This window comes from Trypanosoma melophagium, assembly GCF_022059095.1.
Source record: "Trypanosoma melophagium isolate St. Kilda chromosome Unknown ctg24segment1, whole genome shotgun sequence".
Lineage (NCBI taxonomy): Eukaryota > Euglenozoa > Kinetoplastea > Trypanosomatida > Trypanosomatidae > Trypanosoma > Trypanosoma melophagium.
The window spans coordinates 1-132,459 of record NW_027125155.1 but is presented as its reverse complement, the minus strand read 5'-3'; the positions used below and the strand labels follow the sequence as shown (position 1 = coordinate 132,459).

Below are 132,459 nucleotides of genomic sequence, written 5' to 3'. Positions count from 1 at the left end.
TCCCCGGCCGCGCTTTTGCTGGCAATTTAAACCCAAGACACCATTCACTGGGGGCAAACTTGCCCCCGCGTGAGGCAGTCTGCGCTTCCTGAAAAGCTACAAGAAAAGATTCGTTAAACTACATCGGGGATTGTTGCCATATACTCCCATAAAATCATCGAGCTTCGTTTCACCCTGGTGGACCTTAAAATTCTGTTCCCCGTATTCCTTGGGGGCGGGGTGGGTATTCCCTTTAAGAAAACTAAAGGATTTGACGATGGCAATATGAATAAGAAACTTTCTCACGACACTTAACTTTTCAAAAGAGGTGCCTTCTGAGATGCTCTGTGCAGATAAATTGAGAAAATATAAGTTATTTTTTCTGAAGATTGTACATTTTAAACTGCGAAAAACTTTCCCATATTTCCCGGGGCCTTTTCGATTCAGATACATCTGGTTGGACCGCACATTGTTGACCAAAACTCAAAGTAATGAGAGATATGCTGCTGCGTTTTTTTTTTTATTCGTCAAATCCTTATGGGTTTAAACCCAATAGCAAAGCCACGAAGAGCCATTTAAATTATACATGTACACCACCACTACGCACGCAACGCGCAGAATGGTAAAAAGATTCTGAAGAATCTTCTTGGTGATGCAAGTCGATTTTTAATGCCCCTTTGGATTATTCCAGCGGCTAAATACAATTTCCAGCACGGGAAGGAATATTTGTTACCATCTCTCGGGTCTGTTATTCTCCACAGTAGAATCAACAGAAAGGTAAAATATGAAAAAAAAAGAACCCGCTGCTGATGGTAAGCTGATGTGCATCGCCAGAACCTTCTCGGATTAAACTCCTTCCTCAGCACAACGCTGCTTTTCCTGGTGCCGTGAGGTATTTTTGACTTACGAACTAGGAAACTCTCTAGAAGAGAGTATTGCCGGCCCATGGTTTCCCACCGAGAATGAGAGCCAAGTGACCCCCGCACCACCTTTTGACGGCAAAAAGCCAACAGGGGATAGCGTTCCGAAGAAGAAATGTATCAAAAATAAAAACTTTGACCTGCCTTTTAAATTTTTGTTGAGTACTTTTGGACTCCCTGAATGGATTCAACTGAATAGCCTTGGCGCAGCGATAAGGCATCAAATCATCACCAAAAATGTTCTTGCGCAAGAAGCCAGTTCATCCGCCACTAAGGCCAGTGGCGCTCCATCAAAAGTTTGGGGGGCTCTATGTTTCTTCCAAAAATGGGGATGTTAAGCTTGCCGGGCTCTCCAGAGAGCCACGCCAATTTCAGCAGCATGCGGGTAAAGGGCGGTACCCCTTGGGCTGTTGGCTTTTGCGCATTCTCCACCCTGCCCCGCAGAACGGACGTGGACCGGATCTCGTTCGAAGGGGCAGTAATTAGGGATGCCTTGAAATTACTTGGTTCATAATGGTATTTGGGTCATATTTTCTATATTTTAGAATATTTTGAGGTGTGGGTTTCTTTCTTTTTTCGTGCTGCGAGGTGTTCCGGTGGGTGTTTTTTCTTCTGCGTGCCGCCTCCGCGGCTGGTTTGGCAGAGCGGCTCGGCCTATGAAGGGGAATTGGTGGCCTTGGCGGAAAGAGCGCCACGCGTCTCTTACTTCGCATATGCCCCCTTTTGGGCGGCATTCTTGGGGCTTATGGTGCGAAAAAATCTTTAGAAAACAATGGGGCCCCAAAATGGGCAATGAAGGAATTCGTGTTGCACAATGCTTTGTAAAAAAAAAGAGGTGGGTGCCGGGGTGCCGAACTCGCAGCTTTTCTCTTGAATTGCATTCCCGTCTCGGGGGCTGCCCCCTTTTAACGGGCATTTTACCCACCCACAAACGCCACCCACATCCATAAGCCTGCGCCTGCGCAATTCTGCCGGGCCCCCCTTCGCCAGCCGCTCAGTGGAAACAATGCGTTCTTTACCCTTCACCATTCCGGTTTAAGAGAAAATGTGGATGAGTAGAACTTCTTTTTTCCCCCCTGGCCATGTTGCCAAGGTTGTCCGCTTTTTCTTATGTTTAACTTTTTTGTCAGGGCGGTTTCCGGCTCCACGCGCGGCCAAAAATGGAGGGACTCCCACTAACGGAACCCCCAGGTGCCCATTTGCCGAACCAGCCCCGCCGCCAGGGATAACCCCCAGAGGGCCGCCAGGAAACAAAACCAAAGTAAAATTTTTCGAGAATTTCCTCAGAAAAAGCTGGCGTTTTCCACATAAGAGAGATGCAGGGGAATTGCCGGCCAGACCCGCTCAGGCAAACAAGCTTGCACTTCACAAAACCCTTAATGGTGCAAGATTTTCTTTTTGCCCCTCGTCGGCATCAAATCAGCGGATTCCCAGCGAAATACAACCCAGAACCCACCAGAAAAGAATAAACGAAACTAGCAAGATTCCTTATCAGTCTCTGATTGACATTCTCGGATTATTGCAAATGCCGTATCCCATATTATTTCCCCGCTCTCCTGGTTTTCCCCGGCTGCGAGAACCACAAAAAAGACAACCCCAGAAACGAAGGAAAGAGTCTGCAAATTGCACTTGTCTTTGCGCAAAATGCTCTCAGAGGGATTCCGCAGCGGTTCTTATAATCAATAAAAATGCCTTTAGGGGAGCTGGTGCGCTTTGGAAGATTTTTTTTTTATTCCTCGTGTCTTTATGGGTGTTACCCCAACGGTACGGCTATCAGCTTCTCACCGTAGAGCACCAAGGTTGCTGTCTATGAAGAGTGGTGCCTGAGAGAAAAATCCCTTCGTTTTGTGGGTTCCTCAAGCTCTTGTAATATTTATTTTGTTATTTTGGGTTTTTATTATTTGAGTTTTGTTATTTTCTAGTTTTGCCTTATTTAGCTTTGCAACCAATCTATGCGCAGCAAACAGTCTACGAGAGATTCTCTACTCCCACCATCCTTTCCCAGAGCCCGTCGGCCACTCTCCTTTTTGCTATTGGTTTTTGTTATTTTTGGTTTTTTAGTTAATGATTGGGCCTCAATAATCTCCTCTGTTTTTTGTTGCTTGTTGGGGATCGCGGCAAGCGTCTCTTGAGACTAATCCTCTCAGGGATTCCATAGTCGAGTTCGTCGCTGGCCTTAGAGGGGTGTGGAGGCCTTACAGGGGTGGAGGAAGGAGGCGTAGGGGTTCTGGACCGCGAAGTCTGTGGTATCGCATGCTTCCGCTCCACTGCCAGAAGGAACTGGGCTAACTGTTTAGAAAAGCACAGTTTCTGGAGAGGGATATCTGTTATAGCATACTTTATTCGCAATGGGCGAAGGGCGGGGCAACTCAAGAGATGCAGTGCTGTTTCTTCGCAGCCGGTGCGTTGGCCAGTGTGCGCGCGAATATGCTGATACCCGTGTTGAGACATGCGGTGTTGTGTGAGGCCTGATTTGCTCATGCATTGTCTGTTGCATGTGGGGCAAATCAGGGTCGCAAGGTCTCTTATGTTCTCGCCCTTGCTTCGGGAGGATTTGGTTGCCCCTTTGGAAGGCATGCCTTCGCCATGGTGAAAATTTCTGCAGCGAATGGCGAGTGAAGGCATGTTGGCGTAGAACTTCTTACACACACCGCACTGAACCTTGCCGTGGTCCTCACGTTCCGGTGGCGACGAGTCTCGCTGACGTTTCTTGTTTCTGGGAAACGTTACCTGTATCGTAATCGGCAATATCGGAGTTCCAGGTGGGTGTTTTTGCTTTTTATGGCACGATAGAGCTCCTATGTTACCGAAATCCCTTAGACAGAATTCACAGCGCAGCGATGCTGGCTGTGGGATTAACTGCGTGCCGGGTGCGTCTTTGCTGGGGTCCTCAGGATGGCGTGCTCTAATGTGGGCTTTGGGGCCTGTTTTAGAGTGCGCTATCATTTCACTTTTGTCACATGGAAATGCTGATCCCTCTGGTGTTGCTTCATCTGCTCTTGGGCGATTTCTTTCATTGGGAGGGCATTCTGCGTTGTGCATGTACCTGAGGTGGCGAGTTGATCCGTTTTTCTGGGGGAAGGTTCGGCAACACAAATGGCATGGAAAGGGATGTTTTTCCACTGCATTTGCTGATTGGCGAGGTAACTTATTTACCGGAGATGTTGGTCTTGGCGGCGTGGCTCAGGCGGTATGTCCGGCGGAGGTGCTGCATGGGGAAACTTGGGTTTCCAAAGCGCATCGGCTTTCTTAAAACCATGCCTGTTAACCATGTGAAGCGCTGCGTTGTTCCTGCATGAGTGTTGTGCTCCGCACTCTGTGCATGCTGCTGGCTCGGATGCTTTACTCATGGGGTAGTGTCTCTGCGTTGCTTGCGGCTTCGGTGGGGCCGAGTCGTTTGCCTCTTGGGGATTGCACCGTCGACAACCAGGGGGATATGGGGTTGGATTTTTCTCAGCAACCACCCATATCGATGCGAGACTCCTGTGCGGAATATTGCAAGCGCTGTTTCTTCTTCTCGTGTTAGTTCGGGGTTGTCTTTGGTGGGGTTCCGGTTCCCTTTGATTTGCCATCTATGAGAAGGACGAGGTGTTGCTTCCCCCTTGAGTATGCGTTTGGCGTAGGCAATAACATCGGGAATCCAGGCATCATCCCTCTGGGCATGCTCCGCAGCTTTTTTGGCCTCAGCGTCGCATTTTTCGTTCTTCTCTACTCCGCAATGGCCGAAAATAAATTGCAGTCGAATGCGGGCTTTGCGACGTTGCACTTGGAGGATCAGGTTCCATAGTTTACGGAGCATAGGATCCGTAACACTCAGGGGAGCAGTCTGGAGCGCTTTCAGTAGAGACAGTGAATCTGAGAATACGGAAACTCTGCAGGGTGTTGGGTTTTCTGCCGGTGATGTCGTGAGTAGTTTCCGCAATCCTTCATAAAGTGCTATGGTTTCAGCCGTGTAGCTGCAGGCTAGGGGGCCAGCTCCTCTTTGCGTGGTGCTGAGCAGTTCACCATCCTTGTAAATCATCGCCGCTGCCCCAGATTTGACACCCAGGGATACCGAGCCATCAGTCCAAATTTCATAATGTGTACGGGGTGGTGGTGTTTCTCCCATGCGGCGGAAATGTCGGGCTATCCAACGCTCAGATGCTTCCTTCTTGCGTTCTTCAGAGTTGTCAGCGGAGACGTTATCCAGTGACGTGAAGAAGCGAGCGCGCTTACCGAAACGCAGTGTCGGTGTTAATAGCGGCAACCCGCGTGGCTCTATATGGAGCGTTGGGTATGCCTTCATTAGGCGCACATAGAAGTTTCGGACTGGGTGGTTCAAGTGGTAAACCTGATCAGCGCTATCTTTCAGGGATCCACCTCTTGTCTGGCATAGTAAGAAGTGTTTGAGGCTCCGTATCATGGCTGTCGTTTCTAGTGGTAGAAGACGGGCTTCTCGTAGTGCGTCGTCGGAGCGACATCCAAATGGGATTCCTGCTATGGTTCGACAAGCTTTGTTTTGGCCTGCTGCTAATTGTTGGCGGCGTGTGGGTGAAGCATCCCAGTACCAGACCTCAAATCCATATGGCTTCTGGGCTTGAACTAGGGCCAGATAGAAAGTGCGCAAAACATCCCGTTTTGGGCCCCATGCGGCGGACGAGATTGCAGCGAGCTGCAACAAACAAAAATTCATGCGTTGCCTCGTCCGTATTAAATGGGAGGACACTCCGCGATGGTGTTGGAATGTAATTCCGAGAAGTTTTGGAGCTTTCTCTAGACCGACAGGGGTGCCGCGTAGTTCAAGGGAGAGGGGGTTTGGGTCCAATGATCCAAAGAGGGTGTATTTCGTTTTCTCTGCGTTTACTTCCATGAAGTGACTCTTGGACCATCCATCAACCACATTTATTCTGCTTTGTAGCACACTGTTGATGACGTCTCTGTTCTCATGCCGTGCTGCTAGCGTGAGATCATCAGCAAAAAAGCCGTGGTACAGAAGGGGAACTTGAGATGATCGTTTGCTTAGAGTGTTCATTACTATAATGAACATAAGCGGGCCTAGAACCGTTCCTTGCGGTACGCCGCGGTGGAATAGCATTAGTGGTGAGGATTTTCCTTGGACTCGTACTTTAGCCTGACGTCCTTTTAAAAATGAGGCTGGCCATCGGATGATGTGGAGTGGGAGCTCCATCTCTCGCATCGCACTAACAATTCGGTCGTGATCTACAGTATTGAAGGCCTTGGCGTAATCGACGAATACGGCACCTGTGCGCGAATCTTATGAAGGTCTCTTGAGGGCTGCGCGCAGGTGTAGTAATTGGCCCAGTGTGGAGTGGCCAGGCCTGAACCCGGATTGTTGTGGGGTCAGCCTGGATTCAATAACATCCCGAATACAGGCTGCTATAATCCTTTCCATTAGTTTGGACTACGGCTAGTTAATGTGACTGGTCTAAACGAGTCTAGGTCTGTTGCCTTCTTCCCTGGTTTGAGGAGGGGCGCAATAACACCTACTTTCCAAGCAGCTGGGAAAATACCAGTGCGGAGACCCAAATTGAAAAGTGAAAGGGTTTCTGCTTTTGCTCTGGGTCCCAAATGTTGGAGAGCCTCGCTGTAAATCCCATCCGGACCAGCCGCCGTTCCTTTCGGGAGAAGGCGCTGGGCCCGTTCCAGTTCCGCTTCTGTAATGGGTGCAAATTCCCCGTCGACAACTGGGATGGGTGGCGGAGGGTGGGGGTGTGGGTGCCGTCTGGCTCGTGTGGGGTAAAAACGGATGAAGTGCTTGGCCTTCTGATTTTCCGTGAGCACCGTGTTGTTAATCTTTATCGCCGGGGTGCTCAGTGGGCGTGGGGCGTAAATCCTCTTTACAATGTTCCAACGGCAGCCGTCTGCTACGGCCATCTTGCCGCAGAGGGCTTTCCATCTTTTATGGGAGGCTTGTCTCAGCATCTCTCTGCGGCGTGCTGCCAACCTGTCTCTATAGACAGAGGCTTTGCATTGGTGGATCTCCGACTCAATCTCACTGAGTTCTGGAGTCCAAAAGGGGCAGTGTCTCGTCCTCCGCGGGGGACCGCTGCAGCTGTTGCGATGCGGATCGCGGAGGCGAGTAAACGTTCTCGCTTGTGAACGCTCATCTTCTGTGTTGGTAGTTTTCGGCATTGGGCATTTGACATTTGTCCAAAACGAGACCATTTCGCCTTCTTCCATGCATAGAGTGGGGCAAAGGGGCGAGGGAACCGCAGTGGTTCACCATCATCCCCTACTACGCCGAAGAGGATGATATAATGGTCACTATCCGGAGAGAACTTGGCTGTCCAAGACTCTATGCGACACTCTCGGGATAGTCTCACGTCCGGCGCGGACGGACCGTGACGTGTAGTGTGGCGGGTGCTTTCTCCATTGTTCTGCATGACGCAATCGTTATCTAGGCACCATTGCGCTAGAACATCGCCACGTGTATCAGGTAGGATCGCGCGATTCCAAGCCAACGCATGCGCGTTAGCATCTGCACCAATGGGGTGGGGTCCGCTGGTCGTCAAGAGTGCGTCCAGTTGCGATGCTGTAAATGATCTCCCTGGGGGGAAGTGTGCTGACGTCACTGAGAGCGCCAGCCCTTCTGTCAAGTGGATCGTTGCATGAGTATACCCAATGCTCGCCACAACAGACGATCCTACTTCCACCGGCAGGTCTTCACGAACCAGAATCGAAACGCCGCCACCTTTAGAGGGGCAGGGCAGTCCATGATGTTGATAACCAGCGATTGTGTGAAACTCGACACTTCCGCACAAGACATTTTCGTCTCGCTTAGAAGGCCGAATGGCACGTTTTCCTCAACCAGGGTTTTGTGGAGAGCAAGCCTCTTGGCCTGGGTAAGTCCAGCTGAGTTCCACTGCACACCTCGCGGAGAAGGGCCGGGATTTTCCTCCACATCACTGCTCGGCGGTAACTTGGTACAGGTGATGCTGCTGACAGCAAGTCGACAAGTGCCCCAGGACCTTCTTGGATTGAGTTCTGCCCCAGCACGACGCGGCTGGTCCCGGCGCTGTGCGACGCCGTAGTTTAAGCGCCAGCGAGTTTTCCAGAAGAAAAACATCGCTGGCTCTTGGCTTCCTCCGGCAATGCGGGGCGCTGGACCTGGGTGCAAAGATAAGGTGGCCGGCGCCGCAGAGGGTTTGGATTGATAACAACGGGTTGGGTGGTCCACAAGGAACGGTGCAATCTTGGGGACACCAAATCATACATAACATGCAAGGTTGCGGAGTTACTATTGGGGAGCAGAAGTTCTAAACGAAGGAATAAGATTTCATCGGGGCGCACTTTAACCATAGAAATCAAAGGGCCTCCCAAATACAAAAAATAATAAGAAAGTTGGAAGAGGCGCCGTCACTGGAAAAGATGCCGGTTGAAGAATTGGAGAGCAAAGTTTCACCCGTGATGTGCGCGACAGGGGGTGGTAAGGGGTGAATCCCTTTTCCCTTATTATTTCTTCTTAAAAATAGTGCGTCAGCGTTTATCATGTTCAAATCGAGGTTTATTCCGGCCACAAGATCTGACAAATTTATCACCCAATGCGAGGGTCATCGGGCAAAAAAGGCCCAAAACATTAATGGCGAACAAGCCGGTTCATCCACCACAGCAGCTGCCCTCTACGGCAACGCTGGCGGCAGACGCATCCATGCACGGATGGGGAGCGTTATTGTTTAAGGCTGCGGGGGTTTGGTGGTTTTGGCCAAAAGTGGCGCGTGGGAGCGCTCGCCTCGCATGATTTCTAAAGCAGAGGCACTTTTCGTTCATCCAGCATTAAGGGGTTTTAAAATACATTTGGCAGGGCCATTGGATATCCGCGTTGGCAGCGCAACGGCAAATGAACATTATGCAAAAAGGAAACGCGCATTCACAGGCGTTAGTAACGGAAGTTGGCGCTATAGAAAAAGTTTTGCTCACACGGCATAAGTGCTACTTGGAGCTACGTGGCTTGGCTTCAGAGCAAAATCTAGCGGATGGAATATCTAGAGGGAAATTCATCAGAAAATAAAAATGAAAAACAATTGGTATTTAAAAAATCAACTCAATTATTCTTTTTCGGATTCGCGCCATCTTTCCAGCACCCCCTCGGACCCATAGCTCAGTGGTAGAGCATTCAGCTGCAGTCCGAACGGTCACCGGTTCAAACCCGGGTGAGCCCTGATTTTCCCAGCACAAAAAGTTCACCTCGTTTTTTATCTTTGGAAGTTTATGAAAACGGGCCGCTACGGGAATTGAACCCGTGACCTCCTGCACCCAAAGCAGGAATCATACCACTAGACCAAGCGGCCGAATAACCGATTCAAAATATTTTGGATTTTTAATATTTTATCAGGAGCAAAATAATAGAGTGTAGTTAACTGGTTTTTTCTGTAATAAGATGGTATGGCTTAAACCTCAAAATGATTTCCCGTAAAAAAAACAGAAAAAAAAACCATCGATGGCTCTTGCCATTCCCCATTGGTGCGGTGCGTATTCAGTAGTTTCGAACTGGGTGGATAACCAAATACCAGAAAAGTAGGGGTATTTATAAAGAATGCCTACAAAAAAACATTTCCCACGACCCTTTTGCAAGCTGCTTCCTTAAAAGAAAAAAATTTCTGCAGTTTTTTTCATTAATGCGGAATAATCTCAGCCACGCAGCCCCCGACGCTGTACCAAACCAATAAAACACCGCAATTCCTTAACATGTCAAGCGTTGGTTGCCAGAATAATCTATCCCTTACTTTCCCATAGAAAGAAAGAAAGAAGAAAAGAAGTAATATTTTTCATATCAAATAACTGCATCCCCAATTGTTTAAATAATACTTCGCCTTGCTCTCCCGAATGGATTCTTTACTGATAAAAAAGGCAAACTGACGAAATGGAAGTGCTGGGAAACCCTTTTAACCTGCTCCTCGCTCGGGTGGTGTGAGGGTTGGGTTTGGTTAGTTTTCAGAAAACTTACGGTTAGACAGGCCGTAAAGGTGAAAAGAAATAAAATTATTCATTATGAAACCATTCAATATTTTTACCATCTGATAACGTAAGGCTCGATCATTTTTTTCGCAAGCTTAAAAAAAAAACACGAAACAGGCAAGAGCTGCCGGCCTCGCGGGGGCGGCGCGAAGCAATCATGGGTTGTTCCAGGCCCCTTGCGGGTGGAATTGCGCCTGGGTGGTGGTGCGGTTTTGTTGGCGCGGCGCCAGGCTTTCAGTCGTGATTCGGGGTTCTTCTTCGGCACTCGCGAGCGGCCAAGGCTGGCTCTTTTTTCCGGCACTACCGCTGATCTTTTGCTGGATCCTCGGACGTTTTCATCCTTTGGTGATGCGGTCCGGCACGCCGGGTTTTTGCGGGATATAGGGTGCCCCGGGAAAAAGAAACTGAATTACAGTCCGTCTCTTTTTTCTTTTCCAATCTGAGCTCCTTGTGATTGGGTCCGCTCGCCGTCAGTCTTCACGGCGGCGTCTTTTCCAAGTGGCAGCGTTCCTGCTGTGGGGGTGGTTCTGGGCGGCGCGGTGGGGTATGTGATAGGGTTCCATTTTTTTTTTTAAGCTGCATGCTCTATCTTGATTTAAGCGGAATTGGGAGAAAAGTAAAGGAAAAGAAAGGGAAAGTTAATAATAATAATAATAATAATAATAATAATAATAATAATAATAATAATAATAATAATAATAATAATAATAATAATAATAATAATAGGGTACCAAGACAGTTTTCGTGACTCGATGCGCTTGCGGCAATCGCAAACTCACGCGGATGTACGGAATGGAATTTCTTTTGTACCAAGAGAATTGTTCAAATGCGAGCGTCCCTCGAGTGGTGCTGGGCGGCAACAGGGTCTCACTGCGCCAGCTGTTGCACTCCAATGGCAAGAAAAATGGTATAATAAACGCACGTATAACAAAGGAAGAAAGGACGGAAACAAACAAGGAAACAAAAGAGGCGGATAAAAAAAAAAAACTATAAGAAAAGACAAGTTACACGAAGAATCGTGCATACACACACAAAAAAAAAAGAAAAAACCATCGGCCAAGGCAACTGAGCCAGCTGTATCGAATGCACCTGATGCGTATAGACATATACACAGGGAGTACTTGTATTTGCGAATAACATCCAGTAAAAAAATTCACAGAAGTAAACAGAAGTGTACATTATGAACTTGAAGACTCTTATTGACTCTCCAAGTGCAAACATGCTTTTATTTCCATCAGTAGTATATATATATTATTTTTTTTTATTCCTGCTCCTCCAATTTGTGAGCATTTATTCAGAAGCGGAATGAGGAAGACACACAAAACAGAAACTAAAAAAAAAGAAATAATTCGAAGGGAGTCGTTCTAAAAAACGAAAAACGAAATTCAATGATAATAATAATAATAATAATAATTAAGCGGGGAAGCAAAGAAAGGTTGAGAATTAGAAAAAGTGAAACAATTAAAATTAACATTACTGTCTATTCAACAGCTGTACATCTTGAGATACCCCGCTGGCAAAACCAGGCAAAATGCATTGAACCCTCCCATTGTTTAACGGTATATTAGTTTCTCTGCGCTCATTAACTTTCTTTGTATTAATATTATTTCCAACTGAAGTGGATTCCGTATCAACATGTTGACTAGTAGCATCCTTTTTCTTTAGAGTCACCCAGTCATACTGGAAATCATTTTTTACATTTGGCCCAATTGTACCAAAAACAGAGGACATAAGAATCCGGCACATCTCATACTGTGGTCCCTCCGTATATTCCAGCTTACGAGCGTATATTAGCAGATCTTCAAATTGGCGAGGACATTTTGAACATATTTGGGCACATGTCAACTTTTGTTTGATTTCGCCAATTGCCTTCTCTTTCTCTTCACGATCCTTGATTTGAAGACCAGACCATGGTAAATGCCCTCGATGAAGATATATAAGGATATACGTCAGCTGCTCCAAATCATCGCGACGACTCTGCGAAAAACCCTGATGCGTACGCAAAGACGCGTAACGCGATGTCCCAACAAAACTCTTACCTGTTGCCGAATCTCGATGAGTTCCATCGAAGGAACGATAGCGAACACTAAGGCCAAAGTCAATCAAGTAAATATGACGTGCGAGCCTACCAATTCCCAAAAGAAAATTATCTGGCTTTAGGTCTCGATGTATATATCCATTGGAATGAATAAATTCCAGTCGTGATATCATCTCATTAGCAAGCATCACCGTCGTTTTGAGGGAAAAGCGTCCGAGATTAGCATGCATGTCTTCCAAAGAAGGACCAAGAATAGACATAATGAGAATTCTAAAATCTCCTTCCTGACCAAAGTACTTTAGCTCGGGAATTCCAGGGGCAATCCGGTTCGGCATAGAGTTCTGAAGATCCTGCATTACACGAGCTTCATGGAAGAGAAAACAACGGGGTTTATTAGTTCGTTCAATTTTCACGGCCACCGCTTCCCCAGTTGAGACTTGCACACCGGCGTAGACCTCGCCGAAACCTCCCTTGCCCAACAGTCGGTTCAGTCTAAACTTTCCCTGAAAAAGATAGATAACTCCAGAAGGCATCGTGTGCAATTGAACTTGTACAGTATTAATTAGCAAAAAAGAAACGAATAAACAGAAAGAAATCTTCTCTCTCCTTTTCTTATGTGTTTATTGTCTTTACTGAAAGAACTTGCAAAAAAAAAAATGCAGGGAAATAGAAACAAATCGCAAGCAAATGTCTGCAATTGTCAACGGTAGGATAATGAACATAGAGCAATTAGAACCATTTATCTTGTGTGAACTTAATTGTTTAACAAACATATTTGTGTCAGTGAAAAAAAAAGAAAAACACTGCGTAGAATCCCCATAAAACTCCTTTTCATCCTTATACAACCATCACAGAATGATAAAAATAAAGATATATAAAAATTAAAGAAAAAAGAAATACAGAGAAATCAGAAAGAAAGAACGAAAGAAAAATACCACCTAATTCCCTTTTTTACCGCCATCTTGTTCTTAAGTCATGCTACTCAAATAGTGGTTAAAACGGCTTCTTCACATTCAGCTAAGTTATTCTACCGTTTCCAGGGTAGTACAGACCTCGTTCAAAACCCCTGATGTACAAATAAACGTATTTTGGCTGCGTGAAAGTGCATCCACCAGCATCTTCACACTCAACTGAAGGTTCCTGATCTCTTTACTATCATTTTCGTTCATTTCGTACGCTTCATCAAGGGCAGCGCGGAGCGCATCCATCTCCGATTTCTCTTGGGGAATATCACCACCCGCACTGGAGTTTCGCATTTGTGACGAGCGAAGTCTTTCCAATTCTGCCTGAACTTCGTAAAGAGAACGCTCGGTATCGTGGCATTTCTGCACAGCTTCCTCTTCAGAGACGCGAGCATCCTGCAAAAGTTCCACAAGCTCTTCAAGTTTTTTAAGCGAATCACTCACCTCTTCGGATTTAACATCGCGTTCTGCAGCCACTTCATCAATTAACGCCTGCGCTTCTTCTCTCTGATCAACAATTTCTTTACGCAGCGCTTCTATCAATTTATCTTTATCCAGTAATGCTGCTTCTGCTTCACGCAGGGAATTTTTAAGTTGCTCCAGATTCTCTCTCAGTTCTCCAGAAATCAATTCGTCCTTAGACTGCACATCACGAAGACCATCCAACTGCTCCTTTAAAAGACCAACGACTACTTCGTGATCCTTCTGCTCTTCCTTTTGTACCTCTTGCAACTCAAACATATCTTGTTCTATCGCTGCAAGTCTTTCAACGGCAGCCTTTTCACCCTCTCGAGCTTTTTCAAACTTCGCAACAAAGTCATCCAATTGTACAATGACATTACTTAGCTCATCACGCTTGTCACTAAGCTCGTCCATGAGCCCTTCAATACGCTCATTAAACATCTCAAGCTGCGTATTCTTCTCATCAATAAGAAGCTCAGAGTAACGCAGCTTTTCGCGCAATTCCGTTATCTCATCTCTACCTTTCTCAGCATCCTCCAGCTTCCCCGCAGTAGAACTAAGTTCCTCCAAAAATATACATTTCTCCGCTTCCTTCTTCGCAAGCTCCTCCACCAGCTTCTCGTTCTCTGCCTCCTTCTGTGCGAGGTCGTCAGCCAGCTTCTCGTTCTCTGCCTCCTTCTGTGCGAGTTCCTCCAGAAGCCTTTCATTCTCTTGTTCATGGTTCTCCAAAGTACGGCTGTGTTCATTGTTCTCCTGAGCCGCAAGAAGTCGCAGTTCCTCAAGTTCCTGTTCACGTTCCCTCAGGGCCTCCACCGCTTCCTTCTCCGCAGCTTGTGCTGCCGCACTTGTTTCCATAAAATTCTCTAGCATGTCCAGCACACTGGCATTTTCAGGTGAGGCAGCATTCAAAGCATCCAATGCATTTCTTAACTTTTCTTCCATAGAATCAAACTCCTTCATAAGCTTCTCATTCTCTGCCTCCTTCTGTGCGAGGTCGCCAGCCAGCTTCTCGTTCACTGCCTCTTTCTGTGCGAGGTCGCCAGCCAGCTTGTCCTTGGCGGCACGCTCTGTATTCAGTTCTTCCAGAGTAACGGAGTATATGGGTTCTCTTAGTATCGCTTCAGGGTCAGTAGTGTTTTCAGGGAGGGAGCGCGGCAATTGTAGGTTTGCGCTGTGGCCCAAGTCCTGGTCCGAGAGTCGCTGTAGCTGCCGTGCCTCCCGTTGCGCACGGTGTGCAGCGAGTTCTGCCTCCTGTGCGACCAGTTTCGCTTCATAACCGGCACGCACATCATCCATGTCCTTGGCGTATTCCTCCTTCATTGCATCCATCATGTCACGTGTGGTGGTGCGAATTCTCTCCCCTATCGTGTTCCTTCTGCACCTCGGCCTCGGCTGCAGCAAGCCTTGCCTCAAGGTCGTTAAGGCGATCCATTGCAGCATTATTGGACTGCTCCATGGCGGCAAGATCCTCCGCGAGCTTCTCATTCTCTGCCTCCTTCTGTGCGAGGTCCCTGGCAAGGTTCTCATTTGCGCTAGACATGGCTTCTGCAGCGTCGCGCAGTTGCTGCAGCTCTTCAAGAGCCTTGTCGAGTCCATCCTTCTCACGATGGCGCTTGCCGTAGAGAGCCATGACATTGCGGAACGGGAACTCTGCTAGGCGCCGGTCAATCTCTTCTTTGGTGATGTCCGCGTCATGCGTGACGGCGAAGTCCACGTGCAAACTTCCGAGAGCAAACGTTGGCTGACCGATGGCTTCTGCATCCACGTGGCACGCTGCTGCGGCATCCGTCACAAATGCTTGCCGGAGCGCCTCCGGTTTCTCTTTACCACAACGTCCCACTCATCGCCATCGAATACCTTCACATGCTGTGTCGTCACCTGATCATTCCCTCTTACGGGTGCAGCCCACCGCTCGTCATGTGCCTTGAGGTCCGCAATCTCAGCGTCCCGAGAAGAGAGCAGTGCAGCGAGGGCAGCGTTCTCGCCCTCCAATGCCTTCAATTGCACGAGAACATCCGCAAGTTCGCCCTCAACCACGTCCATGTTTTCTGCGGCCACCTCTTCCATTTCAGCTGCACGATCCTCCAGCTCGCGGCAACGCCCACCGAATCGATCGACAGAGTCCTTCGCCTCCTGCTGCAGGGCATCATTCTGCGCCACCTTCTCAACAAGTTCTTCAGCAAGCTGTTCATTTGCAACACGCTGCTGGTTCAGCTCATCCATTGTCACGCAGTATACCGGCTCACTTGCCAAAATCTCTGGATCCACAGGATGCTCCGCCCCCTGTGCAGGTGGCAGGAACGTCGTGGGCACCTCCAGCTGACCGTCGCTATCACGCAACCCCAGAGCCTCACAGCGCTTACGGCGGAACGCCGCAGCCTCAGCAGCCAGCTTCTCGTTCTCTGCCTCCTTCTGTGCGAGGTCGTCAGCCAGCTTCTCGTTCTCTGCCTCCTTCTGTGCGAGTTCCTCCAGAAGCCTTTCATTCTCTTGTTCATGGTTCTCCAAAGTACGGCTGTGTTCATTGTTCTCCTGAGCCGCAAGAAGTCGCAGTTCCTCAAGTTCCTGTTCACGTTCCCTCAGGGCCTCCACCGCTTCCTTCTCCGCAGCTTGTGCTGCCGCACTTGTTTCCATAAAATTCTCTAGCATGTCCAGCACACTAGCATTTTCAGGTGAGGCAGCATTCAAAGCATCCAATGCATTTCTTAACTTTTCTTCCATAGAATCAAACTCCTTCATAAGCTTCTCATTCTCTGCCTCCTTCTGTGCGAGGTCGTCAGCCAGCTTCTCGTTCTCTGCCTCCTTCTGTGCGAGTTCCTCCAGAAGCCTTTCATTCTCTTGTTCATGGTTCTCCAAAGTACGGCTGTGTTCATTGTTCTCCTGAGCCGCAAGAAGTCGCAGTTCCTCAAGTTCCTGTTCACGTTCCCTCAGGGCCTCCACCGCTTCCTTCTCCGCAGCTTGTGCTGCCGCACTTGTTTCCATAAAATTCTCTAGCATGTCCAGCACACTAGCATTTTCAGGTGAGGCAGCATTCAAAGCATCCAATGCATTTCTTAACTTTTCTTCCATAGAATCAAACTCCTTCATAAGCTTCTCATTCTCTGCCTCCTTCTGTGCGAGGTCGTCAGCCAGCTTCTCGTTCTCTGCCTCCTTCTGTGCGAGTTCCTCCAGAAGCCTTTCATTCTCTTGTTCATGGTTCTCCAAAGTACGGCTGTGTTCATTGTTCTCCTGAGCCGCAAGAAGTCGCAGTTCCTCAAGTTCCTGTTCACGTTCCCTCAGGGCCTCCACCGCTTCCTTCTCCGCAGCTTGTGCTGCCGCACTTGTTTCCATAAAATTCTCTAGCATGTCCAGCACACTAGCATTTTCAGGTGAGGCAGCATTCAAAGCATCCAATGCATTTCTTAACTTTTCTTCCATAGAATCAAACTCCTTCATAAGCTTCTCATTCTCTGCCTCCTTCTGTGCGAGGTCGCCAGCCAGCTTCTCGTTCTCTGCCTCCTTCTGTGCGAGGTCGTCAGCCAGCTTCTCGTTCTCTGCCTCCTTCTGTGCGAGGTCGTCAGCCAGCTTCTCGTTCTCTGCTTCCTTCTGTGCGAGGTCGTCAGCCAGCTTCTCGTTCTCTGCTTCCTTCTGTGCGAGGTCGCCAGCCAGCTTCTCGTTCTCTGCCTCCTTCTGTGCGAGGTCGTCAGCCAGCTTCTCGTTCTCTGCCTCCTTCTGTGCGAGGTCGTCAGCCAGCTTCTCGTTCTCTGCTTCCTTCTGTGCGAGGTCGTCAGCCAGCTTCTCGTTCTCTGCCTCCTTCTGTGCGAGGTCACCAGCCAGCTTCTCGTTCTCTGCCTCCTTCTGTGCGAGGTCGTCAGCCAGCTTCTCGTTCTCTGCCTCCTTCTGTGCGAGGTCGTCAGCCAGCTTCTCGTTCTCTGCCTCCTTCTGTGCGAGTTCCTCCAGAAGCCTTTCATTCTCTTGTTCATGGTTCTCCAAAGTACGGCTGTGTTCATTGTTCTCCTGAGCCGCAAGAAGTCGCAGTTCCTCAAGTTCCTGTTCACGTTCCCTCAGGGCCTCCACCGCTTCCTTCTCCGCAGCTTGTGCTGCCGCACTTGTTTCCATAAAATTCTCTAGCATGTCCAGCACACTGGCATTTTCAGGTGAGGCAGCATTCAAAGCATCCAATGCATTTCTTAACTTTTCTTCCATAGAATCAAACTCCTTCATAAGCTTCTCATTCTCTGCCTCCTTCTGTGCGAGGTCGTCAGCCAGCTTCTCGTTCACTGCCTCCTTCTGTGCGAGGTCGCCAGCCAGCTTCTCGTTCTCTGCCTCCTTCTGTGCGAGGTCGCCAGCCAGCTTCTCGTTCTCTGCCTCCTTCTGTGCGAGGTCGTCAGCCAGCTTCTCGTTCACTGCCTCCTTCTGTGCGAGGTCGTCAGCCAGCTTCTCGTTCTCTGCCTCCTTCTGTGCGAGGTCGTCAGCCAGCTTCTCGTTCTCTGCTTCTTTCTGTGCGAGGTCGCCAGCCAGCTTGTCCTTGGCGGCACGCTCTGTATTCAGTTCTTCCAGAGTAACGGAGTATATGGGTTCTCTTAGTATCACTTCAGGGTCAGTAGTGTTTTCAGGGAGGGAGCGCGGCAATTGTAGGTTTGCGCTGTGGCCCAAGTCCTGGTCCGAGAGTCGCTGTAGCTGCCGTGCCTCCCGTTGCGCACGGTGTGCAGCGAGTTCTGCCTCCTGTGCGACCAGTTTCGCTTCATAACCGGCACGCACATCATCCATGTCCTTGGCGTATTCCTCCTTCATTGCATCCATCATGTCACGTGTGGTGGTGCGAATTCTCTCCCCCCTATCGTGTTCCTTCTGCACCTCGGCCTCGGCTGCAGCAAGCCTTGCCTCAAGGTCGTTAAGGCGATCCATTGCAGCATTATTGGACTGCTCCATGGCGGCAAGATCCTCCGCGAGCTTCTCATTCTCTGCCTCCTTCTGTGCGAGGTCCCTGGCAAGGTTCTCATTTGCGCTAGACATGGCTTCTGCAGCGTCGCGCAGTTGCTGCAGCTCTTCAAGAGCCTTGTCGAGTCCATCCTTCTCACGATGGCGCTTGCCGTAGAGAGCCATGACATTGCGGAACGGGAACTCTGCTAGGCGCCGGTCAATCTCTTCTTTGGTGATGTCCGCGTCATGCGTGACGGCGAAGTCCACGTGCAAACTTCCGAGAGCAAACGTTGGCTGACCGATGGCTTCTGCATCCACGTGGCACGCTGCTGCGGCATCCGTCACAAATGCTTGCCGGAGCGCCTCCGGTTTCTCTTTTACCACAACGTCCCACTCATCGCCATCGAATACCTTCACATGCTGTGTCGTCACCTGATCATTCCCTCTTACGGGTGCAGCCCACCGCTCGTCATGTGCCTTGAGGTCCGCAATCTCAGCGTCCCGAGAAGAGAGCAGTGCAGCGAGGGCAGCGTTCTCGCCCTCCAATGCCTTCAACTGCACGAGAACATCCGCAAGTTCGCCCTCAACCACGTCCATGTTTTCTGCGGCCACCTCTTCCATTTCAGCTGCACGATCCTCCAGCTCGCGGCAACGCCCACCGAATCGATCGACAGAGTCCTTCGCCTCCTGCTGCAGGGCATCATTCTGCGCCACCTTCTCAACAAGTTCTTCAGCAAGCTGTTCATTTGCAACACGCTGCTGGTTCAGCTCATCCATTGTCACGCAGTATACCGGCTCACTTGCCAAAATCTCTGGATCCACAGGATGCTCCGCCCCCTGTGCAGGTGGCAGGAACGTCGTGGGCACCTCCAGCTGACCGTCGCTATCACGCAACCCCAGAGCCTCACAGCGCTTACGGCGGAACGCCGCAGCCTCAGCAGCCAGCTTCTCGTTCTCTGCCTCCTTCTGTGCGAGGTCGTCAGCCAGCTTCTCGTTCTCTGCCTCCTTCTGTGCGAGGTCGTCAGCCAGCTTCTCGTTCACTGCTTCTTTCTGTGCGAGGTCGTCAGCCAGCTTCTCGTTCACTGCCTCCTTCTGTGCGAGGTCGTCAGCCAGCTTCTCGTTCTCTGCCTCCTTCTGTGCGAGGTCGTCAGCCAGCTTCTCGTTCTCTGCTTCTTTCTGTGCGAGGTCGTCAGCCAGCTTCTCGTTCTCTGCCTCCTTCTGTGCGAGGTCGTCAGCCAGCTTCTCGTTCACTGCCTCCTTCTGTGCGAGGTCGTCAGCCAGCTTCTCTTTCTCTGCCTCCTTCTGTGCGAGGTCGTCAGCCAGCTTCTCGTTCTCTGCCTCCTTCTGTGCGAGGTCGTCAGCCAGCTTCTCGTTCTCTGCTTCTTTCTGTGCGAGGTCGTCAGCCAGCTTCTCTTTCTCTGCCTCCTTCTGTGCGAGGTCGTCAGCCAGCTTCTCGTTCACTGCCTCCTTCTGTGCGAGGTCGTCAGCCAGCTTCTCGTTCTCTGCCTCCTTCTGTGCGAGGTCGTCAGCCAGCTTCTCGTTCTCTGCTTCTTTCTGTGCGAGGTCGTCAGCCAGCTTCTCGTTCACTGCCTCCTTCTGTGCGAGGTCGTCAGCCAGCTTCTCGTTCTCTGCCTCCTTCTGTGCGAGGTCGTCAGCCAGCTTCTCTTTCTCTGCCTCCTTCTGTGCGAGGTCGTCAGCCAGCTTCTCGTTCTCTGCCTCCTTCTGTGCGAGGTCGTCAGCCAGCTTCTCGTTCTCTGCCTCCTTCTGTGCGAGGTCGTCAGCCAGCTTCTCTTTCTCTGCCTCCTTCTGTGCGAGGTCGTCAGCCAGCTTCTCTTTCTCTGCCTCCTTCTGTGCGAGGTCGTCAGCCAGCTTCTCGTTCTCTGCCTCCTTCTGTGCGAGGTCGTCAGCCAGCTTCTCGTTCTCTGCTTCCTTCTGTGCGAGGTCGTCAGCCAGCTTCTCGTTCACTGCCTCCTTCTGTGCGAGGTCGTCAGCCAGCTTCTCGTTCTCTGCCTCCTTCTGTGCGAGGTCGTCAGCCAGCTTCTCGTTCTCTGCTTCTTTCTGTGCGAGGTCGTCAGCCAGCTTCTCTTCTCTGCCTCCTTCTGTGCGAGGTCGTCAGCCAGCTTCTCGTTCTCTGCCTCCTTCTGTGCGAGGTCGTCAGCCAGCTTCTCGTTCTCTGCCTCCTTCTGTGCGAGGTCGTCAGCCAGCTTCTCGTTCTCTGCCTCCTTCTGTGCGAGGTCGTCAGCCAGCTTCTCGTTCTCTGCCTCCTTCTGTGCGAGGTCGTCAGCCAGCTTCTCTTTCTCTGCCTCCTTCTGTGCGAGGTCGTCAGCCAGCTTCTCGTTCTCTGCCTCCTTCTGTGCGAGGTCGTCAGCCAGCTTCTCGTTCTCTGCCTCCTTCTGTGCGAGGTCGTCAGCCAGCTTCTCGTTCTCTGCTTCTTTCTGTGCGAGGTCGTCAGCCAGCTTCTCGTTCTCTGCCTCCTTCTGTGCGAGGTCGTCAGCCAGCTTCTCGTTCTCTGCCTCCTTCTGTGCGAGGTCGTCAGCCAGCTTCTCGTTCTCTGCCTCCTTCTGTGCGAGGTCGTCAGCCAGCTTCTCTTTCTCTGCCTCCTTCTGTGCGAGGTCGTCAGCCAGCTTCTCGTTCTCTGCTTCCTTCTGTGCGAGGTCGTCAGCCAGCTTCTCGTTCTCTGCTTCTTTCTGTGCGAGGTCGTCAGCCAGCTTCTCTTTCTCTGCCTCCTTCTGTGCGAGGTCGTCAGCCAGCTTCTCGTTCTCTGCCTCCTTCTGTGCGAGGTCGTCAGCCAGCTTCTCGTTCTCTGCTTCTTTCTGTGCGAGGTCGTCAGCCAGCTTCTCGTTCTCTGCCTCCTTCTGTGCGAGGTCGTCAGCCAGCTTCTCTTTCTCTGCCTCCTTCTGTGCGAGGTCGTCAGCCAGCTTCTCGTTCTCTGCCTCCTTCTGTGCGAGGTCGTCAGCCAGCTTCTCGTTCTCTGCTTCTTTCTGTGCGAGGTCGTCAGCCAGCTTCTCGTTCTCTGCCTCCTTCTGTGCGAGGTCGTCAGCCAGCTTCTCTTTCTCTGCCTCCTTCTGTGCGAGGTCGTCAGCCAGCTTCTCGTTCTCCCCTTCTGTGCGAGGTCGTCAGCCAGCTTCTCTTTCTCTGCCTCCTTCTGTGCGAGGTCGTCAGCCAGCTTCTCGTTCTCTGCTTCCTTCTGTGCGAGGTCGTCAGCCAGCTTCTCGTTCTCTGCCTCCTTCTGTGCGAGGTCGTCAGCCAGCTTCTCTTTCTCTGCCTCCTTCTGTGCGAGGTCGTCAGCCAGCTTCTCGTTCTCTGCCTCCTTCTGTGCGAGGTCGTCAGCCAGCTTCTCTTTCTCTGCCTCCTTCTGTGCGAGGTCGTCAGCCAGCTTCTCGTTCACTGCTTCTTTCTGTGCGAGGTCGTCAGCCAGCTTCTCGTTCTCTGCTTCTTTCTGTGCGAGGTCGTCAGCCAGCTTCTCTTTCTCTGCCTCCTTCTGTGCGAGGTCGTCAGCCAGCTTCTCGTTCTCTGCCTCCTTCTGTGCGAGGTCGTCAGCCAGCTTCTCGTTCTCTGCTTCTTTCTGTGCGAGGTCGTCAGCCAGCTTCTCGTTCTCTGCTTCTTTCTGTGCGAGGTCGTCAGCCAGCTTCTCGTTCTCTGCCTCCTTCTGTGCGAGGTCGTCAGCCAGCTTCTCGTTCTCTGCTTCCTTCTGTGCGAGGTCGCCAGCCAGCTTGTCCTTGGCGGCACGCTCTGTATTCAGTTCTTCCAGAGTAACGGAGTATATGGGTTCTCTTAGTATCGCTTCAGGGTCAGTGGTGTTTTCAGGGAGGGAGCGCGGCAATTGTAGGTTTGCGCTGTGGCCCAAGTCCTGGTCCGAGAGTCGCTGTAGCTGCCGTGCCTCCCGTTGCGCACGGTGTGCAGCGAGTTCTGCCTCCTGTGCGACCAGTTTCGCTTCATAACCGGCACGCACATCATCCATGTCCTTGGCGTATTCCTCCTTCATTGCATCCATCATGTCACGTGTGGTGGTGCGAATTCTCTCCCCCCTATCGTGTTCCTTCTGCACCTCGGCCTCGGCTGCAGCAAGCCTTGCCTCAAGGTCGTTAAGGCGATCCATTGCAGCATTATTGGACTGCTCCATGGCGGCAAGATCCTCCGCGAGCTTCTCGTTCTCTGCCTCCTTCTGTGCGAGGTCCCTGGCAAGGTTCTCATTTGCGCTAGACATGGCTTCTGCAGCGTCGCGCAGTTGCTGCAGCTCTTCAAGAGCCTTGTCGAGTCCATCCTTCTCACGATGGCGCTTGCCGTAGAGAGCCATGACATTGCGGAACGGGAACTCTGCTAGGCGCCGGTCAATCTCTTCTTTGGTGATGTCCGCGTCATGCGTGACGGCGAAGTCCACGTGCAAACTTCCGAGAGCAAACGTTGGCTGACCGATGGCTTCTGCATCCACGTGGCACGCTGCTGCGGCATCCGTCACAAATGCTTGCCGGAGCGCCTCCGGTTTCTCTTTTACCACAACGTCCCACTCATCGCCATCGAATACCTTCACATGCTGTGTCGTCACCTGATCATTCCCTCTTACGGGTGCAGCCCACCGCTCGTCATGTGCCTTGAGGTCCGCAATCTCAGCGTCCCGAGAAGAGAGCAGTGCAGCGAGGGCAGCGTTCTCGCCCTCCAATGCCTTCAACTGCACGAGAACATCCGCAAGTTCGCCCTCAACCACGTCCATGTTTTCTGCGGCCACCTCTTCCATTTCAGCTGCACGATCCTCCAGCTCGCGGCAACGCCCACCGAATCGATCGACAGAGTCCTTCGCCTCCTGCTGCAGGGCATCATTCTGCGCCACCTTCTCAACAAGTTCTTCAGCAAGCTGTTCATTTGCAACACGCTGCTGGTTCAGCTCATCCATTGTCACGCAGTATACCGGCTCACTTGCCAAAATCTCTGGATCCACAGGATGCTCCGCCCCCTGTGCAGGTGGCAGGAACGTCGTGGGCACCTCCAGCTGACCGTCGCTATCACGCAACCCCAGAGCCTCACAGCGCTTACGGCGGAACGCCGCAGCCTCAGCAGCCAGCTTCTCGTTCTCTGCCTCCTTCTGTGCGAGGTCGCCAGCCAGCTTCTCGTTCTCTGCCTCCTTCTGTGCGAGGTCGTCAGCCAGCTTCTCGTTCTCTGCCTCCTTCTGTGCGAGGTCGTCAGCCAGCTTCTCGTTCTCTGCCTCCTTCTGTGCGAGGTCGCCAGCCAGCTTCTCGTTCTCTGCCTCCTTCTGTGCGAGGTCGTCAGCCAGCTTCTCGTTCTCTGCTTCCTTCTGTGCGAGGTCGCCAGCCAGCTTCTCGTTCTCTGCCTCCTTCTGTGCGAGGTCGTCAGCCAGCTTCTCGTTCACTGCTTCTTTCTGTGCGAGGTCGTCAGCCAGCTTCTCGTTCTCTGCCTCCTTCTGTGCGAGGTCGTCAGCCAGCTTCTCGTTCACTGCTTCTTTCTGTGCGAGGTCGTCAGCCAGCTTCTCGTTCACTGCTTCTTTCTGTGCGAGGTCGTCAGCCAGCTTCTCGTTCTCTGCCTCCTTCTGTGCGAGGTCGTCAGCCAGCTTCTCGTTCTCTGCCTCCTTCTGTGCGAGGTCGTCAGCCAGCTTCTCGTTCACTGCTTCTTTCTGTGCGAGGTCGTCAGCCAGCTTCTCGTTCTCTGCTTCTTTCTGTGCGAGGTCGTCAGCCAGCTTCTCGTTCTCTGCCTCCTTCTGTGCGAGGTCGTCAGCCAGCTTCTCGTTCTCTGCTTCTTTCTGTGCGAGGTCGCCAGCCAGCTTGTCCTTGGCGGCACGCTCTGTATTCAGTTCTTCCAGAGTAACGGAGTATATGGGTTCTCTTAGTATCGCTTCAGGGTCAGTGGTGTTTTCAGGGAGGGAGCGCGGCAATTTTAGGTTTGCGCTGTGGCCCAAGTCCTGGTCCGAGAGTCGCTGTAGCTGCCGTGCCTCCCGTTGCGCACGGTGTGCAGCGAGTTCTGCCTCCTGTGCGACCAGTTTCGCTTCATAACCGGCACGCACATCATCCATGTCCTTGGCGTATTCCTCCTTCATTGCATCCATCATGTCACGTGTGGTGGTGCGAATTCTCTCCCCCCTATCGTGTTCCTTCTGCACCTCGGCCTCGGCTGCAGCAAGCCTTGCCTCAAGGTCGTTAAGGCGATCCATTGCAGCATTATTGGACTGCTCCATGGCGGCAAGATCCTCCGCGAGCTTCTCGTTCACTGCCTCCTTCTGTGCGAGGTCGTCAGCCAGCTTCTCGTTCTCTGCCTCCTTCTGTGCGAGGTCGTCAGCCAGCTTCTCGTTCTCTGCCTCCTTCTGTGCGAGGTCGTCAGCCAGCTTCTCTTTCTCTGCCTCCTTCTGTGCGAGGTCGTCAGCCAGCTTCTCTTTCTCTGCCTCCTTCTGTGCGAGGTCGTCAGCCAGCTTCTCGTTCTCTGCCTCCTTCTGTGCGAGGTCGTCAGCCAGCTTCTCGTTCTCTGCCTCCTTCTGTGCGAGGTCGTCAGCCAGCTTCTCGTTCACTGCTTCTTTCTGTGCGAGGTCGTCAGCCAGCTTCTCGTTCTCTGCCTCCTTCTGTGCGAGGTCGTCAGCCAGCTTCTCGTTCACTGCTTCTTTCTGTGCGAGGTCGTCAGCCAGCTTCTCGTTCACTGCCTCCTTCTGTGCGAGGTCGTCAGCCAGCTTCTCGTTCACTGCTTCTTTCTGTGCGAGGTCGTCAGCCAGCTTCTCGTTCACTGCTTCTTTCTGTGCGAGGTCGTCAGCCAGCTTCTCGTTCTCTGCCTCCTTCTGTGCGAGGTCGTCAGCCAGCTTCTCGTTCTCTGCCTCCTTCTGTGCGAGGTCGTCAGCCAGCTTCTCGTTCACTGCTTCTTTCTGTGCGAGGTCGTCAGCCAGCTTCTCGTTCTCTGCCTCCTTCTGTGCGAGGTCGTCAGCCAGCTTCTCGTTCACTGCTTCTTTCTGTGCGAGGTCGTCAGCCAGCTTCTCGTTCACTGCTTCTTTCTGTGCGAGGTCGTCAGCCAGCTTCTCGTTCTCTGCCTCCTTCTGTGCGAGGTCGTCAGCCAGCTTCTCGTTCACTGCTTCTTTCTGTGCGAGGTCGTCAGCCAGCTTCTCGTTCACTGCCTCCTTCTGTGCGAGGTCGTCAGCCAGCTTCTCGTTCTCTGCCTCCTTCTGTGCGAGGTCGTCAGCCAGCTTCTCGTTCTCTGCCTCCTTCTGTGCGAGGTCGTCAGCCAGCTTCTCGTTCACTGCTTCTTTCTGTGCGAGGTCGTCAGCCAGCTTCTCGTTCACTGCTTCTTTCTGTGCGAGGTCGTCAGCCAGCTTCTCGTTCACTGCTTCTTTCTGTGCGAGGTCGTCAGCCAGCTTCTCGTTCACTGCTTCTTTCTGTGCGAGGTCGTCAGCCAGCTTCTCGTTCACTGCCTCCTTCTGTGCGAGGTCGTCAGCCAGCTTCTCGTTCACTGCTTCTTTCTGTGCGAGGTCGTCAGCCAGCTTCTCGTTCTCTGCTTCTTTCTGTGCGAGGTCGTCAGCCAGCTTCTCGTTCTCTGCCTCCTTCTGTGCGAGGTCGTCAGCCAGCTTCTCGTTCTCTGCTTCCTTCTGTGCGAGGTCGTCAGCCAGCTTGTCCTTGGCGGCACGCTCTGTATTCAGTTCTTCCAGAGTAACGGAGTATATGGGTTCTCTTAGTATCGCTTCAGGGTCAGTGGTGTTTTCAGGGAGGGAGCGCGGCAATTGTAGGTTTGCGCTGTGGCCCAAGTCCTGGTCCGAGAGTCGCTGTAGCTGCCGTGCCTCCCGTTGCGCACGGTGTGCAGCGAGTTCTGCCTCCTGTGCGACCAGTTTCGCTTCATAACCGGCACGCACATCATCCATGTCCTTGGCGTATTCCTCCTTCATTGCATCCATCATGTCACGTGTGGTGGTGCGAATTCTCTCCCCCCTATCGTGTTCCTTCTGCACCTCGGCCTCGGCTGCAGCAAGCCTTGCCTCAAGGTCGTTAAGGCGATCCATTGCAGCATTATTGGACTGCTCCATGGCGGCAAGATCCTCCGCGAGCTTCTCATTCTCTGCCTCCTTCTGTGCGAGGTCCCTGGCAAGGTTCTCATTTGCGCTAGACATGGCTTCTGCAGCGTCGCGCAGTTGCTGCAGCTCTTCAAGAGCCTTGTCGAGTCCATCCTTCTCACGATGGCGCTTGCCGTAGAGAGCCATGACATTGCGGAACGGGAACTCTGCTAGGCGCCGGTCAATCTCTTCTTTGGTGATGTCCGCGTCATGCGTGACGGCGAAGTCCACGTGCAAACTTCCGAGAGCAAACGTTGGCTGACCGATGGCTTCTGCATCCACGTGGCACGCTGCTGCGGCATCCGTCACAAATGCTTGCCGGAGCGCCTCCGGTTTCTCTTTTACCACAACGTCCCACTCATCGCCATCGAATACCTTCACATGCTGTGTCGTCACCTGATCATTCCCTCTTACGGGTGCAGCCCACCGCTCGTCATGTGCCTTGAGGTCCGCAATCTCAGCGTACCGAGAAGAGAGCAGTGCAGCGAGGGCAGCGTTCTCGCCCTCCAATGCCTTCAACTGCACGAGAACATCCGCAAGTTCGCCCTCAACCACGTCCATGTTTTCTGCGGCCACCTCTTCCATTTCAGCTGCACGATCCTCCAGCTCGCGGCAACGCCCACCGAATCGATCGACAGAGTCCTTCGCCTCCTGCTGCAGGGCATCATTCTGCGCCACCTTCTCAACAAGTTCTTCAGCAAGCTGTTCATTTGCAACACGCTGCTGGTTCAGCTCATCCATTGTCACGCAGTATACCGGCTCACTTGCCAAAATCTCTGGATCCACAGGATGCTCCGCCCCTGTGCAGGTGGCAGGAACGTCGTGGGCACCTCCAGCTGACCGTCGCTATCACGCAACCCCAGAGCCTCACAGCGCTTACGGCGGAACGCCGCAGCCTCAGCAGCCAGCTTCTCGTTCTCTGCCTCCTTCTGTGCGAGGTCGTCAGCCAGCTTCTCGTTCACTGCTTCTTTCTGTGCGAGGTCGTCAGCCAGCTTCTCGTTCTCTGCCTCCTTCTGTGCGAGGTCGCCAGCCAGCTTCTCGTTCTCTGCTTCTTTCTGTGCGAGGTCGTCAGCCAGCTTCTCGTTCTCTGCCTCCTTCTGTGCGAGGTCGCCAGCCAGCTTCTCGTTCACTGCTTCTTTCTGTGCGAGGTCGTCAGCCAGCTTCTCGTTCTCTGCCTCCTTTCTGTGCGAGGTCGTCAGCCAGCTTCTCGTTCACTGCTTCCTTCTGTGCGAGGTCGTCAGCCAGCTTCTCGTTCCCTTCTGCCTTGTGCGAGGTCGTCAGCCAGCTTCTCGTTCACTGCCTCCTTTCTGTGCGAGGTCGTCAGCCAGCTTCTCGTTCACTGCTTCTTTCTGTGCGAGGTCGTCAGCCAGCTTCTCGTTCTCTGCCTCCTCTTTCTGTGCGAGGTCGTCAGCCAGCTTCTCGTTCTCTGCTTCTTTCTGTGCGAGGTCGTCAGCCAGCTTCTCGTTCTCTGCTTCTTTCTGTGCGAGGTCGTCAGCCAGCTTCTCTTTCTCTGCTTCTTTCTGTGCGAGGTCGTCAGCCAGCTTCTCGTTCTCTGCCTCCTTCTGTGCGAGGTCGTCAGCCAGCTTCTCTTCTCTGCCCCTTCTGTGCGAGGTCGTCAGCCAGCTTCTCGTTCACTGCTTCTTTCTGTGCGAGGTCGTCAGCCAGCTTCTCGTTCTCTGCCTCCTTCTGTGCGAGGTCGTCAGCCAGCTTCTCGTTCTCTGCTTCTTTCTGTGCGAGGTCGTCAGCCAGCACAGCTTCTCGTTCTCTGCTTCTTTCTGTGCGAGGTCGTCAGCCAGCTTCTCGTTCTCTGCCTCCTTCTGTGCGAGGTCGTCAGCCAGCTTCTCGTTCTCTGCTTCCTTCTGTGCGAGGTCGTCAGCCAGCTTGTCCTTGGCGGCACGCTCTGTATTCAGTTCTTCCAGAGTAACGGAGTATATGGGTTCTCTTAGTATCGCTTCAGGGTCAGTGGTGTTTTCAGGGAGGGAGCGCGGCAATTGTAGGTTTGCGCTGTGGCCCAAGTCCTGGTCCGAGAGTCGCTGTAGCTGCCGTGCCTCCCGTTGCGCACGGTGTGCAGCGAGTTCTGCCTCCTGTGCGACCAGTTTCGCTTCATAACCGGCACGCACATCATCCATGTCCTTGGCGTATTCCTCCTTCATTGCATCCATCATGTCACGTGTGGTGGTGCGAATTCCTCTCCCCTATCGTGTTCCTTCTGCACCTCGGCCTCGGCTGCAGCAAGCCTTGCCTCAAGGTCGTTAAGGCGATCCATTGCAGCATTATTGGACTGCTCCATGGCGGCAAGATCCTCCGCGAGCTTCTCGTTCTCTGCCTCCTTCTGTGCGAGGTCCCTGGCAAGGTTCTCATTTGCGCTAGACATGGCTTCTGCAGCGTCGCGCAGTTGCTGCAGCTCTTCAAGAGCCTTGTCGAGTCCATCCTTCTCACGATGGCGCTTGCCGTAGAGAGCCATGACATTGCGGAACGGGAACTCTGCTAGGCGCCGGTCAATCTCTTCTTTGGTGATGTCCGCGTCATGCGTGACGGCGAAGTCCACGTGCAAACTTCCGAGAGCAAACGTTGGCTGACCGATGGCTTCTGCATCCACGTGGCACGCTGCTGCGGCATCCGTCACAAATGCTTGCCGGAGCGCCTCCGGTTTCTCTTTTACCACAACGTCCCACTCATCGCCATCGAATACCTTCACATGCTGTGTCGTCACCTGATCATTCCCTCTTACGGGTGCAGCCCACCGCTCGTCATGTGCCTTGAGGTCCGCAATCTCAGCGTACCGAGAAGAGAGCAGTGCAGCGAGGGCAGCGTTCTCGCCCTCCAATGCCTTCAACTGCACGAGAACATCCGCAAGTTCGCCCTCAACCACGTCCATGTTTTCTGCGGCCACCTCTTCCATTTCAGCTGCACGATCCTCCAGCTCGCGGCAACGCCCACCGAATCGATCGACAGAGTCCTTCGCCTCCTGCTGCAGGGCATCATTCTGCGCCACCTTCTCAACAAGTTCTTCAGCAAGCTGTTCATTTGCAACACGCTGCTGGTTCAGCTCATCCATTGTCACGCAGTATACCGGCTCACTTGCCAAAATCTCTGGATCCACAGGATGCTCCGCCCCCTGTGCAGGTGGCAGGAACGTCGTGGGCACCTCCAGCTGACCGTCGCTATCACGCAACCCCAGAGCCTCACAGCGCTTACGGCGGAACGCCGCAGCCTCAGCAGCCACTTTCTCGTTCTCTGCCTCCTTCTGTGCGAGGTCGTCAGCCAGCTTCTCGTTCACTGCTTCTTTCTGTGCGAGGTCGTCAGCCAGCTTCTCGTTCTCTGCCTCCTTCTGTGCGAGGTCGCCAGCCAGCTTCTCGTTCTCTGCTTCTTTCTGTGCGAGGTCGTCAGCCAGCTTCTCGTTCTCTGCCTCCTTCTGTGCGAGGTCGCCAGCCAGCTTCGTTCGTTCTCTCTTCTTGTGCGAGGTCGTCAGCCAGCTTCTCGTTCTCTGCCTCCTTCTGTGCGAGGTCGTCAGCCAGCTTCTCTTTCTGTGCGAGGTCGTCAGCCAGCTTCTCGTTCACTGCTTCTTTCTGTGCGAGGTCGTCAGCCAGCTTCTCGTTCACTTGCCAGCCAGCTTCTCGTTCTCTGCTTCTTTCTGTGCGAGGTCGTCAGCCAGCTTCTCGTTCTCTGCTTCTTTCTGTGCGAGGTCGTCAGCCAGCTTCTCGTTCTCTGCCTCCTTCTGTGCGAGGTCGTCCAGCCAGCTTCTCGTTCACTGCCTCCTTTCTGTGCGAGGTCGTCAGCGCTTCTTTCTGTGCGAGGTCGTCAGCCAGCTTCTCGTTCTCTGCCTCCTTCTGTGCGAGGTCGCCAGCCAGCTTCTCGTTCACTGCCTCCTTCTGTGCGAGGTCGTCAGCCAGCTTCTCGTTCACTGCTTCTTTCTGTGCGAGGTCGTCAGCCAGCTTCTCGTTCTCTGCCTCCTTCTGTGCGAGGTCGCCAGCCAGCTTCTTCACTGCCTCCTTCTGTGCGAGGTCGTCAGCCAGCTTCTCGTTCTCTGCCTCCTTCTGTGCGAGGTCGTCAGCCAGCTTCTCGTTCTCTGCTTCTTTCTGTGCGAGGTCGTCAGCCAGCTTCTCGTTCTCTGCTTCTTTCTGTGCGAGGTCGTCAGCCAGCTTCTCGTTCTCTGCCTCCTTCTGTGCGAGGTCGTCAGCCAGCTTCTCGTTCTCTGCCTCCTTCTGTGCGAGGTCGTCAGCCAGCTTCTCTCTTCTTCTGCCTCCTTCTGTGCGAGGTCGTCAGCCAGCTTCCTCTCTCTTTTTTTTCGCTTCTTTCTGTGCGAGGTCGTCAGCCAGCTTCTCGTTCTCTGCTTCTTTCTGTGCGAGGTCGTCAGCCAGCTTCTCGTTCTCTGCTTCTTTCTGTGCGAGGTCGTCAGCCAGCTTCTCGTTCTCTGCCTCCTTCTGTGCGAGGTCGTCAGCCAGCTTCTCGTTCTCTGCTTCTTTCTGTGCGAGGTCGTCAGCCAGCTTCTCGTTCTCTGCCTCCTTCTGTGCGAGGTCGCCAGCCAGCTTCTCGTTCTCTGCTTCTTTCTGTGCGAGGTCGTCAGCCAGCTTCTCGTTCTCTGCTTCTTTCTGTGCGAGGTCGTCAGCCAGCTTCTCGTTCTCTGCCTCCTTCTGTGCGAGGTCGTCAGCCAGCTTCTCGTTCTCTGCTTCCTTCTGTGCGAGGTCGTCAGCCAGCTTGTCCTTGGCGGCACGCTCTGTATTCAGTTCTTCCAGAGTAACGGAGTATATGGGTTCTCTTAGTATCGCTTCAGGGTCAGTGGTGTTTTCAGGGAGGGAGCGCGGCAATTGTAGGTTTGCGCTGTGGCCCAAGTCCTGGTCCGAGAGTCGCTGTAGCTGCCGTGCCTCCCGTTGCGCACGGTGTGCAGCGAGTTCTGCCTCCTGTGCGACCAGTTTCGCTTCATAACCGGCACGCACATCATCCATGTCCTTGGCGTATTCCTCCTTCATTGCATCCATCATGTCACGTGTGGTGGTGCGAATTCTCTCCCCTATCGTGTTCCTTCTGCACCTCGGCCTCGGCTGCAGCAAGCCTTGCCTCAAGGTCGTTAAGGCGATCCATTGCAGCATTATTGGACTGCTCCATGGCGGCAAGATCCTCCGCGAGCTTCTCGTTCTCTGCCTCCTTCTGTGCGAGGTCCCTGGCAAGGTTCTCATTTGCGCTAGACATGGCTTCTGCAGCGTCGCGCAGTTGCTGCAGCTCTTCAAGAGCCTTGTCGAGTCCATCCTTCTCACGATGGCGCTTGCCGTAGAGAGCCATGACATTGCGGAACGGGAACTCTGCTAGGCGCCGGTCAATCTCTTCTTTGGTGATGTCCGCGTCATGCGTGACGGCGAAGTCCACGTGCAAACTTCCGAGAGCAAACGTTGGCTGACCGATGGCTTCTGCATCCACGTGGCACGCTGCTGCGGCATCCGTCACAAATGCTTGCCGGAGCGCCTCCGGTTTCTCTTTACCACAACGTCCCACTCATCGCCATCGAATACCTTCACATGCTGTGTCGTCACCTGATCATTCCCTCTTACGGGTGCAGCCCACCGCTCGTCATGTGCCTTGAGGTCCGCAATCTCAGCGTACCGAGAAGAGAGCAGTGCAGCGAGGGCAGCGTTCTCGCCCTCCAATGCCTTCAACTGCACGAGAACATCCGCAAGTTCGCCCTCAACCACGTCCATGTTTTCTGCGGCCACCTCTTCCATTTCAGCTGCACGATCCTCCAGCTCGCGGCAACGCCCACCGAATCGATCGACAGAGTCCTTCGCCTCCTGCTGCAGGGCATCATTCTGCGCCACCTTCTCAACAAGTTCTTCAGCAAGCTGTTCATTTGCAACACGCTGCTGGTTCAGCTCATCCATTGTCACGCAGTATACCGGCTCACTTGCCAAAATCTCTGGATCCACAGGATGCTCCGCCCCCTGTGCAGGTGGCAGGAACGTCGTGGGCACCTCCAGCTGACCGTCGCTATCACGCAACCCCAGAGCCTCACAGCGCTTACGGCGGAACGCCGCAGCCTCAGCAGCCAGCTTCTCGTTCTCTGCCTCCTTCTGTGCGAGGTCGTCAGCCAGCTTCTCGTTCACTGCTTCTTTCTGTGCGAGGTCGTCAGCCAGCTTCTCGTTCTCTGCCTCCTTCTGTGCGAGGTCGCCAGCCAGCTTCTCGTTCTCTGCTTCTTTCTGTGCGAGGTCGTCAGCCAGCTTCTCGTTCTCTGCCTCCTTCTGTGCGAGGTCGCCAGCCAGCTTCTCGTTCTCTGCTTCTTTCTGTGCGAGGTCGTCAGCCAGCTTCTCGTTCTCTGCCTCCTTCTGTGCGAGGTCGTCAGCCAGCTTCTCGTTCACTGCCTCCTTCTGTGCGAGGTCGTCAGCCAGCTTCTCGTTCTCTGCTTCTTTCTGTGCGAGGTCGTCAGCCAGCTTCTCGTTCACTGCTTCTTTCTGTGCGAGGTCGTCAGCCAGCTTCTCGTTCTCTGCCTCCTTCTGTGCGAGGTCGCCAGCCAGCTTCTCGTTCTCTGCTTCTTTCTGTGCGAGGTCGTCAGCCAGCTTCTCGTTCTCTGCCTCCTTCTGTGCGAGGTCGCCAGCCAGCTTCTCGTTCACTGCCTCCTTCTGTGCGAGGTCGTCAGCCAGCTTCTCGTTCTCTGCCTCCTTCTGTGCGAGGTCGTCAGCCAGCTTCTCGTTCACTGCCTCCTTCTGTGCGAGGTCGTCAGCCAGCTTCTCGTTCACTGCTTCTTTCTGTGCGAGGTCGTCAGCCAGCTTCTCGTTCACTGCTTCTTTCTGTGCGAGGTCGTCAGCCAGCTTCTCGTTCTCTGCTTCTTTCTGTGCGAGGTCGCCAGCCAGCTTCTCGTTCACTGCTTCTTTCTGTGCGAGGTCGCCAGCCAGCTTCTCGTTCTCTGCTTCTTTCTGTGCGAGGTCGTCAGCCAGCTTCTCGTTCTCTGCCTCCTTCTGTGCGAGGTCGCCAGCCAGCTTCTCGTTCTCTGCTTCTTTCTGTGCGAGGTCGTCAGCCAGCTTCTCGTTCTCTGCTTCTTTCTGTGCGAGGTCGTCAGCCAGCTTCTCGTTCTCTGCCTCCTTCTGTGCGAGGTCGTCAGCCAGCTTCTCGTTCTCTGCTTCTTTCTGTGCGAGGTCGTCAGCCAGCTTCTCGTTCTCTGCCTCCTTCTGTGCGAGGTCGTCAGCCAGCTTCTCGTTCTCTGCCTCCTTCTGTGCGAGGTCGTCAGCCAGCTTCTCTTTCTCTGCCTCCTTCTGTGCGAGGTCGTCAGCCAGCTTCTCTTTCTCTGCCTCCTTCTGTGCAGGTCGTCAGCCAGCTTCTTTTGCCTCCTTGTGCGAGGTCTCTTTCTCTGCCTCCTTCTGTGCGAGGTCGTCAGCCAGCTTCTCGTTCTCTGCCTCCTTCTGTGCGAGGTCGTCAGCCAGCTTCTCGTTCTCTGCTTCCTTCTGTGCGAGGTCGCCAGCCAGCTTGTCCTTGGCGGCACGCTCTGTATTCAGTTCTTCCAGAGTAACGGAGTATATGGGTTCTCTTAGTATCGCTTCAGGGTCAGTGGTGTTTTCAGGGAGGGAGCGCGGCAATTGTAGGTTTGCGCTGTGGCCCAAGTCCTGGTCCGAGAGTCGCTGTAGCTGCCGTGCCTCCCGTTGCGCACGGTGTGCAGCGAGTTCTGCCTCCTGTGCGACCAGTTTCGCTTCATAACCGGCACGCACATCATCCATGTCCTTGGCGTATTCCTCCTTCATTGCATCCATCATGTCACGTGTGGTGGTGCGAATTCTCTCCCCCCTATCGTGTTCCTTCTGCACCTCGGCCTCGGCTGCAGCAAGCCTTGCCTCAAGGTCGTTAAGGCGATCCATTGCAGCATTATTGGACTGCTCCATGGCGGCAAGATCCTCCGCGAGCTTCTCGTTCTCTGCCTCCTTCTGTGCGAGGTCGTCAGCCAGCTTCTCGTTCTCTGCCTCCTTCTGTGCGAGGTCGTCAGCCAGCTTCTCGTTCTCTGCTTCTTTTTGTGCGAGGTCGTCAGCCAGCTTCTCTTTCTCTGCCTCCTTCTGTGCGAGGTCGTCAGCCAGCTTCTCGTTCTCTGCCTCCTTCTGTGCGAGGTCGTCAGCCAGCTTCTCGTTCTCTGCCTCCTTCTGTGCGAGGTCGTCAGCCAGCTTCTCGTTCTCTGCTTCTTTCTGTGCGAGGTCGTCAGCCAGCTTCTCGTTCACTGCTTCTTTCTGTGCGAGGTCGTCAGCCAGCTTCTCGTTCTCTGCTTCTTTCTGTGCGAGGTCGTCAGCCAGCTTCTCGTTCACTGCTTCTTTCTGTGCGAGGTCGTCAGCCAGCTTCTCGTTCTCTGCCTCCTTCTGTGCGAGGTCGTCAGCCAGCTTCTCGTTCTCTGCCTCCTTCTGTGCGAGGTCGTCAGCCAGCTTCTTCTGCCTCCTTCTGTGCGAGGTCGTCAGCCTCGTTCGCTTCTTTTTCTGTGCGAGGTCGTCAGCCAGCTTCTCGTTCTCTGCTTCTTTCTGTGCGAGGTCGTCAGCCAGCTTCTCGTTCACTGCTTCTTTCTGTGCGAGGTCGCCAGCCAGCTTCTCGTTCTCTGCTTCTTTCTGTGCGAGGTCGTCAGCCAGCTTGTCCTTGGCGGCACGCTCTGTATTCAGTTCTTCCAGAGTAACGGAGTATATGGGTTCTCTTAGTATCGCTTCAGGGTCAGTGGTGTTTTCAGGGAGGGAGCGCGGCAATTGTAGGTTTGCGCTGTGGCCCAAGTCCTGGTCCGAGAGTCGCTGTAGCTGCCGTGCCTCCCGTTGCGCACGGTGTGCAGCGAGTTCTGCCTCCTGTGCGACCAGTTTCGCTTCATAACCGGCACGCACATCATCCATGTCCTTGGCGTATTCCTCCTTCATTGCATCCATCATGTCACGTGTGGTGGTGCGAATTCTCTCCCCCCTATCGTGTTCCTTCTGCACCTCGGCCTCGGCTGCAGCAAGCCTTGCCTCAAGGTCGTTAAGGCGATCCATTGCAGCATTATTGGACTGCTCCATGGCGGCAAGATCCTCCGCGAGCTTCTCGTTCTCTGCCTCCTTCTGTGCGAGGTCCCTGGCAAGGTTCTCATTTGCGCTAGACATGGCTTCTGCAGCGTCGCGCAGTTGCTGCAGCTCTTCAAGAGCCTTGTCGAGTCCATCCTTCTCACGATGGCGCTTGCCGTAGAGAGCCATGACATTGCGGAACGGGAACTCTGCTAGGCGCCGGTCAATCTCTTCTTTGGTGATGTCCGCGTCATGCGTGACGGCGAAGTCCACGTGCAAACTTCCGAGAGCAAACGTTGGCTGACCGATGGCTTCTGCATCCACGTGGCACGCTGCTGCGGCATCCGTCACAAATGCTTGCCGGAGCGCCTCCGGTTTCTCTTTTACCACAACGTCCCACTCATCGCCATCGAATACCTTCACATGCTGTGTCGTCACCTGATCATTCCCTCTTACGGGTGCAGCCCACCGCTCGTCATGTGCCTTGAGGTCCGCAATCTCAGCGTCCCGAGAAGAGAGCAGTGCAGCGAGGGCAGCGTTCTCGCCCTCCAATGCCTTCAACTGCACGAGAACATCCGCAAGTTCGCCCTCAACCACGTCCATGTTTTCTGCGGCCACCTCTTCCATTTCAGCTGCACGATCCTCCAGCTCGCGGCAACGCCCACCGAATCGATCGACAGAGTCCTTCGCCTCCTGCTGCAGGGCATCATTCTGCGCCACCTTCTCAACAAGTTCTTCAGCAAGCTGTTCATTTGCAACACGCTGCTGGTTCAGCTCATCCATTGTCACGCAGTATACCGGCTCACTTGCCAAAATCTCTGGATCCACAGGATGCTCCGCCCCCTGTGCAGGTGGCAGGAACGTCGTGGGCACCTCCAGCTGACCGTCGCTATCACGCAACCCCAGAGCCTCACAGCGCTTACGGCGGAATATTCTAATTTCCGGGTTTGTCTTGTTGGTTTCTTCCATTGTGTCTTCTAGTTGCTGAAGTAGTGCATTGTTTTTTTGTTGTAATTCTTGAATTTTATTTTTGGCGTTTGTTTCGTTGTTCTTGTGCTCATTTTCGGTTTGGTTTTCTTTGGCTTTTTTATCGTTTAATATCTGCTTGAGTTCGTCACAGTTGCGTTTCGCTTTGTTTAACTCATTTTCTAAATGGTGTGCGCGTTCCTTTTCATCGGTATACTCCTGTAGTGTGATACAGTAGAGGGGTCCATCGTCTGAATCGTTGTTTTCGAGATTACGCTGTGTACGTGTGTGTTGTATATTTGCGTGATGTAGCTTAAATGAGTGAAGTTCGCCTTCAAGTCGGTCTGCTAATTCGCGTAGTTTGGCGTTGACACTGTTGAGACGTTCAATTTCTGCGTCGAGGTCAGCATTCTTATTTTTTAGGTATTCCCTTTCCCGCTGAGTTTCAGCAGTTTGCTTCCTGAACTCCGCAGTAGATTTTGCAAGTGTATATTGAAGTGAACGATTTTCGCTGTGCATTTTGTCAATGAGCATGAGCATATCGCCAATCTCACTCTCGTATGCGTCTTTATCCGATGATGAACTTAACGCCGAAAGTTGTTCAATAAACTCCTTAAACCGCATGCCAGCATGCTTGCTCTCGTCGATACCCAATGCACGACAAACCTCTTCAATTGCTAGATCGAGTCCTTTCTTTGGTTCCTCAGCATTGCGATGGAGATTTTCGAGTAGCAAGAAGGGGTAAGCCGACAGACGGGCATCAACTTGGCTTTTCGTTACATTGGATGGATGGTAGACGTCAAAAGTTGCTACAAGTCCTGTTTGTGAAGGCTCAAAACATACGTCGCTCACACTTTCCAGTGGAGCGTGAAGACAGTGGACTACATCTATTATCAATGTTGAGAGCAGCTCTTCAGGCTTTTTGTTGACAAGCACATCTGCCTTGGGCCAGGTGAAGGTTACGCTATGCCTCGTCGTGAGACCCTTACCTGATTGCTGCCGTTTTTGATTGGGGTTCCAATTCCAATGCGCCATTCCCACCACTTCATCCCGCAGCTGCTTCACTTCCGGAAGAGTCGCGCTCTTCGGTGTGTGGAATGTCTCAAACGTAGGAGAGGCCTTGGCAATTTTAATCACAATATCTTGATACAATTCCATTCGAGATTCAATTTCATCGCTAAAAGCTTGCAGAGTACGCAGTTCTGCCATCGTACCCAAAAACTCTTCACTGGAGCGATTGAGTTCTTGTAGTAATTCTGCACGAAGAGGTTTTACTTCTTCCTCAATGGAGGCCGCTTCTGATGCCGTCATGACGCAAACAGAGGTTTCCGTCTCTACAGGCATAACCTTTATTAATGAGGATGCGAGAATAGTCTCTTCCAAAACACCGCTTTGCTTAAAGCACGTAACAGTTGGATCATTATCAGTTGAGGTTCTCAGTCGCTGGAGTTCGTCCTTTAGGTCTTTTGTTTTGGAGCGGCATTCTTTTAAGTCACGTAAACATTTTGCCATTTCATCTGTGAGACCACGTCCAGGCTGCAACCATGACTCTTTAACACTGCTTTTTCTACTTCTATAACTTTTATCACTGCTGGTATTAGTATTAGGAGATGGGTCCCGATCACTCGTACGTTCTTCCGCGTCCAACAAACGATATCCGGCCACTTTCATGCGATTGTTCAAACGATGTAGTTCCTCTAGGATAGCTTCAATGGCGTTGTTTCTGATATTGTTCCTGCCACTACTACTACTCCCTGAAGTACTCCACGAATCAGGTTTCCAAGAGCGGACCACACAGGTGTGTTCATTTTCTTTGTGCTCTTGTATTGTACCAAGAGTCCAACTCCACCCACTGGCGTTATCACAGCCCAACCGTTCATATGCTACAACAGCGCCTTTGGGGAAAAGTTTGCATTCGTTCCGGAATAATGACGTCATAAGGTTACACAAACTATGACGGGTAGACGTAGGAATATATATATATATATATATATATATATATATATATATATATATATATCGTTAAATATGATTACAGAATATTATATTTCTTTCTTTCCTTATCTTTCTCTGAAAACCACTCAGTTTTTCTCTACTCCCTCGTTCTCTTGTTCGATGTATGTATCTCTGTTAGGCGAGATACTTCAAGGAAATCCACAAGTTGATCGGGAAGTAGAGGGACAATGGAAGAAAACAAACAAACAATTATACGAAACGAATATTCTCCTCTTTTTATATACACCACTTACTAACGACAATGATGTGACAACTATGCGACGCGTTTTCCGAAACAAAAAAATATAGATATGATCAATATGTACAAATAGTAATTTGCACCGAGCGTACGCAGTTGTCGTGTTCTACTATGCTATAACAATAAACAGGTGGATATATATATATATACTCCTTCCCTATTTTTCGGTCAGTTTATTCTTCTGTTTTTCCCTTGTTTTCTTTTTCCTTGTTCTAGAAACACTGATAAAAACACAGAAATCACGACAGGGGAATAAAATAATGCTGTACTTTTTTTTAAATACTTTTCTTTTGCCTCCTTTTCTTGATCTCCAACCTACTTGTCGTATTTTCTAAACCACACAACAGTAACAGTGGTAACAACAGGAGCTAAGTGATCTTAATTGAAGTCAGGCCTCTAAACTCGAAAAACTGAATAAAAGGAATGATTCTTAGAACCAAGTAAAAATGGAAAAAAGAGAAAGAAATGGAGAAGGAAAAAAATATTTAATAATAAACCTTAAAAAAAGAAGATATGCATAGAAAACTAGGAACCAGCGACAAAAATAGTCTGTGCCATATTATTTTTTGTTTCTCTAATGCAAAAAAAAAGATTATTATTATTATTATTATTATTATCTGGTCTATGATTTGTCAGTATCATAAAGAAGTTAAGAACAACACACAAAAAAGAAAAAAAAACCACAACGAGTTTCAAATACTCCCCACAACCGTAATACACTTGTTACACGTCAAAAAGGGAGGTGTAAAGAGATTAAAAAAAAAAAAAAAAAAAAAACGCTTTTTAAACCCGCCTCCCACACTCCGCATCACCTTATTTATTCATTTATTTATTTAATAAAAAAAACCACCCTCTTAACACGTCATCTGCCATATAATTCTCTCAAACCATATAATGCCATGTGTCCTGTATCCCACATTCTCATAAAAACTTATCAATAGCTGATTTCTTCGTCAACTAAGACATGCAAAGGCATATAGGTCTTTATCATCCAGAATTATCTATTCTCCCTGCAGATGGAATATTGCTTTCTAGACATAGTGAAGGACACTATTAGACTCATGGAACGAGTCCAAACTCGTTATTATTATTATTATTATTATTTCCTATCAAACTTGATGTCAAGTTATATTTCTTGAAAAGTTTAAATGCCATTCATATATTGTGGTAGTGCAGCTGCGGCATATACGTGTGTGCTGGCGAAAAAAAAAAAAAGAAAATGTAATTGGTTAACTGTTCTAGAGCAAAGATGCAGATGCTCTTCTGCCGGTTGCTCATTCATTCAAGGGCTTATAAAAGGATAATGGATGCATCTCTGTTAACATCCCCATTCACGTCATAATACCTAATGTTCCAAAAGTTGCACAGTAAAGCACTATCATAAAGACGAAAAGTGAGAATAATAATAATAATAATAATAATAATAATAATAATAATACATATATAGATGTATAGATATGTATACCAGGTATCAACGAGGTTAGATCATTCCCAATTGCAAGCTCTCTCTCTCTCTCTCTGTTGCAGTAACTTCTGCTGCTGCTCTATCTTTTTTCTTAACGTCAAAAGAAAGATGAAGGGGATATTCAAGCTCCATAAGAAGAGATTTGATTCTCAACTACGTGCAGTTATCCTTCTACTCATCAGCTTCTAAAGGATGGGAAAAGAAAAGAGAAAACGAAGAGAAGAGTGCACCTTGTAGATCAATTGTTAAACAAACGCAATAGGTAACCCCATTCAGAGGCATTAACATTCACACAAATTGAGAAAGAGGGTGACAAAGAGAGAGAAAGAAAGACAAATATACACAAGTTCCCCATCGCTTTCCTTCTACTTCTCACTCTCGCCCTTTTCTTTCTTTCTTTCTTCTATCTTACATACATAATCATATATATATATATATATATATATGAATTCACGCTGTCGTTTCACAGTGAGAGATTCTGCAATTGCTCCTCCGCCTTTGCCCGCAAAACCTCATTCTTGCTCTCTTTCATCACCGTTGCATACAATTCCTTTGCCTCACGTTGTTGATTTCCCTCAAGTGCAGTGGCCAAGTAATACATAGAGGTACAACTTATCTCTGATGTTGCGCGGCCAGCCTCACGCTCTAGCGCAAATGCCTTTCGCAAACATAATTCACCTAACTTCACACGTGATGCCCGTACGAGATCGCGACCAAGTTCAGTAAGCAGTGCAGCATCTGAAAGTCCTTGTGTAATAGCTTGCTGAAGCACCACCTCAAGTTCTGCTCGTTCTTTTCGAAGACATACCAAAGCGAGATATGCCCATGTGCGTGGATTACTGTTATTTAACGTGTTTGACTCACTTAGACATTCTTCAGCGGCATCTGTCTTGGACATTCTGTAGTATGCAATACCGGCACCAAGCCACATTACACTGCATGGCCACGCTTGAATACCAAGTGTAAATACACCAAGTGCATCATTATAACGACCTGCTTCAATAAGTAGATTACCAAGATGAATGTAGCTTGGACCAAAACACCGTTTAGGTGTTTCACCTTTACGACATAATACACGCATGTATGCATAGATTGCCTCTTCTCTGCGTCCCAAAGCAGCATTACAATCTCCACGTAAAATTTCAATTTCATCCTCATATGGTTCTAGATTTTCTCCTTCTTTTAGTGCACCAAGGGCAGTTTCATACCTTTTACAAAGTGCAAATAAACGAGCATACAATACCTCTGTCCTACCACCAGGACGACATCTTGAGAGACAAACATTTGCCAAATCAGTATGGTGAAGTTTTAAAAGATATTCAGCAACTGAAAGGTTTACATCATTAAAATCTACTTCTTCTGTGGCACCCATAGCTTCTTTCATTGCTAGTGTACCCTCACGTTCCCAACGTGCCCGTTTGGATTCATACTGTGGTCCTTGCTCTAATGCCAGGACATGCAGATCACATAATAATGAGAGATGACCCCATGAAAGAGCACTAGGATCTATATCCACTGCAGCATGAAGAAAAACAGCTGCCTCATCAAAACGACTGTATTCAAGCAGAAGATCACCATATCCAAGAAGAGAAGGTACATGTAATGGGTTATACGCAATAGCCTCACGATAACATTGTTCAGCACGTGTTGCATCACCAATACGCGCAAAAAATGCAGCCGTATCATTCCAAATATCAGGAAAATTTTCTGAAGAGTTACAAGTAGCGATACGAGCTTGATGACATTGCGCAGCAAGTCCATACTCACGTAGTGTTTCAGCTTCCTCCGCTCGTTCTAACCACATGGGTCCAGTAAAACCAGATGATAAATCCTGTTTTTCGGTCATTACTGGAACTGCAGAACTGTTGCTTTTTGTTTCATAATCAGAACTTTCTGTCATATCTCGTAACTTGGCATGCACACAATTTAGAAGATAAACATAAAGTTCATTTGTAAGTTGACTGATAGCCTCTCGTGAGGCATCAGGTTCACGTAAAAATTTTTCTCGTACCACTTTTACAACTAATGGTGTTAATTGTTCTTTATATGCTGCTAATTGTCCTGTCGTTTGAAATGTTGCAAAAAGATCTTCCTTATTTGCTTCATTATTATTTTTCTTAGCATCTCTGTAGTCATGCATCAATTTCTTTGCGATAGCCTCCACTACATCTGCAAACTGTCGTGTACTATCTTGAAACTCTTTCTTAGGAGGAGCTCGCGTAGGGATTAAGTTAGCTGGTGTTAAAGCAGGACGCACTCGATCCATAGCCAGTCGTGTAAGAGTCTTTTCAAGACAAACCGATAAGGTCGCTGAGGTATTATGTACAATATAAGGATGTTGCGCCTCTGTATCGATTTCCTCAAATAGTAACCCTGGAGAACCTGACTTTGGTCGTTTAGACGCCCTCTTTTTTATCTTTTCTTCCATATGTGCGGGATCTTTTACCGGTAGGAGTGGAACATCTTCCATCAATTGAAGAGATCCGGGTTCTGAGAATGGTGAAAGATCAAGAAGGATATCAGCACGAAAATACCACTCCTGTGAGTCTTCCCAGTCTTGCGGGGCATCGCCTTTTAGCACACGCGTAAAGTGTAGTTGCAGTGGTCTTCCTGATAATAGCATAGTATCCAATACTGTGAGATCTTCTTCATACAATGGTACACGAATCACACAAGGTGGCGCATCATCTTCATTAGGTATAGAAGGTACTGTTGCCACTTCTTCCGTAGTGGAAGCGGCAAGACCTTTCTTTCGTCTTCTTCCTCCTTGTTCTTCTGTAGCAGTAGCTGCTGCATCTGCTGCAGGTGTTATTACCCATAAAATTTTTGGTTCCTTCGGTGTTTCATCTTCTTCCATCCTTTTCATACTTGCGCCCCCTGCCTTTGTGGAGGTTGCACTGGTTAATACTGGAGTGTCGGGCACCTCGCGAATATGTTGTAGCATTTCATTTACCGTCGAAGGAAGCGGGGGAGGCGTAGCCCCTTCAATGTATGATTCATACTGTAATAGCGGTAGTAAGAGTCTACCGTGTGTAAAGGCATAATTTTTTTCGCCATCAATACTAAAGCTTACTTCATACCGAAATGGATGTTCGGGGAATCCAGGCGGTTTCCCTTCAGCCCACCAGTTTCCAGGTATATTGTGAACATTGTGCAGTTTAACATCCATATAATTGACTGCCTCTCGTGCGGCCTCGGTCTGGGCCATTTTTTCGTAATCACGTATTTTTTCTTATTATTTATTGTTTTCTTTCTATTGTTCTTCTCCCTTATTTATTCGTTTCCCTTTCTTAGGAGGCCTTCCAACGTCAATAGTATTGAAAGAAGAAAGACTACAAACAAATTGTGATAAAAGCAAAAGAGAAAAAGGGGTAAAAAACAAGGGGAAGAGAATAACATTACAATTATCATTTTATTTATTTATATATTAAAAATTCCGTGTGGTTATATAGTTAACAAAGTTTGTTTTTCTTTTACTTCATTGAGAAAAAAATTATTTTTTATTTTTATTTCTGCTCTTCGAGTTAAGTATGTCGATAGACACTTAACGAATTTAATGTTTTTTTTTTAATATATATATAATATAATATTTATTGCCCATTTCGAGCCTCAACATGAGACGTGGCATCGTTACTGTATTTAATTTCGTGTTTTCTGTACACAAGAGGGAACTAGGGGTGATATCCTTTTTCCATTTTCTTTTTTTTTTCTTAAAAAAATTCTTCTTAAGATTGCTGAAGAAGGGTGGGAGAGGGAGGGAAAAGGTGTCTTCACACACCCCACGCAGTGGTACATACTTACACAATAATACACACACGCAGCGATGAATAGATAAATTTGAATAGACGGGAGATTCTCACAAAATGAAATACTCCCCCTCCACACACACAAAAACAAAACAAAACAAAACAAAACAAAACAGACATGTTATCCTTTAATCACGTGAACGCTTGTGTCCACGACCACCACGTCCTCCTCCACGACCACCACCACGTCCACCGCGTGCCTTCATGTTATTCTTTGCCCGTTCCGAAATTTCCTTTTCGACATTCTCAAGCAGTTTCTTCTCATCCTCACCCTCAAGTTTCTGCACCTCTGGCTGTTTGCCGTTCAGAGTTGTGCATCGTTGTTTCAGATCCGCCACCATCTTTTCTCCCGTTGCGGCATCTTGAAAGATGAGAAGTGCTGTCTCACTATCTGGCATGAACACATATCGAATACCCTTCTGTTCCTCCACAGGCCAAATTCCCTTCACACTGGAGAAGTTCTCCAATGTACCACAACCGGTAATACGATAACTGCTGTTATTCGGCATCGCCACCACCGTCTTCTTCACCTCACTCGTCTCCGCCGATGACTTTCCCTGTTGCCGCTTCCTGTCCTTATTCTTTGCAGCGATTTCCTCTGCCTTCTTCTCAAGATACTCCGTCTTCATCTCCACTGTGAGTTGTACCCCGTCATACATCGGCGGGGCCGCCTTAAATCCCTCCGCCTCTTCCTTTGTACTGAAGACTACGAAGACGGACGGCTTCGTGCGGGCCTCCGGGGCAGCGTCCTTCTTGCCAGGGAAATAGCGGCGCCACACCGCCAGAACTTTGCCGTGTTTGTTAAAGAAAGCCGTCAGATCCTCCAGCGTGGCGGTGGGGGGAACAGGCTTTACATACACCGTTTGATGATCGGTTTGAATAGACTCTGGAAGAGGGTTCTTGCGTCGCACCATGAGGGAATCATCACTCAGCACAAGAGTTTCACTTGACTGCAGCGCTTCCGCAAGCTCCTTTACATCCTTAGTCAGAGAATTCACACGGTTGAATGTCAGGAGTGTGTCGAGGGTAACAAACCCCTCAGCATTCTCTGCCATCTTTGCCTTTAAAAAGACATCCTTTTGTATGTTCACATCGCTGAAGTAAAACTCCACCTGCCGCTGCAGTTTTGACTGTGTCTCTGAGGAAGGTGTCATTTCTTACAACTGGTATCCTGCTCCTTTTTTTCTTTTTTGTATTCTTTATGCGTGTGTTGTTCGTTTAAATACATAAACATACATTGTATATATTTATGTAAAGGTAGTGAAGGAGAAAAAAAAACAAACAAAGAAAAAAGAGGAGGGAAGTATAGGAGAAACAATACAAAAAGAAGAAAAAATAATTAGAAGCACACCAAACACCGATATCAAAAGATCAAAGAAAACAAAACAAAAAAGAAGAAAAAATAGAACAATCCTTCAAAATAAAAATAAAAAAATTCCTTTTTAGTTATTTTTATTGTCCTTCTTTTACTTCTTTTGGTCATCATGCACGTTTGGGTGCGGGTTTCTATTTTTGGTTTAAGTGGTTTACCACCCTGAAGGAGAAGGAAACATAAAAAACCTAGCGCAAACACTTTACATTTTTCTTCTCATCTCTTTTTTTTTGCTTTCTTTTTACGTTACCTTACTTTTATTTTCACCCTTTCAGGTCCAATCTTCTTCTTGCCCTTCTGTCTGCAATGTGTGTGGTACTCTCTACTCGTTTACTTGCACAGAGGCTACAGAATCTGCCGTTACTGATAAGGTAGAAAGACAAGACATGTAGTGGCGAAGCGATCGATCAAAGGACATTTTTTTTTCCCTCCCCTCCCTTTTTTTTCATTGGAGAATCCCAAATGAATGGCACCGGCAAAAAAAAAAAGCAAATGGAAATTACCGTGAAACAAGTACATTAAAACAAAAAAAAAAAATAAACGCACAACAGAAAACCAAAAACATATTCATAAATAGAATTATATATATATATATATATATATATATATATATATAATTGTAGTACTACCAGCGGTTCAAATAGTTCCAGGTTGCTCCTAAATAACCCTTCTCTTTTTCGTGGCGTGGTTACCACACCACTGACAATGAAGCGAGAGACACTTTCTTTCTTTTTTTTCTTTTCTGCTTTTCTCTCTCTCTCTCTCTCTCTTCCTTCTTAGTTCCCCTCCTTCACCTTCTTTGGTTTCGGCAGCGGCATTGTACGAAGGAGCTGTTTCAATAACGTGGTGTCAGAGACCTTGAAGTTGTACACTGGAAACGCCTTGGTCATCACAACTACAGTCGCCGCCGCCGCTGCTGCTGGTGTAGAGGCAGCCACAGTAGAAGTTGTTGTTGTTGTTGTTGTTGGTGGTGTGGCATCATCGTAGTTAAATCCCGGAAGTCCGGCAAAGTCACTTTTACAAAAACGGCCTCCTCTACCGGTTGGTGTGATGGACTCTAACGTATTGCGATCCAGCCGTGCGGCAATACGCACAACACCCGGACCACTAGCCGCAATAGCCTCATCCAGTGAACCACCGTGTAGTTTAACGGCCTTCTTAGCAGTATTATTAGCATTATTATTAGTAGTAGAATTAGTGGACGCTTTAGTAGTTGTAGTTGTTATGGGAGCAGATTCCGTTGTAGTGTTAGTCTCAGCGCCTTCAGGGGAGTAATTTGCCAGTTTAGGAACATCCTCCGCATTATTAACCATCAAGGCAATCGTTTTAGCCACAGGAACCGTTTCTCCATTCTTGTGCAGAATCTTTGCAAGATATCCCGCTTCGAATGTATTGGTGTAGTCTACTACTGCCTTATCGGTCTGCACGGTACAGAAAACTTCATTCTCTTTAACCAAATCCCCAACTTTCTTCTTCCACTCCACAATTGTGCCAGTCTCCATAGATGGCGATAGAGCTGGCATAAAGATTGAAATAATATCCACATCTTCTGGCGGCTCAGAGGTTGATCCCGCTGGCTTTGCAGGAGCTGCTGTAGTTGTTTCTGCTGATTTAACTTTATTTGTTGTTGTTGCTGTTGTTTTTGTTTCGTCTCCTGCTGCTTCATCGTCTGGGACGTACTCATCCGCCTTTGCGACATCCGCCGGATCATCCACAAGTACGGCAATCGTTTTAGCCACAGGAACCGTTTCTCCATTCTTGTGCAGAATCTTTGCAAGATATCCCGCTTCAAATGTATTGGTGTAGTCCACTACTGCCTTATCGGTCTGCACGGTACAGAAAACTTCATTCTCTTTAACCAAATCCCCAACTTTCTTCTTCCACTCCACAATTGTGCCAGTCTCCATAGATGGCGATAGAGCTGGCATAAAGACAGCGGCGAAGTTTACCAGAAAGAAGATTGAGCGTCGCATTATTTCTTGACAAGAAATTTTGTTTCTCTTTTTCTTTTTTGCTCCTTTCTCCCTTTGCTATGTTTAAAATTCTGCTATTCTTTCTTTTATGGTGACCAATGTAGGAAAAAAAAACAAATCCTCTTGCAGTGCTTTTGTACTTAGCGTTGCTTATTTTTTATATATATCTTTTATTTTTGCCTGTGTACTACAGAATAAAATAAAAATAGGGGCTTCTACTCTACAATTACCCCCCAAAAGCAATAATAAAGTGTGAAGAAACCGTTTATAAACATCAACAGAGAGTAAATGGATTAGGGTATCGGTATATAGTAATAATAATATTAATAATAAGATAAATAATAAGAGTAATGACATACAAACAGATATACTACGACTAGAGGGTCTGCAACTCAGACAAAAAAAGGAGGAAAACACATAAAAATAAGCATATATATATAGAAAGAAAGAAGGAGAAGAAAGAAAGAGGGATTATATCAGGATCAACAGAATCATAATGGCCACCAGCACAATAACAGCTGTGCAAAAACCTCTATTCTCACTCTCCCTCAACAGTCTAGTCACATTACTATTCTGTCGTCGGCTCTCATCTGCGGCCAAAGAAACACCGGTGTGGAGTTCATCTAACATTTCCTCCTGTTCACGGAGGTCATTTCCAATAGAAACAGCATAGTGGCGTGTGTTCATCACAGAGGAGTGGAGTTGATCCAGCAGTTTATTCTGTTCTGTGATGTGATCCAATTGTGGTGTTTCTTGCTGTTGTTGTGGCTGCTGTCTACTCATTTTCCCTACTTTCACTACCCGCGTCGTTTGATCTTTTTTTTTTCTCCGATTACTATTTGTTTTGGTCGATTATTTTATTTTCCTTTGTTTTTTACGGTTCTCTCTCTTTCTCTTTTTGTTCCCTTTAACCTTTTCATACATGTGATAGCGATGATGAGAGGGACAGAAATAAGAGAAAATAAATAAAAAATAAAGGAAGATAAGAACACAAACAGAGTACACAAAGAGAGAGAGAGTGTGTGTGTTTGTAATAGTGATGGAAGTTCCATTCCGCAGTTTTTTTTTCTTTTATTATCGTGATTCATCCTATTCAAGAGAAAAAAAAGGCATTTACCGTCTCCTTCCAAATAATAATAATAATAATAATAATAATAATAATAATAATAATAATAATAATAATAATAATAATAATAGTAATAATAATAGTAATAATAATACAGATAAATAGAAATATAAAGGACAAATTACCTCTTCTATATGTTTGTTTGTCTTCTGTACTCGTTATATTCTGTTTTTTTCTTTTTTTTCTCTTCTTCTCTTTTCGTAATAATATCCATTGAAATATTTCTCCATTGTAAGACATAATAAGAAAAGAAAACAAAAAAGACAACGGTAAAGAAAAACATCCACAACAACACATCATTTTCATATGTGGTAAAACAATAGAAAGATAAAGATGGAGAGAGAAACGAAAAAAAAAAAAAACGACAGAAGTAAACATAAAAGAACATTCAAATACGAAAGGATCAACAGGTGGAAAAAAGAAAAGAAAACACACGCATTATTACCCACATTCATCCATCTATTCATATATTATATATATATATATATATATATATATATATGAATATAATATAATATAGCTAAATGGATAACAACAAAGAGGTGAACACGATTCATCTGTAGAGACGTGAACTGCAGAAACTCCAACAAACATTTCTCCAACAATCACAATAATAACTCTACTGCACGAGACCAGTAATACACAAAGACGAAAGAGAAACCAATAGCAACATCAACTACGTAGATAGTAATAACGATGAGAAGTGAAAAAAAAATAAAGAAAAAGAAAAATAAATAAACAATAGAATATACTTGTTATTTTAAAACATCTTTCTTTTTTATTGTTTTTGTTTTGTGAATCTTATTTAATTCCGCTCTTCATATGATCTACGCTGTGCCTCTGACATCATCATCATCATTCTTGCAGCTTCCTCCTCCTCCTCACGTTGTCTTTTTCTTCCATTTGACTTTTGCGGGTTCTCCAACGTTTGTTCTTGTGGCTGCAGTACGGCTGTTGGCTCCTGCGTTGTGTGAAATACAACAGGCATTGTGGGAGAGTAATCACCGACACGATATCGTTTACAAACAGGAGCCGCATTATTGCAGGAAACATCACTCTCCACACTACTAGTAATAGTAGAACTATTCATATTGCTATTACTATTCATATTACTATTACCAGTATTAATGGTAGGTAAGGAATACATATACATATCCATATTGTTGTCATTTGTAGAGAGTGGAAGAAACCCGGCGGACTCACGTCTTCGCTTTTTTGGCGATAATGACGACGAAAATGAAGTGAGCGGTATATTCGGGTGCCACGTAATCGCAAGTGGAATACTTTCTCCCTGTTCGTGCTGTAGTTGTAGTTGTTGATGAAGTCGTAATAGTTGTTCTTGTTGTTGTTGGGGATATGGGGTTTGTACGTTATCGGACTTTCTTAACAAGGCATGCAGTAATTCACGGGATGAGTTACGTGCCGCTTCCGCTGCTGCTGGGCAAATGTACATATCTGAATAAGTATATACATTTTCCATCTGATCTTTTCTTCTTTTCTCATTATTATTATTATTATCTTCTTCTTCTTCATTCTCTGCAGAGATACACAGAGAATTATGGTGAGAAGCAGACATTTCTCGACTCATATATGGTGCATAGTCGCCATTCATTTCTCTCTCTTCTTCTTTTTCTTTCTTTTCTTGTTTTATCTCTCTGTAATTAATAATAATAATAATAATAATAATAATAATGATAATAATGATAATGATAATAATTGGTTTATCTATTTCCTTTTATTTTGTGTCTATATTACTCTCTGGGCTTATTGTTTTACTGTTTTCCACATCAACAATTCAAAGTGGGATGCAACTTCACCACCCACCCAATACAACCAGAGAAAAAGTTAGACAAGTATATATATATACTGTATTGTTTAGTAGATAAAAAGAGAAAAAAAAGAGAGAAGAAAAAAAAAAAAGATAAACAATCAGAGAAGTCATTCTTGAAAACTCTTCACTATTATCATAATCATCCACAAACATAACAAAAACAATAATAATACTAGCCATAAAATTAAAATAAAAAATATCCATCTAGAGTCACTTTACTACCAGCAAATAGAGGGAGGGAACCTCTTTATATTCCAAACAAGAGTGCATGACGGTACGAACAAGATACAGCAATAAAGACAAAGGAATTACAATGAAAAAAAAAAAGAATAAAATACAATTAAAAAAAAAGCAGACAGACACTTGCTGTATGTAGAATAACCAAATATAATTCATTTCCCCCTTTTTTCTATATCGCATTATCGCCTTTTTTATTTTATCTTCTAGGTGGTAACGATGGTGGAGGAGAACTGAGAGTCTCAAACGCCATCCCACGGGAGTACAGTCCCTGCTGCTTTTCACCGCCACTATTACCATTCACATTCCCACCTTGTTCTTGTGGTTGTTTTTCTTGTGATTGATATTGATATTGATATTGAGCTTGTGATTGCTGTTGTTGTAGAGCCAATGATGGACTTTCCACACGCTCTACGGAATTTGCCTCAAACCGCACCCGCCGCGGTGTTGGATGCACAACTCCCGCCGACCCGCCACAACGGTGTTGTGTTTCCCAATCGGGATTAAACACCGGCCTTTCTGTGTTGTTTGTGTGTTGCCTGCGATAACAGACATCCGCTGCTCGCACGATAACTATGTAGAGAACAGTGCACGCGATACCACCAAGTAAACCACCCATCACGGCGTAGTTTTCACCCGGCACACTGTTGGGATTAGTACACACATTGGCATCCTGCTGCATGGACATAATAACAAATAAGTAAGGTGGAAAAGCAAGTAAAACAAGTAAATCAATCAAATAACTAGTTATATATATACTGGTATTGATTGGTAATAAAAAGGATTGGAAATGATAGGATTGAAGGAGTTAATCAGATAGACACAATAACAACAATTGATTACTCTAACTGCCGTCACTCCGCTTATCTACGACGTCCTCCTCCTAAAAATACAAAGAGATAGAAAGAAAAAGAAAAAAATGCAATAATTCAAGTTTATGCGTACATTCACGCAATAGAGAAGCAACTGAACGCACAATGTACAACAGTATCCAAAGACCAAAAAAAAAAAAAAAAAAAACAACGCACAGAACCACTTCATTTTATACGTAACACGTGCACACAAATAAACCCACTTTTCATTCTTAATTCCTCATCTTCTGTCTTCTGAAATATATGTCCTTTCTTTCTCACACATTCTTTATATATATATATATATATATATATATTACACACACACGCAGACACGAAGAAAGAAAGGGAGAGAGATATACTAAAGCATGGCAAACACGCTAATGGTTCCTGATTCATCTGCAACCACCACGAGTTGATCTTCCCCTGCGAGACCCACACAACCGGGCGTACCCGCAAATACCGGCGGTAACACATCCGCCGCCGCTGCCGTCGCCGCGAATCGAAAACCATCCATTGTTCTTCTCGTTATCGTTGATGAGGTTTGCGTGGTTGCCATGGCTGTTCGTCTATCCCACAGCAGCACAGATCCATCCGCGTGTGATGAGAGAAGTGTGGTGCTGTGTGGCATGTGCAGTCCCGTCACCGGAGCCCCACAGGCATCACTGTGATCCACCACATGATGATCCCGCCGCCCCGCACCATTACAATTATTATTAATATAATTATTAGTATTATTATTACTTCCCCCAGTCCGCAGGTCCCAGGCGACGAGGACGCCCTCCTCCGTCCCCGCCACGATGGCGTTGTCCCTCACCGCGAGGGCCGTCAGGGGATCATGCGGCGTCCACTTCCACGCCCGCACCACCGCCGCCGCCGGCCGCAGGCGGGGATCGACCTCCAGCACCGCGTGGTGGCAGAGCGCCAACACCGCCGCCGCCCCGTCCACCTCCCGCAGCTGCAGCACCGGGAAGGCGGAGAGGGCGGGGAGCTCCAGCGACTGCTCCAGCGAGAGGCGGGTGCCGGTGAGTCGCAATAACTTCACGGCATTCCCCGCCCCATTGGCGCCGCCGCAGGCCACCATCACGCGGCCACTGCAACTGTTCCCACCATCACTTCTATACAGTCGTGTGGCCGCCGTCCAGAGTCTACCATCATCTTCCATGGCTGTAGGCATCTTTCGGTAGCGTACCTCTACACCAGTGTTTCCCATGCCATAGTTATCATTATCACTATCATCATCATCATCGCCGTTCGTTTCCACCGTACGACGATAGAGGTAGGCGTTGGCCACCGTATCTCCCTTACCCTTACCCTTTACAGTGGCACACTGCACGACACAGTGAATAACACCATCGAGTGAGCGGGTAAGAGTTAGGGCGGTAATAGTGCTGCTGCTACTGCTGCTACCACTACTACTATTACCAGGTACTCGTACGTGTGTAAGGCGAAAACTCGCCGCGTCTGTTGGATTGTTCCATTCAAGAAAATAAACACGGTTTTGTGGATCGAATGCTGCTGCCATAGCGACTACAGCAGCGGGATTTCCATCTTCACCATCAGTCGTTAAGAGACTCAGGTGACGTGGGGAGATTGGTAGATACTGCTGGGCTAGTAGTTTAAGTGACATGTTTCTTCCTTCAGCTTTTTTTTTCCCTTTTCTCCCCCTGGTTACTTTTTTCTTGTTTTTCTTCTATTAAATGTTTTCCTTTTCTACTTAAGATGTACGTAATATATTTCTCTCTCTCTCTCTCTCTCTCTCTCTCCGAGTGTATGCGAGTATGTTTGGTCTAAAAATAAAACAAAGAAAAAGAGATGCTCACAAATACGCGCCCCTCTCTTAATGAAAATGACGTAATGCGAGCCGACTACGGGAGTGGAGCCAAAATAACAAAATCAATAAGAAAGAAAAAAAAAATAAGAGAAAGAATGAATAGAAAATATGTATTTTTTATCTTCATTTTATCTTCTTCTTTTAACTTATTGAGTGATTTACTCAGTGTGAAGTTTCATTGTCACACAAATTTTACGCCATCCGCACTCATATTCCACGGATGTGATTATTTTCTCTCTCTCTCTTTTCTTTTCGCTTACTCTTTTTTTACTCGCATAATTAAGTACACAGAAAACACAACTTAAATTTTCCATTGTCTCAATCTGACAATATCCGCCACCTTCTCTTTAAAAAAATTTCAATTCATTGATATTAATCTTCCATATCGATATCAGGAATATCATCATCATCCTCATTATCAGAGAAAGTAGATGGTGCTGGTCTCAATGGAACAGGTTTTTCCTCTTTCTTTTGCGTTTCTCTTTCCTGATGAACAGTTTCCACAGTCGATAGATAAGAGACAGGACGGGAAGGTTTAGATGGGAGATGATGTGAGGATATATCCGCAGGAGGATTAAACTTTTCAGACCTCAACTGATTTACCTTTTCTTTTTCTTCCTTTTCTTCTTGTGGTTGTAGTTGTTGTTCCATCATATGATTGCCGTTAATTGGGGTATCATTAATTACTATTAACTCTTCCTGTACAACTCGTCGTGTGGCCCTTTCAACGACATCTACAGGAGGTAGATAGAAAGGCACTGCGTGCGGGTGTCTAAGTGCTGTTAATGTCACGGAAAGTCGATTGATAGAACGAAGTAATTCACATTGTTCTTCTTGTTGTTTTAATTGTAATAGTGATTTTTGTGATTGTAATGTAAATCCTCTTCCTGGCATTTCCTTCATCACACGTACTGCACAGGCCGAAACAACACTTGGCAGTGGACGACACAAGAGTAGAAAAGTTGTCAATATATCAATACAAAGAGACTGTAGAGATAGTGAAATTCCCACCGACGCTTTTCCCTCTTTTTGTTGTTCTTCCTCTCCTTGAAACTGAATTCGACTGTTATTATTATTATTATTATTATTATTATTATTATTACGTTTCTTCTTATGTTTATTAGCATGCGCTGCGGCAGAGGTATCGAAGGAGGAAGATCCAGCCGCTTCAGTGTGCTGAACGGGTGCCTGCAGAATACCACTAATAATAACTTCCTGGGCAAATCGCAGTGCCGCCCGCTGCATAATAGATGGATTCAAAAAAGGACCCACCGCAACTAAGAGCTCCTCAAAGGCGTGAAGATTTCGCAGAAGTACCGATGTATGATCTTCCCTATTATTATTATTATTATTATTATTATTTTCTTCATTTTCACTTCTTCTCTGCACTGGCGGTGATGTAGTAGTCCCAGCCGTCTCCGCCAGACACGATGCCTCTAACAAAAACACAGACTTCTCATGCATAATTAATTCCATCAATTCCTCCAACAACCGCACCGCACCGGCTCTAAAGTACGTTCCGATTAATGCCGCCAACTCCCAACAGGAACAACTCACAACGGCGGGAGAGGCGATGGCGAGAAGTACACGCCGCACCATCGCATCAACGGCGGGTGTGAGTTGCGGGCCGTAGAGGCGAATTAGTCGCTGGAGTTTGAGAAGATGCGGGTCTGCCATGGCCGCGAAGACATCGCCACGTCGACGTTTTTTCCTTACAGTATCTGTATCTTCCTCCACTGTTTTGTTTCGTTTTTCTTCTTTTCCTTTTTCTTGTTGTTGGGCATCATTAATGATGGCGTCGAGGGCGGAGAGGGTGTGGCCCAACATGTCTTCCGATGAGACATTGATCGCCACTGGTCGCTTTGTCTTGTGACTCATGATGTACAGTTTCAGAGACTTACAGCCCTTTTCTTCTTTTTTTTTTTGTTTTCTTTGTTGTTATTATTTGGTGTTTTTGTTTCCATACAAATATAAATATATATGATGAAGAGAAAAGGCAGATTATATGTAAAATTTATGTCATGAGGCAAACAAAAAACAGAAGAATACATAAAATGGAAAAGAATATATTTAAATAAATAAATAAATAAATAAATATGAAATATGCATTTTATAGCAGTCATTGCGCCTCCCTCACTCTTCTTGTCGAATATAATATCTCTATTAGTCATCAAAACACACACCCACACAGACATAAAAAAATAAATAACCCCTTTTTTGTTTTCTTTTTTCTTTTTTAACCATACCATGATCTCTTGTACCACAGTAACTAACCCCATCCAGGAAACGTTATTATATTTCTTCCACTTTCTTTTCTTTTTTTTCATCCCTTTTCCCATACCTCCAGAGTTGAAGATGACGTTTGGTAAACATAAGAAAGGAGCCTATATTATTCTTCATATTACTTTCGCATCAGTCGAGGGTGGAAGTAGGGACTTCACATGCTTTGCGTTAGCACATACCTTATGGTCTTGAATGGCTGTTTGAATAACATTCATACGATCGTTATCTTCCAATCCTGTTAGTGCATTAGACGATAAAAACTCTACACTAGAAAACAGTAAACGTTTTCCCATCTTATCCACACGTGTAACAGCCACTATACTTTCTCCTTCCCGCATAGATTGTACGGTATTGCACTGTAGAGAGACTGAGACGTGTCCAACAAATTGTGGTAGACGAGCCACCATAAGGTGTAGAGAAGTAAACATATCAACAAGCGTAAGAAGCGCACCATGTGCGAGGATACCGTTTCCATCAGTTGTCTCTTTTGTAATTGTAAAAGGCCACGCCATGGCAAGTGGAAATATATGACCGGATAAGGGTACTGTAGCTGTATCAGTAGAGGTAATAGGACTAAGAGGAATGGTCTTCATAAACACAAGTGCATCTTGTGGCTGTAATCCCAGTTGATCATTCATTAACTTTGTACCATGCTTATCAATGGATTTTACTAGAGAATATAATGATGGGTATTTAGGGAATACTTGTAAGACAGGAACCCACTGTTCTCCACCTGCAACAGTATCTTCTTTGGGATTTACAGACATATATATATATATATTTATTTATTTATTCTGATGAGAGAATAGGAAGAAAATAAGTTGGAAACTCAGTATCTCAAAGTGAATAATAACTTTTTGAGTTTAACGTTATATATATATATATATATATATATATATATAAGGGGTCAAATTCATGTATTTAGACATGTAAGAGAAAGAGAAGAGAAAAGGAAAAAAAGGGAAGAAACATTTAGTCTTACCCAGTTTTATCTTTGCTATTTATTCCGAGTACTTTTCCACAACTGGCCTATTTTTTAAGAAATGGCCAAGAAGATAAATTAAGAAGAACAATATGATTAATATATATATAATTTTTTTACATCAAGGATAAGAGTTATTTGTCCATTCCTTTCGCAAATTCCACCAACAGCATAATAATAAAGAATATATATATATATATATATAGTTAAGATCTTAACAAACACTTCACATGATTTCCCTTCGCCAACACTCTATAGCGTCGAATCATTTCTTCCAAATCTTTAACAGAACCCACTTGATTCCCTATTTCATTACTGACATCTCCTCCTCCTCTTGTTGTTGTTATTGTCTTTTTTTCTGCTGTATCAGCTAATTCTTCACTTTCTGTATCATGTAATAATTCTGCTGAGAGAAATGCCATGCGTGCGCCCATCTTATCCATGCGACTTATCATCACCACTCTATCACCGGCACGAATAGGGTGTAGACAACTAACTTGAATATTCACAGAAACATGCGTGATATCCTCCGGTAATAAACGTTCTACAACGTGTATGGATGTGGTGGTATCCACGAGAGATGTGAGTGCCCCACAACTCATCACGGGTGTTTCCCCCGCTTTCATTCCAATAATTAAATCACACACATCTGCCGTGATGGTGAAGGGAAATGCCATTGCGAGGGAGACAAGGCGATCCTTCTTTCTGGTGTCTGGTATACGTAGTACTCGTGTCTGTTCTGGGCGGTAATGGAGTTTGTTCAATAGCATTTGTGTGTGTGGGGCCTTCTGTGTGAAGTGTGTGCATTGCTCAATAAAGGCCGGGGCATGGGTAGACACCGGCAGCCAGAATGGATATCTTTTCAGCATGTCAACTAGGATGGGCGTTAAGAAGAGAATGGGGGCTTTCTTAATGGCAGTTCGTGGAAATAATAACAATAATGGAGAAAATGTTAAACCACCTCCCCAAAATAAGTCACCTTCAGAAAATAAGAAGCAAAGAAAGCAATGCTGTGTGAGTATATATATATATATATATATATCTGTGTATGTGTGTGTTGATTGACTCTTTTGTGATAGAGTGACACTACACCAATGATTGACGCCCAAAGAAAAAAAAAAAACAAGGAGTAAGAAGAAGAGCAAGGGGAGAAATAAAATAATGTGTTCATTGCTACTGTTACTTCAACATATATACATATATATATATATATATATATATACTACAAGAATGGTGTACTCAACGCACTGCCATTTTTTTTTCTTTTAAAAGAAAAGAAAAACATGACAGGCGACGATGGTAAAGGAAACACCACATTATTATCACTCAACAGTTTCTGAAATAGCAAATAAAACACAGAATAAATATAGAAAATAAAAAAAGAGAAAGGGTAGGTAAATATGAGAGTACGTGTTAGCATGATTCTGTCTTTTAGTGTATGTATGTGTGTGTGTGTGTGTTCGTTTCCTTTTGCAGTTAGTGAGAGAAAATAATAGTAATAACAATAAAAAAGGAATGGCTTCTACCTGTGATTCTACATACGTGCGTATAGGAGTGTAAGTGTATCTATTTATAGACATCAAATTTCTATTTAACCTATTTTCCTACCCCCTTCAATATATTTACGTACATTTACACACAAGCACTCAACACCTCTATCTTCATCACACCTTGTCCTCGTTTTGGTTTCCTCTTTATTTTTATTTTCTTCTCCATTCATCTTCTTTTTTCACTTTAGTCCTGAGAGTTGTTTTTCCTTCATTCCCTCTTTTGGTATCCCTTTTCTCAATGACATACCCACCATATGCATACGTGCACACACAGACACAGGGAGAGAAAGAGAGGTACACCTTACACACACACACACAAACACACACACAAAAAAAACAAAACAAAACAAACATAGAACATCATCCCACCCCCTTTTTTTCTCCCTCCTCCTCCTGAGCACTACCATAGTCATAATAATAACCATAATCATAATAATCATCGTTCTTATCACAATTATTATTCTTATTACTATTATTATTATCATTACTATTATTATGGAAGCAATGAAAAGCATCTACGTTTACTGCTGTACGCACTGTGCCGTCTGTCCTCCCCCGTGTGCTCCATCAAACTGCATAAACATCCCTTCATCCATCATGTCGAACGGCATTTGTCCTCGTCGCTGCCGTCCGCCTCCACTTCCGCCGGCGCTTGCCTTCGCGGCCGCTGCCCTTCGATTGGCGCCCTTTCGTTTCTGCCGCCGGCTCTCATCCTGCAGCTGCACCTTCTGCCCATTCAGCCGCGGCAGTGGTTCCCTAACTTCAAAGGCCGCCGCGACGCTCTCCAGCTGGCGGGCACTCAACTGCGCGGGGTAGGTCACCTCAAAGTAGATAATGAGATTCCCCCGTTCCGTTCCGCCTGTGTTGGGCAGCGGCATTCCCTCGCGGTGGACCACCCAGCCCGCCTCGGGGTCGATGACTTGACCACGCGGGATTTTGATGAGCAGCAGGCGCTTGTCGAGCTGCTGGACGGGGAGCTCAAAGCCGCAGAGGGCCTCCCGCAGGGTGATGGAGTGGTTCATCAGCAGATGCTTCCCAACACGGCGAAAGACATCGTGCGGCTTGAGGCGAAGGACAAGGAGAACATCGCCTTTCAGCCGCACGCCAGGGATCTCGTCGCCCTCGCCATCAAAGCGCAGGACATCATCGTCCTCCGCGCCCCTCTCCACACACACCTCCAACACCTTCTGCTCCTTCACCACACGTTTGCCCCCACAACCGCCGCAGATGTCGGAATCCCGCACCGCCGTTCCAGCGCCGCCGCACACCGTACACTGCACCTGCATCCGCTGCTGCATGCCGGGGAACAACTGCTGCACATGCACTCGCACGCCATGGCCGCCGCACGCCCCACACTTCTGCCGCACCGCACCGGGCCGAATGCCCTCGCCTGAACAGTCGCCACATAAACGATCGCGCGTTACCACAATGCGTCTACGCCGGCCAGAATAGGCATCCTCAAGCGAAATAGACAATTCATGTATGAGATCCTTCGGCTTCCGCTCCCCACGCGGAGCCCGACGGCCACCAAAGAAGGCAGAGAAGATATCAGCAGCATCCATTCCATCATCATCACCGCCACCGTGCTCAAGACCGGCTTTTCCGTGCTGGTCATACAACCGCCGCTTATCCGCATCGCTAAGCACCTCGTAGGCATGACTGATACGTTTAAACTTTTCCGCCGCCTCATTGTCGCCGGGGTTTTTGTCGGGGTGATATTTTAGAGCAAGTCGACGGTAGGCGCGCTTGATCTCATGCTCAGACGCATCCGTGACTATCTCAAGCAGCTCGTAATACTCCGTCTCCTTCACCATGATTATTTATTCTTCGTTGTTTTCCTTTCTTGTACTGTGCTTTTTCTTTTTTGTATTGTCCTTTTTTTTCCCCGGCTTCTTTGCTTTTCTTTTTTTATACTTCCTCTTCCTTTTTCCTCCTTTCTTTACTTGTCTTCCCTTTTAGTTAGTATATGTTCTTATCTTTTTTTTCTTCTTTTATCTTCACTTGCCTCCTTAAATACTTACCAGAGCACTTGTTTCTGTTGCTGGTACTGCCATAGAATTCAAGTGATGGGTAATGATACCCCCAACCAAACGGAAAAAATATAAACAAAGAAACAAACAAAGAAGTGAAGAATACGAGCATAAAACAATTAATAAAAAAAAAAAAGCAAAAATAAAAGAGTTTCAACAAATGACTTCTCAGATTGCCGAGTCATGGTTCAAAATAAAGGTAAAAAGCAAAACAAAAAGAAATATACTGGAACAATGAAGACGACTAATACCACAACTCTTGTTGTCACTCTTCAATGCGACACACATGCAATAAATATAAAAAATAAAGTAGAAGAAGAACAATTATGGTGTGAGTGTCTTGTTTTTTTTTTCCATTTCCTTCTTTGTTTCTCCCATATTTTTAATTAGAGAATCAGAAATCCCCACACATATCCTTCTACTCCTCTGTTTATCTATTGATCCTTGACACACGCACACACTGATAGACACGTACCTATTGGTGAGTCAAAAGAAATATACATATATATAAATTATATTTGTATTGACTTAAAGCATGTCATCGCCTATGAATCGATTACCTTCACTTCCCCGCCCAGAATACGGTTTATGGTTTCCTGAGAAGTGTGTAACAGCTCCAGGTCCTTCACGGCGTTTTTGATCAAATTCAGCAAATAAATCCACTTGCCTCTCTTTCTTCTCACCAATACCCATTCCACTCCCACTAATGCCTGATCTTGCAAGAGGAACAGGAACAGCAGCGGCAACATCTACATCACCACTACCAGTTCCAACAGTAGCAGCAGCAGCAGGAGCAAGAGGTAAAACATTTGCAGAAATAATTTCTGCTTGTTCTGGGCGAGCAAACTTGCCTTTTGTTTTCGCCTCCTGCGTCTCTGTTTCTGTGAATTCTGCAGTATCCAATCGCAATAGTGTGGGTAACATATATTTCACGTAGAGTCTGTATCTTTTGTACTCTGTTGGCAAATGACCATCCAACTCACTTGGGCAACATTGATTACGTAGTAATGACAAGTACAAGAGTGAAGAACACTGTCGCACAACAACACTCAAGACATCATCCAAGTTAGCAAGAGAATTATTGTTTAACCAAAGCCGTTGTAAGAGTGGTGGTCGTGGAAGAGATGCTACATTCTGGAGTTCATTATTATCTAGAATAAGTGTATGTAATGAAGCTGAAATACGGGAGAAACGTACAAGTGACTGACTATCGATGGTATTAAAACTGAGATGCACTTCTGTGAGGGAAGGAGACTCTTCTCCTTTTTGCGGTTGAGGATTTCCTGCTGAGACTTTAGCAGCACTGTTATTACTGTTGCCGCACATCATTGGGAGTTCATCAAGTGATTTTAAATCACACGCTATTGCGTGGAGTACAGTGCTCTCCACTCAAAGTTTATTAGACATTCTTGATCACATAAGACTTATTGATTTATTTTCTTGAATAGATATGTTTGGATTAGACCCTACCACTCTAATCCTACAAAGGAGAAAAAAAAAGAGAAAAAGAAAGAAATAAAATAAAGGTTTTGTTTAGTAGTATATGCCTCTAAGATCCCGATTTGAATGATTCCCATTCAAACACCAAAGAGGCAAGGATAAAAATAAATAACTAAAAAGTAAACAAATAAAACCACCCAAATCAACCACAATATTCGAGTTCATTATGAACGTATATATATAAGAGAAGACTGTTTTAAAAGAATCCGAAACCCCAAGAAAACCCTCTTATCTGGAGGGCAATGAGTGTGGAGTAAATAAAATAACAAAAATAAAAGAACCCCTTATAAAATGAGGAAAAAAATATTTCTTACGTGCCATTGACACCAATAATGAAACACGATCATAAATAATAATAATAATAATAATAATAATAATAATAATAATAAACAACCTTTATTTGTCTCCATTTGTCTATACTGTCTATTTCTGTCTGTGAAATAGGAAATCAAGTACGAATACATGACAGAGGGGACACCGTCCCAACCCTCCTCTCCTCCATACCCTTCAGTTTATCCAATGAACACACACACCTACATCGAATTCAGCAGTAAAAATAAAAAAGATGAATAAGTACATAAAAGTAAAAAGAGTAGGGTAGACAGATAAAATCAAAGAAAAAATATTAATAAATAATAATAATAATAATAATAATAATAATAATAATAATAATATCTCCCAACACACCTCCATTCATTCTGCGGTACCGTACAACAGCAGCCGATGAGATACTTAAGGAAAATTAACGACATGACTACTTCCCCACATAATTACCACGCATCCGTTGTTGTTGTTGTTGAACTAATTGAAGGGCGGTGGATCGTCGTGGAGCATTACCTTTTTGTGTGGGGACTACTACTGATGTATCCTCCCGTAAACTCTTCAATGCCAGTTGTGACTCTAACGTGTAACAGAAGATTGACTGCTCCGTGAGTTCATCCAACAAGGCTATTATAAACTCTTGCAATGCTTCCACATGACTTTCACGTGCCAACAAAGCGGCTTGTAATTTCTGATTTGTTTCTGTGAGATGTTTCCACTCGCCTTCGCGGGCTGCAAGCATTCGCCGTGCATTTAATAACTCACGACTCTCTTGTTTAACTGCTGCCGCAAGTGTTAGATATGATGCGTTTGCCGTTTCCGCCGCCACACGTTGTTCACTCAAGTGTAGTGCGAGATCCACAATCTTTGCCTCCAAGGCAAAAAGATGAGCCTCTTTATCATCCTCCTCTTTTTCTTTTTCCAATTCCTCCTCCTCCTCCTGCTTCTCTTCACTATTACTATTCATATGGTTAGATTCTGCCATCGCCATTATAGGCGGGGCCGCACACTCTGCCATAAAACGCGCCTCCCACACACACGCCGCCGCCTTCGCCTCTGCGAGTGCCTCCCGCAGCGCCGTATATTCATCCCCGCGGGCCTTCCAGTACTGCCGCCGCCCCTCCACCTCCGCCCGCCCCGCTGTTATTTCCGCCTGCGTGGCCGCAAGTGTTTCCTGCAGGGACGCGTGGGCGGCCCGCAATGCCGTTTCCCGCGCCACTGCCGCCGCCAATTGCAATTGCAGTTGCTGCTGTTCTGCACAGGCGGCCTGTGCCTGCGATAGGGATGTGCGCAGTGTGTGATTGGTAGCGGTAGCGTGCTGCAGGGCCTCGCCTAGTTCCCGCACCGCGCACTCCAGTCGACCGCACTCTGCTGCGAGGGTATCTTGTTCACATTGCAATAACGCCGCCTCACGCTGCAACCGCTGGTGTCGTTCGCGGCTTAATGTTAATGCCGCCTCACATTCCTGCAGTGCACACGTTGTTTTTTCTTTTTCTTGCTGCTCTTCTGCCAACTGCTGCGATAGGGCATGATGGGATTGCGACAATTGACGTAGTGAGGCGGATCGTGCGGCGAGTTCCACTTCCAATCGCGTTCGTTCCAACTCCACGGCGGAGAGTTGTGAGACTTGTTCACGCAGTCTTGCAATCTCTACAGTAGTGTCTGTCGTGCCAACAGGAATAGTAGTAGTATTAGTAGTAGACATCGCTGCTGACTGCCGGGTTTTATTATTGTTATTATTGGTGGAAGTAACAGTATTACTGCTGCTGTTATTAAATGCCGCTTCCTTGTCATGATCAACACACCCTTCGGTGATATCATTCGCTGTTTTTGGATCGGCGGCTTGATGTTGTGATCGGGCGAGGGCAGTGCGGATGAGATCCAAGTCATTCTGAATGTCCTCCATTGCCGTCTGGAAAACTCTTACAATAACGGGATATGAATTAGATAAATAGATAGATATATAGTTAGATAGAGAGAAGGCAAAAGAAAGAAGAAAAACAAAAGGTTATCTGAGAATAAAATAGAATGATGAGAGAAGCAGAAGCAAATCAAAATAAATGATATATATATATATATATATCTAAAGAAAGATAAAAAAATTTATTCACACATGCACACGCACAAAGCACGTATAATAAAACAACAGAAACAAAGGAACGGTACTGATAGCGATGGAAAAAAAAGATAAACCAAAACAAGAAAAGGAAAAAAAATGGCGATTTAGAGATATGGAACGAAAAACAAGAAGACAGTTGATTCTCAAATCGACAAACGGACAAACTCAGAAAAACGCCGAGTAGCAATACTAATAGAAAAAAACAAACAAACAAACAAACATCAACGATCACAGACACCGATTCACTATCAATATCATGATGATTTCTTTGGTTTATTTTATTAAAGCAAAAAAAAACTTTTCTTTCTTTATTCCTTTACGTTCTCTCATTGTCCAATATTTCTTGCATGTTTTTTTTTTTAGTGGAGTCTAGCCCCTTGAACGCATAGCAAATGTGGCAATGAAAAGAAAGTATCCCCTCCTCTGCTTTTCCTTTTCTTTTCCTTCTTTTAAAACTTGCAATACTATTTTCTTTTTCTTTTTTAACTTTCCTTATCTTTCTTTTCTTTCATTTTGGACGGCTGAGACTCAATAAAAGTCATACACACTCTATCTACAACATAGACACACATAGAGTGTTATAGAGAAGAAAAATTGTCTATACATCAATTTCTTTCCAGCGTTCATCCACTCCCTGCCGTGAGCGGATATACCGCGTTGTGTTACGGTAAAACGTACGGGCCGCACTGTACACCTCATTTGCTCCATTCTCTGTATTATTATGATTATGATTATTATTAATACTATTAGCATTATTATTATCATTATTATTATTATTATTATTACTAGTATTGCCACTACTAGCATCATCATCACCATTTGCCGCAACTGTCGCATTGCTTGCCTCCTGCACGAGATCAATAAGAGCGGTAATATACTTCACCGTCACTCCAGGTGCCTTACCCGCATAGTAGTGTAAAACCTGATTCAACAACGCCACAAATAAAGGTAATTGCTGTGATGCTTGTGTGTTATCTGCAAGCTTTAGTGCCCGCTTGAGACACTCCATCACATGTTGATGACTCTCTGAAGAAAGGCTTTCTTTCCAAAAGAGATGAGCACAAAGTGCCACGACGCTACTCTGATCACTCTTACGTACCAATTTAGAGCTATACTGGCATACCTTTGTAGCGAGCGGTTCATAACTCTCCTCTGGCATTTGTGAGAGTGTGTACAGTGATGAGATCAGACAATCCATCATTTCAATTTGTCCAGTTGTGTCAGCGGCGTTTTCCTCGTAGAGTTGAAATACACTCACGTACATTTCATAGGCGATATCGGGAAGACCGCAGGCATCAGCGGCGTTGGCGCTTGCGAGATAGAGGTGAAATGTCTGTAGTGGATCCTCCATAGCAAGTATCTCAAGTATACCTTTTCCATCACCAGAGTGAATGAAATGAAATACCTTGGCAGGCGATAAACCGGTTTTATTGACTTTTTCTGTTTCCTCATTATTATTATTCTCATTTCCATTTGCATCCTTATTCTTATTCGCATTGGCTTCTTCCTTTGCCACACGCAGTGCAAAACGTATATAAAGAGATGCTAATGTTGGTAGCGTTACCACAAGACGATCGCTTCCACCTTGTCCGAGTTGTTTACGTACACCATTTAACATTTTCATTTGTGTGGCGACATCATCACAGTGTAATAAATGCAGTACCCGACACACAAGGTGTTGTTCCTCTATAAACTCCGCCATGGGATCACTTCCCATATATAAATCATGACGATTCCCAGGGGCATCCACTTCATCCTTTACAAGTGGTGTAATGAGTTCGAAAAGTCGAGCCGCCATCTCAAGTGTGTTAATACGATACGATACAGATTGCAGAGATGTGGTACAAAGTGTGAGGGCTACGGTACGACGTGAGGTAAAAGGTAATTTCAATGTGAGTATATCAATACCTGGGAGATCAAGCACCACACTTGGGTCTTTTAGTGTTTGAATGACGTAAACAATGATACGTTCTACAATTCCCACTACCACTTCTTTTGGTGGTGTTGTTAGTTGTTCGGCAATACTTGTTAATACAATACCAATGTGTGTTACAGCCGCTTCGGGATCTGCCTTGAAGGAAAGTTGAATAAGACTTAACATACACTTCCCATATGATGATAGTGTAAAGGGATTATTATTACTATTACTATGATGGTTACCGGTACTTTTACTATTCCTACTATTCATCCCCGTCGTCGTCGTCGTCGTTACACCGCCATTTCCCTCTTCCCGTGGTGTAATCATGGCATCCAATCGAGTTTTAAATACATCAAACATTCGATGCAGTAATTTCTCCTCTTTGCGGCCTCCCGCCTCTGTAATTCCTTCACGCAGTGAAACCGCGTAGTTCCCAAGGCGTTCCATTAAGGAACCCAAAATAGCACACACATCAACACTCCATAAAACATTTTTCAATGAATCAAGAAGTTCCTCCAATGTAAAGAGATGAAACTCATCTGGGAATACTTGCACAATCACCTCTAATAGATACTGTTGCGCTAATGGCTCTCTATAACTGACAATAATGTTGAGAAGTCGGGGGAGAATCGTACTTTTATAAGCCTGTCGATCAACTCCCTCCAACTGTGAAAGCCGTACAATGTTCATTCCCACCAACACACAAAGTTCCCTTCGCTCCTTATGTTTACGCTGCATCACACCAACAGAATGATGATAATTATGTCCTCCTTCTCCTTGTTTTTTCTGTTGTTTTTTTTGTGCAGACATTGGCTGTTGAGTCTCCATGCGAATCCATAACCAAATCATTTCTCTAAAGTTCTGCAGAATCAATTCCGCCGTATCCTCAACCGTACCACCATCTCCTTCCACACTGCTGGGAACTGCACGGTTTACATCTCCCGGTAATTTATTCTTCATCATTGTAAGAAGAAAGTGACGGAGAAATAAACCACGTGTGGGGTGTTGAACGCCTTTACACATTTCCACCAAATCACGCAATATCTCAATAGCGGGTTCCTCACCCGACTTAATATACACCGAACCCACAGTAATAAGTAGATACAAACGAGGGAGAATACTTCCAGCGTGTTGTACAACTTCATACATTTCCTCAAGAGATCGACCACGTTTGTGTTCGTGTTCAAAGTACTGCTCCAGTTGCTGCAATTCATCGAACACCTTTACATATAATTCATAGTAATACTGCGGGGCTAACATGCCTGTGCGCAACTCTGCAAGCATTTGAGATGCTGTGCGAAGGACGTAAATGAAATCCTGCTGTCGAATGTAAGTTTGCATAACGGCAGACTTTTCTCTTACGGCCTGTACAGCTTCTCCAAGCCACTTTTCCTGTTCTTGCTTAGGTGTAAGAATGGGTTTGTCAATGGAAATGACATTTGCGGAGTTGGTTGGAACAGTGTCTCCCGGCATTCTCTTTTCAACGTTTTTGTTTTCCTTTTTGTTTGATAGTAATGTTTCGTATTTCTTCTGTTAGTAGGAGAGAAACTTTTTCTTGTTTTTTTTTTCCTTTCTTTTTTCTTTCTTCTTTCTTGTTCCGTATCGAACCCGAGAGGTGCTGGAGTGATCAGAGTAATGAGGGACAGAGGGAGAAAAGAGTAAATACAGATACGAAAAAGTGAGTGAAAGAGAAAAAAAAACATGAAATAATTGCAATAATATAGAAAAGAGGAAGAGGCCCAACGCTAGACCATTTTTTTTGGTGGTTACTTACAACATAAGACGTCTGTTTTTTTTTCTTTTTGTGTCTCTCAATTCTATCTATCTGTATGTATATATATCTATATATATACAGAGAAACACATAAAGAGTAACCGAGACATACACGCGCACACCTTAAAGAAAACATACATATAGCGTTTTTTAAAAAAAGAAGGAAATCAAAAACAAACCAGAAAGAGGATGCTCTTTCACCAGTGGATGCGCTAGTTATACCTCTCTGGGAGTTGTTTCGTTTCCTTTACTTCTTTCCTCTTTTTTTTTTTAAATCTATCCCCATTTCAATATGAAGCGATCACCATATAAATAATAATAATAATAATAATAATAATAATAATAATAATAATAATAATAATAATAATAATAGTCTGCATTGATGAGGGTTCCATATCAACAGACTTTGTTATTTGTACGACATATACTATTCAAGAGTGGATGTTGTACGCTATGAACATCCGGCACACGACGACAGCCGAATTGTGTGACAACATCCACAAGACATTCTTCCAGTTGTCTAATTTGTGCATCTGTGAATGTTACACACTCGGGAAACAGCAATACATACATGGAATCCTGCAATCGTCTAAAGTGTAATCCCTGATCACTCGCATCACCTGTACGAATATTATTATTATTATTATTATTATTATTATTATTATTATTATTATTATTATTATTATTATTATTATTATTATTATTATTATTATTATATGAAGAAAGAGTATTGGTGCACTTTACATGGTTTTCTACATTAGATGTAGTCTGAGGACTCGTATTGTTTGTGTTACTAGGGTTATAATGATAATGATTATCATTATTATTATCATGATAGACACATCTATCAATAATGGCATTAGCGAGAGACTGCAGTTCCTTCTCTGTAATATTCCCAGCCACACGCACCTCCACCGGATCTAATTCATACCGCACAAGAAGCACATCTTCACCTTTGCCAGTTTCTCGCTCAGGTGAATTATACCGTGAGTCTGTGGCTGTTATAATGCGTGGAGGTGTTATCGCCCTTCGCTGCGGCGATAATCCATTAACTCTATAACGCAGAGATCGCATGAGTTGTACATACTTGGAAACTGTTCTTCGCGTTTCCTCCCGTCTTTGCCGTAAAGCTGCTGTTTCATCTTCCGCTAATAATAATGATGATGTCTGATCTTGTAATTCTGTAGCATTATTATTATTATTATTATTATTATTATTATTATTATTATTATTAAGACTGGTACATGTTTCTAATAAAGGCAGAGATGCAGGTGAGGATACTCCGCCTATAATTGCCGCAACGATAGTAATCTTGTGACTACCAAACTGCTGTACATCAGAGACTATTCGCAATATATCTCCATCAGACTCTAATGGTAATAATTCCTTGTGATTCTCCACACGATAAGCAATACGCATTGTTGTTATTTGTTGTTGTTTTTGTATAAATAGAAGTTTACGTAGTGTTTGCTCAAGTCCCTTACGGTGTGGGGGTTGTCCAATGTCAATACGTACTTTCCCTAATGTATTCCCATTAACATCCATCACCGTAATACTCTCCACACTGGTAGAATGTACCTGATAAATGTGTGATAATCCCTTGATAAATTCTTCATATCGGTAAACACGGAGAGATCCATTATGAGGGGTGTAGCGCAGGAGAACCACTTCAAGATCAATAAACTTATTTGCATTATTATTATTATTATTATTATTATCATCATCATCTCCTATAGCAACATCCATAGAAGGGATAATAGTGCTTTTCTCTGTATTAGTGGTGGTAGTAGACAATAATGATCGCTCCTTCTCCTGTAATAATATCGCCTTAATCGATTTCCACTGTTTCTGTGTAAATATCAGCATCTTTCCAAGAGATTTCACATATACTTCCAAGACAAGTTGAAACTTTAATTCCTTTTCTCCTAATATTTTCATACTATCCAACGTGCTATTATAATTCGATGGTGAGGATCCATCTATGGAAAGATGGCTAGCATGGGATACGAATTGCTTTGGGTCCGCATGTACTAAGACTGAGAGAGACTCTGCGTTATCGTGTGGGATAAGAGGATTGCTAATAAGATCGGGAAATGCTAATTGCACGAGTTGAACCATGCGGTGTATTAAGAGATTTACATTATTGTTAATATCATCATGTACGAAGAAGCAGCCGGGTCCGAAGTGCACACGCAATTTCATGTGTACAACTACAGAGAGAATTTAGTATATAGATTATATATATATATAGAGAGAGAGAGGTAGGAAAATAGAAATGACCCTCTCTATCTATCTATGTGTTTTGCATTTATTATTATTATTATTATTATTATTATTATTATTATTATTATTTTGTACCTTAATGGTAATAGAATAGGGGGAAAAAAAGAAAAAAAAACAAAACAAAGAATGAAGAGTTGAGGTAAGAAATGTATTGTGAAGAATAAAAGGAAATGGAGAGAGAACGAGAGATTGATAGATAGATAAACAACTACCAAATAACTACATATAGACGTACATAGAGAATATATATGTATATATATATATATGTCTCAAAAATTCCAAGCAAATGAGTACTGACAATACAAGACGAAAAACCATAAAAAGAATAGTACATAGCAATAATAGATTAGATTAGATAAATAGACATAGAGACACACTCAATGGTAAAAAAAAAATATCACGAGTTTCACGTCTCACAATACAAACAACAAGGATAAGAAATACGTTCTCTTCTCTTATCTACGATACCTGCTGTGGGAGTCGGAGTGACATATATGTATCTAGACCAAGAACGGGTGTAAGATGTGGATTGTGTTTCTCACAAAACTCCAAGATCTTTGCAAAACTATCTTCTGAGAAGACTGGCATTCCAACAAGAGTTGTATGGTCTTCTCCAGTTGTATGATTTTCTTTTATATTTATATTATCTGGCGATAGCAATAGTACTAGACGAAGACAAATAAACTCCGGTGTGAGGGATGGAAGAATGGGGGATAAACAGTGGGCAATCTCCATACATAATTCATGATAAGTGACAACCTCAACGAGAAAGGAGACCTCATTAAACCGCACAATGGCCCGCATTAGATATCTGTATATTTCCTTTTTTTTTCTTTGTCTAAATTAATAATAATAATAATAATAATAATAATAATAATAATAATAATAATCAAAGAAAAAGTGAGAAAATGGGACATAAACAAAAGATAAAATAGATGAATAGATAATTTGATAGATAAAAGTGAACATAGATAGATAAATAGATAAACGAAAAAGAAAAACAAACAAAAAACAAATGACCAATCCTCTTCACACATAACGTTTCTATTCTTTCCACCACAATCCTAATCTGTCATCAACATGTACCAACAACAACAAGAACGATTGGAAATAAAGGTGTCCAAATAAAAGATAAAAAGACATACACAAAAAAGTATTTCTTTTTCTTTTTTTATTGTATTTTCTTAATGTATTTTCTTAATGTATTTTCTTTCTTTCCCTCTTTTATTCACTCTTCTTGCGTTTTTCAGAACTCTTCTCTGCTTCCTCTGCATCCCCACCACCACTGTTATTCTGCTCGCTATTATTATTATTATTATTATTATTATTATTATCATTATTATTATTATTATTACCATCATTATCATCATCACGTTGATGTTTACGGCTCTGTACCGCTGCCGATCCACTTTCTTCTTTTTTCGCCTTCTCACTATTTAAACGACGTTGTTGTTGTTGATGCTGTGCCACTTCCCCCAGATCAAACTCTAATGGTTCCTGTCCGAATGTACGCCGTAATATTCCCTCAAATGAGGCTGTTGTCGCATCTATGTTATCCATTACGTATGCACGTGAGGCGGAATCTAAGTTCTGCATCATCTGCATACCACACAAAGTGTAGAGATTTTCATATGTATCCTCCACAAATACATGAGAGATGGGATGATCCCATGGGGCCACTTCTTCTGCCTCCCTTCCTCCCTCCTCTGCAGTCGTAATAGTAATAGTAGTAATAGTTGTATCATCATTACTGTTGTTATTGTTATTATCCTCATTATTATTATTATTATTATTATAAGGAAGAAGTGATGCATTGGCGTTTGTGTTCCCCAGTTCCGGCATCTGTGCCTGCAGTCGTAATCTATTACACCCTTGACACACAAAGAATGTCTGATCATACTGCAATTCACATGTTTGACACATAAACGCCTGTTCATCCCGTATCGTGTGTCCACAGTGATCGCAGGCATCATGCAATTGCACCATCATGTCTGGTCCAGCGGCGATATTCGCACGTGGGGCAAATCGACTGTACGCCGCTCTACACGGCCCGCAATTACACGTCGCGGTCTCACTAAACGCATCGACGGGAAATAACATGCCGTGAAAAGGATAAACATCCGCCGGACACGGGGCATCTGGTGATAATCCACACTGTACAATACCACGATATACACTTTCTTTATCTTTTTTTAATTCCTTATCTTTATCTTTTTCCGTTTCGTTATGTTTATCTTGTTGAGATCTAGTAAATACAGTTGGGAGTTGACCGGCATAGCAGCGGCGTGGATCTTCACTAATGAGCCACGGGTGTTCCATCATACACCGACCACACACAAATCCCACAAACGCATCACTATTCATTATCACCGTTGCCACACTATTTGACATTGGACTGTATTTATTTATATCATTCACATCCTCCGGCTTTACATCAATCGCAATATCGCAACAACCACGACAACCACAACTAAACTCCACACCCGCTGGGGCACCATTGTGTGTGCCATTTAACCGCGATGCGAATAACGGCTCCTCACACACATCATGATCTTTATGGCAACGCAGTCGACACGGACAACACACAAGTGTCTCACACGTGCGGCACTCAAACGCCAACACATCACCTTCCACCACATCGCCATAACAGGAAATACGACGAAAGGCGTCTGTACACAAACGTGTCATGTGGGAACTCCAATAGCAGGTGGCACACAACATGCAGACAATACCGCCGCCGTCAGCATCATCGGCGGGGTGGTCGTCTTCGCAATCGCAATAACACCAGCGGTATAAGTCACGTGGATAGCGGTTCTTGCTGTTGTGGGGAACAACACTGGTGACGGGAGGGAGACCTGTTTCGGAGTCAATGATAAAACAACACCGCTGTGGTTCATTATTATTATTATTATTATTATTATTATTATTATTATTATTATTATGCTTTTGATTATCTGTATCTTTAAGATTTTCTTCCTCTGCTTCTTTTTCTCCTTCCCTCGTATTCTCTCTATGTATACACACCTCTTCCTCTCCCTCTTCACTATGGTTATGAGTATTATTACAACAACTATTACTATTACTACAACTAGTACTAGTACTAATCTTATTATTATTATTATTATTATTATTATTATTATTATCTGCTACCACAGGTCTCCAGCACGCAGCTGTACAACAATCACACCGCATATAATAACGAACACCCCATTCCTCTACATCGTGATTACGATGGCACACTTCAGCACAGGCGTAACAAATAGCATGCGCCGCATCTGCCCGTCCACTACTCACACATGTTCGACAAACAAAAGCCGTCTGTCGTGCGTATCCTTTACTGTAGCTGCAACGAAACCAACGATTGTCTTGTTCTACTGTAGTTGTAACAAGGCGATGAAGCTGCGCCACGGCCTCTTCATTTATATGTGGAATAGTTGCAGCCGATCCAACAAGCATGAGAGGTATTGTGATGGTAGAGGAAGACGGTGGGAATCTCGCTACTGCAGAGACATCTGTATTATTATTATTATTATTATTATTATTATTATTATTATTATTATTATTATTATTATTATTACTATTACTATTTTTGGCTGAGATGAGATCTATCAATCGCACATCCTCGCGTCCTTCACGTCTGTGTTGCTTTAGTACAGGTGCCCCAAAGAACAATCGCTGTTTTTCCTTCGGCACCCCGCTGCGGCGCATGAGTTCGTTCTTTACATCCCCAACGGTAGTGTTCTCCGCGGGGAATAATAATATCATTTTGTCTTTTCCATGTGTCACCTCTACGCGAATCTCACTTACTCCACAAGGAGAGGAATGTGATGTCATCACTGGAGAGATTCTCCAGTTTTGGTCTTTCTGCAGTTGTGGATAACACACCTGACTATATATATCATTGTATTAATAATATTGATAAAGAAATAGAAAAATGAAGTAGAAAGAGATAAGCCATATAGACATATTATTACAGTACTCCCTATATACATATATATATATATATATAGAGAGAGAGAGAGAGAGAGAGAGATAAATAGATCAATGGATATATGGATAGAAGCACACGGAGCAAACAACAACAATGACCAGCACAACAGAGAGGAATGAATAGTAAAAATAATAAAAATGATACACAGTTCGAACGATATGGGTAGTGGTACACGAGGAAAACAGAGGAGTAGTGAAATAATAGAATTCCACAGAAAAAAGAAAAAGAAGTAACGGTATACACACGCAGACATAGATACAATCATTAGCTCAAAAAATGCCGCCATGTTCCCTGCTTCAAAAAAAAAAAAAAACAAAGAAGGGAAAAGAAAAAGAAAAAAAAGAAAGAAAATGAACTGAAAAAATGTCAAAAGAAGAGTTTTTGGGAAAAAGGGAAGAAAAGTAATGAACGTTATATCACTTAAGTACGCGGTGAGGGAGAAGACACACTCCTCCCCAAAACGAAGGAAAAAAAAAGAAAAGAAGAAAAAAAGAGAGAATGTACTGTTGCGTATCTATTTCATTTTCCTTATTTATTTATTTATTTATTTATTTATTTAAATCATTTCTTACTTTTCTCACTTGTTCCTTTGTTTTTCTGAATCAATGAATAACAAAACGAAAAGAAAAGAAAAAGGAAAAAGAAAAAAAAAGAGCCTTTCCCAACAGTTCCTCAACACCTCGTTTCCTCTTCTCCACTTACCCTCCTCCCTTCATATCGTCTGGGCTGTGCGTTCGTCTACAGAATTGTTATATATAAGAGAAGAACAACGATGTCAAACATGTGTGGAAAGAAGTCCATCACGCATCAAAATAACGTAAAAACAAACAAACGAAGAAAACAAAAGAACAAAAGCAGCCACCATTTCTTTCCCCTTCACTACTTTACACACCAGCATGGATAATGATAGTAATCAACGCAAATAATAATGCTTATCCACGTGGAGAATTACCGACGGCAGGTGTTTATACAGAAGTAAGAAAATGGGTACGCAAAAGAAAGATAAATAGATATGCATTGCTTAGTGGTTGAGGGTCTATTATTATTGCTCTGTGTTCCAATGTTGAAGTGTTTTAATAAAGTAATCTTTACACTTTTTATGTCTTCGCTCAACTGCTTCATGTTTTCTTTTTTCTGTCATTGGTTATATTGCATATATATATATATATATATATATATATAGAGAGAGAGAGAGAGAGAGAGAGAGAGAGATATTGATTGATTCATAATGATAATAAAAACAAAAACGAAAACAGTTTCCCTTTTTGTATTATTCTCTTGCATTTCAATTCCTCTCATTTCTACTTACCAAGCAGCTGTTGATCATTTGCGCGAGGAAGAGCCCCTGTGAGTGCTGTTACAACCGTCTCTGCCTTTCTCCAGAACTCCACCTTATCGAGAAGCCCGTTAAGCCAACCCGTTGTAATACAATAACTGATATCGTGATTATCACGGTGGTGTTTGCGGTGTCCACGCGGTGTAAGAATAATATTGTATGCCATCAACACCCGTGCCAATGGATTTGGTTTCGCCTCATGCGACCATTTATGAATCTCATTAGTAAAAGCAATAAAAAGTGTTAACGTTAACAGAAACACATGACCGCCGACATTCTCATTACGCACGTTATACATATACGAGGAATTCCCCTCCCCAACATTCTGCTTCTGCGCAGAAGAAGAAGAAGATCCAACACTGTAGTACAAAAAGTAACGCTGTAAAAGTAAAACAGGAATTAATGGCAGTGTTGTATCCGCATTCGTCTCAATAAAGTCATGTTTCGTCATGGCGGACTGATCCACGTGGTGTTCGCGGAAGGAACGAATGAAGTTCCCAAACACCGGCGTGTCTGGCGTTCCCCACGTGTCGAGTCCCCAGTGGGCGATCCCGCTGATGAAGTCCGCGAGCGCCATGGCGAAGAAAATCATAATTGGCGTCCATGCCAGTTGGATCGTATTGGCCTCCCCGCCGTGAACAAAGTAGCGGGCCACCACGAGGAACTGCGTAAACCATAAATACGTGGCCAATGAGAGATAACAACATTCCAGGAAACGTTTCTTTTTGGTATAGCCAGAGGCAAGTTTCTTGGCGTTTTCTTTGCGAACGGTGGAGTCTCCATCTGGGGCGGGTAGTTCACCTCCTCGCATGTCTTTCATTTCCATTTTTTTTTTTACAAAACGTATTTTGCGTTTCTTTTTTACTTGGTTTTCTCTCTTTCGTCTTCTTTTTTTTTTCTTTTAACCCTTTCGACGTTAGGTGAAACTATGAATATGTTGGTGTTATATTCTTTTCTTTTTCTTCCTTCGCTCTAATTAAACCCCCGTTGAACCTATGGAGAGTGGTAATGTACGAATATTACTATTGCTAATCGCTAATGCACTTTCTTTCGTTTATTTTCTTTTCCTTTTACTGTAAGGAGTTAAAAATAACACCCTAACAAAAAGAAAAAAATGGAAAAAAGACTTACTAAACCGCCAAAACTTAATTCTCATACAAACCCTGTTGAGTTTTAGATTCTTCGCACAGGATTCTAACGTTCTTAGAATGAGGGAAAAGTAAATAATAATAATAATAATAAAAACACACACACACAGAATGAAAAAGTAAAAAAGAAAAAAGAAAGAACGACAAAGAGAAGGTAATGAGGAAGAAAACAGTCTTCTATATCCATTTTCTTTCTTTTTTCCTAACCTCTTTTTTTTTCTTTCCTCCCTCTTTTCTCTTTCTTCTTATTCCTCTCTTCAATCGTAGTTTCTTTTTTTCTTTTATTTCCTTTTTCGTCATCTTCCGTTCCCTTTTTCATTTTCGTTTTTTTTTCTTTTTTGCCGTTCCTTAATGTTTGCATATTCTTTCTTTCTTTCTATCTCTTTCTGTTTTTTTTCTTTCTTCGTTTCTTTTCTTTTCTTTTTCTTTTCTACGGGTAGAAGTTCATCACTTTCAGATTCACATCCATCACCGTCATGGTGTTACTTGTGAGCCGCTGCACCGCCGTGGTGGACTTCAACTCGAGCACACAATCGCTACTGGAGCGGCCAAACCAGTACGCGTCCAGCGGCTCCTCGCCGAGAATTGACTTCACCGTTTCTTTTATGTCCGACAACTTCACATCTGTTGGGACGCGCAGAACACGAACGTGATTTGTGCTGCCGGATCTCTTAGCGGCACTGCGGGAGTTGACGGCGTTCTTCTCATTAGTGGTCGTCTCCGCGGCAGGTGTTTCTCTCGCCGCCGTAGTAGTAGTTGTTGTTGTTCTTGTCGTATTGGATCTTGTTGTTGGTTTCCCTGTTGTTGTTGTTACTGCTGCTGTGGATGATGATGGTGCCCCAGATCCCTCTGCCGCTTCTTTCCTGTTCTTATTATTGTTATTGTTTTCATCCTTTCTACCAGCACGCGCCTCCTGAGCGGCCCAAGAGCGAGGAAGTGGTCGATTAACAGTATTATTATTATTATTATTATTATTATTATTATTATTATTATTGTTGTTGTTATTATTTCCCCCCTGTTTCGCAGCCGTCGTAGAATGATGAGCATTATTGGTATTTTGTCGTGGCTCACGCTGGCGAGTGGCACGTGCGGGCTTTGATGCCGCCACATGAGCAGCTGTTGCACTAGAACTGACTTTTCCATTCTCCTCCTGCGGCTTTGTGTTATTATTATTATTATTATTATTATTATTATTATTATTATTATTATTATTATTATTATTATTATTATTGTGACTGTTTTCCCCACGTTTACCATCATGCCTTGGTTCCCGTTCCCGACGTTCGCGGCGTCTTTCGCTATTCTGTTCACTCGGACGTTCCCCACGCACAGGACGGGTGTTGTTATTGCTATTGCTATCATGATTGGCCGCTCTGTAATGGGTATTCTCATCATGACCATTATTATTATTAATATTATTATATTTCCCATTATTACGACGCTCCCGACGATTCTCTTGTTGTTGTTGTTGTTGTTGTTGTTGTTGTTGGAGTTTACGCCGTTCTGCCTCTGCCTCTGCCTCTTCCTGCTGTTTCTGCTGTTGTTGCCGCAGTGCCTCCGCTTCTGCCTGTTGTTGCTCTAAAAACTCTGCCCGTCTTTTGCACCGTTCGTGTTCCTCCAACAGATGTTTCGCGACATCCGCTGGGGTCATCACAATGCCGTCCTCTGGTATCTGCTCGAGTTCTATCATCATCACACGGAAGTAGTCACTCACAATGTGATACGTGTTCGGCCGGTACTCCGTTGGGGCCAACACAAACACCTGAAAGAATGCCCGCCGCTGGCCGCAGAGGTGCAAGATGCCCTGACACGCCACCTGCACACCGCCGTTGAGCAGCGGGCTGTAGTCGGCGAAACTCACCACCACTTTACGCCGCCCAAGCTGCGCATCCATTTTGGCAATCTGCTGCAAAATCTCATGGCGGCCTTGGGCCAAAACGGGGGTTCCCTCGTTGTACTCGGCGTAAGTGAGAAGGGCATTCTCACCGTAGAGATCCGCAAGGGCAGCGACGGCTCCCTGTTCACGCACAAAGCCGCGGTAATACGTGACAAGGAAGCTGCACGCTACTCCAGCAACAGAATCACGGCTTAACATCTATATATATATATATATTTGTATGTAGTTGTGTGGAAGTAGGTGAGTATGTTATGTACACACTCTCTACACTCTTGCTTTCTTTTTTATTTTCGCTTTTTCCCCTCTTTTCTTCTTGATATTACTGTTGATATATCTGTATTCCTCTCCTTATTAATAATTTTTCTGCTCTTCAAAGTCGAATATATATATATATTTCCTTACCTTAACGCGTCGGGCTTATGTGATTAAGGAAGAATGAATGTCAACAGCAGTAATCACGAAAAGGAGAAAAATAAAAGCCTAAAAAGTTAAGTCTCCGAAGAGAGAAGTCGCTCCTAAAAAAAATAGTTTTATTTTTTCTTTTGGTATGGATAAAGTATTATGTATAGTGAAGGAGAATAAGGAGAATAAGAAGAACAAGAAGCAATACAAATAAATAAAGAAAAACGTGCATAGACATGGAAAAAAGCATGGAAGAGGACCTTTTAGTGTACAGACACAGAAAAGAAAAAAAAAAAACGGCAATAAATATTAAATTCGATAGCAAACAACTAGAGGCAGGAAAAAACAAAACAAAACACACGCACGAAGAAAGAAAAAAAAAGAAATTGGTCGATTGATTGATTGATTTAATGAGAAAAACACTCTGCAGCTACAACTGTGATGGATTTAAATTACCTGGAGGGTGTTGTGATGCCATAATAGGTGGCAACTCTTTTGCTAATTGTTTTGCAAATGGGGCTAAATCTGTTGTATCATCTAATAGCTCATTTAAATATAAAAGCGCATCAGGACGTTCATTCGTAATACCTCGAATAGCATTATTGGCTTTTTTACCAACAGCACCACCAAGGGCAACATCTAACATAGATCGTACATTGTCAATCTTCTCGAGACGTTTGCCGAGATCCACTCCACGCTCTGCTTCAACGTGTAGAATGCGTTCAAGACCTGCCACAGATACCAACTCTAGTCGCTTCTCCAGAAAGAAATCAATAAGACCATATTTACCGTAGAATTCACCCTTATTACTTCCATCACTATCATTCGTCTTATTACTGCTGTTGATTATCGTAGTAGTGGAAGAAGAAGTAGATTCATTACATTCGTTTGTGGGAAGAACTTTATTAGCGAGGTCATCCAGAATAGATGTGACTGTTTCCTGCGCATCCATTAAGGATTGCAGTATTACACCCTTTGGACCATTCTTTACCCAACCAGCACAGTACATACGGGACTGTCCCTTTACACGTCCATGTTGATGTGGGATTACACCACGAGATACATCAAACGGAACACCAGGAATACTATCGGAAGAATACCCTATAGATGTTAAAGCCACATTGCATGGAAGTATTATAGTTTTGGGATCTTTTTCACTTGATGTTTCTTTCGCCTGTTGCTCTACATCAGTGCGTTCAAATACTACAGCCCCAACGTGAAGAGGGCGTTGTGGGTGAGGCAGAAAACGTACCGGTCGCATATTATAACGTAAATGCACAAGACATGGACCACGCTCATGCCGTGATGGTTTTAACGGCGTATTGAGTGCATTCTCAGTATTATTATTATTATTATTATTATTATTATTATTATTATTATTATTATTATTATTATTATTATTTCCATTGTTTTCTGTATATCGTGCAATCAGCTCAAGTAGACGCTTACGTGCACGTGGGTTCTCTGCTGGTACTTGCAATGCCTTTGGAAGATCAAATGGATCCACTACAACCCGAACAGTCTCTGGTTGGAATCGCGTTAACTCACGAAACTCTGCAATCGTAAAAGCACTATACGCATGTCCTCTACGCGCCACTACATTAATACGTCTAATACGATTTGCCATCAGTTCCCGCACGGCGACACAATTCATATCGGTTGGGGCAAAATATTTATACGATGCTGCCAGTACTCGTACACAGTCTAATGCCACATTGCCATTTCCCACCACCACCGCCTCTTGTACAGTGGGCAACTCAAATGGACAGAAACGTGGAGAGCCGTAGGGAAATGGATATGTGTTATAATAACGCACAAAGTCAGCGGCGGAAATAACACCGGCAAGATCCTCACCGGGTATATGTAATTTACGACTATTATCGGCGCCAGTCGCTAAGACTACTGCGGTGTAATTTTGTAGTAACAACTCTAATGAGAGTTCTTTCCCAATCGTCACATTACCAATCCACGTCACTCGACCACTTTTAAACATTTTAAGAAACTGCTGTTCAATATTTTTCACCTCCGGGTGATCGGGGGCCACACCGTAGCGGCAGAGACCAAACGGCACCGGCAGTCTTTCAAACATATCAACGTGAATATCATCACGTTTCTTTGTGAGATGATGTGCCACATAACACCCACTTGGGCCACTACCAACCACAGCTATTTGTACACGTCGTTGTGATGATGATGATGATGTATTTGTATTTGATTTACTAGTATTTGTGGTATTTGTATTATCTTTTGTATTTCCCTCTCGTGTGATGGGTGTGGGATGGAGGGCGAGCAACAGTGGCTGTGTGGTCGCACGGAGCAGCAACCTTCTCGTTATGGCAGTCAACATTTGCTGTCTTTACGACCCTTTACAACACGAAAAGAAAAGAGTGAATAAATCAATAGAAATAAAAGTCATTATATTTGATAAATAATGTAGCGGGGAAAGTGTAAGAGTTTTGTTTTAAATTTTCTTTTCTTTTTTCCCTTCTAATGACAGTACCGCAACAGTTAGTGGTAGTCATGGTGATAGACTTTGACAGTGTGAAGGGGCACGGAGAAAAAGAGGAACGGAAAATAATAACTATCAATACTGATAACCAAATAAATAACTAAATACAGGTTAATTACTTTCTCTGCGGTTAACCCATACGTTCCATCTCTCCCGTTTGCCCTATTCCGAGTCAATAAAATAAAAACAAAAATAAAGAAAACCAAGCCCTATACCAAAGAAAGTCAGTAAAGAAAATACGAGAAATAACAAAAAGAAAATAATGAAACGACTCATATTCCTTCCCCCTTCCCGAGATAGAAAAGTACACATAGATACAAACCTAGAAAAAGGAGGAAAAAGAAAAATAGGGAGAATCCCATATATATATATATATATATATATATATATATATATATATATATATATATATAGGTTATTCTTGTTCTTTTTTCTAGTTTTACTCTTTTTCCTTCCCCCCTCACGTCATCATCTACATTCACTTTTACTTCCCATTCTTTTTCGTTTTTTTTTTGTGATGCAGAAAATCCCTAACACTTACATATATATATATATATATATCTGTATTTACACTTAGGTATAAAATAGGAAAAGAAAAAAAACATGTGTAAACTCATGTGATAGTCCCAGAAAAGAAATCAAATCAATAATACAACCATTAGAAAGAAGAGTAATTATAATAAAAGAAATAACAAATAATAATAAAAAGGGATGTGACGTGGGATTAAAACAACAATACCAAGAAAAAAAAAGAATAAAAAAACCCAATAAAAAAAAAACAAAAAACCAAAAAACAAAACAAAACAATCTGATCGTTAAAAAAACCACAACCTTTCATTTAATGGAGCAGGAATCATATCACACTGTAGTGGTGGTGCTGCATCCAAGAGTCGCTCTGCCACACTCGACAGACGATGAGCACACCGTGTAGCCATTGGTAGTTTAGTGGATTGTGGAGATAACACATGTGAGAGTACATACGAGAGTTGCTGCACATCCGAGACATCCAGCGTAGGACTTACACTGTGCACTGTATACTGTACAGTCCGGGCCGTAGACATATTACAATCATGATTCTGTAAAAAGAAGGACGACAATACACCACTTTCATTATCAGCAACGGCGATTGGAGTAAGTCCCTGCACAACGGCACCCTTCACAACATTTCCCACACCACCAGATTCTTGAATTTGATGTACAAAACGTACATTTGTGCGTTTGTGTAAACACATAAATGTAAAACCGCAGCCGGGTGGTATATGGGCTTGCATGCGTAGCATTTCACTATACACATCCCCATCCTGAAATACCACAACCTCATCCACGCCATCATAGAGCTCAGATGCCCGCTGTATTAACATTCGGAAATGCGCCTCTACTTGATCCACTTCTTGTCCACGTGATTCATGTTTCCAGAAAACGGGTAAAAGATGATTACGTTCAGAACTGCATAATATACCAACCACACTGCCTGTACTGAAGGTTGTCGTATGACAGGCATCAATACCGATAATGAGTACACGGCGTTGGGCCACTGCTGGTACTTCTCGAGCGATATTTACACCACGAAGAGGATCTGTTTCAAACATCATACGCAATCGTGCCCGTGCATTCTCACATAACAGGTTTTGTAGTTTTGCTGAAGCTGCAGGAGGCATAAATACAGAAAGAATACCACGTGTAAGACATTCTGCAAGAACCCACCGTGATGGACGCGTTTCACGTTCCCCTGAAATAATGATAACAGCTGTATTGGGATCTTTCAATACCCCATCTGTGGCAGTGGTGAGTTGTTGAATGATAAACCGCACAGCCTCCTTTTCATCAGGTACTGTAATGGTTGTACTAGTACGAAAGTACCGTGCCATGGCATGTGCTGTCTGTGTTGTACGTGTCATCTCTGCCTCATCCAAGTGTGTTGGGGCAATCGCCACAACTGCAAAAGTTGTTGGAAATGACACCGGTAGTGGATGACGCAATGATGCGGGATTAGATTTCTTATACTTTTCACCTGATTGCATACCTTGACGTTCACTCGGCCAAAACGTCGGTCCTGTTGTTTTCTGCGGTGCTGGTAGAAGTGAGAGGGATTTACTCATAAGAGGATCAACCGCAAGTGTGATGCCCCACCGCCGCAGTCCACTCTCTAATGCACTGCGGAATAACTGCAGAATATCTAATCGCCGTGTGGGGAGAAACGAACAGGCGGAAACCGCAATATCTTGCCAAGACTTCATACGTGGATCATAACAACAGTGTAAAGCCTGTAATGGCACAACGGTGTAGTCGGCAAGTACTGCGTAGGGCTGACCGAGATCTAAATCACGTACATATCGCTGCAGTGCGGGATCAAGGTTTGTTTCGATTGGTGTAATGTTAAAACGCACGAAACGAATAATGGAGTGTCGCAGAGTTGCGGCAATAACGACAGGCGTGCCTTGAACCGAACGTGCAATTCGCTCTTCCGTGGCACTGTCATATGGACCACTCCCAAAGTGTTGTTTTACTTCCTCCCATAGTGAGTCTTCCACGGCAACCGTACACTTTGTATCAATCTTTAGTACCAATTCACCAGGAAAAGAAGAAGAAGAAGTACCACTTTCCTGTGGGTTATTTGGTACTGTTTTTAATGCAACTTCTTCTTTTTCTTCTTTTCCTTTCTTTTTTCCTTTTCCTTCTTCTTGTCCTGCTTTATTTCCTTCTGTTTCCTTTGCGGTATTAGAACCTTTACCATTTTTACGTCGTCGTTTTTTCACCGGCTCCTCATCACATACAGCATTCGCTTCTTTCTTTTCTTTTTCTTTTTCCTTTTCCTCTTCTTCCTTGTTGATAGCTTTAAATGTGGTCTCTCCCACCTTTAACTCCACCAATCGCATCCCACCACGACTCTCAAAAACACGTACATGATAGTCTGTTACTTCATACACAACACCCACATTAAGTGTGGAGGACTTATTTATATTCCACAAAGACGCCATCGTTTCCCCAGAGGCATCCTCAATTTTGTAACTCTGAACAGGTGTATCTTTATACTCAAATTCACGTATAAACGCCTTCACTAAAAAACGCAGTGGTGTACTGGGGTGATGCCCTGCAGTTAATGTTTGCAATACAGCAGTCGATGGTACTGGGGAATGCGAAATAAGAGGCAGAGATACTGAATTCTCAATTGCCCCACTTACATCAACAAATACAGCTCGCAATATAGTTCCCTTAAAGATACGGAGTCCAGATACACTGATACAATCATGTGTACATACAATCTTTCCATGTGCCTCACGTCCGACGTAAAATCGTTTTCCTTCTTGAGTTTTTTCTCGTAACGACCAAGAAAGAATTTTATTCGTTACTTCCTGCACATCCATAGGAGACATCTTAGATATTGCGACTTTACCCACAAAACGTAGTTTACATCCTTCCCATCCCATATCAAGATACTCTGCCGGAAGTTCCAACGCCTTTGTAGGGAGAGCAGCTGTACAGTATACTTTGTTTCGTACATTCACAACCGGAGGAGCTTCGGGGACACAACGTTGTAAAAAGCGCTGAATTACAACCCACGCCCGTCTCTCATCCACCCGTCTTACAATAGAATTAACATTTACTGTTTTGTTTGTTGTTTCTGTTTCTGTTTCCATACCATTCTTCTTTCGACGGCTCTTGGATTTATTACTATTACTATTATTATTATTATTATTATTATTATTCTTTTTTCTCATACTCTCTGTATTCATCGACATTGCCTGAAAAAGACGGCGAGTGGCCACAATCTCGTACGAGAAGAGTTCTGGTGCGGGGGTTAATTGTAAAGGAAATAGATTAGATGTAACTCCATCCTCCCGTACACGTTGTCTTACAATAAACCGCGTCTTTTTATCAAGAAATCGATCATTTGCATATGTTCGTTTGAGGGCATGTAGTGTTACTTCTTTAGCTTCAACTGTCCAGAATTTTTTCGTTCCCTTGACATTTGTAGTGTCTCCTTGGAGTTTCATTTGTTTTTGGGTATAAACATTCGCACTACTGTAATTTCCCTGTTGATGATGCTTTGGCTTTACTTTATTTTGTTGTTCGTGTTCTTTATATCTATCAACTGCAGATGCCGCCTGAAGAGTGACGGGAACTCGCCATAAAACTGCCCTTCGCATCTTTACTTTATACATAAAGTATTCAATGTAATTAGACAAAAGAAAAAGAAACAAAAAGGGAAGAAAGTTCCAATGGAAGAGTGGAAGAGTAAACACTCATTTAGGCATACTTTCCGAAACAGAGATGATATATATATAATAATAATAATATAACAGAGAGAGAGAAAGGGAGGAATCTAGTAATAGATAGATAACAATTCAAAATAAGAGAATACAGTGAGCATATCACGATGGAAGTGCCGTTAACACAACGTTTTTAGGTTGATGTGTGTATTAACAAAAAAGAAATAAATAAATAACTCCTTTACTCCAATTCAATAACTGACTCGCATAAATTATGTACAGGAAACATATAGGTTTACGTCTCCCCTTCTTCAAAAGGAAAAACAAAACAAAACAAAAAGGAAAAAAGAAAACAAAGTGATTATATAAAAAAGCAAGAACTTTTCTTTTCTGTTTTAGCACTCACCCGACTCGTTTTTTTCTCTTCTCTTATCATAATGGCACTTCTCTAAATAATCCCTTTACACGATTTCTCCAACTGTTATCATTCTCTCTATTTATCTCTCTCGTGCTATTTCTGCACAAAATACATACAACCAGGTATAATATCTGAGATCAAAAGTGAAGAAAAAAAAAATAAACAAGAAAAAAAAGAAAAGAACGGCTCACGCAACACGTTCGTACAGTAATATATAGGATGTGGATGTACTTAAACCACTAACTGGAATAGGCACACCCCAATACTGCCGCACCTCATTCTCTGAGAGTTGAGACACCGTCATATCATCAAAGCGCCGCCACTGCGCTCCATGCCGCACACAAGTGAAGTAATGCCCGAGATTTGGCCCCTCGCCGGTGTGGGTGACGAAGCCACTGAGCGCAAACCGTCCTTTTCGGTGAACCATTCCATTTAACTTTTGTAAGAGACGTGCAGAAGGCTGCGGTGTGCTGGTCTCTGTATTATTATTATTATTATTATTATTATTATTATTATTATTATTATTATTATTATTATTATCATTATTATTATCATTATTATTATCCCTCTTTCGCTTATTTTGGGTGTTTGTGATGGGGTTTTCATTAATATCATTATGCGTAGTATTATTATCCTTCACTGCGGCCTCATCAATATTATTATTATGGTGATTACTAGTACTAGTAGCATTTATATCATCATCATTCGTATTATTACTATGCATCTCATCTTCTCTATTATCCTCCCCTTCTTTATCATCATCATCATTGTATGGTTCATACTCCATCAAGTCAATTTCACGTGGAAGAGCGACATGCACACTCTTCTTTCTCATTATACCCGCTTTTTCATCATATTGAAACCGTTTTAAATGCACCAATAACGCATACTCTGGGAGACGGTGTACACGAATCATTTTCTGCGCCACCACACGTTTCTTACAGTGATTACAGTACAATTTATTATCGCCGTGAAACAATTCCGCTTCTCCAAACTTCGCCACACACCGCTGCAGTGATGATCCCTGTTCAATATCAAGACTGAGATCTAAAAACGGTTCCCGCTGCATCGTAACCCGCTCACACTCCAAACACGCCATTAATGAGGCGAATTGACCACAAAATATCACCTGCAGTGGTGAGGCGGGTGAAACAACTGTTTTACTTGTATTTGTATTTGTTGTTGTTGTTGTTGTTGTTGTTAGTGTTTTGGCGGAATTACGCCGTTCCTGCGAAGTATTAAGAGAATAGGAACTTGTAAGACGATTGACATTCGCCTCTGTTCCTCGCAACGCAAGTGGAAGTTCCACATTTCCCTTTTGAAAACCCGTGGCATCAAATGAGGTTGGGGTTAAACCACTATTGTCCTTCCATCCCCGTCGCCACTTCTCTGACCATTTAAGGTTTTTATTACTATTATTATTCTTTAGATCGAAAAAAAGGTTAAGATTTTTCTCATCTTCCATCATGTGTGTTTCTACATCAATCATGCTACCGAGTACGAACATTGCAAACTCATGGGCGTCATGTTGAAAATCATTATTAAATGTTGCATTGAGACTTTTTACACAAGAGAGGAGCGGTTTTGGTGAAATAACATCCTTTCGCATCTTCTTACTATTACTTGCCTTGTGCATCTTGGCAAATATATCAATTAAAGTTCTTAATACAGAATTTTCCTCTAGACCGGCAAGTACTTTTCCCCGCGATAATATTTCATGTAACTCAAGAAGTCGTAATCGCAGTGGGGTACAATGGTAGAGAAGTTGCACAACCGCATTACAATAACATGTGTTACCATAGTTCTCCAACCCAGCAGGATATCCATTGATTTCTAAAAATCGTGTATGAATAGGTAATGGACTAGACCTGGATATATTTGACTCTGGTGAACTCTGAAAAAATATTCCATCTTTTGAAGAGAACGAATGCAGACGGTACGATAACAAGGCAGGTGTAGATGGTGTGTTTGGTACTAGTTGAGATGTGTACATTGGTATAGGTGATGATGGTCGTGGTTTTATAGATGGTGAGAGCGGTGATCGTGGTGCGGTAATACTATTCGTCGCACCAGAGACTACAGTTATACTTCTAGACGCATTATTAATGTTATTACTATTGTTATCATCATGACTACTGCCATAGGACCACAATGGATCCTCTTCATGTTGGTTTTTTCGTCGTGATACCGCAAAGGGTTCACTTCTCTCATTTTTACTATTACTATTAATGAGATGTGTAATATGATCACTATTTCCCCTTACTTTCTCTGTTTTTTCCGATAGTTCTTGTGATCCACGAGAGTCAAGCGATGAAGTGAAAATTAAACTTTGCGCCTGAGTGCATGTCTTTTCAGAATTAACTCGTGTTTTTTGTCTAGTTGAGTTCTGCGCTTTCAAATTTTGATGTACAGTGCTCTTCGAATTTGATGCACCCATTAATGCCACAGTAGATATATTACCGCCGCTTTTTTCTTGTTTTTTTTCTTTTGTGTTGTGTTTGACTCTTTTAGAGTCTCTTTCTTTCTTCCTTCACTCGCTTTTATGCCAATCCTTTCTTTTTTTTCTGGTCTTATGGCATTCTAATTTTTCAGATAAGGAAGAGTAGAAATACATACATAGATAAATAAAAAAACAAAATAATACCCCACCAAACCGCAATAAATAAATAAATAAGTGATGAATCCAAATAATAGTAAGAACGACAAGAACAAGAAGAATAATAAACTGCTATACACCATCCACAATGATGGGAAGCACACTTAAACAAGGAGATAAAACAAAACATACTTAGATGACTGTGTTTGTGGTGGTTTGTGAAATACAACGCACCAAACGGAGAGTCAACTGTGTTTATGTGCGTCTATGTATTTATGTATTTCTAGATATATATATATATATATATATATGTGCCACAGTCATTCTAATCTGTTCATATCCTGGACACACACACACACACACAAATAGATAGAAAGAGTTCCCGGCATAAAAGGGGAATAATGAGTCCGAATAATAATAATAATAATAATAATAATAATAATAATAATAATAATAATAATAATAACTGCAAAAAAAAGAGATAAATGTACCCCTTTTCTTCTTCTTGTTACCCCTTAGATATCAGAAACAGAAAAAAGTAACTCTGTCCAGAGGAATTCAATCTAAGCTGTCATAACATTCTTCAAGAGTTCTCGAAATGTAAGATCCTCTGCATCAACTGGTAATACTGTACTTTCTGTTACCCTTTTAAACTCCGCACACACTTCACCTTCTTCATTCTTTGAGAGTTGGACAATGCCATACTCTAATGCCTCATGTATATCGCGTGGATTCACATTAATCTCTGAAAGAGCTTTACTAATGGGTTTCACCTGCTGTCCAAAGAATCCGTTTGTAAAATATTTCTCTCGTTTAAGTATTTCACCGTATATAATTACCTGCATCGCATAACGATAGAATTTACTGTTAGGGAGATGCAAAAGACATCCAGTACAGGGAGTCTCAAAGGAACCAAAGCGAAAAGCGCTCACAACACTTCCACTCGTCTTCCAGTCACCAATTAAAAGTTTATGTGTTCGTTTATTACGAGCAATAAAGTCAACTGTACCAGCTATTCCCCACGATGGGCTTGCAATCACCTGTTCAACCGCAATAATATCATAATTCTTCGTGATTGTGTCTACCACACGATCTGCCACCACCATATAGGCGGCCTCTTCCCCATGCAGCATGGCTTTTTCAATAGACTCTTCTGTTCCTACTGCCTTTTTCCCCTCCGCATCATCCGTCTCCTCCGCCTTACTCCCCTTTTTCTTTTTCTTCTCACTTTCCCTCTTCCGTCCCCCCTCCCTCTCCATCCTCTGCTGCTGTCGCTTCACGAGCAGTGTCCAGGTGGGCGGTGGGAGTCCCTGCAGGGTGTTCTCAATGTACTCGTGGATGTTCTTCCCCAGCAGCGCCTGCCGGCCCCACGCGGCCCGCACCTCCGCCGGCGGAATTCCGGACTTGCGGGCCACCGCCGCCACCACCCGCGGCTCGTCGAACGGGAAGTGGCGGTCCAGCAGGCGGGAAACGGGCCGCAGGGCAGTCGGCGGCCGGCCGGCGGTGTATTGGTGCCAGCGGCAGTCAAAGCGCACGGGCACACCGCTGGGGTGCGGCACCGTACGAATAGACATAATAATAATAATAATAATAATAATAATAATAATAATAATAATGAGAGAGTGCGTATATGTGAGGTGTGTTTTGGGGTTTTTTTTTCTTTCTTTATTTCTATGTTGGTGTGTGATGGGAGTGGGGAGTCGTTCTATATATGGGTATATATATATATATATATATATATATATATATATATATATATATATATATATATGACCCTGGTAAGGATACCGCTACTCCTGGAGTTGTTTACGAGAAGAAAATCAATGTCTACTCGGCTATAATGAGAGAGGGAGAGAAAGAGAACGCAAAGAAGAAAAGCGAAAAAAGAAAAAAGATTCATATAACAAATATATATATCACATCTTTTTTGTTTGGAAATTTTAACTTCGGTCATTCTTCCTCACTCCTGTTCCCATAGCTGTATTCAATTCTTCAAACACATACACACACACACACATACACAAACACAGGAACTGATTGCATAAATTTTAATCAAAATGTTGGTTGTATTTGTGTTGCGGTGTTTTTTTTCTTGTTCTTCTTTATACATAGATCAACCAAAAAAAAAAAAAACAACAAAAAACAAGAATATAAAAAAAGAAAATAGACAACACATCATCCATAAGAGAGGCAGCTCTACCATCTCTCACTCTAATTCACACATACGTACATACATACATACATATATTACATAAATACCATAGATAGCACATATACACCTCTACGTCTTTTCTTGTTGCTGAAACAGAGAGAAAAATAAAACAGAATGATATTCGAAGAAAACTCATAAAAACAACAACAACAACAAAGAATTCAAAAATCTCTTTCTAGACTACCACAAGTACACAATAGGCATAGAAGAGACATTTGAACACAATTTTACTCTCTCTCTCTCTCTATATATATATATATATATATATATATATATTTCTGTGTATATTCTTTTTCTTCAATAGTATATCATCATCAGCAAACACCATACTCGCACTTGTGTCTATTTGTGCGTGTGTATGCAATGTATATGTGCACATGTACGTTTACGTGTATGTGCGTGCAATTGCAAGTTTGTTCTTTTTACTTTTTCTTTTTTCTTTTCCCTTCTCATTATGTGAGAGACAGAGAGGGAGTGTGTGTGCGTCTGTGTATATACCAACTGAATCGTTACATGGCGTTTTCTTCATCGCTCTTGTCTCTTTTTCTTTTTTGACTTTCTTTTTGTTATAGTTCTTCTTCTTTTCTCTATAATCTCTCTTCAGAGCATCATTTCCTTTCATTTTTGTTTTCTCTTTTTTCTTTCTTTCCCTGAGACCCACCACACATACTTTCTTTTATTCCTTTCCTCCTCATTACCTCTGCGCTTTTTTTTTTTACTACCCTTAAAGATTTATCATTCTCTTGTTTTTTCTTTATTATTTTTTTGCATTTTCTCTACCCATTCATTCATTCTTCTCTTGCATTCATTCTTTTTTTTTTAATGCACAGAGTAAACGAGAGGGATAAAGAGAAACATATTAAATTTGCGAATGGGACGAAAAAAAAGAAAAAAAAAACGAGTATGGGTGTTTCCTGGATACGCGTGTACGTGTTAAACGATAACAGCTGATCTTGAAAGCGGTAAAAAAAAAGAAAAAGAGAGAAAACAAAAACCGCACAAAAACAATAAGACAAAAACAAAAAAACAACAACAACGAAAAGAATAACAAGAGTGGAATGTGAACCAAGGGGTAGTCATTATTTCCATTCTTTCTTTTCCCCCTTGACCTTCCCTTTCACAAACACACACTCTCTCTTTCTCTATCTCACACAATTAGTAACCGTATCATATATATATATGAAGATCATATACTTTTCAATGAGATCTCTATACTGCCTCTACAGGCTGTGGTGGCGGCTGTTGTTTGGCCTCAGACGATTCTTCCTGTTCCCCCGTTTCCTCCACTTTTTGTTGCTGTTGTTGTTGCACTTGTTGTTTATGTTGTTGTTGTTGTTGCTGCTGCTGCTGTTCCTGCTGCTGTTGTTGAGAGATGGGCAAAAAGAGTTTAAACTCCGGTGGGAGTTCCTCCTCCGAGTAGAGGCGATCACTGAAGTACAGCCGCCGCACCCGGCAGTTCGCATGCAATTGCACCCGCAGAGTTTCGAGATAATTCGTCCCATACGCCCGCCGGGTGAAGTCCGCTAAGTTGAACTGAATTTGATTCCACCCCTCGTCCAGCCGCATGGGCATTGTGCAGGTGAAGGGCTTCACGCGGGTGGTGCTTTGATAGTTAGAGGCACGGAACCGGCGGCGGATGCCTTTATCGTCGAGAATTGTCACTTCAAAGGAGAAGTACCGCTTGAGGTTTTTAATGATCATCACGAGAAAAGGGAGTTTGATGCCGAGTGTCTTCTTTGGATCGGCCGGGCAGGTGATGTAACACGTGCTGACATTACTGCCGACCACCTCCAGGACGGAGGATTGAATATCTTCATCGGTGATGCGCTTCACGTGGCCATTCCGCACCTGCGTGTCCCATATCTGCAGTGGGCGGGAACCAATACTGTAGAGAATAGAGAGAAAGCCAGATTGATAACTGTTATGGAACATTGGTAGAAGGCTTTGGTTCTTTGTTTTTGTGTTTGTTTCTTGGTTTATTGGTCTATCGATTTTATTTTCTTTTTTTTTTTTCTTTGTGGGGTTTTTTTCTTGTTTCTTAAAATGTTTTATTTTGGCTTTTTATTTCTTTCTTTTTTTTTCCTTCCTTATCGTGTAGTGAACTGTATTAGTATCTGTGCGTTGTACAAGTAGAAGTTACGCAAAAAAAAAAAATGGTTCACTTAAAAACACAAACAACAACAACAACAAATAGAAATAAAAATAAGAAGAAAGAAAGAAAGAAAGAAAGAAAAAAAGAAAAATACAAAATAAAGTCCATATCACATTTAACCACCACATTTATCAACACTACAAACAAACACACATACACACACTTTTTTTTTAAATTTCTTTTCTTTTCCTCCGCCTTCTTTCTTTTAATGTGATATATTGTATTTATTCCAACACGAGTGCCCGCACACAGGCCACAAACTCCTCTTGCGTTACTTGCAATACACGCAGTAATTCCTCTAATGCATTATCACGCTGTTGCCATTCACTCCATCCCTGCGGTGTACAAATACCACCGGTTGCTGCCATCACAATAGCGATAAATACACCCAACGCCGATGTACTCCCCGCCGTTACAGCACTCGGCAGGGGAAATGGAAACTGCAGACTTGTGAGAAGTCCCTCATTCTGCCAGACACTCCACACATGTAAAAGTGTTGATTCATCGTATAAGAGGAGACGTGAGAGAGCTGCGGTGGTGTTAGGAGAGAACATGTGAGTGGCAAAGAGAGAAAGTCGCTCCTGCTGCTGCACTGGATTTACACAAGGGATCTTCTCTTCCGTTTCTACCAATAACGACTGCCGTTTTACGCTCTGTATGCACTTCTCACGGATTGGCTGCATACATTGTGTGTATAAATTACCTTCACCCTTTACACAAATACTATTGTGATTATTACTATTATTATTCGTGTGGCACAATCTCGCGAACAGTAATTTCGTTTTTGGTGTTGATATTGTCAGAAAGAAGTCATATGCCATTAGTGGCATGGAAAGCAACGGTTCTCTTCCGTGATGGCGACTACTCACAACTGTGGATTCCCGCATTGCCCGCTCCCACGCCCATCCCACGCTTTGAATCCCTTCTAATACTTCACGTACATTCTCTGATGCCGTGTTCAGTACAGTTCCAATCGTATGATGATTAGAATTAGAATTAAAATTAGAATTAGATACTTTTTCTTTTCCCTCTGGTTCTCCTTGTTTCTTTTTTCTTTCTTGAATATCGGCGACTACGGTAGACTCCGCCCCCGCCAATCGCTGCAGTGCGGCGAGACTCATATTTGGAAATAAAGCCGCTATCGCCTGTAAAACCTCCGTCCGTTCATACACCAGCGATGTGGGGAGTTTATCCAACAACTCTTTAAATTGTACCGCACAGGCTGGAGAACAGAAGCGATCTATAAACTGTACACCGCGAAAAGGAGCCATGTTATTTTCTCCTTCTTTTATATTTGTAGTACACATTAGTCCCGCTTGTTGTTCACGGTACTTTTCATACTTGCGAAACGCCTCCGTCACTTCGGGATCGTCCTCCTCACTATTTACCGCACTGCCATCATCTTCCTCACATCCATTATACACATCACAATCCATATTCCAATTATTATTATGATTATTATTACTACTACTATTATTATTATTATTATTATTATTATTATTATTATTATTAGTATTGTTCATATTAGTGTTCGAATCTTCCTTCCCTTCCACTGTTTTGTTGTTTCTACACTGTGGCGTACCTGCGCACCCCAACATACCACATAATCCACCATGATTACGCTCCACGAGAAGATCCCGCATAGTGCTATTATCGAGTAGAGTGAGCATTCGCTCTGCGGTGTTTGTGTGCTGTAGAAACGGCGTGGTTGTGCAGGCAAGGTACTTCACTACTTCCAACACGGCTTTGTCGACAACAACCTCCCAAGCCCCACCCGCTGGCATGATGGATTGAACAGAATACGTGAAATAATAATAATAATAATAATAATAATAATAATAATAATAATAATAATAATAATAATAATAATAACCCTTTCTCTTTACCTTTTCTTCTTGTAGTTGTGGTTGTAGACGTCCCTCACACCCTGATAGTGTGTGTATGGGAGAGAGAGAGAGACAATAAAAGAGAAGGAGAAAAAGGTATAAAGTCATACATATAAATATATGTAGATCCACCATGACTGGCAGATGCAGACTAGAAGGATTGAATAATTAACGCAGATACATATATAAATTATATTATAGGAGGGAAGGGGAAGTAGAAAAAAAAAAAAAAAAATGGAAACTCACGCGGAGAGAAAGAAAAGAACAACTGATTTACAACGAAAAAAATCCAGAAAAACAAACAAACAAAAAGAACAACGCAACCGTTCAACGTCAGTGTGAAGATGAGATATTACAGTTCCCTTTCCCAACGTACTATATTCTTCTTCCTGTTCACCCAACCACACCATATGGAACTTTTTCTTTTCTTTCCTTTTCTTTTTTCCTCCATTCCAAAATCTCTGAGAGTCTATCGAATTTCTAATTACTATTAAATATCCAGACATACATCTGCAACACTGCATAAGGGATAAAACTACTCCCACCCCAATTCGCAATACACACACACACACTACGCATTTTGTCCTTGTTGGAGTTGTTGTAGCTCTTTCCCTTGTTGTAGTTCCTCTAAATCATCTTCCCGCAATCGCAGACGTTGTCGAGCCACCACGCGTTGAACTAATCGCTGTTGAGAAAGTGCACTTGTTAGTCGTCCCCCGCCCATCGTCTCCCGTGATCGCTTGCGGCGGGTGCAGAGCGAGAGCGGCACCATGCCGGAACTGTACTGGTGCAGGAACTCTATTATAGCCGTGATGGGAATAGAATCGGCGGAGGAAACCAATGGAGATCGCCCGGGTACGCCTTCGGTTCCTGTTCCTGTTGCTGATGTTAGTGATATGTTTGTCTGTGGTTGTTGTTTTTGTTTTTGGAGTTGTTCTTGTTGGTAGTTTAGACAAAACATACGCACATCTTCTGCGGTTGCGGCCTTCATCATACTTCGCTCGTGCAGGAGTTCATTGCATCGTCGTTGGAGGATTTGCAATTCATTGCGCTGCAGTTGTACAGTGAGACGGTATTCCTCCTCTACACTCATATTTATTTGGGATCTGTGCAATCTATTAGAGACTCTCCTTTCCTTTTTTCCTTCTTTCTTTTTATTTTTGTGTGTTTTTGTTTGTTTTTCCGCTTTCCGTTTTTTCCTCCTTTCTTTCAAATAGAAATTTCCCCTATCTTCTCTATTTCTTTTCCTTCTTTTAGCTGTGACTAATCGTGAGTATGTGAATTGAAAATTAGAGAATGCCTTTACCTATAAACAGAGAGAGACAGAGGGATAACAATCAGAATAAATAAATAGATAGCAGTAATACATATAAAGGGAGACAATTGAACTCGATATACGCTAACAAGGGTCATTGATATCTCTTTCTCCTTTTATGTGATGGGGGAGACATACGTACACAACGAAAGAGAGGGCATAAAGGATATCAGGGAGGAAAAGAAATAAGTAAATTGGAACAATACAAACAAGCAAGGAAATATATATATATATATATATATATATATATAAGAGCAAAAAAGTACAACAAACATAATATTTATAGACAGAGATATATAAGTAAGAATAGTTGCTAATATACCCTTAAAGACCTTCAAGACTCTCTGACCAACGTCCCAAGAGCTGTACCTCCGCCTGCAATTTATCATGCAATTTCATATCAATATTGTGTTTACGCCATAATCGATGACGACATCGCGCTATTAACATCTGACGAAAAGTCAAATAAGTGAGTTCTTGCCGCATCGCACTGTAATAGGCAATACCGGCCCACACACCGGCGTAGCTCAGGAGATATGTGATGGGCTCCACCAGATCCCAATCAAAGCGTACATACACCCAATAGAAGAGAATGAGGGTTTGTGTGGTGAATAATAGAAATATGAATACGGTATAACGATCGGCATAACGTTCTGCGGCCACTTCACACATTTGTGTTTTCGCCGTTAATCGCTGCAGTTCTGTGCGTTTCTTTTGTAATAGTGGTTGAATATAAATATCACGGTAATGGTGGAGTCCATCTAATGTTAGGAGACTCGCACTTGTTAAGCTATTATCACGGGAAATATGTGTTATACCATCATCCATGGGACTCTTTTGATCATTCTTTTTATTTCTATTATTACTATTAAAAGGAGGAGTGTAATTCTTCTGTGAAGAGCATTCCCGACGTGCTGCCCATAATGTCAACCCTCCACATATATTGGGCTCACATAGTAAAGTATGTCTACTGCACGTACGTATCACTCTATAGTATGCAGTCATTATGGAAGATATCTCCACTAACAGTACCTAATCCCTAATAACAAATAAACACTTAAAAGAAGGAAAAAAAACTTAAATAGTAAGATAGATAAGAACAAACAACAGCAATAATACACACACACAGAGAGAGAGAGAGAGAAATGCAAACAAAATATTCCCTGTCATGGTTCTGTTTTTTTTTATAATTTTTGTTGCTACAGGGGGTATTTTGGTGTAGTTTGTCCAATTAATTCTTCCTCATTGTGATTCCTTTCCAGTTTCTTCTCCAAACGCAACAGTTGGGGAAAAAACAAAACAAAACCATATATATATATATAACTCCAATAACCACAAAATGGATAAACAAACCACACTAACACACACTATCAGCACTATCAACAGACACAAAACAGTGTTGTTAATTTCCTAACTACACCACTCTCCATACACACGTACACACACACAGAAAGAAAAAAAGTGAAAGAAGGAGAGAGAAAGTAAGACCCATTCACACCATTCATCCCACTTATATGTTTTTTTTTGTTTTCCCCCATTCATAGAAGTCTCCCCACCCTCAACTCCACTCACACACTTCATCTAGCTTAGAATTCAAACATCAGCCTTCATCATCCTAGAATATACCGATTCCACCCAATCTCCCCCCTTTTCTAACTACAGGTAATAGCCTCTCTGCTCTTCTTCGTTTCCTTTTTCTTCTTTCATCTTTTTTTTTTTATTCCATTCGTTCATTTACTTCACCTTTTTAAGACTACTAACCTTTGGAAATGTAAACGTGGAACCTGTAACAAATACAGCAGGAGCCACTGCACTCGCCGCCGCCAATGCCGCCTCCACCTCGCTCTGAGTTACACTGTTAATAGCCTCCAACACCTGTGTAGGTTCCGCCGTTGAGGTGGCGATAAAATCGCAGTAATCACGAAGCATTTCAAGATGATTGCGTGTAAATAACATCTTCGCCCGTGCACGTCCAGCCGCCGCAGCTTCACTGGAAACACATGTTGGGAAACAGCTGGTTGCAGTTTCTAAGAGTTTAGGCACCTCCGCCGGGGATCCACGCAGTGTGATACCAATAAGACCCGTCGATGCGTATGGACGGTAGAATGTCTGTACACCATATCCCGCACTATAAGAGAGTGGCATTGCTTGATCTACAGCCGATTGATACACTTCACGTGCAACCAGCGCAGTGGCGTACTTCTTTACGGTATCTTCCACTCCAAACGTTGGGGCACCAATAGCGGCAATCACTTCTTCATCCATGTCTGGAAGTGTACACATCGCCTTGGCGCGATCCTCAAATGCCACCTCCTGTCTTCCAGGATAGAACTGCGTCGACTCATTAGCGTGTGAGAATTTCGGTTGTTGACACTTCGCATGATGTGGCGCCTCCGGCGAGTGTGGAAACGGCAGTGATTCATATGCTGCTATTAACGCATCATGTGGAATATTCACAGCCGCCACGGTTACATTCTTGGGATGAAAGTACGTGGCCCAGTGGTCTACAAGTGCCTTTTGATTACATCTATCGTTAGCGGCGGGGGGCACCATACGCGGGGCCCCGAGCGGCTCTTTAAAGAAGGCAACGGTCTCCAGTGCATCTACGCAGTACTCGCGTGGGTGCTGCCAGCGCAATTCCTCCCGTTGATTGTCCATCGTGTCACGAAAACGTTCCAAATCACTTTCATGAAAGCGCGGGGCAACCACACCGGTGGCAATCATCGCAAATGGGCGTTCCCACATATCACGACGCCCCTCCGCCTTCCAGTGGATATAACGTTTGTTGATTTCACCATGGCCGTAGGCGGTGCCGGTGGAACGCATAGTGCGATCCACCTGAAAGAGAGAACTGTCCATGTTGGAGGTTTGAATCGCATAACGCATCACATGACTTAAACCAGGACAACCAAGTGGATCGTACTTTGGACCAGCGTCCACATACACACCAAACACACTGTGGGCACCATCCAAGTCTTGAGACACAACTCGGACGCCATTGGTGAGTTTGGTGGCCGTAAGCTTTCCCACTTTTGCTTCTTTACGTTCACGTGGGATTGGACCAAAGGCCTGCGTTAGGGCCGGTTGGCCAAATTTATATTGTGAGATGGCACAGTGTTGTGTACGGCGGAACATTTTTCTCCTTTTCTTTTCTTAATTATTGCTCTTTATTTCTCTTGTTCCGTTTTCTTTCTTTCTTCCTTTTTTTCCCTTTAATTTATGTATATATCCCCTACAGTGGCACTTTTCCTCTTTTCCTCAGAATATTTGTTGTGTTTTTGTATTAATTGATCGATATTACAACAAAAGTAAACGCATTGAAAAGACGAAGTCACAGATTCAGCAAGACAAAACAAAAACAACAAGCAAACATCAGATAACTAAATAATAGTAATAATAATAGACGGAGGTGTATCACGCATTCATAAAGGTTTCCTAAGCCGAAGAAAGCAAAAAAAAAAAAAATACCTTCGATCACACTCACAAAGAAAGAAAGAAAAAGAAAAGCAAAAACACGGTCAACCAAAAGAAAAGGATATACAGTGATTCCCTTTTATGTAGAGGGAGATTTCTCTTTCATTTTCTCTAGAGCAGACTTGAGAAGTTTTTCGATTACTACAGACGTTAGCGGGGCCTTTTCTTTACACCGTTCATGTGCACAAGTACAACATTCATTAAGAAGATACGATACAGTCTTGGATATACTTTCTTCTGCACATTCACTCATCCAATCATCCGCCATCGTCGTTGATGAGACATCTCCTCTTCTGTTGTTCGTCATATTAGTGGAAGATGACGATGATAAAGAGACTGCTGAGGCCTGTGTTAAAACGTGGAGGAAAAACGTACAAGTTATCTGTACCGTTTGAAACCCCTGACGTGTAAATGTCTGTTGCCGTACGTATTCTACCAAACCCTTGAGAATATAAACCATCACCGCCGACATCACAGAGGCGGCTCGCAGTAATCGTGGAGAAGTTCGTAGTGTTGCACAGTGTTGGGATTGTTTTAAAAATATACGATCAACACTACTCTGCAGAGTGTGATCATTCTGCCGAGTAAAGTTCACTGTCAGTTTCGTTGAACTCACGCGACCACTACTCCTTCCACTACCAGCAGTGGAAGTTAACAGCACTGATCCCCCGCGAACACTATTCATTGGTCTTTCCTTTCCCGTACTTACATCTGGCAGAACCCCATCACGGAGAATAGTGTAGATTTTAGCTAATTGCTGTATAAGACGACAGAGAGAAAGTGGAACACCATAGTTTTCCGCCGCAGTGGAAGTGGGATCTACGGTGTCTGCAGGACACGCCGTTGTTGTAATCCACGCGAGTTGTAATTGGCCAATGAGAATAACACCGCGGTGGGCAAGAGACCGGGCAATCGTATTAGAGCGCTTTTGAACTCCCGCCACATCTACCAACTTGAGAGTATCGGTGTTGATAAGATGTGTGATACCGGTTGTATCCATACTCGTAGCGGCACCACTGAAGGCAAATCGTGTTAGCGCAAAGGAGAGTAATGCCTTGTAATGTTCATTCTTTTCAGCATCGCAGTTAGAAATAGTGGAACTTAATACAACTCTTCCTCCTCCTCCTCCTTCTTCTGTAAGTTTTGAATATAATACCGTTAATAGACGTTGAAATACTTCCAATACAGACTGATCTACTAATACCCCATACTGTCGACTTTGGTGACTATGAGCATTATCAAGATAATTCACACCTAGGGTTTTTAAGGTACCAGAATAATATTTTAAATGCTTTGCTAAAGCGGTAAAAATAATATCATAAGCACTTTTAATACAAGATGGCATTTGCATGGCACTTTCACCATCATTACCAACAGATTCTATAATAGCAATAAGAAGTTCACTTAAATGATTCGTGATAAGTGTAATAATATCAATAAGGACTGGTTGTACTTCCTCTACCACACGTAATGATGCTACTGTATCACCTTCACGACTAAACAAACTGTATACACGTTTACTATTAGAATAGAATAAAGCACATATACTTTTTAATTCTGCTAATGCTTCTCTTAAGTTTGCATCATTTAATACATTCGCTCTTTGCATGATATCCATTGAGGTAAAATTTGGAATCGCAAAAGCAGCTCGAATGGCACTATTTACCCCTTGAACACCTGCTGTAAAACTTGTACCTATATTCTTCATAAGTGTATTAAGAATATCTGTTTCAAATATTGAAAGTCCAGCGTCTCCCTCATCTCCACTCTTTATATTCTTTTCTGTGTTTAGTTCTTTAGGAAAAAGAGATGTGGCCCGCATAAGACGCATATTCTCTACAACACCACGTATAACATCCATCGCCTCAGGATCATCTAATGAAGCTGTAAATACCATATCATGTAGGTTATTATACAATTGTTGAGCAAGTACTTTACACTCTGAATGAATCTTTGCTATACTGGGTAAATTTTCATATTTTTCAAGAAACGTTTCACCAATAACCCAATACTTCACACAAGTCGTATACTCTCCTTTATCCATGAGTCGTCGCATAGTATCTGCCAGATCCACAAGGAATTGCACTTTCCTTAACATTCGATTAGTGGATATCATATCTTCAATACGACTACGATGCGTTTGTAATTTATCACTAATATTCTTTGATACTTGATCAATATTTTCCACATTACTTGATAATGCCTGTAGTTTAGCATCCATTTCCGTAATATTATCCCGCATCTCACGTATCGTATCTGTGGCGGAGATAAATTTAGCATAATTGCGATACACCAACTCCTGCAGTTCTCCATCTAAATGACGAACCGAGCGTAGGAGTTGGGTGTCGGTCTCCACAAGACCTTTAAGACTCTCACGCCGGAGAAGATCTGTGATGTAGCGATTGACGTTAAAGAACTCCGAGTCAAGATCCATTTCTGGTGGAATACCATACGGTCTATTAACAGTACCAGCAATACGATTACCACCAGTAGTAGTAGTACATAGAGTATTATTACTACTAGCACTATTACTGTGTGTATTGGAAGGCATGCGGCCTCCTGTGGAATCACCGTAGAACTCCCGCAGCTGCGCCCGGATGCGCTGCCGGCGTTCAGTACTCCCAGCACTCATTGAACTCTTTTAGTTTATTTTCCTTTTGCTTTTCTCTTTGAGTATTCGCCTAATATATATATATATATATATATATATATATATATATATATATATATATATATATATAAATATTTATAATTTATATGCAGATATATTTTTTTCTTTATTTTCGGTTACCACCCACCATAGACAAGGGATTAAAGAATAATACGGGACGGTAATAAACAAGAAAAAAAGCAATAATAATAATAATAATAATAATAAATAAATAAATAAATAAATAAAAGAAGTACAACGCTTCATAAGAAAGCAGATAAAGAAAAAGAGCGACATAAGAGCAAAGGTAAACATATCAACAACTCTAATATATATATATATATATATATATATATATTTATTTATTTATTTACTGTGTTTTCCCCTCCTCTATTGCCTTGCTGTTGTTATTTCTCTCTAATTGTTGTTCTAGATGAACTGGTGGAACACTCTTCCCGTTTATCGTGATCAGCGGCGGTTTGGCTTCCGCGACAAGAAACCCCCCCACACGCACAGACAGGGATCCATTTACTACATTACTGTTATCTTTATTGATATTCTTATTAATATTAATATTATTATTACAATGACAGTTATTCCTCTTCAGAGTATCATCGCCAACAACAACACCAACTCCTCCCTGATCCACAGTGTTTACAGCCGTCTGGCCACGCACAACGTTGTGTGTTCCCCCAACAACAATGCCGCGTGTTCCCATAAATCCCGTTATCATGGGCGGTATGGGCACCACTGCGCCTTTTCCCGCAATCCTCTGATGTTGACGTATATACGACTCCACATGCGATTGCCTAACATTTTCCCGAATGGCGTCCAGCCACGCTGAATCCATATTCGCCACCATTGTGTAATACATCTCCATACATTCCATATGCCGCACTCCTCGAAGGTGTTGCAGCCAACTTCGCCCTGCACTACTCACAAAGAGATCGCAGTAGTCGCAGTAATATAATCGTCCATCCCGTTCATTGTGTCGTCTCTTGTACTGCAGTCGAGCACGGCGGGTTTGCGGGGATTTGAACGAACTAAATAAACGGCGGCCACGTCGTGTTAAATCAACAACTGCGCGTGTGCGTAGAGAAGTGCGGATGTTTGTGGCTTTTTCTTCATACGACATATTTTGTCCGTCCCTCATTACAGTGGATTGATTAGGGTAGGAAGACATGAATATATATATATATATATATATATATATATATATAGAGAGAGAGAGAGAGAGAGAGAAGGAAAGAGTTTAATGTCTGTGGAGAGAGTAAACGAGAAAGAAGAGAGGTGTATAGGCATTGGAAAAGGGGGACATATATATAATTAAGAAAATAAATGAATGATTGAAATAAAGAAAGAACCCTACAAATAATGAAGAAAAGGAATAAAGAAAATCAAATATCCTGTGACGAAGAAAGAAAATAGAAAAAAAGTGGAAATATAACAGATAACTGTTATTCTCTTATTTCTGTTTTTTATATATTTTTACTTTGATATAGTTTTGACATGAATCCCACAATAAAAACAAAGAAACAAACAAATAAACGGCATCCTCCCACTGGGGCACTACAAACCCTTACTGTATTTTAAAAAACAATCCCTGCTCACATACATCATACGAATATATAGGAGGACTAGAGTATTGCGTCGAAAGAAATAATAATAATAATAATAATAATAATAATAATAATAATAATAATAATAATAATAATAATAATAATAATAATAATAATAATAATAATAATAATAATAATAATAATAATAATAATAATAATAATAATAATAATAATAATAATAAAAACGAAGTCACATACTCAGTGGGTTAAGACACCGTAGTAGCAGGTATCGTATCCCATCAAGAAGGTATACAAAACAAAACAAAATCAACATAGTATGAATTTCTTCGATCTATGTAAGTATTTAAACAACACCCATTGGCAATAGGAGACGTTAGCACCATTAATTTTCGCGTGAATCCACTAAAAATTCACAAGCAAAGAAAAAGAAAACCCTTCAAAGTAAATAGCAGAGAAACGTTTGAGGGTATTTTGAAATACTTTGCCTACAAACACAAAATATAAATAACTAAGTATACATATAAATAAAAAGTAGTCTTTTGTTTCCCTTAGTAACTTTGGTCGTTCCCCCACCGCCCCCTGTATAAGAAAAAATAAAAACTTCACTCTCTTACCTTGTAAACACAACTTAATAATAGATATTAAAAGAAAATTGATATACCAGAAGACTGTTAGTCTTTCCTCCATTTCCTTTTTTCAAAAATGATTTTAATTACTTGTTTCTTTCCCACACTGACTAAACCCGAACATTTTTTTTCTTTTAATCTCCTTTCACTCATGCAATACACCAGCATGAGTTTTCTCTGTAAATGATTTCTCTAAATTGTATCAAAACCCACCATTTCTGCATTCTCCACAGACAAAGTGTAATTTTTTAAATATAACTTTTGTTTATTAATTACTATAGCGATTGGATAATAAAACCCCAAGTCTTTACTCTTTACTCATATATATATATATATATATATATATATATATATATATATATTATTACTTTTTTGTAGATGTTTGGGGACCCATTAAATAATACAAACATAGACAAATGAGAAGGAGAGTTAAGAACAATTGCCCTCTTTCTCTCTCTTTTCCCCACACAATACTTCAACTCCAGAAGGTTGTAAATGTCGAAAGAGAGCCACTCAACACACCACAAAAACAAAACATCTCATCAGTAGAAACATCAATTTAAGCCAATTGTGAGAACAAGATAAAAAAAATAATAATCCAACTAACTCTTTATAGAGAATTAATTGAAAACATCTAGGAAATGAGCATTATCTCATTACTGTGTAGATCCTCTTTGAGAAAATAAGATCGTGAAATACAAAAACATCGTTAACTCGCTCTATTTCAGAATATTAGATGCGTCAAAAATTCCGGATAAAAAGTATAACCCAGCAATAACATAGAAAAGGGAGATAACTGTCCCACATATAAATATAAACAAACAGAATATTGAAGCAAGACAACAAAAAAAAAAGGGCATGATCAGCAGAAGACTATAAGCACATCTGAAACCGTACAGACCAATAAATGTTAGAATCAACGGAATCTTTACCTGAAAAGTCATCGTCACGTCATATATGTATAACAATCACGTTTCAAAGGTAAAAGGTGACGTGCTTTAAAATCTATGAATCAATCATCCCTCATTCATACCAAACGAAAAAAAAAAACAATTCACTTGTAAAACCAGTTGCTGACATCCCAATTATCACATCAAAAATCTGTAATAATATTTTTTAACCTATTAGTAAAAATAAAGTCGAATTTTTCATAGAAGACTACTATACAGCCTAAAATAGTTCTTGTCAGAGCGATATCCTAGTATAGCGAATGCATGTTCCTCAGCAGAAGAATTATCTTGGGTGCTCACACAACTTTGCCCTTGACATTTCATCCAAAATAAATAGCAAGATTTAGGGCGATTTAAAGTTTCTTTAGGTAAAGAATAATCCACGCTAAATGGACGCAGAAAAGGGTTGTTCATTTCCTCACCTGGCTTCTGCGATACAGTAGTGGCGGCACTTTACTCAGCAATCAGCACTGCCTCGTTACGCACCTTTTCAGAATTCCGCATTGATTTTATTGTGTTTTCCTCTGGATTCATATGAGTACGAAAGAAGAATCCCTTTTCCTCCACTGGGTTACTCCTGGAACTTTCCCCGGCGTTATTCTCAAGTACATCACTACGAGAGGTTTTACCATCAGGATTGGATGAAGAATGAACTTTACATCCACGTCTGTATTTTGATAAAGAATGTAACATTACAAATTGACACCTCTTCTTGTGAACTTTAACAAGAAACTCCATACAAACCACAACATCAGCGCAGATTCTTAAAAGTTCTGAAAGTTTAGTAGTAGGACGCCAAGGTAACATCGGTCGAAGCAAAGCACGATGCAAGGCAGCAGTATCCTCATTAAAAAACGGTTCTCTGGTGCCATAATTCCCTTTCCTTTTATTTTGCTTCTTTTTTCGCCCAGAATACACAGAGTTAAACGGCAAACATCCGCTTTCCTTTCGTTTACCTCGACCAGAAAATACAGATAAGCATCCCATGTCATCAGAGTACTTCATACGAGAATATACCAAATTATCCGTTGGAGAAAGTTCCCCAAAGAAAACCTCAAGCCAATTATCATCATTGAAGTCATCTTCACTATAATCAAAAAATTCATCATCCGTACAAACTTCACCACAAAAATCATTCACACCACTAACAAAAAGAGCATATTCGTCATCACATTTCATTACCTTATCATGGACACGGTCATAGCTTGAACATCGAACAGGTCCAGGATTCGCCTCAACACAGCCAATCAAAAGGAGCAAAAGAATAAGCGCCCTAGGAACAACCAAAGCGGAACCACAATCAAAGAAAACCGTTACAAGATTCATGTGTACCTTTTCCTTCCCCATAATGTTAGCTTGAAGTTACGCGAAAATAAGACTCTGTAAAATACACAACAGGTAAAAAAAAAAAAACACAGACAGGGAAAGAGAGGCATCAGTAGAGACACGTACATGCATCATATGGTGCGCCATGGGCGGGAGGGACACACAAAAACACAGAGAAAAAAAAGAGAGAGACGAAACAACCAGCTGCCCTCCCATGTGCCTTTGGGGACCATGAAAGTTAAGTTAAATCTATATCTTTCTTTTATTCCTTGATTTTTTATTATTATTTGTAATACTACACCTATTATTGTTTCCTTTATTACTGGCCGGCACACGTATACGCAAACACAAACACACACACACACACGCACATATATAAATATAAATATATATACACGTACACAAGCTCATGTGTGCAAATGGGCCATTTCACGCATTTTACTTCTTCGATGCCTTCGCGGCGGCCTTGGTGACCTTGCCGCCACCGCCTTCCTTCTTGGTCACCGCCTTGATGATACCGACGGCGACGGTCTGGCGCATGTCACGCACGGCAAAGCGGCCGAGAGGAGCGTAGTCGTTGAACACCTCCACGCACATGGGCTTCTGTGGCACCATGCGCACGATGGCGGCATCACCCGACTTGATGGCCTTGGGGTTCTTCTCCAGCTCCTTACCAGAGCGGCGGTCAATCTTGGACTCGATTTCAGCGAACTTGCACGCAATGTGGCAGGTGTGGCAATCGAGCACAGGCGCGTAGCCGTTACCGATCTGACCAGGGTGGTTCAGGATGATCACCTGCGCCGTGAAGTCAGCCGCCTCCTTCGGGGGTCGTTCTTGGAGTTACCGCAGACGTTACCACGACGGATGTCCTTCACGGACACGTTCTTCACGTTGAAACCGACGTTGTCGCCGGGCGTGGCCTCGGCCAGCTGCTCGTGGTGCATCTCGATCGACTTCACCTCAGTCGTCACGTTGGCGGGGGCGAAGGTCACCACATCACCGGGCCTCATCACACCAGTCTCAACACGGCCCACGGGCACCGTACCGATACCGCCGATCTTGTACACGTCCTGCAGCGGCAGACGCAGGGGCTTGTCGCTAGGGCGCACTGGGGGCTCGAGCATGTCGAGGGCCTCCAGCAGCGTGGGTCCCTTGTACCATGGCATCTTGTCCGACTTCTCGATCATGTTGTCGCCCTGCCAGCCAGAGATGGGGATGAAGCGCACCTTCTCCACGTTGTAGCCGACCTTCTTCAGGTATGCTGACACCTCCTTCACGATCTCATCATAGCGCTCCTGGGCGTAGTTCACAGTCTTGTCGTCCATCTTGTTGCAGCACACAACCATCTGCTTCACGCCAAGTGTGAAGGCAAGCAGCGCGTGCTCGCGGGTCTGACCGTCCTTCGAAATACCGGCCTCGAACTCACCCTGGGAAGAGGCAATGATGAGGATGGCTGCGTCAGCCTGTGATGTACCTGTAATCATGTTCTTGATGAAGTCACGATGTCCAGGGGCGTCAATGATCGTGAACACAGACTTGGGCGACTCAAACTTCCAGAGTGCAATGTCGATCGTGATACCGCGCTCACGCTCCGCCTTCAGCTTGTCGAGCACCCAGGCGTACTTGAAGGATGCCTTGCCAATTTCAGCAGCCTCCTTCTCGAACTTCTCAATCGTACGCTTGTCAATACCACCGCACTTGTAAATGAGGTGACCAGTGGCCGTGGATTTGCCGGCATCGACGTGGCCGACGACCACAAGATTCATGTGTACCTTTTCCTTCCCCATAATGTTAGCTTGAAGTTACGCGAAAATAAGACTCTGTAAAATACACAACAGGTAAAAAAAAAAAAACACAGACAGGGAAAGAGAGGCATCAGTAGAGACACGTACATGCATCATATGGTGCGCCATGGGCGGGAGGGACACACAAAAACACAGAGAAAAAAAAGAGAGAGACGAAACAACCAGCTGCCCTCCCATGTGCCTTTGGGGACCATGAAAGTTAAGTTAAATCTATATCTTTCTTTTATTCCTTGATTTTTTATTATTATTTGTAATACTACACCTATTATTGTTTCCTTTATTACTGGCCGGCACACGTATACGCAAACACAAACACACACACACACACACGCACATATATAAATATAAATATATATACACGTACACAAGCTCATGTGTGCAAATGGGCCATTTCACGCATTTTACTTCTTCGATGCCTTCGCGGCGGCCTTGGTGACCTTGCCGCCACCGCCTTCCTTCTTGGTCACCGCCTTGATGATACCGACGGCGACGGTCTGGCGCATGTCACGCACGGCAAAGCGGCCGAGAGGAGCGTAGTCGTTGAACACCTCCACGCACATGGGCTTCTGTGGCACCATGCGCACGATGGCGGCATCACCCGACTTGATGGCCTTGGGGTTCTTCTCCAGCTCCTTACCAGAGCGGCGGTCAATCTTGGACTCGATTTCAGCGAACTTGCACGCAATGTGGCAGGTGTGGCAATCGAGCACAGGCGCGTAGCCGTTACCGATCTGACCAGGGTGGTTCAGGATGATCACCTGCGCCGTGAAGTCAGCCGCCTCCTTCGGGGGTCGTTCTTGGAGTTACCGCAGACGTTACCACGACGGATGTCCTTCACGGACACGTTCTTCACGTTGAAACCGACGTTGTCGCCGGGCGTGGCCTCGGCCAGCTGCTCGTGGTGCATCTCGATCGACTTCACCTCAGTCGTCACGTTGGCGGGGGCGAAGGTCACCACATCACCGGGCCTCATCACACCAGTCTCAACACGGCCCACGGGCACCGTACCGATACCGCCGATCTTGTACACGTCCTGCAGCGGCAGACGCAGGGGCTTGTCGCTAGGGCGCACTGGGGGCTCGAGCATGTCGAGGGCCTCCAGCAGCGTGGGTCCCTTGTACCATGGCATCTTGTCCGACTTCTCGATCATGTTGTCGCCCTGCCAGCCAGAGATGGGGATGAAGCGCACCTTCTCCACGTTGTAGCCGACCTTCTTCAGGTATGCCGACACCTCCTTCACGATCTCATCATAGCGCTCCTGGGCGTAGTTCACAGTCTTGTCGTCCATCTTGTTGCAGCACACAACCATCTGCTTCACGCCAAGTGTGAAGGCAAGCAGCGCGTGCTCGCGGGTCTGACCGTCCTTCGAAATACCGGCCTCGAACTCACCCTGGGAAGAGGCAATGATGAGGATGGCTGCGTCAGCCTGTGATGTACCTGTAATCATGTTCTTGATGAAGTCACGATGTCCAGGGGCGTCAATGATCGTGAACACAGACTTGGGCGACTCAAACTTCCAGAGTGCAATGTCGATCGTGATACCGCGCTCACGCTCCGCCTTCAGCTTGTCGAGCACCCAGGCGTACTTGAAGGATGCCTTGCCAATTTCAGCAGCCTCCTTCTCGAACTTCTCAATCGTACGCTTGTCAATACCACCGCACTTGTAAATGAGGTGACCAGTGGCCGTGGATTTGCCGGCATCGACATGGCCGACGACCACAAGATTCATGTGTACCTTTTCCTTCCCCATAATGTTAGCTTGAAGTTACGCGAAAATAAGACTCTGTAAAATACACAACAGGTAAAAAAAAAAAACACAGACAGGGAAAGAGAGGCATCAGTAGAGACACGTACATGCATCATATGGTGCGCCATGGGCGGGAGGGACACACAAAAACACGGAGAAAAAAAAGAGAGAGACGAAACAACCAGCTGCCCTCCCATGTGCCTTTGGGGACCATGAAAGTTAAGTTAAATCTATATCTTTCTTTTATTCCTTGATTTTTTATTATTATTTGTAATACTACACCTATTATTGTTTCCTTTATTACTGGCCGGCACACGTATACGCAAACACAAACACACACACACACACACATATATAAATATAAATATATATACACGTACACAAGCTCATGTGTGCAAATGGCCATTTCACGCATTTTACTTCTTCGATGCCTTCGCGGCGGCCTTGGTGACCTTGCCGCCACCGCCTTCCTTCTTGGTCACCGCCTTGATGATACCGACGGCGACGGTCTGGCGCATGTCACGCACGGCAAAGCGGCCAAGAGGAGCGTAGTCGTTGAACACCTCCACGCACATGGGCTTCTGTGGCACCATGCGCACGATGGCGGCATCACCCGACTTGATGGCCTTGGGGTTCTTCTCCAGCTCCTTACCAGAGCGGCGGTCAATCTTGGACTCGATTTCAGCGAACTTGCACGCAATGTGGCAGGTGTGGCAATCGAGCACAGGCGCGTAGCCGTTACCGATCTGACCAGGGTGGTTCAGGATGATCACCTGCGCCGTGAAGTCAGCCGCCTCCTTCGGGGGTCGTTCTTGGAGTTACCGCAGACGTTACCACGACGGATGTCCTTCACGGACACGTTCTTCACGTTGAAACCGACGTTGTCGCCGGGCGTGGCCTCGGCCAGCTGCTCGTGGTGCATCTCGATCGACTTCACCTCAGTCGTCACGTTGGCGGGGGCGAAGGTCACCACATCACCGGGCCTCATCACACCAGTCTCAACACGGCCCACGGGCACCGTACCGATACCGCCGATCTTGTACACGTCCTGCAGCGGCAGACGCAGGGGCTTGTCGCTAGGGCGCACTGGGGGCTCGAGCATGTCGAGGGCCTCCAGCAGCGTGGGTCCCTTGTACCATGGCATCTTGTCCGACTTCTCGATCATGTTGTCGCCCTGCCAGCCAGAGATGGGGATGAAGCGCACCTTCTCCACGTTGTAGCCGACCTTCTTCAGGTATGCCGACACCTCCTTCACGATCTCATCATAGCGCTCCTGGGCGTAGTTCACAGTCTTGTCGTCCATCTTGTTGCAGCACACAACCATCTGCTTCACGCCAAGTGTGAAGGCAAGCAGCGCGTGCTCGCGGGTCTGACCGTCCTTCGAAATACCGGCCTCGAACTCACCCTGGGAAGAGGCAATGATGAGGATGGCTGCGTCAGCCTGTGATGTACCTGTAATCATGTTCTTGATGAAGTCACGATGTCCAGGGGCGTCAATGATCGTGAACACAGACTTGGGCGACTCAAACTTCCAGAGTGCAATGTCGATCGTGATACCGCGCTCACGCTCCGCCTTCAGCTTGTCGAGCACCCAGGCGTACTTGAAGGATGCCTTGCCAATTTCAGCAGCCTCCTTCTCGAACTTCTCAATCGTACGCTTGTCAATACCACCGCACTTGTAAATGAGGTGACCAGTGGCCGTGGATTTGCCGGCATCGACGTGGCCGACGACCACAAGATTCATGTGTACCTTTTCCTTCCCCATAATGTTAGCTTGAAGTTACGCGAAAATAAGACTCTGTAAAATACACAACAGGTAAAAAAAAAAAACACAGACAGGGAAAGAGAGGCATCAGTAGAGACACGTACATGCATCATATGGTGCGCCATGGGCGGGAGGGACACACAAAAACACAGAAAAAAAAGAGAGAGATGAAACAACCAGCTGCCCTCCCATGTGCCTTTGGGGACCATGAAAGTTAAGTTAAATCTATATCTTTCTTTTATTCCTTGATTTTTTATTATTATTTGTAATACTACACCTATTATTGTTTCCTTTATTACTGGCCGGCACACGTATACGCAAACACAAACACACACACACACGCACATATATAAATATAAATATATATACACGTACACAAGCTCATGTGTGCAAATGGCCATTTCACGCATTTTACTTCTTCGATGCCTTCGCGGCGGCCTTGGTGACCTTGCCGCCACCGCCTTCCTTCTTGGTCACCGCCTTGATGATACCGACGGCGACGGTCTGGCGCATGTCACGCACGGCAAAGCGGCCGAGAGGAGCGTAGTCGTTGAACACCTCCACGCACATGGGCTTCTGTGGCACCATGCGCACGATGGCGGCATCACCCGACTTGATGGCCTTGGGGTTCTTCTCCAGCTCCTTACCAGAGCGGCGGTCAATCTTGGACTCGATTTCAGCGAACTTGCACGCAATGTGGCAGGTGTGGCAATCGAGCACAGGCGCGTAGCCGTTACCGATCTGACCAGGGTGGTTCAGGATGATCACCTGCGCCGTGAAGTCAGCCGCCTCCTTCGGGGGGTCGTTCTTGGAGTTACCGCAGACGTTACCACGACGGATGTCCTTCACGGACACGTTCTTCACGTTGAAACCGACGTTGTCGCCGGGCGTGGCCTCGGCCAGCTGCTCGTGGTGCATCTCGATCGACTTCACCTCAGTCGTCACGTTGGCGGGGGCGAAGGTCACCACATCACCGGGCCTCATCACACCAGTCTCAACACGGCCCACGGGCACCGTACCGATACCGCCGATCTTGTACACGTCCTGCAGCGGCAGACGCAGGGGCTTGTCGCTAGGGCGCACTGGGGGCTCGAGCATGTCGAGGGCCTCCAGCAGCGTGGGTCCCTTGTACCATGGCATCTTGTCCGACTTCTCGATCATGTTGTCGCCCTGCCAGCCAGAGATGGGGATGAAGCGCACCTTCTCCACGTTGTAGCCGACCTTCTTCAGGTATGCCGACACCTCCTTCACGATCTCATCATAGCGCTCCTGGGCGTAGTTCACAGTCTTGTCGTCCATCTTGTTGCAGCACACAACCATCTGCTTCACGCCAAGTGTGAAGGCAAGCAGCGCGTGCTCGCGGGTCTGACCGTCCTTCGAAATACCGGCCTCGAACTCACCCTGGGAAGAGGCAATGATGAGGATGGCTGCGTCAGCCTGTGATGTACCTGTAATCATGTTCTTGATGAAGTCACGATGTCCAGGGGCGTCAATGATCGTGAACACAGACTTGGGCGACTCAAACTTCCAGAGTGCAATGTCGATCGTGATACCGCGCTCACGCTCCGCCTTCAGCTTGTCGAGCACCCAGGCGTACTTGAAGGATGCCTTGCCAATTTCAGCAGCCTCCTTCTCGAACTTCTCAATCGTACGCTTGTCAATACCACCGCACTTGTAAATGAGGTGACCAGTGGCCGTGGATTTGCCGGCATCGACGTGGCCGACGACCACAAGATTCATGTGTACCTTTTCCTTCCCCATAATGTTAGCTTGAAGTTACGCGAAAATAAGACTCTGTAAAATACACAACAGGTAAAAAAAAAAAACACAGACAGGGAAAGAGAGGCATCAGTAGAGACACGTACATGCATCATATGGTGCGCCATGGGCGGGAGGGACACACAAAAACACAGAAAAAAAAAAGAGAGAGACGAAACAACCAGCTGCCCTCCCATGTGCCTTTGGGGACCATGAAAGTTAAGTTAAATCTATATCTTTCTTTTATTCCTTGATTTTTTATTATTATTTGTAATACTACACCTATTATTGTTTCCTTTATTACTGGCCGGCACACGTATACGCAAACACAAACACACACACACACGCACATATATAAATATAAATATATATACACGTACACAAGCTCATGTGTGCAAATGGCCATTTCACGCATTTTACTTCTTCGATGCCTTCGCGGCGGCCTTGGTGACCTTGCCGCCACCGCCTTCCTTCTTGGTCACCGCCTTGATGATACCGACGGCGACGGTCTGGCGCATGTCACGCACGGCAAAGCGGCCGAGAGGAGCGTAGTCGTTGAACACCTCCACGCACATGGGCTTCTGTGGCACCATGCGCACGATGGCGGCATCACCCGACTTGATGGCCTTGGGGTTCTTCTCCAGCTCCTTACCAGAGCGGCGGTCAATCTTGGACTCGATTTCAGCGAACTTGCACGCAATGTGGCAGGTGTGGCAATCGAGCACAGGCGCGTAGCCGTTACCGATCTGACCAGGGTGGTTCAGGATGATCACCTGCGCCGTGAAGTCAGCCGCCTCCTTCGGGGGGTCGTTCTTGGAGTTACCGCAGACGTTACCACGACGGATGTCCTTCACGGACACGTTCTTCACGTTGAAACCGACGTTGTCGCCGGGCGTGGCCTCGGCCAGCTGCTCGTGGTGCATCTCGATCGACTTCACCTCAGTCGTCACGTTGGCGGGGGCGAAGGTCACCACATCACCGGGCCTCATCACACCAGTCTCAACACGGCCCACGGGCACCGTACCGATACCGCCGATCTTGTACACGTCCTGCAGCGGCAGACGCAGGGGCTTGTCGCTAGGGCGCACTGGGGGCTCGAGCATGTCGAGGGCCTCCAGCAGCGTGGGTCCCTTGTACCATGGCATCTTGTCCGACTTCTCGATCATGTTGTCGCCCTGCCAGCCAGAGATGGGGATGAAGCGCACCTTCTCCACGTTGTAGCCGACCTTCTTCAGGTATGCCGACACCTCCTTCACGATCTCATCATAGCGCTCCTGGGCGTAGTTCACAGTCTTGTCGTCCATCTTGTTGCAGCACACAACCATCTGCTTCACGCCAAGTGTGAAGGCAAGCAGCGCGTGCTCGCGGGTCTGACCGTCCTTCGAAATACCGGCCTCGAACTCACCCTGGGAAGAGGCAATGATGAGGATGGCTGCGTCAGCCTGTGATGTACCTGTAATCATGTTCTTGATGAAGTCACGATGTCCAGGGGCGTCAATGATCGTGAACACAGACTTGGGCGACTCAAACTTCCAGAGTGCAATGTCGATCGTGATACCGCGCTCACGCTCCGCCTTCAGCTTGTCGAGCACCCAGGCGTACTTGAAGGATGCCTTGCCAATTTCAGCAGCCTCCTTCTCGAACTTCTCAATCGTACGCTTGTCAATACCACCGCACTTGTAAATGAGGTGACCAGTGGCCGTGGATTTGCCGGCATCGACGTGGCCGACGACCACAAGATTCATGTGTACCTTTTCCTTCCCCATAATGTTAGCTTGAAGTTACGCGAAAATAAGACTCTGTAAAATACACAACAGGTAAAAAAAAAAAAACACAGACAGGGAAAGAGAGGCATCAGTAGAGACACGTACATGCATCATATGGTGCGCCATGGGCGGGAGGGACACACAAAAACACAGAAAAAAAAAGAGAGAGATGAAACAACCAGCTGCCCTCCCATGTGCCTTTGGGGACCATGAAAGTTAAGTTAAATCTATATCTTTCTTTTATTCCTTGATTTTTTATTATTATTTGTAATACTACACCTATTATTGTTTCCTTTATTACTGGCCGGCACACGTATACGCAAACACAAACACACACACACACGCACATATATAAATATAAATATATATACACGTACACAAGCTCATGTGTGCAAATGGCCATTTCACGCATTTTACTTCTTCGATGCCTTCGCGGCGGCCTTGGTGACCTTGCCGCCACCGCCTTCCTTCTTGGTCACCGCCTTGATGATACCGACGGCGACGGTCTGGCGCATGTCACGCACGGCAAAGCGGCCGAGAGGAGCGTAGTCGTTGAACACCTCCACGCACATGGGCTTCTGTGGCACCATGCGCACGATGGCGGCATCACCCGACTTGATGGCCTTGGGGTTCTTCTCCAGCTCCTTACCAGAGCGGCGGTCAATCTTGGACTCGATTTCAGCGAACTTGCACGCAATGTGGCAGGTGTGGCAATCGAGCACAGGCGCGTAGCCGTTACCGATCTGACCAGGGTGGTTCAGGATGATCACCTGCGCCGTGAAGTCAGCCGCCTCCTTCGGGGGTCGTTCTTGGAGTTACCGCAGACGTTACCACGACGGATGTCCTTCACGGACACGTTCTTCACGTTGAAACCGACGTTGTCGCCGGGCGTGGCCTCGGCCAGCTGCTCGTGGTGCATCTCGATCGACTTCACCTCAGTCGTCACGTTGGCGGGGGCGAAGGTCACCACATCACCGGGCCTCATCACACCAGTCTCAACACGGCCCACGGGCACCGTACCGATACCGCCGATCTTGTACACGTCCTGCAGCGGCAGACGCAGGGGCTTGTCGCTAGGGCGCACTGGGGGCTCGAGCATGTCGAGGGCCTCCAGCAGCGTGGGTCCCTTGTACCATGGCATCTTGTCCGACTTCTCGATCATGTTGTCGCCCTGCCAGCCAGAGATGGGGATGAAGCGCACCTTCTCCACGTTGTAGCCGACCTTCTTCAGGTATGCCGACACCTCCTTCACGATCTCATCATAGCGCTCCTGGGCGTAGTTCACAGTCTTGTCGTCCATCTTGTTGCAGCACACAACCATCTGCTTCACGCCAAGTGTGAAGGCAAGCAGCGCGTGCTCGCGGGTCTGACCGTCCTTCGAAATACCGGCCTCGAACTCACCCTGGGAAGAGGCAATGATGAGGATGGCTGCGTCAGCCTGTGATGTACCTGTAATCATGTTCTTGATGAAGTCACGATGTCCAGGGGCGTCAATGATCGTGAACACAGACTTGGGCGACTCAAACTTCCAGAGTGCAATGTCGATCGTGATACCGCGCTCACGCTCCGCCTTCAGCTTGTCGAGCACCCAGGCGTACTTGAAGGATGCCTTGCCAATTTCAGCAGCCTCCTTCTCGAACTTCTCAATCGTACGCTTGTCAATACCACCGCACTTGTAAATGAGGTGACCAGTGGCCGTGGATTTGCCGGCATCGACGTGGCCGACGACCACAAGATTCATGTGTACCTTTTCCTTCCCCATAATGTTAGCTTGAAGTTACGCGAAAATAAGACTCTGTAAAATACACAACAGGTAAAAAAAAAAAAACACAGACAGGGAAAGAGAGGCATCAGTAGAGACACGTACATGCATCATATGGTGCGCCATGGACGGGAGGGACACACAAAAACACAGAAAAAAAAGAGAGAGATGAAACAACCAGCTGCCCTCCCATGTGCCTTTGGGGACCATGAAAGTTAAGTTAAATCTATATCTTTCTTTTATTCCTTGATTTTTTATTATTATTTGTAATACTACACCTATTATTGTTTCCTTTATTACTGGCCGGCACACGTATACGCAAACACAAACACACACACACACGCACATATATAAATATAAATATATATACACGTACACAAGCTCATGTGTGCAAATGGCCATTTCACGCATTTTACTTCTTCGATGCCTTCGCGGCGGCCTTGGTGACCTTGCCGCCACCGCCTTCCTTCTTGGTCACCGCCTTGATGATACCGACGGCGACGGTCTGGCGCATGTCACGCACGGCAAAGCGGCCGAGAGGAGCGTAGTCGTTGAACACCTCCACGCACATGGGCTTCTGTGGCACCATGCGCACGATGGCGGCATCACCCGACTTGATGGCCTTGGGGTTCTTCTCCAGCTCCTTACCAGAGCGGCGGTCAATCTTGGACTCGATTTCAGCGAACTTGCACGCAATGTGGCAGGTGTGGCAATCGAGCACAGGCGCGTAGCCGTTACCGATCTGACCAGGGTGGTTCAGGATGATCACCTGCGCCGTGAAGTCAGCCGCCTCCTTCGGGGGTCGTTCTTGGAGTTACCGCAGACGTTACCACGACGGATGTCCTTCACGGACACGTTCTTCACGTTGAAACCGACGTTGTCGCCGGGCGTGGCCTCGGCCAGCTGCTCGTGGTGCATCTCGATCGACTTCACCTCAGTCGTCACGTTGGCGGGGGCGAAGGTCACCACATCACCGGGCCTCATCACACCAGTCTCAACACGGCCCACGGGCACCGTACCGATACCGCCGATCTTGTACACGTCCTGCAGCGGCAGACGCAGGGGCTTGTCGCTAGGGCGCACTGGGGGCTCGAGCATGTCGAGGGCCTCCAGCAGCGTGGGTCCCTTGTACCATGGCATCTTGTCCGACTTCTCGATCATGTTGTCGCCCTGCCAGCCAGAGATGGGGATGAAGCGCACCTTCTCCACGTTGTAGCCGACCTTCTTCAGGTATGCCGACACCTCCTTCACGATCTCATCATAGCGCTCCTGGGCGTAGTTCACAGTCTTGTCGTCCATCTTGTTGCAGCACACAACCATCTGCTTCACGCCAAGTGTGAAGGCAAGCAGCGCGTGCTCGCGGGTCTGACCGTCCTTCGAAATACCGGCCTCGAACTCACCCTGGGAAGAGGCAATGATGAGGATGGCTGCGTCAGCCTGTGATGTACCTGTAATCATGTTCTTGATGAAGTCACGATGTCCAGGGGCGTCAATGATCGTGAACACAGACTTGGGCGACTCAAACTTCCAGAGTGCAATGTCGATCGTGATACCGCGCTCACGCTCCGCCTTCAGCTTGTCGAGCACCCAGGCGTACTTGAAGGATGCCTTGCCAATTTCAGCAGCCTCCTTCTCGAACTTCTCAATCGTACGCTTGTCAATACCACCGCACTTGTAAATGAGGTGGCCAGTGGCCGTGGATTTGCCGGCATCGACGTGGCCGACGACCACAAGATTCATGTGTACCTTTTCCTTCCCCATAATGTTAGCTTGAAGTTACGCGAAAATAAGACTCTGTAAAATACACAACAGGTAAAAAAAAAACACAGACAGGGAAAGAGAGGCATCAGTAGAGACACGTACATGCATCATATGGTGCGCCATGGGCGGGAGGGACACACAAAAACACAGAAAAAAAAGAGAGATGAAACAACCAGCTGCCCTCCCATGTGCCTTTGGGGACCATGAAAGTTAAGTTAAATCTATATCTTTCTTTTATTCCTTGATTTTTTATTATTATTTGTAATACTACACCTATTATTGTTTCCTTTATTACTGGCCGGCACACGTATACGCAAACACAAACACACACACACACGCACATATATAAATATAAATATATATACACGTACACAAGCTCATGTGTGCAAATGGCCATTTCACGCATTTTACTTCTTCGATGCCTTCGCGGCGGCCTTGGTGACCTTGCCGCCACCGCCTTCCTTCTTGGTCACCGCCTTGATGATACCGACGGCGACGGTCTGGCGCATGTCACGCACGGCAAAGCGGCCGAGAGGAGCGTAGTCGTTGAACACCTCCACGCACATGGGCTTCTGTGGCACCATGCGCACGATGGCGGCATCACCCGACTTGATGGCCTTGGGGTTCTTCTCCAGCTCCTTACCAGAGCGGCGGTCAATCTTGGACTCGATTTCAGCGAACTTGCACGCAATGTGGCAGGTGTGGCAATCGAGCACAGGCGCGTAGCCGTTACCGATCTGACCAGGGTGGTTCAGGATGATCACCTGCGCCGTGAAGTCAGCCGCCTCCTTCGGGGGTCGTTCTTGGAGTTACCGCAGACGTTACCACGACGGATGTCCTTCACGGACACGTTCTTCACGTTGAAACCGACGTTGTCGCCGGGCGTGGCCTCGGCCAGCTGCTCGTGGTGCATCTCGATCGACTTCACCTCAGTCGTCACGTTGGCGGGGGCGAAGGTCACCACATCACCGGGCCTCATCACACCAGTCTCAACACGGCCCACGGGCACCGTACCGATACCGCCGATCTTGTACACGTCCTGCAGCGGCAGACGCAGGGGCTTGTCGCTAGGGCGCACTGGGGGCTCGAGCATGTCGAGGGCCTCCAGCAGCGTGGGTCCCTTTGTACCATGGCATCTTGTCCGACTTCTCGATCATGTTGTCGCCCTGCCAGCCAGAGATGGGGATGAAGCGCACCTTCTCCACGTTGTAGCCGACCTTCTTCAGGTATGCCGACACCTCCTTCACGATCTCGTCATAGCGCTCCTGGGCGTAGTTCACAGTCTTGTCGTCCATCTTGTTGCAGCACACAACCATCTGCTTCACGCCAAGTGTGAAGGCAAGCAGCGCGTGCTCGCGGGTCTGACCGTCCTTCGAAATACCGGCCTCGAACTCACCCTGGGAAGAGGCAATGATGAGGATGGCTGCGTCAGCCTGTGATGTACCTGTAATCATGTTCTTGATGAAGTCACGATGTCCAGGGGCGTCAATGATCGTGAACACAGACTTGGGCGACTCAAACTTCCAGAGTGCAATGTCGATCGTGATACCGCGCTCACGCTCCGCCTTCAGCTTGTCGAGCACCCAGGCGTACTTGAAGGATGCCTTGCCAATTTCAGCAGCCTCCTTCTCGAACTTCTCAATCGTACGCTTGTCAATACCACCGCACTTGTAAATGAGGTGGCCAGTGGCCGTGGATTTGCCGGCATCGACGTGGCCGACGACCACAAGATTCATGTGTACCTTTTCCTTCCCCATAATGTTAGCTTGAAGTTACGCGAAAATAAGACTCTGTAAAATACACAACAGGTAAAAAAAAAAAAACACAGACAGGGAAAGAGAGGCATCAGTAGAGACACGTACATGCATCATATGGTGCGCCATGGGCGGGAGGGACACACAAAAACACAGAAAAAAAAGAGAGAGATGAAACAACCAGCTGCCCTCCCATGTGCCTTTGGGGACCATGAAAGTTAAGTTAAATCTATATCTTTCTTTTATTCCTTGATTTTTTATTATTATTTGTAATACTACACCTATTATTGTTTCCTTTATTACTGGCCGGCACACGTATACGCAAACACAAACACACACACACACACACGCACATATATAAATATAAATATATATACACGTACACAAGCTCATGTGTGCAAATGGCCATTTCACGCATTTTACTTCTTCGATGCCTTCGCGGCGGCCTTGGTGACCTTGCCGCCACCGCCTTCCTTCTTGGTCACCGCCTTGATGATACCGACGGCGACGGTCTGGCGCATGTCACGCACGGCAAAGCGGCCGAGAGGAGCGTAGTCGTTGAACACCTCCACGCACATGGGCTTCTGTGGCACCATGCGCACGATGGCGGCATCACCCGACTTGATGGCCTTGGGGTTCTTCTCCAGCTCCTTACCAGAGCGGCGGTCAATCTTGGACTCGATTTCAGCGAACTTGCACGCAATGTGGCAGGTGTGGCAATCGAGCACAGGCGCGTAGCCGTTACCGATCTGACCAGGGTGGTTCAGGATGATCACCTGCGCCGTGAAGTCAGCCGCCTCCTTCGGGGGTCGTTCTTGGAGTTACCGCAGACGTTACCACGACGGATGTCCTTCACGGACACGTTCTTCACGTTGAAACCGACGTTGTCGCCGGGCGTGGCCTCGGCCAGCTGCTCGTGGTGCATCTCGATCGACTTCACCTCAGTCGTCACGTTGGCGGGGGCGAAGGTCACCACATCACCGGGCCTCATCACACCAGTCTCAACACGGCCCACGGGCACCGTACCGATACCGCCGATCTTGTACACGTCCTGCAGCGGCAGACGCAGGGGCTTGTCGCTAGGGCGCACTGGGGGCTCGAGCATGTCGAGGGCCTCCAGCAGCGTGGGTCCCTTGTACCATGGCATCTTGTCCGACTTCTCGATCATGTTGTCGCCCTGCCAGCCAGAGATGGGGATGAAGCGCACCTTCTCCACGTTGTAGCCGACCTTCTTCAGGTATGCCGACACCTCCTTCACGATCTCGTCATAGCGCTCCTGGGCGTAGTTCACAGTCTTGTCGTCCATCTTGTTGCAGCACACAACCATCTGCTTCACGCCAAGTGTGAAGGCAAGCAGCGCGTGCTCGCGGGTCTGACCGTCCTTCGAAATACCGGCCTCGAACTCACCCTGGGAAGAGGCAATGATGAGGATGGCTGCGTCAGCCTGTGATGTACCTGTAATCATGTTCTTGATGAAGTCACGATGTCCAGGGGCGTCAATGATCGTGAACACAGACTTGGGCGACTCAAACTTCCAGAGTGCAATGTCGATCGTGATACCGCGCTCACGCTCCGCCTTCAGCTTGTCGAGCACCCAGGCGTACTTGAAGGATGCCTTGCCAATTTCAGCAGCCTCCTTCTCGAACTTCTCAATCGTACGCTTGTCAATACCACCGCACTTGTAAATGAGGTGGCCAGTGGCCGTGGATTTGCCGGCATCGACGTGGCCGACGACCACAAGATTCATGTGTACCTTTTCCTTCCCCATAATGTTAGCTTGAAGTTACGCGAAAATAAGACTCTGTAAAATACACAACAGGTAAAAAAAAAAAAACAGACAGGGAAAGAGAGGCATCAGTAGAGACACGTACATGCATCATATGGTGCGCCATGGGCGGGAGGGACACACAAAAACACAGAGAAAAAAAGAGAGAGATGAAACAACCAGCTGCCCTCCCATGTGCCTTTGGGGACCATGAAAGTTAAGTTAAATCTATATCTTTCTTTTATTCCTTGATTTTTTATTATTATTTGTAATACTACACCTATTATTGTTTCCTTTATTACTGGCCGGCACACGTATACGCAAACACAAACACACACACACACGCACATATATAAATATAAATATATATACACGTACACAAGCTCATGTGTGCAAATGGCCATTTCACGCATTTTACTTCTTCGATGCCTTCGCGGCGGCCTTGGTGACCTTGCCGCCACCGCCTTCCTTCTTGGTCACCGCCTTGATGATACCGACGGCGACGGTCTGGCGCATGTCACGCACGGCAAAGCGGCCGAGAGGAGCGTAGTCGTTGAACACCTCCACGCACATGGGCTTCTGTGGCACCATGCGCACGATGGCGGCATCACCCGACTTGATGGCCTTGGGGTTCTTCTCCAGCTCCTTACCAGAGCGGCGGTCAATCTTGGACTCGATTTCAGCGAACTTGCACGCAATGTGGCAGGTGTGGCAATCGAGCACAGGCGCGTAGCCGTTACCGATCTGACCAGGGTGGTTCAGGATGATCACCTGCGCCGTGAAGTCAGCCGCCTCCTTCGGGGGGTCGTTCTTGGAGTTACCGCAGACGTTACCACGACGGATGTCCTTCACGGACACGTTCTTCACGTTGAAACCGACGTTGTCGCCGGGCGTGGCCTCGGCCAGCTGCTCGTGGTGCATCTCGATCGACTTCACCTCAGTCGTCACGTTGGCGGGGGCGAAGGTCACCACATCACCGGGCCTCATCACACCAGTCTCAACACGGCCCACGGGCACCGTACCGATACCGCCGATCTTGTACACGTCCTGCAGCGGCAGACGCAGGGGCTTGTCGCTAGGGCGCACTGGGGGCTCGAGCATGTCGAGGGCCTCCAGCAGCGTGGGTCCCTTGTACCATGGCATCTTGTCCGACTTCTCGATCATGTTGTCGCCCTGCCAGCCAGAGATGGGGATGAAGCGCACCTTCTCCACGTTGTAGCCGACCTTCTTCAGGTATGCCGACACCTCCTTCACGATCTCATCATAGCGCTCCTGGGCGTAGTTCACAGTCTTGTCGTCCATCTTGTTGCAGCACACAACCATCTGCTTCACGCCAAGTGTGAAGGCAAGCAGCGCGTGCTCGCGGGTCTGACCGTCCTTCGAAATACCGGCCTCGAACTCACCCTGGGAAGAGGCAATGATGAGGATGGCTGCGTCAGCCTGTGATGTACCTGTAATCATGTTCTTGATGAAGTCACGATGTCCAGGGGCGTCAATGATCGTGAACACAGACTTGGGCGACTCAAACTTCCAGAGTGCAATGTCGATCGTGATACCGCGCTCACGCTCCGCCTTCAGCTTGTCGAGCACCCAGGCGTACTTGAAGGATGCCTTGCCAATTTCAGCAGCCTCCTTCTCGAACTTCTCAATCGTACGCTTGTCAATACCACCGCACTTGTAAATGAGGTGGCCAGTGGCCGTGGATTTGCCGGCATCGACGTGGCCGACGACCACAAGATTCATGTGTACCTTTTCCTTCCCCATAATGTTAGCTTGAAGTTACGCGAAAATAAGACTCTGTAAAATACACAACAGGTAAAAAAAAAAAAACACAGACAGGGAAAGAGAGGCATCAGTAGAGACACGTACATGCATCATATGGTGCGCCATGGGCGGGAGGGACACACAAAAACACAGAGAAAAAAAAGAGAGAGACGAAACAACCAGCTGCCCTCCCATGTGCCTTTGGGGACCATGAAAGTTAAGTTAAATCTATATCTTTCTTTTATTCCTTGATTTTTTATTATTATTTGTAATACTACACCTATTATTGTTTCCTTTATTACTGGCCGGCACACGTATACGCAAACACAAACACACACACACACACACACTATATAAATATAAATATATATACACGTACACAAGCTCATGTGTGCAAATGGCCATTTCACGCATTTTACTTCTTCGATGCCTTCGCGGCGGCCTTGGTGACCTTGCCGCCACCGCCTTCCTTCTTGGTCACCGCCTTGATGATACCGACGGCGACGGTCTGGCGCATGTCACGCACGGCAAAGCGGCCGAGAGGAGCGTAGTCGTTGAACACCTCCACGCACATGGGCTTCTGTGGCACCATGCGCACGATGGCGGCATCACCCGACTTGATGGCCTTGGGGTTCTTCTCCAGCTCCTTACCAGAGCGGCGGTCAATCTTGGACTCGATTTCAGCGAACTTGCACGCAATGTGGCAGGTGTGGCAATCGAGCACAGGCGCGTAGCCGTTACCGATCTGACCAGGGTGGTTCAGGATGATCACCTGCGCCGTGAAGTCAGCCGCCTCCTTCGGGGGTCGTTCTTGGAGTTACCGCAGACGTTACCACGACGGATGTCCTTCACGGACACGTTCTTCACGTTGAAACCGACGTTGTCGCCGGGCGTGGCCTCGGCCAGCTGCTCGTGGTGCATCTCGATCGACTTCACCTCAGTCGTCACGTTGGCGGGGGCGAAGGTCACCACATCACCGGGCCTCATCACACCAGTCTCAACACGGCCCACGGGCACCGTACCGATACCGCCGATCTTGTACACGTCCTGCAGCGGCAGACGCAGGGGCTTGTCGCTAGGGCGCACTGGGGGCTCGAGCATGTCGAGGGCCTCCAGCAGCGTGGGTCCCTTGTACCATGGCATCTTGTCCGACTTCTCGATCATGTTGTCGCCCTGCCAGCCAGAGATGGGGATGAAGCGCACCTTCTCCACGTTGTAGCCGACCTTCTTCAGGTATGCCGACACCTCCTTCACGATCTCATCATAGCGCTCCTGGGCGTAGTTCACAGTCTTGTCGTCCATCTTGTTGCAGCACACAACCATCTGCTTCACGCCAAGTGTGAAGGCAAGCAGCGCGTGCTCGCGGGTCTGACCGTCCTTCGAAATACCGGCCTCGAACTCACCCTGGGAAGAGGCAATGATGAGGATGGCTGCGTCAGCCTGTGATGTACCTGTAATCATGTTCTTGATGAAGTCACGATGTCCAGGGGCGTCAATGATCGTGAACACAGACTTGGGCGACTCAAACTTCCAGAGTGCAATGTCGATCGTGATACCGCGCTCACGCTCCGCCTTCAGCTTGTCGAGCACCCAGGCGTACTTGAAGGATGCCTTGCCAATTTCAGCAGCCTCCTTCTCGAACTTCTCAATCGTACGCTTGTCAATACCACCGCACTTGTAAATGAGGTGGCCAGTGGCCGTGGATTTGCCGGCATCGACGTGGCCGACGACCACAAGATTCATGTGTACCTTTTCCTTCCCCATAATGTTAGCTTGAAGTTACGCGAAAATAAGACTCTGTAAAATACACAACAGGTAAAAAAAAAAAAACAACAGACAGGGAAAGAGAGGCATCAGTAGAGACACGTACATGCATCATATGGTGCGCCATGGGCGGGAGGGACACACAAAAACACAGAGAAAAAAAAGAGAGAGACGAAACAACCAGCTGCCCTCCCATGTGCCTTTGGGGACCATGAAAGTTAAGTTAAATCTATATCTTTCTTTTATTCCTTGATTTTTTATTATTATTTGTAATACTACTCTTATTATTGTTTCCTTTATTACTGGCCGGCACACGTATACGCAAACACAAACACACACACACACACACACGCATATAAATATAAATATATATACACGTACACAAGCTCATGTGTGCAAATGGCCATTTCACGCATTTTACTTCTTCGATGCCTTCGCGGCGGCCTTGGTGACCTTGCCGCCACCGCCTTCCTTCTTGGTCACCGCCTTGATGATACCGACGGCGACGGTCTGGCGCATGTCACGCACGGCAAAGCGGCCGAGAGGAGCGTAGTCGTTGAACACCTCCACGCACATGGGCTTCTGTGGCACCATGCGCACGATGGCGGCATCACCCGACTTGATGGCCTTGGGGTTCTTCTCCAGCTCCTTACCAGAGCGGCGGTCAATCTTGGACTCGATTTCAGCGAACTTGCACGCAATGTGGCAGGTGTGGCAATCGAGCACAGGCGCGTAGCCGTTACCGATCTGACCAGGGTGGTTCAGGATGATCACCTGCGCCGTGAAGTCAGCCGCCTCCTTCGGGGGGTCGTTCTTGGAGTTACCGCAGACGTTACCACGACGGATGTCCTTCACGGACACGTTCTTCACGTTGAAACCGACGTTGTCGCCGGGCGTGGCCTCGGCCAGCTGCTCGTGGTGCATCTCGATCGACTTCACCTCAGTCGTCACGTTGGCGGGGGCGAAGGTCACCACATCACCGGGCCTCATCACACCAGTCTCAACACGGCCCACGGGCACCGTACCGATACCGCCGATCTTGTACACGTCCTGCAGCGGCAGACGCAGGGGCTTGTCGCTAGGGCGCACTGGGGGCTCGAGCATGTCGAGGGCCTCCAGCAGCGTGGGTCCCTTGTACCATGGCATCTTGTCCGACTTCTCGATCATGTTGTCGCCCTGCCAGCCAGAGATGGGGATGAAGCGCACCTTCTCCACGTTGTAGCCGACCTTCTTCAGGTATGCCGACACCTCCTTCACGATCTCATCATAGCGCTCCTGGGCGTAGTTCACAGTCTTGTCGTCCATCTTGTTGCAGCACACAACCATCTGCTTCACGCCAAGTGTGAAGGCAAGCAGCGCGTGCTCGCGGGTCTGACCGTCCTTCGAAATACCGGCCTCGAACTCACCCTGGGAAGAGGCAATGATGAGGATGGCTGCGTCAGCCTGTGATGTACCTGTAATCATGTTCTTGATGAAGTCACGATGTCCAGGGGCGTCAATGATCGTGAACACAGACTTGGGCGACTCAAACTTCCAGAGTGCAATGTCGATCGTGATACCGCGCTCACGCTCCGCCTTCAGCTTGTCGAGCACCCAGGCGTACTTGAAGGATGCCTTGCCAATTTCAGCAGCCTCCTTCTCGAACTTCTCAATCGTACGCTTGTCAATACCACCGCACTTGTAAATGAGGTGGCCAGTGGCCGTGGATTTGCCGGCATCGACGTGGCCGACGACCACAAGATTCATGTGTACCTTTTCCTTCCCCATAATGTTAGCTTGAAGTTACGCGAAAATAAGACTCTGTAAAATACACAACAGGTAAAAAAAAAAAACACAGACAGGGAAAGAGAGGCATCAGTAGAGACACGTACATGCATCATATGGTGCGCCATGGGCGGGAGGGACACACAAAAACACAGAGAAAAAAAAGAGAGACGAAACAACCAGCTGCCCTCCCATGTGCCTTTGGGGACCATGAAAGTTAAGTTAAATCTATATCTTTCTTTTATTCCTTGATTTTTTATTATTATTTGTAATACTACTCTTATTATTGTTTCCTTTATTACTGGCCGGCACACGTATACGCAAACACAAACACACACACACACACACAGCACATATATAAATATAAATATATATACACGTACACAAGCTCATGTGTGCAAATGGCCATTTCACGCATTTTACTTCTTCGATGCCTTCGCGGCGGCCTTGGTGACCTTGCCGCCACCGCCTTCCTTCTTGGTCACCGCCTTGATGATACCGACGGCGACGGTCTGGCGCATGTCACGCACGGCAAAGCGGCCGAGAGGAGCGTAGTCGTTGAACACCTCCACGCACATGGGCTTCTGTGGCACCATGCGCACGATGGCGGCATCACCCGACTTGATGGCCTTGGGGTTCTTCTCCAGCTCCTTACCAGAGCGGCGGTCAATCTTGGACTCGATTTCAGCGAACTTGCACGCAATGTGGCAGGTGTGGCAATCGAGCACAGGCGCGTAGCCGTTACCGATCTGACCAGGGTGGTTCAGGATGATCACCTGCGCCGTGAAGTCAGCCGCCTCCTTCGGGGGGTCGTTCTTGGAGTTACCGCAGACGTTACCACGACGGATGTCCTTCACGGACACGTTCTTCACGTTGAAACCGACGTTGTCGCCGGGCGTGGCCTCGGCCAGCTGCTCGTGGTGCATCTCGATCGACTTCACCTCAGTCGTCACGTTGGCGGGGGCGAAGGTCACCACATCACCGGGCCTCATCACACCAGTCTCAACACGGCCCACGGGCACCGTACCGATACCGCCGATCTTGTACACGTCCTGCAGCGGCAGACGCAGGGGCTTGTCGCTAGGGCGCACTGGGGGCTCGAGCATGTCGAGGGCCTCCAGCAGCGTGGGTCCCTTGTACCATGGCATCTTGTCCGACTTCTCGATCATGTTGTCGCCCTGCCAGCCAGAGATGGGGATGAAGCGCACCTTCTCCACGTTGTAGCCGACCTTCTTCAGGTATGCCGACACCTCCTTCACGATCTCATCATAGCGCTCCTGGGCGTAGTTCACAGTCTTGTCGTCCATCTTGTTGCAGCACACAACCATCTGCTTCACGCCAAGTGTGAAGGCAAGCAGCGCGTGCTCGCGGGTCTGACCGTCCTTCGAAATACCGGCCTCGAACTCACCCTGGGAAGAGGCAATGATGAGGATGGCTGCGTCAGCCTGTGATGTACCTGTAATCATGTTCTTGATGAAGTCACGATGTCCAGGGGCGTCAATGATCGTGAACACAGACTTGGGCGACTCAAACTTCCAGAGTGCAATGTCGATCGTGATACCGCGCTCACGCTCCGCCTTCAGCTTGTCGAGCACCCAGGCGTACTTGAAGGATGCCTTGCCAATTTCAGCAGCCTCCTTCTCGAACTTCTCAATCGTACGCTTGTCAATACCACCGCACTTGTAAATGAGGTGGCCAGTGGCCGTGGATTTGCCGGCATCGACGTGGCCGACGACCACAAGATTCATGTGTACCTTTTCCTTCCCCATAATGTTAGCTTGAAGTTACGCGAAAATAAGACTCTGTAAAATACACAACAGGTAAAAAAAAAAAAACACAGACAGGGAAAGAGAGGCATCAGTAGAGACACGTACATGCATCATATGGTGCGCCATGGGCGGGAGGGACACACAAAAACACAGAGAAAAAAAAAGAGAGAGACGAAACAACCAGCTGCCCTCCCATGTGCCTTTGGGGACCATGAAAGTTAAGTTAAATCTATATCTTTCTTTTATTCCTTGATTTTTTATTATTATTTGTAATACTACTCTTATTATTGTTTCCTTTATTACTGGCCGGCACACGTATACGCAAACACAAACACACACACACACACACGCACATATATAAATATAAATATATATACACGTACACAAGCTCATGTGTGCAAATGGCCATTTCACGCATTTTACTTCTTCGATGCCTTCGCGGCGGCCTTGGTGACCTTGCCGCCACCGCCTTCCTTCTTGGTCACCGCCTTGATGATACCGACGGCGACGGTCTGGCGCATGTCACGCACGGCAAAGCGGCCGAGAGGAGCGTAGTCGTTGAACACCTCCACGCACATGGGCTTCTGTGGCACCATGCGCACGATGGCGGCATCACCCGACTTGATGGCCTTGGGGTTCTTCTCCAGCTCCTTACCAGAGCGGCGGTCAATCTTGGACTCGATTTCAGCGAACTTGCACGCAATGTGGCAGGTGTGGCAATCGAGCACAGGCGCGTAGCCGTTACCGATCTGACCAGGGTGGTTCAGGATGATCACCTGCGCCGTGAAGTCAGCCGCCTCCTTCGGGGGGTCGTTCTTGGAGTTACCGCAGACGTTACCACGACGGATGTCCTTCACGGACACGTTCTTCACGTTGAAACCGACGTTGTCGCCGGGCGTGGCCTCGGCCAGCTGCTCGTGGTGCATCTCGATCGACTTCACCTCAGTCGTCACGTTGGCGGGGGCGAAGGTCACCACATCACCGGGCCTCATCACACCAGTCTCAACACGGCCCACGGGCACCGTACCGATACCGCCGATCTTGTACACGTCCTGCAGCGGCAGACGCAGGGGCTTGTCGCTAGGGCGCACTGGGGGCTCGAGCATGTCGAGGGCCTCCAGCAGCGTGGGTCCCTTGTACCATGGCATCTTGTCCGACTTCTCGATCATGTTGTCGCCCTGCCAGCCAGAGATGGGGATGAAGCGCACCTTCTCCACGTTGTAGCCGACCTTCTTCAGGTATGCCGACACCTCCTTCACGATCTCATCATAGCGCTCCTGGGCGTAGTTCACAGTCTTGTCGTCCATCTTGTTGCAGCACACAACCATCTGCTTCACGCCAAGTGTGAAGGCAAGCAGCGCGTGCTCGCGGGTCTGACCGTCCTTCGAAATACCGGCCTCGAACTCACCCTGGGAAGAGGCAATGATGAGGATGGCTGCGTCAGCCTGTGATGTACCTGTAATCATGTTCTTGATGAAGTCACGATGTCCAGGGGCGTCAATGATCGTGAACACAGACTTGGGCGACTCAAACTTCCAGAGTGCAATGTCGATCGTGATACCGCGCTCACGCTCCGCCTTCAGCTTGTCGAGCACCCAGGCGTACTTGAAGGATGCCTTGCCAATTTCAGCAGCCTCCTTCTCGAACTTCTCAATCGTACGCTTGTCAATACCACCGCACTTGTAAATGAGGTGGCCAGTGGCCGTGGATTTGCCGGCATCGACGTGGCCGACGACCACAAGATTCATGTGTACCTTTTCCTTCCCCATAATGTTAGCTTGAAGTTACGCGAAAATAAGACTCTGTAAAATACACAACAGGTAAAAAAAAAAAACACAGACAGGGAAAGAGAGGCATCAGTAGAGACACGTACATGCATCATATGGTGCGCCATGGGCGGGAGGGACACACAAAAACACAGAGAAAAAAAAGAGAGAGACGAAACAACCAGCTGCCCTCCCATGTGCCTTTGGGGACCATGAAAGTTAAGTTAAATCTATATCTTTCTTTTATTCCTTGATTTTTTATTATTATTTGTAATACTACACCTATTATTGTTTCCTTTATTACTGGCCGGCACACGTATACGCAAACACAAACACACACACACACACACACGCACATATATAAATATAAATATATATACACGTACACAAGCTCATGTGTGCAAATGGCCATTTCACGCATTTTACTTCTTCGATGCCTTCGCGGCGGCCTTGGTGACCTTGCCGCCACCGCCTTCCTTCTTGGTCACCGCCTTGATGATACCGACGGCGACGGTCTGGCGCATGTCACGCACGGCAAAGCGGCCGAGAGGAGCGTAGTCGTTGAACACCTCCACGCACATGGGCTTCTGTGGCACCATGCGCACGATGGCGGCATCACCCGACTTGATGGCCTTGGGGTTCTTCTCCAGCTCCTTACCAGAGCGGCGGTCAATCTTGGACTCGATTTCAGCGAACTTGCACGCAATGTGGCAGGTGTGGCAATCGAGCACAGGCGCGTAGCCGTTACCGATCTGACCAGGGTGGTTCAGGATGATCACCTGCGCCGTGAAGTCAGCCGCCTCCTTCGGGGGTCGTTCTTGGAGTTACCGCAGACGTTACCACGACGGATGTCCTTCACGGACACGTTCTTCACGTTGAAACCGACGTTGTCGCCGGGCGTGGCCTCGGCCAGCTGCTCGTGGTGCATCTCGATCGACTTCACCTCAGTCGTCACGTTGGCGGGGGCGAAGGTCACCACATCACCGGGCCTCATCACACCAGTCTCAACACGGCCCACGGGCACCGTACCGATACCGCCGATCTTGTACACGTCCTGCAGCGGCAGACGCAGGGGCTTGTCGCTAGGGCGCACTGGGGCTCGAGCATGTCGAGGGCCTCCAGCAGCGTGGGTCCCTTTGTACCATGGCATCTTGTCCGACTTCTCGATCATGTTGTCGCCCTGCCAGCCAGAGATGGGGATGAAGCGCACCTTCTCCACGTTGTAGCCGACCTTCTTCAGGTATGCCGACACCTCCTTCACGATCTCATCATAGCGCTCCTGGGCGTAGTTCACAGTCTTGTCGTCCATCTTGTTGCAGCACACAACCATCTGCTTCACGCCAAGTGTGAAGGCAAGCAGCGCGTGCTCGCGGG

The 132,459-nt window shown here is 46.0% G+C and overlaps 58 protein-coding genes across 69 annotated transcripts; 2 read left to right on the top strand and 56 right to left on the bottom strand.

Annotated features, from left to right (window-relative positions):
* Positions 1–1,136: 1,136 nt before the first annotated feature.
* LSM04_008187 (uncharacterized protein) lies at positions 1,137–1,385 on the top strand (the record flags this gene model as incomplete). The annotated part of the gene is made up of 1 exon (XM_067329934.1): positions 1,137–1,385. One exon carries the CDS (start codon positions 1,137–1,139, stop codon positions 1,383–1,385), a length of 249 nt encoding a protein of 82 aa, XP_067191286.1.
* An 8,129-nt stretch (positions 1,386–9,514) lies between these two features.
* LSM04_008050 (uncharacterized protein) lies at positions 9,515–10,297 on the top strand (the record flags this gene model as incomplete). Its single annotated transcript, XM_067329933.1, has 2 exons — positions 9,515–9,550; positions 10,007–10,297. 2 exons carry the CDS (start codon positions 9,515–9,517, stop codon positions 10,295–10,297), a joined length of 327 nt encoding a protein of 108 aa, XP_067191282.1.
* A 1,030-nt stretch (positions 10,298–11,327) lies between these two features.
* Positions 11,328–12,425, bottom strand: LSM04_009384 (Protein kinase domain; the record flags this gene model as incomplete). The annotated part of the gene is made up of 1 exon (XM_067329932.1): positions 11,328–12,425. The coding sequence occupies one exon, from the start codon at positions 12,423–12,425 to the stop codon at positions 11,328–11,330; it is 1,098 nt and encodes a 365-aa protein (XP_067191324.1).
* Positions 12,426–12,914: 489 nt separating this feature from the next.
* On the bottom strand, positions 12,915–14,648 carry LSM04_008975 (uncharacterized protein; the record flags this gene model as incomplete). Its single annotated transcript, XM_067329930.1, has 1 exon — positions 12,915–14,648. The coding sequence occupies one exon, from the start codon at positions 14,646–14,648 to the stop codon at positions 12,915–12,917; it is 1,734 nt and encodes a 577-aa protein (XP_067191309.1).
* Position 14,649: 1 nt separating this feature from the next.
* On the bottom strand, positions 14,650–18,992 carry LSM04_007576 (uncharacterized protein; the record flags this gene model as incomplete). 5 transcript variants are annotated; one of them, XM_067329928.1, is made up of 2 exons in its annotated part: positions 14,650–15,135; positions 15,174–18,992. In XM_067329928.1, the coding sequence occupies 2 exons, from the start codon at positions 18,990–18,992 to the stop codon at positions 14,650–14,652; spliced, it is 4,305 nt and encodes a 1,434-aa protein (XP_067191270.1). The 5 variants fall into 5 exon arrangements, with proteins under 5 accessions (XP_067191270.1, XP_067191271.1, XP_067191269.1 ...); XM_067329929.1 differs by lacking the exon at positions 15,174–18,992 and having other exon boundaries at positions 14,650–15,037; positions 15,082–15,101; XM_067329927.1 differs by lacking the exon at positions 14,650–15,135 and having other exon boundaries at positions 15,346–15,374; positions 15,416–18,992.
* A 2,885-nt stretch (positions 18,993–21,877) lies between these two features.
* Positions 21,878–26,985, bottom strand: LSM04_004646 (uncharacterized protein; the record flags this gene model as incomplete). Of its 6 annotated transcripts, none has more annotated exons than XM_067329922.1 (2): positions 21,878–21,906; positions 21,945–26,985. In XM_067329922.1, the coding sequence occupies 2 exons, from the start codon at positions 26,983–26,985 to the stop codon at positions 21,878–21,880; spliced, it is 5,070 nt and encodes a 1,689-aa protein (XP_067191185.1). The 6 variants fall into 6 exon arrangements, with proteins under 6 accessions (XP_067191185.1, XP_067191186.1, XP_067191184.1 ...); XM_067329923.1 differs by having other exon boundaries at positions 21,945–23,106; XM_067329921.1 differs by having other exon boundaries at positions 21,945–22,512.
* A 2-nt stretch (positions 26,986–26,987) lies between these two features.
* LSM04_004502 (uncharacterized protein) lies at positions 26,988–28,397 on the bottom strand (the record flags this gene model as incomplete). 2 transcript variants are annotated; one of them, XM_067329917.1, is made up of 2 exons in its annotated part: positions 26,988–27,426; positions 27,997–28,397. In XM_067329917.1, the coding sequence occupies 2 exons, from the start codon at positions 28,395–28,397 to the stop codon at positions 26,988–26,990; spliced, it is 840 nt and encodes a 279-aa protein (XP_067191178.1). The 2 variants fall into 2 exon arrangements, with proteins under 2 accessions (XP_067191178.1, XP_067191179.1); XM_067329918.1 differs by lacking the exon at positions 26,988–27,426 and having other exon boundaries at positions 28,075–28,103; positions 28,142–28,397.
* Positions 28,398–28,405: 8 nt separating this feature from the next.
* LSM04_001790 (uncharacterized protein) lies at positions 28,406–29,302 on the bottom strand (the record flags this gene model as incomplete). The annotated part of the gene is made up of 1 exon (XM_067329916.1): positions 28,406–29,302. The coding sequence occupies one exon, from the start codon at positions 29,300–29,302 to the stop codon at positions 28,406–28,408; it is 897 nt and encodes a 298-aa protein (XP_067191114.1).
* Positions 29,303–30,506: 1,204 nt separating this feature from the next.
* On the bottom strand, positions 30,507–31,226 carry LSM04_008743 (uncharacterized protein; the record flags this gene model as incomplete). The annotated part of the gene is made up of 1 exon (XM_067329915.1): positions 30,507–31,226. The coding sequence occupies one exon, from the start codon at positions 31,224–31,226 to the stop codon at positions 30,507–30,509; it is 720 nt and encodes a 239-aa protein (XP_067191300.1).
* A 1-nt stretch (position 31,227) lies between these two features.
* LSM04_006929 (uncharacterized protein) lies at positions 31,228–31,679 on the bottom strand (the record flags this gene model as incomplete). The annotated part of the gene is made up of 2 exons (XM_067329914.1): positions 31,228–31,615; positions 31,660–31,679. The coding sequence occupies 2 exons, from the start codon at positions 31,677–31,679 to the stop codon at positions 31,228–31,230; spliced, it is 408 nt and encodes a 135-aa protein (XP_067191254.1).
* Positions 31,680–31,682: 3 nt separating this feature from the next.
* LSM04_009140 (uncharacterized protein) lies at positions 31,683–38,126 on the bottom strand (the record flags this gene model as incomplete). Its single annotated transcript, XM_067329913.1, has 2 exons — positions 31,683–33,524; positions 33,582–38,126. 2 exons carry the CDS (start codon positions 38,124–38,126, stop codon positions 31,683–31,685), a joined length of 6,387 nt encoding a protein of 2,128 aa, XP_067191314.1.
* Positions 38,127–40,370: 2,244 nt separating this feature from the next.
* Positions 40,371–43,115, bottom strand: LSM04_000097 (uncharacterized protein; the record flags this gene model as incomplete). Its single annotated transcript, XM_067329912.1, has 1 exon — positions 40,371–43,115. The coding sequence occupies one exon, from the start codon at positions 43,113–43,115 to the stop codon at positions 40,371–40,373; it is 2,745 nt and encodes a 914-aa protein (XP_067191080.1).
* A 726-nt stretch (positions 43,116–43,841) lies between these two features.
* Positions 43,842–44,867, bottom strand: LSM04_001671 (RNA recognition motif domain; the record flags this gene model as incomplete). Its single annotated transcript, XM_067329911.1, has 1 exon — positions 43,842–44,867. The coding sequence occupies one exon, from the start codon at positions 44,865–44,867 to the stop codon at positions 43,842–43,844; it is 1,026 nt and encodes a 341-aa protein (XP_067191112.1).
* Positions 44,868–45,861: 994 nt separating this feature from the next.
* LSM04_002977 (Biotin/lipoyl attachment) lies at positions 45,862–47,058 on the bottom strand (the record flags this gene model as incomplete). Its single annotated transcript, XM_067329909.1, has 1 exon — positions 45,862–47,058. The coding sequence occupies one exon, from the start codon at positions 47,056–47,058 to the stop codon at positions 45,862–45,864; it is 1,197 nt and encodes a 398-aa protein (XP_067191140.1).
* Positions 47,059–47,529: 471 nt separating this feature from the next.
* LSM04_000011 (uncharacterized protein) lies at positions 47,530–47,841 on the bottom strand (the record flags this gene model as incomplete). Its single annotated transcript, XM_067329908.1, has 1 exon — positions 47,530–47,841. The coding sequence occupies one exon, from the start codon at positions 47,839–47,841 to the stop codon at positions 47,530–47,532; it is 312 nt and encodes a 103-aa protein (XP_067191077.1).
* A 1,148-nt stretch (positions 47,842–48,989) lies between these two features.
* Positions 48,990–49,796, bottom strand: LSM04_004611 (uncharacterized protein; the record flags this gene model as incomplete). The annotated part of the gene is made up of 1 exon (XM_067329907.1): positions 48,990–49,796. The coding sequence occupies one exon, from the start codon at positions 49,794–49,796 to the stop codon at positions 48,990–48,992; it is 807 nt and encodes a 268-aa protein (XP_067191181.1).
* Positions 49,797–50,451: 655 nt separating this feature from the next.
* On the bottom strand, positions 50,452–50,940 carry LSM04_004983 (uncharacterized protein; the record flags this gene model as incomplete). The annotated part of the gene is made up of 1 exon (XM_067329906.1): positions 50,452–50,940. The coding sequence occupies one exon, from the start codon at positions 50,938–50,940 to the stop codon at positions 50,452–50,454; it is 489 nt and encodes a 162-aa protein (XP_067191200.1).
* Positions 50,941–51,464: 524 nt separating this feature from the next.
* LSM04_001417 (uncharacterized protein) lies at positions 51,465–52,733 on the bottom strand (the record flags this gene model as incomplete). Its single annotated transcript, XM_067329905.1, has 1 exon — positions 51,465–52,733. One exon carries the CDS (start codon positions 52,731–52,733, stop codon positions 51,465–51,467), a length of 1,269 nt encoding a protein of 422 aa, XP_067191110.1.
* Positions 52,734–53,309: 576 nt separating this feature from the next.
* Positions 53,310–54,815, bottom strand: LSM04_000507 (uncharacterized protein; the record flags this gene model as incomplete). The annotated part of the gene is made up of 1 exon (XM_067329904.1): positions 53,310–54,815. The coding sequence occupies one exon, from the start codon at positions 54,813–54,815 to the stop codon at positions 53,310–53,312; it is 1,506 nt and encodes a 501-aa protein (XP_067191088.1).
* A 518-nt stretch (positions 54,816–55,333) lies between these two features.
* On the bottom strand, positions 55,334–55,987 carry LSM04_004977 (Thioesterase domain; the record flags this gene model as incomplete). The annotated part of the gene is made up of 1 exon (XM_067329903.1): positions 55,334–55,987. One exon carries the CDS (start codon positions 55,985–55,987, stop codon positions 55,334–55,336), a length of 654 nt encoding a protein of 217 aa, XP_067191199.1.
* Positions 55,988–56,408: 421 nt separating this feature from the next.
* On the bottom strand, positions 56,409–57,071 carry LSM04_001327 (Thioesterase domain; the record flags this gene model as incomplete). The annotated part of the gene is made up of 1 exon (XM_067329902.1): positions 56,409–57,071. One exon carries the CDS (start codon positions 57,069–57,071, stop codon positions 56,409–56,411), a length of 663 nt encoding a protein of 220 aa, XP_067191109.1.
* A 1,202-nt stretch (positions 57,072–58,273) lies between these two features.
* LSM04_009578 (DnaJ domain) lies at positions 58,274–59,566 on the bottom strand (the record flags this gene model as incomplete). The annotated part of the gene is made up of 1 exon (XM_067329901.1): positions 58,274–59,566. One exon carries the CDS (start codon positions 59,564–59,566, stop codon positions 58,274–58,276), a length of 1,293 nt encoding a protein of 430 aa, XP_067191330.1.
* Positions 59,567–60,310: 744 nt separating this feature from the next.
* LSM04_009436 (uncharacterized protein) lies at positions 60,311–61,447 on the bottom strand (the record flags this gene model as incomplete). The annotated part of the gene is made up of 2 exons (XM_067329900.1): positions 60,311–61,170; positions 61,420–61,447. 2 exons carry the CDS (start codon positions 61,445–61,447, stop codon positions 60,311–60,313), a joined length of 888 nt encoding a protein of 295 aa, XP_067191326.1.
* A 589-nt stretch (positions 61,448–62,036) lies between these two features.
* On the bottom strand, positions 62,037–63,509 carry LSM04_008383 (uncharacterized protein; the record flags this gene model as incomplete). Its single annotated transcript, XM_067329898.1, has 1 exon — positions 62,037–63,509. One exon carries the CDS (start codon positions 63,507–63,509, stop codon positions 62,037–62,039), a length of 1,473 nt encoding a protein of 490 aa, XP_067191292.1.
* Positions 63,510–64,320: 811 nt separating this feature from the next.
* Positions 64,321–67,113, bottom strand: LSM04_000758 (Vacuolar protein sorting-associated protein 35; the record flags this gene model as incomplete). The annotated part of the gene is made up of 1 exon (XM_067329897.1): positions 64,321–67,113. One exon carries the CDS (start codon positions 67,111–67,113, stop codon positions 64,321–64,323), a length of 2,793 nt encoding a protein of 930 aa, XP_067191094.1.
* Positions 67,114–67,809: 696 nt separating this feature from the next.
* On the bottom strand, positions 67,810–69,615 carry LSM04_004501 (uncharacterized protein; the record flags this gene model as incomplete). Its single annotated transcript, XM_067329896.1, has 1 exon — positions 67,810–69,615. The coding sequence occupies one exon, from the start codon at positions 69,613–69,615 to the stop codon at positions 67,810–67,812; it is 1,806 nt and encodes a 601-aa protein (XP_067191177.1).
* A 540-nt stretch (positions 69,616–70,155) lies between these two features.
* LSM04_002386 (uncharacterized protein) lies at positions 70,156–70,500 on the bottom strand (the record flags this gene model as incomplete). The annotated part of the gene is made up of 1 exon (XM_067329895.1): positions 70,156–70,500. One exon carries the CDS (start codon positions 70,498–70,500, stop codon positions 70,156–70,158), a length of 345 nt encoding a protein of 114 aa, XP_067191127.1.
* Positions 70,501–70,920: 420 nt separating this feature from the next.
* LSM04_000357 (uncharacterized protein) lies at positions 70,921–73,530 on the bottom strand (the record flags this gene model as incomplete). Its single annotated transcript, XM_067329894.1, has 2 exons — positions 70,921–72,582; positions 72,721–73,530. 2 exons carry the CDS (start codon positions 73,528–73,530, stop codon positions 70,921–70,923), a joined length of 2,472 nt encoding a protein of 823 aa, XP_067191085.1.
* A 1,458-nt stretch (positions 73,531–74,988) lies between these two features.
* LSM04_000876 (B domain of TMEM189) lies at positions 74,989–75,843 on the bottom strand (the record flags this gene model as incomplete). The annotated part of the gene is made up of 1 exon (XM_067329893.1): positions 74,989–75,843. One exon carries the CDS (start codon positions 75,841–75,843, stop codon positions 74,989–74,991), a length of 855 nt encoding a protein of 284 aa, XP_067191099.1.
* A 758-nt stretch (positions 75,844–76,601) lies between these two features.
* Positions 76,602–78,266, bottom strand: LSM04_001882 (Nuclear transport factor 2; the record flags this gene model as incomplete). Its single annotated transcript, XM_067329892.1, has 1 exon — positions 76,602–78,266. The coding sequence occupies one exon, from the start codon at positions 78,264–78,266 to the stop codon at positions 76,602–76,604; it is 1,665 nt and encodes a 554-aa protein (XP_067191117.1).
* A 634-nt stretch (positions 78,267–78,900) lies between these two features.
* Positions 78,901–80,817, bottom strand: LSM04_008169 (FAD/NAD(P)-binding domain; the record flags this gene model as incomplete). Its single annotated transcript, XM_067329891.1, has 1 exon — positions 78,901–80,817. One exon carries the CDS (start codon positions 80,815–80,817, stop codon positions 78,901–78,903), a length of 1,917 nt encoding a protein of 638 aa, XP_067191285.1.
* A 977-nt stretch (positions 80,818–81,794) lies between these two features.
* Positions 81,795–85,127, bottom strand: LSM04_005403 (Piwi domain; the record flags this gene model as incomplete). Its single annotated transcript, XM_067329890.1, has 1 exon — positions 81,795–85,127. One exon carries the CDS (start codon positions 85,125–85,127, stop codon positions 81,795–81,797), a length of 3,333 nt encoding a protein of 1,110 aa, XP_067191216.1.
* A 668-nt stretch (positions 85,128–85,795) lies between these two features.
* On the bottom strand, positions 85,796–88,045 carry LSM04_005621 (Peptidase C19; the record flags this gene model as incomplete). Its single annotated transcript, XM_067329889.1, has 1 exon — positions 85,796–88,045. The coding sequence occupies one exon, from the start codon at positions 88,043–88,045 to the stop codon at positions 85,796–85,798; it is 2,250 nt and encodes a 749-aa protein (XP_067191222.1).
* Positions 88,046–88,767: 722 nt separating this feature from the next.
* Positions 88,768–89,778, bottom strand: LSM04_002144 (uncharacterized protein; the record flags this gene model as incomplete). The annotated part of the gene is made up of 1 exon (XM_067329887.1): positions 88,768–89,778. The coding sequence occupies one exon, from the start codon at positions 89,776–89,778 to the stop codon at positions 88,768–88,770; it is 1,011 nt and encodes a 336-aa protein (XP_067191124.1).
* A 1,847-nt stretch (positions 89,779–91,625) lies between these two features.
* Positions 91,626–92,348, bottom strand: LSM04_003820 (CFA20 domain; the record flags this gene model as incomplete). The annotated part of the gene is made up of 1 exon (XM_067329886.1): positions 91,626–92,348. One exon carries the CDS (start codon positions 92,346–92,348, stop codon positions 91,626–91,628), a length of 723 nt encoding a protein of 240 aa, XP_067191160.1.
* A 444-nt stretch (positions 92,349–92,792) lies between these two features.
* Positions 92,793–94,352, bottom strand: LSM04_009136 (Rtr1/RPAP2 domain; the record flags this gene model as incomplete). The annotated part of the gene is made up of 1 exon (XM_067329885.1): positions 92,793–94,352. The coding sequence occupies one exon, from the start codon at positions 94,350–94,352 to the stop codon at positions 92,793–92,795; it is 1,560 nt and encodes a 519-aa protein (XP_067191313.1).
* A 673-nt stretch (positions 94,353–95,025) lies between these two features.
* Positions 95,026–95,547, bottom strand: LSM04_005695 (uncharacterized protein; the record flags this gene model as incomplete). Its single annotated transcript, XM_067329884.1, has 1 exon — positions 95,026–95,547. The coding sequence occupies one exon, from the start codon at positions 95,545–95,547 to the stop codon at positions 95,026–95,028; it is 522 nt and encodes a 173-aa protein (XP_067191225.1).
* Positions 95,548–96,093: 546 nt separating this feature from the next.
* On the bottom strand, positions 96,094–96,774 carry LSM04_002947 (Calcium uniporter protein; the record flags this gene model as incomplete). The annotated part of the gene is made up of 1 exon (XM_067329883.1): positions 96,094–96,774. One exon carries the CDS (start codon positions 96,772–96,774, stop codon positions 96,094–96,096), a length of 681 nt encoding a protein of 226 aa, XP_067191138.1.
* A 729-nt stretch (positions 96,775–97,503) lies between these two features.
* LSM04_006818 (Peptidase M16) lies at positions 97,504–98,904 on the bottom strand (the record flags this gene model as incomplete). Its single annotated transcript, XM_067329882.1, has 1 exon — positions 97,504–98,904. One exon carries the CDS (start codon positions 98,902–98,904, stop codon positions 97,504–97,506), a length of 1,401 nt encoding a protein of 466 aa, XP_067191253.1.
* Positions 98,905–99,322: 418 nt separating this feature from the next.
* Positions 99,323–101,875, bottom strand: LSM04_006701 (uncharacterized protein; the record flags this gene model as incomplete). The annotated part of the gene is made up of 1 exon (XM_067329881.1): positions 99,323–101,875. One exon carries the CDS (start codon positions 101,873–101,875, stop codon positions 99,323–99,325), a length of 2,553 nt encoding a protein of 850 aa, XP_067191249.1.
* Positions 101,876–102,263: 388 nt separating this feature from the next.
* Positions 102,264–103,076, bottom strand: LSM04_000652 (U1-C; the record flags this gene model as incomplete). Its single annotated transcript, XM_067329880.1, has 1 exon — positions 102,264–103,076. One exon carries the CDS (start codon positions 103,074–103,076, stop codon positions 102,264–102,266), a length of 813 nt encoding a protein of 270 aa, XP_067191092.1.
* A 2,426-nt stretch (positions 103,077–105,502) lies between these two features.
* On the bottom strand, positions 105,503–106,375 carry LSM04_009195 (uncharacterized protein; the record flags this gene model as incomplete). The annotated part of the gene is made up of 1 exon (XM_067329879.1): positions 105,503–106,375. The coding sequence occupies one exon, from the start codon at positions 106,373–106,375 to the stop codon at positions 105,503–105,505; it is 873 nt and encodes a 290-aa protein (XP_067191316.1).
* A 438-nt stretch (positions 106,376–106,813) lies between these two features.
* Positions 106,814–108,141, bottom strand: LSM04_008510 (Transcription factor; the record flags this gene model as incomplete). The annotated part of the gene is made up of 2 exons (XM_067329878.1): positions 106,814–107,208; positions 107,274–108,141. 2 exons carry the CDS (start codon positions 108,139–108,141, stop codon positions 106,814–106,816), a joined length of 1,263 nt encoding a protein of 420 aa, XP_067191296.1.
* A 440-nt stretch (positions 108,142–108,581) lies between these two features.
* Positions 108,582–109,909, bottom strand: LSM04_005427 (Transcription factor; the record flags this gene model as incomplete). The annotated part of the gene is made up of 2 exons (XM_067329876.1): positions 108,582–108,976; positions 109,042–109,909. 2 exons carry the CDS (start codon positions 109,907–109,909, stop codon positions 108,582–108,584), a joined length of 1,263 nt encoding a protein of 420 aa, XP_067191218.1.
* Positions 109,910–110,343: 434 nt separating this feature from the next.
* Positions 110,344–111,671, bottom strand: LSM04_007615 (Transcription factor; the record flags this gene model as incomplete). Its single annotated transcript, XM_067329875.1, has 2 exons — positions 110,344–110,738; positions 110,804–111,671. The coding sequence occupies 2 exons, from the start codon at positions 111,669–111,671 to the stop codon at positions 110,344–110,346; spliced, it is 1,263 nt and encodes a 420-aa protein (XP_067191274.1).
* A 432-nt stretch (positions 111,672–112,103) lies between these two features.
* Positions 112,104–113,432, bottom strand: LSM04_004805 (Translation elongation factor EFTu-like; the record flags this gene model as incomplete). The annotated part of the gene is made up of 1 exon (XM_067329874.1): positions 112,104–113,432. The coding sequence occupies one exon, from the start codon at positions 113,430–113,432 to the stop codon at positions 112,104–112,106; it is 1,329 nt and encodes a 442-aa protein (XP_067191194.1).
* A 434-nt stretch (positions 113,433–113,866) lies between these two features.
* LSM04_006053 (Translation elongation factor EFTu-like) lies at positions 113,867–115,195 on the bottom strand (the record flags this gene model as incomplete). Its single annotated transcript, XM_067329873.1, has 1 exon — positions 113,867–115,195. The coding sequence occupies one exon, from the start codon at positions 115,193–115,195 to the stop codon at positions 113,867–113,869; it is 1,329 nt and encodes a 442-aa protein (XP_067191232.1).
* A 434-nt stretch (positions 115,196–115,629) lies between these two features.
* LSM04_005686 lies at positions 115,630–116,957 on the bottom strand (the record flags this gene model as incomplete). 2 transcript variants are annotated; one of them, XM_067329871.1, is made up of 2 exons in its annotated part: positions 115,630–116,024; positions 116,090–116,957. In XM_067329871.1, 2 exons carry the CDS (start codon positions 116,955–116,957, stop codon positions 115,630–115,632), a joined length of 1,263 nt encoding a protein of 420 aa, XP_067191223.1. The 2 variants fall into 2 exon arrangements, with proteins under 2 accessions (XP_067191223.1, XP_067191224.1); XM_067329872.1 differs by having other exon boundaries at positions 115,983–116,957.
* A 433-nt stretch (positions 116,958–117,390) lies between these two features.
* Positions 117,391–118,718, bottom strand: LSM04_003757 (Transcription factor; the record flags this gene model as incomplete). Its single annotated transcript, XM_067329870.1, has 2 exons — positions 117,391–117,785; positions 117,851–118,718. 2 exons carry the CDS (start codon positions 118,716–118,718, stop codon positions 117,391–117,393), a joined length of 1,263 nt encoding a protein of 420 aa, XP_067191158.1.
* A 428-nt stretch (positions 118,719–119,146) lies between these two features.
* On the bottom strand, positions 119,147–119,718 carry LSM04_006743 (Translation elongation factor EFTu/EF1A; the record flags this gene model as incomplete). Its single annotated transcript, XM_067329869.1, has 2 exons — positions 119,147–119,541; positions 119,607–119,718. 2 exons carry the CDS (start codon positions 119,716–119,718, stop codon positions 119,147–119,149), a joined length of 507 nt encoding a protein of 168 aa, XP_067191251.1.
* An 88-nt stretch (positions 119,719–119,806) lies between these two features.
* On the bottom strand, positions 119,807–120,496 carry LSM04_007871 (Transcription factor; the record flags this gene model as incomplete). Its single annotated transcript, XM_067329868.1, has 1 exon — positions 119,807–120,496. One exon carries the CDS (start codon positions 120,494–120,496, stop codon positions 119,807–119,809), a length of 690 nt encoding a protein of 229 aa, XP_067191278.1.
* A 416-nt stretch (positions 120,497–120,912) lies between these two features.
* On the bottom strand, positions 120,913–122,240 carry LSM04_003745 (Transcription factor; the record flags this gene model as incomplete). Its single annotated transcript, XM_067329867.1, has 2 exons — positions 120,913–121,307; positions 121,373–122,240. 2 exons carry the CDS (start codon positions 122,238–122,240, stop codon positions 120,913–120,915), a joined length of 1,263 nt encoding a protein of 420 aa, XP_067191157.1.
* Positions 122,241–122,672: 432 nt separating this feature from the next.
* LSM04_006707 (Translation elongation factor EFTu-like) lies at positions 122,673–124,001 on the bottom strand (the record flags this gene model as incomplete). Its single annotated transcript, XM_067329866.1, has 1 exon — positions 122,673–124,001. The coding sequence occupies one exon, from the start codon at positions 123,999–124,001 to the stop codon at positions 122,673–122,675; it is 1,329 nt and encodes a 442-aa protein (XP_067191250.1).
* Positions 124,002–124,437: 436 nt separating this feature from the next.
* Positions 124,438–125,765, bottom strand: LSM04_000390 (Transcription factor; the record flags this gene model as incomplete). Its single annotated transcript, XM_067329864.1, has 2 exons — positions 124,438–124,832; positions 124,898–125,765. 2 exons carry the CDS (start codon positions 125,763–125,765, stop codon positions 124,438–124,440), a joined length of 1,263 nt encoding a protein of 420 aa, XP_067191086.1.
* Positions 125,766–126,203: 438 nt separating this feature from the next.
* On the bottom strand, positions 126,204–127,532 carry LSM04_002831 (Translation elongation factor EFTu-like; the record flags this gene model as incomplete). The annotated part of the gene is made up of 1 exon (XM_067329863.1): positions 126,204–127,532. One exon carries the CDS (start codon positions 127,530–127,532, stop codon positions 126,204–126,206), a length of 1,329 nt encoding a protein of 442 aa, XP_067191135.1.
* A 437-nt stretch (positions 127,533–127,969) lies between these two features.
* Positions 127,970–129,298, bottom strand: LSM04_009285 (Translation elongation factor EFTu-like; the record flags this gene model as incomplete). The annotated part of the gene is made up of 1 exon (XM_067329862.1): positions 127,970–129,298. The coding sequence occupies one exon, from the start codon at positions 129,296–129,298 to the stop codon at positions 127,970–127,972; it is 1,329 nt and encodes a 442-aa protein (XP_067191319.1).
* Positions 129,299–129,738: 440 nt separating this feature from the next.
* LSM04_004133 (Translation elongation factor EFTu-like) lies at positions 129,739–131,067 on the bottom strand (the record flags this gene model as incomplete). The annotated part of the gene is made up of 1 exon (XM_067329861.1): positions 129,739–131,067. The coding sequence occupies one exon, from the start codon at positions 131,065–131,067 to the stop codon at positions 129,739–129,741; it is 1,329 nt and encodes a 442-aa protein (XP_067191166.1).
* Positions 131,068–131,507: 440 nt separating this feature from the next.
* Positions 131,508–132,394, bottom strand: LSM04_007626 (Translation elongation factor EFTu/EF1A; the record flags this gene model as incomplete). The annotated part of the gene is made up of 2 exons (XM_067329860.1): positions 131,508–131,902; positions 131,968–132,394. The coding sequence occupies 2 exons, from the start codon at positions 132,392–132,394 to the stop codon at positions 131,508–131,510; spliced, it is 822 nt and encodes a 273-aa protein (XP_067191275.1).
* Positions 132,395–132,459: the final 65 nt, after the last annotated feature.